Source organism: Carcharodon carcharias, chromosome 21 (assembly GCF_017639515.1).
Source record: "Carcharodon carcharias isolate sCarCar2 chromosome 21, sCarCar2.pri, whole genome shotgun sequence".
In the NCBI taxonomy this organism is placed as follows: Eukaryota; Metazoa; Chordata; class Chondrichthyes; order Lamniformes; family Lamnidae; genus Carcharodon; species Carcharodon carcharias.
In genome coordinates, this window is record NC_054487.1 from 6202627 (window position 1) to 6346805 (window position 144179).

Below are 144179 nucleotides of genomic sequence, written 5' to 3' on the forward strand. Positions count from 1 at the left end.
AGTTGTAGGATAAAGAGTTAACGGAATGGATATGTTAATCTATGGGCACATGTTGATATGGCACAGGCATCAGGCACCATGTGCTAGAGTAGGTACTGTAGGCTGCAGACAGGTAGCCCTGAAGGGAAGATGTGCCTTCCTTGTAACTAACTATATACCTGCTCTAAATAGTGTAAATAAACTACGTTTTAAGTTAATACACTGATATGTCTCCAACTCATCCTTGCTGGAATCCTAGCTGAGCACATTCAACAAGAAAAACAAAAACAGGCCCTCCAGCCTCACCCCTCACACATGTGGAAGAAGTCATACTGGGCTTGAAACACAGATGCTGTCAGCCCTCCTGAGCTTTTTCTAGCACTTAATATTTTTACATAAGAACATAAGAAATAGGAACAAGGGTAGACCATCCGGCCCCTCAAGACTGGTCCACCACACAGTAAGATCATGGCTGATCTTTCGATTTCCACATTCCCAACAACCTTTGATTCCCTTGCCTAACAAGAATCTATCTACCTCTGCCTTAAAAATATTCAATGACCCACCTCCAACACCTTCTGACCCACCTCCAACACCTTCTGAGGCAGAGAGTTCCAAAGTCACACAACCCTCTGAGAGAAAAAAATTCTCCTCATCTCTGTCCTAAAAGGGTGACCCCTAATTTTAAAACAGTGCCCCCTAGTTCTGGACTCACCCACAAGAGGAAACACCCTTTCCACGTCCACCTTGTCAATACCATTCAGGATCTTTCATACATCAGTCAAATCACCCCTCACTGTTCTAAACTCCAGTGGAAACAAGCCCAGTCTGTCCAACCTATCCTCATAAGACAACCCACTCATTCCAGGTGTCAATCTAGTAAACCTCCTCTGAACTGCCTCCAATGCATTCACATCCTTCCTTAAATAAGGAGACTAAAACTGCACACAGTATTCAAGGTGCAGTCTCACCAATGCCCTGTATAAGTGAAGTATAACATACTTACTTTTATGTTCAAACCCTCTCATATTAAAGGATAACATTCCATTAGCCTTCTTAATTACTGCAGACTAACTTTTTGTGACTCACTTACTAGAGCTCCTAGACCCCTCTGCACCTCAGAATTATGCAGCTGTTCTCCATTTAAGTAATGCTCTGTTTTTTTCGTTCTTCCTGCCAAAGTAAAGAACTTCACATTTTCCCCCATTAAACTCCATTTGCCAGGTCTTTGCCCACTCACTCAGCCTCTCTACATCCATCTGCAACCTTCTCACGTCCTCTTTACAACCTACTTGCCCACCTGTCTTTGCATCATCTGCTAATTTAGCTGCCGTGTCTTCACTTCCCTCATCTAAGTCATTGATGTAAACCGTAAACAGTTGAGGTCCCAGCACAGACCCTGTGGGACTCCACTCATCACATCCTGTCAATCAGAAAATGACCCATTTATGCCTACTCTCTGTATCCTGCCAGCCTCCTATCCAGGTGAATACATTACCCCAGACACCAGGCACTTTCACTATCCTTAATAATCTTTCATATGGCACCTTATCAAATGCCTTCTGGAAATCCAAGTACAGAATGTCTACAGGTTCCCCTTTATCCACTGGGCATGTTACTCCTGCAAAAAAAAACTCCAAAAAGTTGCTTAAACATTACCTCTTATGTATTTTTGTTTTATTTCAGAGTTGCATTCACAAGACTTTGCATTTATTTTACTAATCTCGCCGTGTCCTGCAGGTGGCGGTGCCGGTGGAGGGTAGCTGGATCTGCCTGCGACCTGCAGGTGGCGATCCGGTGGAGGGCGGGTAGTTTTGCCTGTGACCTGCAGGTGGCGGTGCCGGTGGAGGGCGGGTAGTTCTGCCTGTGTCCTGCAGGTGGCGGTGCCGGTGGAGGGCGGGTAGTTCTGCCTGTGACCTGAAGGTGGCGGTGCCGGTGGAGGGTGGGTAGTTCTGCCTGTGACCTGCAGGTGGCGGTGGCGGTGCCGGTGGAGGGCGGGTAGTTCTGCCTCTATCCTGCAGGTGGCGGTGCCGGTGGAGGGCAGGAAGTTCTGCCTATGACCTGCAGGAGGCGATGCCGGTGGAGGGCGGGAAGTTCTGCCTGTGACCTGCAGGTGGCGGTGCCGGTGGAGGGCGGGTAGTTCTGCCTCTATCCTGCAGGTGGCGGTGCCGGTGGAGGGCAGGAAGTTCTGCCTATGACCTGCAGGTGGCGATGCCGGTGGAGGGCGGGTAGTTCTGCCTGTGACCTGCAGGTGGCGGTGCCGGTGGAGGGCGGGTAGTTCTGCCTGTGACCTGCAGGTGGCGGTGCCGGTGGAGGGCGGGTAGTTCTGCCTCTCTCCTGCAGGTGGCGGTGCCGGTGGAGGGCGGGTAGTTCTGCCTCTCTCCTGCAGGTGGCGGTGCCGGTGGAGGGCGGTCTGGCGGTGGTGTTTCCTGTCCCAGTGGCAGTGGCCGCTGTGCGGGGCTCAGTCGCAGTTGGGTTTTATCGGCGGGAGTGAGAGGATTGGAGGAGGATCGGGGCTTCCTTCAGGGGCAGTGGATCGAGCAGAGAGCGGGTGAGTGATGGATGGTGCATCTCCCGGTCTCCCAGTGACAGGTCCGACCCCCCTTCACCTCAATCCCGCCCCCTCCCCATAGCTCACCTCCTGTCCCCTGTCCCTCACCTCATTGTCCCTCACCTCATTGTCCCTCACCTCCTGTCCCCGGCCCTCACCTCATTGTCCCTCACCTCCTGTCCCCGGCCCTCACCTCATTGTCCCTCACCTCATTGTCCCTCACCTCATTGTCCCTCACCTCATTGTCCCTCACCTCATTGTCCCTCACCTCCTGTCCCCTGTCCCTCACCTCATTGCCCCTCACCTCATTGCCCCTCACCTCATTGCCCCTCACCTCATTGCCCCTCACCTCATTGCCCCTCACCTCATTGCCCCTCACCTCATTGCCCCTCACTCCATTGCCCCTCACTCCATTGCCCCTCACCCCATTGCCCCTCACCCCATTGCCCCTCACCCCATTGCCCCTCACCCCATTGCCCCTCACCCCATTGCCCCTCACCCCATTGCCCCTCACCCCATTGCCCCTCACCCCATTGCCCCTCACCCCATTGCCCCTCACCCCATTGCCCCTCACCCCATTGTCCCTCACCCCATTGTCCCTCACCCCATTTACCCTCATTGTCCCTCACTCCATTTACCCTCATTGTCCCTCACTCCATTTACCCTCATTGTCCCTCACTCCATTTACCCTCATTGTCCCTCACTCCATTTACCCTCATTGTCCCTCACCTCATTGTCCCTCACTCCAGTTACCCTCATTGCCCCTCACTCCATTTACCCTCATTGCCCCTCACTCCATTTACCCTCATTGCCCCTCACTCCATTTACCCTCATTGCCCCTCACCTCATTGCCCCTCACCTCATTGCCCCTCACTCCATTTACACTCATTGCCCCTCACTCCATTTACCCTCATTGCCCCTCACTCCATTTACGCTCATTGCGCTTGGCCCACTCCCACTGTCCCCGTGCTGTGCCACTATCAATGTTACTAAGTCTGATTCCAACTTCTTTTCTTATTCTGAACCATATCCCTCGTTCCTGCCCTGATTTCATTCATGGTGTGATCCCTTCTCTTTATCCTGAACCTTGCCAAAACCTTGGCTCAATTCTTATCTGGGAAGATTTTCTATGAAATTAAAACGTGGGTATGTCTGTCTGCTAATTCGGGGCAAGGGGGGTGGGGAATTCTGCAGAAACAACAAACTCATTGTTCGGGCTGATGCTTTGGGATGAGTTGGTGACTTGGTTCCTTTTAAATTTTCCATTTTGTGTGCAATTTCTATATCCTTTAAATGCCTGTAGAAAAATTATTGTACAACTGCTTGTGTATCATGTACACTGCCTGCACACATTCCTGGCACCCTGACTTCAGATTATAGTGAATCGATTTCAGTTGTTGCCAAAATTATTTTATTCTGGGGTTTCTTTTACTTGACCATTTGCTCCCAGCCCTTGTGTCTGTCTTCCCTCAGCCATTTTATTGTAAGTTTGAACTCCCCCAATTAAATATTTCCCCAAGAAACAGATGTCTGCCTCTCTCAACTGTGCCTCTTTCCCCCGCTCACTTGTTCTGTGTTGCTCTCCACTTCTGCCTGTGATTTAGGTACTTTGTGTCGTGTCTATGCCTATAGCCCTGACACTTGGTTTCAGTTTCAGTCTGTATACATTTTGCTAGTTATCTCTCTGTCAGGTCATTAGCTCATCTGTTTCGCAATTCTTATCGATATACACATATGCTAGTTCTGTCCTGCCCTCAAATCCCTTTAAATTACTTTTATATTTGTTAGTCATGTGAATTTCAACATAATTATTGCACAAACTATAACATAAAAGAGTTAAGAAAACTTGGTTAACAGCAGGAGAGAGACATTTTATGAGCAGCAGCACAGAAATCATTTTTAATTCTTTCATGGGGCGTGGGCATCGAATTTTAATGCCCATCCCTAATTGCCCTTGAGAAGGTGGTGGTGAGCTGCAGCCTTGAGCTGCTGCAGTCACAGTGCTGTTAGGAACAGAGTTCACAGCCACAGTGAAAGAACAGTGATATAGTTCAAAGTCAGGATGGTAAGTGGCGTCAGGTGTTGGTGTTCCCATCTGTCTGCTGCCATCGTCCTTCTAGGTGGTTGTGAGTTTGGAAGGTGCTATCGAAGGAGCCTTGGTGATTTGCACATTTTAGTGGTATAATGAAACTGGAATATTTACTATAGATATGCATTGCATTCCTTGAAGGGCATTTTAATCTCTTCAATTTAACCAAATTTTAAACAGTACGAAGCAATTATTCCTTTTACATCATTTTATTATTGCACTTGTTTATTTTTGTAATTTGGAAACTTGGCCCTGCTGACTCTCTCCTCCTGCCTACTTTTCCCTGTCTCTGGCCTTGCTGCAGAGTTCTCCTGATGCCTTACCTTGCTCCAGTTGCCTACTTCACCGAGATAAAAGCAAAAAACTGCCGAAGCTGGAAATCAAAAACAGAAGCAGAAAGTGAGTTTCTCTCACTTCCTCCAAATAAAAGGTGTGGCTATGGTTACCCGCATGGTGCCCCAGCTATGCCTGTCTCTTTATGGGGTATGTGGAACATTCCTTGTTCCAGTCCTACTCCGGCCCCCTCCCCAACTCTTTCTCCGGTACATCGATGATTACTTCGGTGCTGCTTCATGCTCTTGTCTGGACGTGGAAAAATTTATTAACTTTGCTTCCAATCTCCACCCCTCCATCATTTTCACATGGTCCATCTCTGACACTTCCCTTCCCTTCCTTAACCCCCCTCAATCTCTGGTGATAGACTGTCCACCAATAACCATTACAAGCCTACCGACTCCCACAGCTACTTCGACTACACCTCCTCACACCCCACTTCCTGTAAGGACTCCATCCCATTCTCTCAGTTCCTTCGCCTCCGTCGCATCTGTTCCGATGATGCTACCTTCAAAAACAGTTCCTCTGACATGTCCTCCTCCTTCCTTAACCGAGGTTTTCCACCCACGGTGGTTGACAGGGCCCTCAACCGTGTCTGGCCCATCTCCCGCGCATCTGCCCTCACACCATCCCCTCCCTCCCAGAAACATGATTGGGTCCCCCTTGTCCTCACTTATCACCCCACCAGCCTCCGCATTCAAAGGATCATCCTCCGCCATTTCCGCCAACTCCAGCATGATGCCACCACCAAACACATCTTCCCTTCAGCCCCCAGCGGCATTCCTGGCGGGTAGGGATCGTTCCCTCCATGACACCCTGGTCCACTCCTCCATCACCCCCTACTCCTCAACCCTCTCCCATGGCACCTTCCCATGCAACCGCAGAAGGTGCAACACCTGCCCCTTTACTTCGTCTCTCCTCACCGTCCAAGGGCCCAAACACTCCTTTCAAGTGAAGCAGCATTTCACTTGCACTTCCCTCAATTTAGTCTACTGCATTCGTTGCTCCCAATGGGGTTTCCTCTACATTGGAGAGACCAAACACAGACTGGGTGACCACTTTGCGGAACACCTTTGGTCTGTCTGCAAGCATGATCCAGACCTCCCTGTCGCTTGCCATTTCAACACTCCACCCTGCTCTCATGCCCACATGTCCGTCCTTGGCCTGCTGCATTGTTCCAGTGAAGCTCAACGCAAACTGGAGGAACAGCACCTCATCTTCCGATTAGGCACTTTACAGCCTTCCGGACTGAATGTTGAGTTCAACAATTTTAGATCTTGAACTCTCTCCTCCATCCCCACCCCCTTTCCGATTTTCCCCCTCTTTGTTTTTTCCAATAATTTATATAGATTTTTCTTTTCCCACCTATTTCCATTATTTTTAAATGTATTTCCACCCATTGTTTATCTCTACCTTTTAGTATTCCCCCACCCCCACTAGAGCTATCTGTACCTTGTCTGTCCTGCCTTCTACTCTGAATTAACACATTCCTTTAGATAATATCACCACCTTCAACACCTCTTTGTCCTTTTGTCTGTGACAGCTTTTGATTATCTCCACCTACTACTGGCTGCTTGTCCCAACAACCCCCCCCCCCCCTTTAAACCAGGTTATATTTCACCCCTTTCCTGTTTCTACTTAGTTCTGTTGAAGGTCATGAGGACTCGAAACGTCATCTGTGCTCTTCTCCGCCGATGCTGTCAGACCTGCTGAGTTTTTCCAGGTATTTCTGTTTTTGCCTACTTCACCGACTGGCTTTGACCATTTGTCCTACCGTTGGAGCGCCTCATATTGAGTTCTGCCTGACTGCGCTTCCATCTCACGTTTTCTCACACAAGCCAACTGCCCTCTGTGTGAGGTAACTATCACAGCTCCTCTTGATTCCCACCCATTAACATTAACATGCAGCCTGTCCATTCCCTGATATCCCCCATAAAGCTGTTTGACACTGCACTGCCCAACGCTGACAGATACCAGGGATCAGTCCTCCTGTCACACTACCAGTCTCTTTAATGTTTGTTAGTAGCTTTTTGCTATAAAAAGTCACACCCTAAGCAGATTGACAGTAGAAAGCTGTGTCTCAGTCTTCTGTCCAGAGTTTTTCGAAGTGGCTGTCGAATTTATTAACCTGGTGTGGAAGAGGCTTTTTTTTTTTTTACCAGGAGCCAATCCTGAAAAACACATTCCGTTGTCTGGGAAGATCTCTCAAACATCTTTCCCATTTTGCCCATGGGCTCAGGGTATTAATAAATAAAGAACCATTCGATTCTTGGCCTCTGTTTCACTGTACAAGAAGATCATGACTAATTTACCCTGACTTCGCTTTTCCCACACTATCCCCATATCTCGTGATTCCCTTAGTATTGAAAAACTTATTGACTTCTGTCATGAATCTACTCATCAGTTGTTTTCCAAACAATGTTTTGAGTCCAGCACATTTTGTCTGCACATAACTGTTACATGTGTAAGTTAATACATCATCCTAGGCCTGATTGGTTAAAATCACAGCTGAAAAAGTAGCAAACATACAAATCACAGATGGAGAAGATAATCTGTGAATCTGGCAGCAAGGAAAGATTAAGCAGCAGCTAATTGAGTGATCATATCTTTCCTTTATTAAAATGCAGTTCTAAGTTGGGAGGTGTCATAAAGAAACCTACTAAATTCTTGTAAATATATTTTGTGAAGTTTTTGTTCACGACTGAAATTGATCAACACAAACATCTGTAAATGTAATTTGAGCACAACACTCAAAACCAGTTGTCAATAAAATATTTATCACTTAGCTACCTGTGCAGTGGTTATGAATCCCTTCAACGGCTTTTTTTGTAGAGTCCACTACTGTGAGATGGGCTTGAGGTTCAGTGTGAAGCACTTGGCTGGAATATTTGGATTGGACTTTGCCTGTGTTACAACAGTGCTTTGAATAAGAAGATATTCAAACCCTTCAGTTCTGCTGAAGGGTCATGAGGACTCGAAACGTCAACTCTTTTCTTCTCCGCCGATGCTGCCAGACCTGCTGAGTTTTTCCAGGTAATTCTGTTTTTGCTTTGAATAAGAATCCTTTCTGTGATGAGTACCATCAATTGCGAAGCTAATCATTGAGTGGGCCAGCACTTAATCCTTGGAAATAACCTTCCTGCACCCCTTTGAGGCAAATTGGTCAGTGAATTTATTTTGTTATGTTAACAGCATATATTATCCTGCATTTTTACTGCTGCAGCCTGGTTTAAGTTGAAGGAAGAATTATGTGAAATATACAGCACAGAAACAGGCTTTCCTTGTATTACAGCAGGGAGTAGACTTCAAATATACTTATTTATCTACAAAATGCTTTGGACCCCTTGTCAGTGTCAAATGCACCACATAACCGTAAGTCTTTCATTCAGCTCAGCTGGTCTATGCCGGAGTTTGTGCTTCACTAAGCCGACTCCCAGCCTTATCATCTAATTCTATCAACATAATCTCCTGTTACCTGAACTCTGAATTTGTAACCTCTTTATACTGTGAGGTTAATGTAAAATGGCACTGATGCACGACGCAAGTAATTTTTGAAAAGTAAGTTTACAGTGCCACGCCCTCTTCCATGACAAGTGCGCAGCTAGTCCCTTGATGTCAGAGAGCCCAAAGGAACTTCAAAAACATTCCTTTTAACCGTAGTAGCATCTGCTGCTGTATTACAAAATTTCCAGCATTTCTGGTTCTGCATCTCTAGAGGAGCCTGAAAATGGGATTATTTAGGAAACATGTTTTAATAAAGATGGATAATACTTGACACTCCTGGGTTAAACACATTCTTTTGGTGTTGCATTTTTAATTGCAGATGTTATATTGAGGGAAGAATCATGTCAAAAGGGGCAAAGCAGGAATGCTCAGAATATACATTCTTATCTAATACCAGAAGTAATCCACAATATTATTGCAAGAAAAGATAAATTGTTTCAAATGGGAACCAGATGTCCTCCAGCACTGATGACATTATTTGTTACAGCATGTAGAAAGATCGAAGAGTTGCAAATGTAATTTTAGCATTAACAGCTGCTTTTAAATCTCTTTTGCAGCTTCTGAATGACTTAGTGATTTGCAACTAATTAGTTGCTATTGAACTGTAGTCCTCATTATATAGGCAAATACAGCAATCAATTTATATACTCAAAGAAAATGTGAGCTGAAGTAGTTAAATTCTATTGTCATATTGTTATTTAAAAGGAATGTTAATCTTTTAATCCATAAAATGTTTTATTTTGATACTGACATACTTTCCAAAACGAATTGGGGTGGAGGAGGGGGGTATGGGTGCAGATGCTCCAACAGCTTCTGTGATGAGCAATTTTGTTCTTTTGGTTGGACCATATCGAGTACATCAGATCTCATTCTCCCCTCTTCCTCTATAGCAAATCCTTCAGCTGACTTTGGCTTACTCTTTGAGACTCTCCCTTCAAATCTCATCTCGCTTTCAAAACTTTCTCGAAACATCTCCCACTGAGCTCTTGGTTACCTCACCTGACCATCACGTAGAGACTCTATCTCCTTTAACAAGTACTTTAAACAATCTTGGGGCAATACAAGTGAATAGAGGTACTAAGCCACAGATGGGATGGTCTGGGATGTGACACTTGATTTTGTGACTACTGAGTTCAACCATCTGTGAGCCAAGTTGGCAATTGGAGCATCGTAATTGAGTTCTGTGCACTTAGGCTGGGTTTTTAAAGAAATCAGCCAGTATTTCTACTCCAGAGCAATATTATGAGCACTGCTGCAAATGTGTGTACATCAGCAAGGAATGTCTGGCTATGTTAGGGAGGGAACACACTGGTGGAAACTTAATGAATCACCCCAATAAAGAATGGTCATTCAGGTAGGCAGGCAACCCTTGTAACTAAGTAACGTAACAACTTCAAGAGCAGTGGAGAAAAGCTGGTAGGAAGTAAGTTTTATGTATGTAAATGCTTAGTTTTTAAAAGTTTATCACAAGTTCAAATATTGGCATCTTGATGTGATCACTTTATGTAGTCCTCATCTCTGGGGTGTTGACAGCAGCCACTGTGAAAGCTCCACTTATGGAGGAGTTCCAAGCCTGTCCATCGCTCCTAGTATATTAATTGTTAAAACTTAACATAGTGTGATATAAAAAGGGAGAGACTTGGAATAACATTTTAAAATGTGATTAACTTTTATTTGCTCTCTGAATGAAGATTTTCCAAGTGAGTTTCCTTCCTGCAGATTTCATATATGAACTTCACAGCAGTTATTTAACTCTGCACAAAACGTTGTGCAAGGTTTTTGTTTTAAAATCCTCTCAGTTTGGTCATGGGGGTGCAATATTTGAAAAAGCAGTTCTCTGGATATGGGTTTCACTGACAAGGCCAGAATTTATTGCCCACCCCTAAATGCCCTCGAGATGGTGGTACTGAGTCTCCATGAACCGCTGCAGTCCATATGGTGAAGTTTCACCCACAGTGCTGTTGGGGAGTGAGTTCCAGGATTTTGACCCATGAAGGAACAAAGATAAATGTCCAAGTAGGGTGATGTGTAACTTAGAGGGAAACTGGGAAATGATAGTGTTCCTTGCCGCCCTTGTCTTTCTAAATGGCTGAGTTTGCTGGTTTTTGTTGTTGTTGGAGAAACTTCGGCGAGTTGTTGCAGTGTATCGCATGGATTGTGTACATTGCAGCCACAGTGCTGGGTGAGTGGAGGAAATAGATGTTAGATGGTGGATGGGCTGTGTCATGAAGCTATTAATGTATATAATATTTTGGAAAATATTTTTCTTTTAAAATAGAAGTTTAGTCTGCAGGTGTGTCTTAATTGGATTAAAGCCAGCTAGCCTGGGTGATATGATGGGTACTATTTTGATATGTAAGGGAGATAGTGTGTTTTGCATTTTTTGAATAGAGCATTCAAGAAGTGGGCTGAAAACTGATGCCTTTCTAGCAGCTGCCAAACATGTTTATATTACTAATAAAATTAGTTCTATGAAAGGGGTTTCATTGTTAAAAGGTGAAGTTCAAAGAGGCTAGTGAGACAATGAGAATTTGAATTCAATCAGTGGTGGTAGGTATAACTTCAGTAGTTTTCGGGTGGGCAGGGCAGAGGCAATGTAAGATCAAAAGGCAGCTTGCAAGCCTCCATCTGGCTCCACAGTGAAAAGAACCTCATTCTGAATTCGTAAGATGAAAAAGCTTTGCCTGGACTTTGCGCCTTTAATTTCAATTTGAAGAACCTTTTACCAGGGTCATGATTGATTGTTAAGCACCCCTCCCTAAGACTAAAAGTGAAAATCAGTATTTGTTAACGATAATGGATGTGTCTACTAGGTTTCCTGAAGTGATACCTTTAAGAAATATTATAACTAAGAAGATTGTGGAGGAGTTAATTAAATTTTTCACAAGATATGATTTAACTAAGGAAATGCAATCAGGTCAGGGGTCAAATTTCATGTCACAGCTGTTTAAGAAGGAAATGAAAAGTTTGGGGATAAAACAGTGTAAGTCAACAGCCTATCATCCGGAGTCACAAGGAGCTTTGGAAAGATGGCATCAAACTTTGAAAACTATGATAAGAGCATACTGCCTTGGTTATGCACAGGATTGGGATACAGGAGTTTCATTTTTGTTATTTGCCCCTAGACTCGCTCCTAATGCATTGACTGGCTTTAACTCTTTTGAACTAATTTATGGTCATGAGGTAAGGAGACCACTGAAATTGATTCATGAGAAATTGGTGGGTCAAAATTCAGAAACTACTTTCTTGGATTATGTATCAAATTTCAGGGCAAGATTGAACAGAGCATGTAAATTGGCTAGGGACCATTTAAAGATATCACAGCAAGTGATAGTGAAGGCAGATAAGAAAGCTAAAATTCACAGTTTTGTTTCTGGAGAGAAAGTATTAGTTTTGTCACCATTATGGGGGATTCTTTAAGCGCAAGGTTTAGTGGGCCTTACAGGATTGAAAAGAAATTGAGTGAAGTAAATTATTTAATAAATACTCCAGATAGAAGAAAGAAGCAGAGGGTGTGTCATGTAAATATGCTTAAAACGTACTTTAACAGGGAAGAGGAACAGAAAGAGGTGCTAGTGATGGTGGATGATGAGAAAGAGGTAGAAGTGCAGGACTCTGAAATTAATTTTCCTCTAATCAAACTGGATAATGAGGGGGTGCTTGAAAATTTAAATGAAATATTGAGTTACCTTCCAAGCAAGTATCAAAGTGATTTGGAAAAGCTATTACAGTCACACAAACCTATTTGTGGAAATAAGTTGGGAAAGACACATTTAGCTTTATGATATATGAATAGAAATATCATCTTCAGTGAGGCAACAACTTTGTAGATTAAATCCAGCAAAGCTATAACAAGTACAAAAAGAGATTGATTTCATGCTTCAAAATTATATAATTGAGTCTAGTTACAGTAACTGGAGTTTGCCTATTGTACTGGTACCGAAACCAGATGGAACGCACAGACCATGTGTGGACTGTCAAAAGGTGAATGCAGTGACAAAAGCGGATTCATATCTCATACCACAGTTGGAGGATTGTATTGAGAAAGTGGGCCAATCGAAATTTATCACAAAGGTTGACTTGCTAAAAGGATATTGGCAGGTCCCGTTGTCGGAGAGAGCAAAAGAGATATCAGCTTCTCTAACGCCAGGTGGACTATATCAGTTTAAAGTCATGCCATTTGGTATGAAGAATGCACCTGCGACATTTCAAAGACTGACAAACAAAGCAATTGCAGGTCTAAGCAATTGTGCTGTTTATATCGATGATCTAATCGTTTTCAGTCAGACATGGGAGGAGCATTTACAGCATCTGGAAGAATTAATTACTCAACTGCAAGAAGCTAATTTGGGGATGAACTTGGCTAAAAGTTAATTTGCAAAAGCGCAAATTACATATCTAGGCCACACCATTGGACATGGTAAGGTGGCTCCAAGATGCGAAAGTCATGGATATCGTGGATCTCCCAGTGCCTACAACAAAACTAGAAGTTTTGAGATTTCTGGGTATGAGTGGGTTTGACCGGAAATTTATACTAAATTTTAGCCAAGTGGTTGCTCCGTTGACTGAACTATTAAAAAAGAATAAGAGGTTCAGTGGACACTGGAGTGTCAGAAATCATTCGTTAGTTTGAAAAGTGTATTAACTACGACACCAGTGTTGGCAGGACCCAATTATGTCAAGCAATTCAAGTTAGCCGTTGAAGCAAGCGATATAGGTATTGGAACTGTACTAATACAAGAGGATGACACTGGAATTGAAAAACCGGCAGGGTATTTTTCACAGAAACTGAATGTACTACAGAGAAGATATTCAACGATTGAAAAAGAGACTTTGAGTTTGGTGTTAGCATTTTGAAATTTATGTTGCAAAAATTCATCAAACAATTGTTTATACAGGCAGTTTTTGGATTTCAAGACAAAAGCACAAGGTTTTTCAGATGGAGTCCATTATTAGAACCATTTAATCTACATATTATACATATTGCTGGAAGAGAAAATCACATATGCATTATCATGAGTTTGAATCTTAAGGGAAATTGGGACATTTAAAAAAAAACCTGGCCACTGAATTGGAGTGATTTCTGTTGATACCAAGGACTTGTATATATTATGTTAATGTATGCATCTGGTAATGTAATAATGTAATAAGTATAGGAGATAGTGTGAGGTGGGTTATTAAAATAAAGCCGTCTTTAGAATTATGAGAGTGCATTTTCTGATAAGGAGGGGGATGTCACGAAGCTATTAATGTATATAATATTTTGGAAAATATTTTTCTTTTAAAATTGAGGTTTAGTCTGCGAGTGTGGCTTATTAGGATTAAAGCCAGCTAGCCTGATAAGTAAGGGAGATAGCTTGCATTTGCATATTTTGAATAGAGCATTCAAGAGGGGGAGTGAAAACTGATACCTTTCTAGCAGCTACCAAACAATATGTTTATATTACTAATAAAATTGGTACTATGAAAGGGGTTTCATTGTTAAAAGGTGAAGTTCAAGGAGGCTGGTGAGACAATCAGTGTGGTAGGTATAACTTCAGTAGTTTTCGGGTGTGCAGAGCAGAGGCAATGTGAGATCAAAAGGCAGCTGCAAGCATCCATCTGGCTTCACAGTGAAAAGAACCTCATTTTGAATTTGTATGGTGAAAATGCTTTGCCTGGCGTTTGGTTAAGTCTATGGGTTGCTGTTGCCTTAATGGAGATTAGTTTAAGAATTTGTTAAAAGTTACGATAGTTGTAATTTGTAGCCATGTGTATATAGTTTAACCTGTGTAAATTAATGAAATATTTCAATTAGTTTAATGTACAGCTTCGAGAACCTGTGGTCTGATTCCTGAATTTAGAGTTGCATCTCAACGTAGCACTTAATTATAGGTAATGACAGTTGTTTATAGTTTCCCTCTGGGAATTTTAAAGAACTCCACTTTACTAACTGCATCGGTCATAACAGGCTGTCCATCAAACAGATTGCTTTGCACTCGATGGTGTTGTGGTTCTTGTGTGTTATTGCAGCTTTGCTCATCCAGGGCAAGTGGAGAGTCTCCTGTCACACTCTCCTGGCTGTTGCCTTGTAGATTTGAGCAAGCTTTTGGAGGATGAACACGTAGACCATTCAAACCCTCGATGTCTGTTGATCAGTTAGATCATGGTTGATCTGTACCTACCTGTCTTTGTTCCTTAGCCCAAGTTAGGAAGTGAGCCACTACTGGGAAAGTTATCACGTGATATAAAGAGTATATAAGTATTACTTACAGTCCAGCATGAACTGTTCTATCTGCTTAACCAGAGAAATAATTGCATAGCAGCAGGAACACACATAGTACTAACTGAAGAAAGTGTCTGCCAGTCAGAGGTCTATCATTTAATACAATTTTCAACAGCTTACTATGATTAGGTAAAATCCAAGCCAGATATTGCTGCAGAAACAGATGCTGGATTTGAGAATTTTATGTTTACAAATGGCATTGGTGAACACCTGTAATTATTTTGTTAAAAACAAAAAAACTGCGGATGCTGTTGGTTGAAAGATAAATTGGCTGGAACTCAAGTTACTTGTTCTTTTTTAACCACCTTATCACCTTGCCTTGGCATCTTTTCAGGGTTTTCATCTGTATGCTCATCTGCACTCTTCCAAATTTTACCATTTATAATACACTTTTCATATTTGTCTTCCTGAAGTGTATCACTTCACACTGCTCTGCATTGAGCTTCATCTGCAGTGCCTTTGTCCATTTCCACATCCTGTCTTGTGATCCTGATGTCTCTTAACTATCCCCATCTTTACTTTAACACCTCAAAAGTTTTCAGCTGACCAGACAGAGTCAGCATGGATTTGCAAAGATTTGGTCATGGCTGACAAACCTGACTGAATTTTTTGAACAAGTGACTAGAGTAGTGAACAGGGGGGTGTAATGTTATGCATGATATTTATATGGACTTCCAGAAGTCATTTGATAAAGTTCTTCAAAAGAGACTGTTGGCTAAAGTTGAAGCTCATGGAATTGAAGGCAAATCATTGGCTGGTTAGGGAATTTGCTGGGTTGTATGAGACAGTGTCGGAATCATCAGGTACTGTAATAGACAGAATCATCAGATACTGTAATAGACAGAATGTGGTTAGTGGTGTCCTGCAAGGATATTGGGTCTCAACTATTCACACAATTTATTAATGACGGCTGGACTAGTTAAACTGCCAGGCTTCCAGTACCAGCCTACAGTGTTGTCCTGTCTTTAATGTTCAGCAATCACAGATACAGGGTTTCACTCCAAGACCAAACAGGCTACACAAGGGCCCGAAATTATGGACTCCCCCAAGACTCTATCTTAGCTCCAATTCTCTTCAACATCGATCTGAGTGACATGCCTCCCACCACCACCTCTAGGAAGTTTGCCTATGCAGATGACATGGCGCTTGCTACCCAGGCAACCAACCTTGAGGATTTCAACAGCATCTTGTCCCGGGACTTAGAAGTGATGGGGCAATATTTCAACTACTCTTATTTCCGTTCAAGCCCAACTAAAACCACAGTCACTGCTTTCCACCTCTGCAACTGACTGGCTAACAGCAAACTCCAGGTCTCATTTTGTGGCAAACCAGTCAAGAATGAATCATACCCTCAAGTACTTTGGAGTCACAGAAAAGTCCAAGACCATGGTAAACATTATCCAGAAACCAATACGCACCAGCTGGGGATCCATAGCACATACTTTGCATAACACTGGCCTTGTTCTTGTACATTCTTCAGTAGAATTTTGCTCCCTTGTGTGGGCAGAGAGCAGCCACACAAAACGCTTGGATACTATCCGCATTGATGTGGTGAGGACAATCAGTGGTACATTGAAAACAACGCCTGTACCATAGCTCTCCCTGTCCAATATCCCACCTCCTGACTTGTGCCAGAAAGAGCTGAAAGAGTTTGAATGCACTTAAGCCAGGCTAGAATCACCAATCCACAAAGACCTTTAGAACCCATCAAATATGTAACTCAAATCATGCACATCTTTCTGGACCTCTGAATGCTGTGAGCTATGCAGGTTTTGGCAAAAAGGACAAATGACAAAACCTCTGGGCTGTGAGCAGTATCACCAACAAAAATCTGGTGCATGATCAGACAGTCTCCAGGGTTCAGCCTCTCTCGAATAGTGGTCTGTACTCAACAGGATCCTCACTCTGCATACAAGGACATCGCACATCCTCCACAAATAAAAGTTCACTGACAACCAGCATGCAACTGTGGTCACCCAGATTAGACTGTTCACATTGTGAATGAATGTGGTCTTCCAAAATTTACCATAGGATTCAAGGCAATCCACCTAACAACACATAGTGCTGCGTCTCGCTGTCTAATTTGGTTTTAGACTTCTAAAGCTGCAGAGCTGTCTTACATGCGAAGAAGACAATGACTGATGAAATAAAGTCACATTGAGATTTGCTGATAATGCGGATTAGATGGCATTGTAAGTGATGTAGATGGATACATAAACCTACAATAGATTAAATGATTAGGCAAAACTGTGGAAAATTGATTTCAATGTAGTCAAATAGGCCATCCACTTTCAACCTAAAGAGGATGGATCACATTATTTTCTAAATGGTGAAAAGCTAGAAACCTTTGAATTCATAGTCGACCTACGGGTTCACATACATAGATCATCAAAATGTCAAGGACAGATACAGAAAATAAGCAAAATGGCTAATGGGATGCTGGCCATTATATCTAAAGGACTAGAATACAAGGGGGTAGAAGTCATGCATCAGCTATGCAAACCTCTGGTTAGGCCACACCTTGCCTACTGGGAGCGATTCTCAGCATCATACCTTGGGAAGGGTATTTGGCTTTAGAAGGAGTGCAGCATAGATTTGCCAGAATGATACCTGGGCTCCAAGGGTTAAAATACGAAGAGAGATAATACAAACTAAGGTTGTATTCCCTAAAATGTAGAAATTGAGGAACTTAATTAAATTGATTTGAGTTTAAGATATTAAGGGGAATGGAGGATAGATATATAAAACTGTTCCTGTTTGTTGTGGAGTCTAGGACTAGGAAGCCTAGTCTAAAAGTTATAGCCAGATCTTTCAGGAGTGAAATTGGAAAGCATTTCTTACCCAAAGGGTGGTACAATTTTAGAATTGTCTTCCACTAATAGCAGTTGAAGCTTAATCAAAGTTATTAATGAATATGGAGTAAAGGCAAGTATATGAAGTTAAGTCAGAGATCAACCATGATCTCATTGAACAGCAGAAGAGGCTCAAAGGGCTAAATGGCCCACTCCTATTGCTATGTTGCTTATCAAGGTCTACAACATTGCTTATTTTTGCATAATCTAAAAACTTTATAATGCTATGCCAGAGCCTAGGTTGTTTATAAAAATGAAGAGAAGAATGGATCCAAAATTGACTATGGAGGGATACTACTGCAAACTCCCTCCCAGCCTAAAAAAACATTCACCCACCATTACCTTTTGTTCCCTGTTACTGAACCAATTTTCATAAGCATGCTGCCACTTTTTCTTTAATTCCATGGGCTTCCATCTTTTTAACAGGCCTAAGGTATGGCATTTTGCTTTCCTGAAGTCGATAAATACAACATCTATTACAGTACCATAATCAACCCTCTGTGGCCTCGTCAAAGAATTTCAATCAAGTTAGTCAGACACAATATATCTTGAACAAACCCATGCTGTTTTTTCTTAATTAAACCATGCCTTTCCAAATTTTAACATCCCATCAGCAATGTCAGACTGATAGGCCTGTAGTTTACTGGTTTATTCCTCTTTTGAATAGTGGTATTACATTCCTGTGGCACTGCCCCTGTACTCATTGAGAATTGAAAGGTTGTGATCAATCCCTCTGTTGTTTCTATCAGCAGCTGAAGATGCCTTCCATTTAGGCCAGCTGACTGACCAACTTTCAGTAATGCTAATCTTTTTAGAAATCTTCTACCAAGTTTAGGTTCAGCAAACCATAAAATGTACCTAATAATGCAATATTACTGAGAAAGTCAAACATATACAAGATTATTCAGATTAAAAGAACATCGTCATACACAACATTTTGGGACATGGCAATGCTTTTCTGTAGAAGTTGACAGGTTACAGGCATTGTTAACAGCCAGTTTCTAAATCTCTTACTCCTTTGCATTTTGTGTTACTTTATCTGCATTCTGTAACCTTTTTGCACCAGCTCGTACCCATTCATTGAAGTTCCAGGCTGTCTGAACATCTATCATCCTGCTGTCAGACCTAGTTGGTGCTGGTGTTTGGTTCAGCAAATCATGGAATGTTCCTATTTTGGCTAAAGGACTGAGCAGCTAGCATCAAAGCATGACAAATTGTGAGAAAATTCAGCTTCAAACCACTGTCAGCAAAGTTCTACAGGCTTTTAGCCTAAGTGGTTTAATACTAAATTAATTCCTTAATCTCAATCACTTTACAAAAATTCCAAACTATTCTGCTCTACTTATTAACTTAGACTAGGGGTTCTCAAACCATGGGATGATCATCTGGAATCATGAGGACCAAGGACGCATTGGTGACTGTCGAGTAGAGACTCTGACAGAGCAGTCCTGGAATTGGTGCTGAGGCACCATTACATGCACATGCAGGACTCTCAGACCTCTTAGCTCTGAGGCCCCAATAAAATCTTCAGAATGGTTGAGGACAAACCCCTCCAACCCCCTTGCCAATTCAACAACTCTCTCCGCCCGTGCTGTCACTTTGAGGCTGTTACCCATTTTCAAGCTTAAAAATGGGGTCACAGTGGGGGATAAAGCACTGACTTAGACCCCTGATAATTGGGATCAGCAGCATTGCTTATCTCTGTATTTCAATATCTCACTTGTGGTTTGACTTTGAAAAGAATGTAAAACTTTCCAATTTGTACACGACGCTCAGGTAAAAGCAAAAAAACTGCAGATGCTGGAAATTCAAAACAAAAATAAAAATACCTGGAAAAACTCAGCAGGTCTGGCAGCATCTGCGGAGAGGAGCACGGTTAACGTTTAGAGTCTGTATGACTCTTCAACAGAACTGAGGAAAAATAGAAAAGAGGTGAAATATAAGCTGGTTTGTGGTTGGGGGGGAAGGGGTGTGGGGGGGGAGGGGAGCTGCGGTAGAGCTGGATAGAGGGCCAGTGATAGGTGGACGTAGCCAAAAGATGTCACAGACAAAAGGACAAAGAGGTGTTGAAGGTGGTGATATTATCTAAGGAATGTGCTAATTAAGGGTAGAAAGCAGGACAGGCAAGGTACAGATAGCCCTAGTGGGGGTGGGGTGGGGGGAAGGGATCGAAATAGGCTAAAAGGTAGAGATAAAACAATGGGTGGAAATGACTTGTATTCTACTGTTTGGCAATGTGGTTAAGATGTTAATTTTATTGATTGTTGCTTTGCATCGGTTAGACTCTTGAGTTTCTTTCATCATCATCCTCAGCTATTTCAACATAGTCGATAGGGAGCATATATGTTGCTGGTTTCAATGTGCAGTATTTTACATTTGCCTGGAACGAGGGGGGAGGAGGTTCGTGTGGATCATAAACAGCATAGACATGTTTTGTCAGGCATGCAGCCTAGATGTAAACTACTATTAAAAAGTGCAATAGAATTCAACTTTCCTTCATACAGCATGTTCTTCTGAGGGGCTTTAATACAATTTTAATACTTCTGAATTCATATTCGGTGTTAGGCATACAGTCCCAGGGGGTTGTCTGTAAATTGGTGCATTTGCATTCAATTTGATTCTAAGTTGAGACAATTTGCATGCACTACTTTCCCCTTTTCAGTTTTCAGTCACATGTTAGTCAGATGAGCTCCAGTATGTAATTTAGAGACCCTGTTGTGACTCAAGACTTTGGTTTATTATGTCTTTCACAACATCAGGGCATCCCAAAACACTTTAGAGCCAGTGAAGTACTTTTGAAATGTAATCACTGATGTAGGAAATGTGGCAGCTAATTTGTTTCCAACAAGGCTGCAGCAATCTGCTAATACTAATACTCAGGTCACTTGTTTAAATGATAGTTGAGGGGTAAATGTTGGGTTATGACACTGGGGAGAACTCCCCTGCTCTCCCTCAAATATTGTTATAGACATTTTGTCCACCTGAGAGGGCAGAATTGCAATCTCCCTCCATTATAGCAAACTGATGGCAGATATATAGACTGATTTTGTGGATTTGCAGTGTAGCTTATCCTGGGTAGATTGGGTCGATTATAGGTAAGATGATGTTAGATGTTGAAACATGGATTCCTCTGGAAGGATGAGGCAGATGGCCTTAATCAGTAACTTCAAGATTTTTTACTGATGATTACAATAACCAAAGGGTGAAAAGAGTGTTTGCTGGGAACTGCACTCTTGAATTTAAAAGTTCCTTAACTTTTCCTTGATAATGTACAGTGATGGGCCTTAACTGCAACTTCCAAAAACCCTTCACTGCAGTTATGGGCAGATCTGAGATCACAGTAACGAGAACTTGAATAGGTAACTGTCAAACTCATTACACTTAAGGGCCTTTCACCCACCCCACAATCTCTCACCCACTCCCAACAGTGACAAGCTTTTATAAACTCTAATTCTATATGTGAAAGGCCAACTACAAGCCATTCTGCCACCAGAAAGTAATTGGGAATACATAATAGTGCAGCATAAGCTGGTATTTCAGTAATGGAATGCTATTGCAAATATCTCAGACACTCCCTGCTAATAATTGTCATTGCTATAAACAGTCAGATCTGATCACATCACAGATCTGGTTTGGGCTTCTCCAATTAAAGCTAGACCTGTGGAAACTGATTTGTCCATTTTGGGGATGGGAATGACTGCATTTGACTAGTTATGTTCACAGGAAGAAAGCAATAAATAAAGGAAAGCAATGTACAAAGTTCATGGATATTGCTTTCATCTCTCTTCTTGTCCCCTTCAGCCCTCTCAAGATAAAGAATATGAGATTGCTAGATGACATTTGTAAACAACTTAAGTTTCACTTTTGAGATTTGTATGATCGCATCTCTTTATTTACTAAGATTTTTTTTGCAGAATTTTTATGGCACAGAAGGAGGCCATTTGGCCCATCATGTCTGCACTGGCTCTCCAAATGAGCATTATGATATAGGGCCATTGCCTTGCCTTTTCCCCATACCCCTGCACATCATTTCTATTCAAATAATCATCTAATGCCCACTTGAATGCCTCGATTGAACCTGCCTCCACCACACTTTCAGCCAGTGCGTTCCAGACCTGAAACTCTCGTTGTGTGAATACGTTTTTTTTCTTATGTCACATTTGCTTCTTTTGCAAATCACTTTAAACCTGTCCCCTCTCCTCCTTGATCCTTTTACGAGCAGGAACAGCTTCTCCTTATCTACTCTGGCCAGCCCCCTCATGATTTTGAACATCTCTATCAAATCTCCTTTTAGCCGCCTTCTCTCCAAGGAGAACAGTCCCAACCTTTCTAATCTATCTTCATAACTGAAGTTTCTCAACCCTGAAACCATTCTTGTCGACCTCTTCTGTACTCTCTCCAATGTGTTCACATCCTTCCTATAATGTGACGCCCAGAACTATACACAATACGTCGGCTGAGGTCTAACAAGTGTCTTCTATAAATTCAGCATAACCTCTTTGCTCTTGTACTCTATGCCCCTATTAGTAAAGCCCAGGAATATATGCTTTATTAACTGCTCTCTCTCCACCTGTCCTGTCACCTTCAATGATCTATGCGCATATACACCCAGATCTTCCTGCTTCTGCGCCTCCTTCAAAATTTCACCCCTTACTTTTTATTGTCTGTCCATGTTCTTCCTACCAAAATGCATCACCCACACTTCTCCACATTGAACTTCATCTGCCACCTACCTGCCCACTCCACCAACTTGTCTATGTCCTTTCGAAGTTCTACCCTGTCCTCACAGTTTACAGCATTCCCAAGCTTCGTATCATCCGCAATCTTTGAAATTGTTCCCTGCACACCAGATCTAGATCATTAATATATTATCAGGAAAAGCAAGGGTCCCAATACCAACCTCTGAGGAACTCCACTACAAACCTCCCTCTAGCCTAAAAAATATTCATTTGATCATTCCTCTTTGCTTCCTATTTTTCAGCCAATTTTGTACCCACTTTGCTACTTTTTTATTCCATGAGCAATAACTTTTCTCACAAGTCTTTTGTGTGGCACTGTATCAAATGCCTTTTGATAGTCCATGTACACTACAACAACAGCATTACCCTCATTTTCTTGTGGAATAAATAGATATGTCTTAATAACATAGTTTTAAAAAAGTCAGCATGACTCAGTTAATAGTACCCCTACTTCTGAGTCCATTGCAGGTTTTCAGCACACAGTCTCGGCTGACATTTCACAGCATTTTTGAGGGAATGCTTGTGTCATGGTCCAATATATTATGAACTTTCAGACAATACTTTATATTTTTAAAACTGAACTAAAGACATCAAAGAACGGCTGCCCGAGGATCTGCCTGACTTCTGATGTGTGTTGAAACCACTTCCCTGTCTAAAAGAAACAAAGGAACCTTCCAGATGAATGTTGTATCAGTGCCTTTCTTGAAATTAATTCAAAAGGGTAATTTCAAATTGAATGGGTCATTCAAACACACAGACACTGGCTGTCTCAAGCGCTCAAGGTGTCAACAACACAGGATGTGTAATCAACACACCACCTTGCTTTGGAAAAAGGACTTTGAACTTTTGCAAATAACATGATGAGAAACCATTTTGATGTCTATTTCAAAAGTTCAACAAGAAGCTGCTTGCAGACAGAATTTTACGGAAAGCTATTGAACCTGCTGTAAGTTATCCAAGCAGCCAGGGTGAAAAAAACAATACCTTGAAAATGGAGAAGGACTTTCTCCAATCTGTTCCAACTTCAAGATCACCTGAGAACCAACTTCCTGAAAATTCAGCTGCAAGAAGCCTTGCAGTTTATTGAGAATCCTCTGCTTTACAAGACCTTCACTTTAGCTAAAGCATCAGCTTCATCTAAGAAACTACAGGCTTACCACAACAAAGACTGAGATAATTATAAGTTGTTACTGTATTGCTTTACCTTCATCTGTATCTAAACTTTGTATGTGTGTGAGACGAGTGAGTGAGGTATTGCACATTAAACATCCGGGGTGTAAATTACCACCTTTTGTTTTAAAACTCTCAAAAAAAACGAGAAAACATAAACCCTTGCATACAAGTTTACTGATCATAGGCAATAAAAAGGAACACACACATTCTGTCCATGACAAAATTGGGGGTTGCAATCATGGATAAAACCTAGTGCGAATGAGCCAAATCTGACTTCTGGGGAATTGGAAGTCGAGGGGAAAGTAATATTGTCAAAATGTGAACCAGAAACACAAATGGGTTTTCAGTAAGCTTTGTGAACACTAACAATAGAAAGTAAGATGGCTGCTTTTGACTTAAAATCCTTTATTCAAGAGGAGGACATGGCCAAAATTAGCATCCCTAAATATAGAACAGCTAAAAGCCATAGATAAGCAGGTAAAACTTAATGTATGTAATAAAGTTCAGAAGCCCGAGGTACTAAAAATTCTGGCTGAGTATCTTGGCCTCACTCCAGATTCAGAACAGGTAGAAGATTTAGGACCTGAAACAGACCAGGTTAGCCTAGCCAAAATCTGCTGAGTGGAGCAGAGGCTAGAGTTAGAATTCCAGGAAAACAATAAAGAAAGGGAGGCCTAGGAGAAAAGGGAATTCCAAGAGAAGAGAGCGAGCATGCTTTCCAGCTAGAAAAGTTTGAGGGAGAGTTACAGGCACAGAAAGGTTGAGAACTGAGACAGATTATCCTTGACTTTACCTACTCGTAATTTAAATACCCTTAGCACAGAGACAAGCTTTGATTTCTTAAAGTATTCCCGATTTGTCCCTAAATTTGAAGACGAGGACGTTGAAATTTTCATCACAGCCTTTGAGAAAGTGGCAGCTCAATAACAATGACTAGAAGAGTTTTGGGCGCTCTTAATACATGGCCAGCTAGTAGGAAAGGCCCGTGAGGTTTATTCCATGCTGCCTGCTGAGAGCTCTGTCATTTAGGATCAGACAAAGTCTACTCTCGGTGCCTATGAACTTATACCAGAGGCTTACCACCAACAATTCCCCAGCCCATGGAAAAAGGCCCCACAGACTTTGCTGGAATTCACGAGAGTTAAGAAGTTAGTTTTTGACCTCACCTACAAAGATCTGAGAGAAATAGTTCTGCTAGAGAAGTTTAAAAACTTTCCAATGCAGCCTTAAAACACTCATTGTGGAGCACAGGATTTCCAGAGTCAGAGATGCAACAAAAAGAATGAGCTTTAAAAATAAATCAGCAAGACCATGCCCTGTTTGGTTCCAGTGTAGCAGGCCTGGACACTCAAATGAGAGCTGTTGGTTCACTAAAAAACAACAGGAAGATCTGCAGTCAGAAGTGACCATAGCCTTGAAAGTACCAAGCTCGGATTTGAATGAGAGGATGTCAATAAAATACTTACCTAGGCTTCTTGCTTGACCCCTTTTGTATCACAAGCTCCAAGAAAAGAAACAACTAGTTTCAAACACTGTTTGCAGCAAAGGCTGCTGAGCTGCTGCCTGAAAGCAGAGCAAACACCACAGTGCTAGTAAAAGGTCTTATTGGCTCACACTTAAAGGTCCCACTATAAAAATTTGCCTGCAGAGTAAGTGGGTCACTGGTGGAATGATGGTCAGGGTTGTGCGGGGTTTACCCATAGTGGGAGTGGACCTATTGTTGCAAAATAATTTGGGGTATGAGATACCCAGAGGGTCAAATACAGTCCACAGAGACTCGGGGAAACGAAAGGGAACCAGCAAAACTCTGTTCAGCTGAAGATAGCTGCAGAAGCCCCGAATATCCTACAGGGTTGATAGTTCCCATAAGGATTAGGGAAATTGAAGTAAAGGCAGGGGACTTTCCGGAGCGCAGCAGTTTTTAAAAAAAAAACAGGGTCATGTTGGAACCCATAAAAGTTAGAGACCACAGCCAGGCCAGTAGCATTTAAAGAGGCGAAGGTAAGGCCTGTAGAATTTAAAAAGAATGAAGGGCATGACCATCTCCCTGGCCTCCTGCAGTTGCCCACCATATCTGTGACTATTGTGGGGACCATTATGCACACCCCGGAGTCCTTATGCTTAGTTACATTACAAAACTGCAGCTGCTACTAGGCTCCTTGTTTATCCATGCTGTATACAGACATTTTTTGGTGCTTCGAAACATTTATTTTCCTTTAATAATTTTCCTATTCAGAAACTAAGTTTGCCTGCAATATTTCCTGTGGTTTCACAATCGTAGGTATAAGCATCATTGAATATAATATTGATTCATTCTTTGCTAGGCTTGTTTATAATCAGCTTAACCTGTTCTTATTCTTTAACTCATAAAAGGTTCTATTTAGCTAGACAACCATAGGAATATTTTAGACTCATGCAAAAATACAATGCATGAAGTCATCATTTAGCCCAACCCGCCTGTACCATCTCTTTGGTAGAGCTGTCCAGTTGGGCCTTCTCCACTACTTTTTCCACGTAGCCTTGTTCTTTTTTTCCCTTGAAGTATTTAGCTAATTCCCTTTTGAAATTTACTATTAATCTGCCCCTGGCAGCCTTCCTGGTAGTACATTGCAACTTGCAATATTGCACATATAAAAAGAATTCTTCTTATTGCTTTGGCTTCTCTTCTGCCACAGAAAACATTTCCTTTTTATTTAATCTGATCAAATTCACTCATGATTTTTAAACAGTTCTATTAAATCTCATCTTAAACTTCTCTGCTCAAAGGCGAATAGCTGGAGTGAGACGGAGACTGAGTAGCAGATTAGGTTCATGTGGGAATTTGATGCATGGTGGGGGGGGGAAGAGGTGTGGTATATATAGCAATTATTCTAAGTTATTTAAGAGAGTACTTAAATTAAGTTAACTAGATAACATAAGTAACAATGGGAGGGCAGGTTTATGTTGCAGCTGTGGATTGTGGAACTTCTGTACGCCAAGTCAATCCAGGACAAACATATTTGCAGAAAGTGTAGGCAGCTGGAGGAATTCCAGATCAGGATTATTGATCTGGAAGCTGAACTGCAGATACTGCACAACATATGGGAGGGGGAGAAATACCTGGACACTTTGTTCCAGAAGACGGTCATGCCTCTTAGAATAAGATCATCATCTGTTTTGGTCAGCAGCGAGGGACAGGAGGATATGACCGTGAATGAGGCAGGTAATGGGACCGAGCAGACAAGAGTGGAGGCATACCACCATCTCAGACTTTGCAATTGTCAAACAAGTACTCTCACCGGTGCAGATGAAAATGAGGTCTGCAAGGTGGATGAGCAGGCTGGCCATGGCGCCAGGGTACAGGAAGCCGCTCAAGCGGGTGGGGCTAACAGGAATGTAGTGATAGGGGACAGTATAGTGAGGGGGATTGACATCTCTGCAGCAAAGAGCAAGGGTCCAGAAGGCTGTGTTGTCTGTCTGGTGCCAGGATTCGGCATATATGTTCAGGGTTGGCGAGGAACTTGCAGTGGGAGGCGGTGATGGGATCCAGTTGTTGTGGTCCATGTAGGTACCAATGACATAAGCAGGGCAAAGAAAGTGGTTCTGTGTAGTCAACATGAGAAGCTAGGTACCAAATTAAGTAGCAGGATCTCAAGGGTAATAATCTCTGGATTATTACCTGAGCCATGTGCAAATTGGTATAGGGAAAATAAGATTAGAGAGGTGAATGCATGGCTCAAAGACTGGTGTAGGAGAAGTGATTCTGGCACATGAGACACTGGCACCAATACTGGGGAAAGTGGAGGCTCTACCATTGGGATGGTCTATACCTGAACCATGGTGGGACAAGTGTTCTTGAAAATTGAATAACTAGGGAAGTAAAGAGGCCTTTAAAGTAAGCGAGGGGGTGTGTTATCAAACTTGGGTAGATGTGGCAAATCAAGGGGTAGATTTAATGCTGGAGACCATAATAATAACATGGAAAATGAGAGTCATAAAATAGCAGGAAGGATCAGAGAGATAATGGTCAATACTAGATGTTACAAAGATAACAAAAAGACAAAACTAAAGGCTCTGTATCTGAATGTGTATCATTCATAACAAAGTAAATGAATTAATACTGTACATTGAAATAAATAAATATGATCCAATAGCCAGTACGGAGATGTGACTGCAGGGTGACAAAGATTTGACCCTGAATATTGAGGAGTATATGACATTCAAGAAGAATAAGAAGCTAGGTAAAGGGTAAAGGTGGAGGGGTAGTATTGTTGATAAAGCTTGGCATGCAAGCAATAGTTAGAGATGACCATGGTTCTGGAGATCAGGATACAGAATTGGTTTGGGTGGAGATGAGGAACACTAGAGGGAAACAAATCACTAGCGGGAGTGGTCTATAGGCCCCCTAACCCTAACCACAATTTAGGACAAAGTATACAAGAAGAAACATTGGGTGCTTGTGATAAAGGGACAGCAATAATCATGGGTGATTTTAACCTACATAAGTATTGGAAAAATTAACTTGGAAGTGGTAGCATGGATGAGGAGTTCCTGGAATGCTTTCGAGAGAGTTTCTTAGAGCAGCACATTCTGGAGCCAACCAGAGAGCAGATTATATTAGATTTGGTATCGTGTAATATGAAGGATTAATTAATGACCTCACAGTGAGGACACTGCTGGCAGCAACTCCACAATATGATTGAATTTTACATCCAGTTTGAAAGGGGGAAGAGTAGGTCTAAAACTAGTATTTTAAACCTAAATTAGGGCAACTATGTGGGCTAGCTGAAGTGAACTGAGCTATCAGGCTAGGAGATTGATCAATAGAGAAACAGTGGCACACGTTTAAGGGAATATTTCAGAATACTCAGAATAAGTATATTCTTACTGTAAAGAAAAATCCTAAAAGGAGGAACCACCATCCAGTAGTTAACTAAAGAAGTTAAGGCAAGCTGCAAACTTAAGGAAAAAGCATCCAACCATGCAAAGATGAGTTGCAGGTCAGATGATTGGTCAGAACATAAAGCAAGGTGGGCAATGACTGAAAGGTTAATCAGGAGCAAGAAACTCGAATATGAGGAAGCTAGCTCAAAATGTCGAAATGGATAGCAAGAGTTTCTACAGGTATTTAAAAAGGAAAAGAGTAAGTAAAATGCATGTTGGTCCTCTAGAAAGTGAAAATGGGAAGTTAATAGTAGATAGTAAGGAAATGGTAGATGAAATGAACAAATACTTTGCTTCTGTCTTCACTATAGGGGATACAAAAAGCTTTCCAGTAATAGCTGTAAATCAGGAGGAGGAAGGGAGAGCAGAACTTGGTGAAATTACAATCACGAGGAAAGCGATACTGAGCAAACTGATGGAGATGTGGGCTGACAATCTCTGAGTCCTGATGGACTTCATCCTACAGTCTTAAAAGAATTGGCTAATGAGGTAGTAGATGCATTGGTGTTAATTTTCCAAAATTCCCTTGATTCCGGAATGGCTCCATCAGACTGGAAAGTAGCGAATATAATCCCTCTGTTCAAGAAGGGAGGGAGGCAGAATACCAGAAAGTAGAGGCCAGTTAGCTTGACGTCTGTCGTGGGGAAGGTGTTAGAATCGATCATTATGGCTGGGCACTTAGAGAAACCCAAGGTAATCAGGAAGAGTCAGCATGGTTTTGTGAAAGGGCAATCATGTTTAACCAATTTATTGGAGTCCTTTGAAGAAGCAACATGCACAGTGGATAAAGGGGAGCCTGTAGACATTCTGTACTGGGATTTCTAGAAGGCATTTGACCAGGTGCCACATCAGAGGTTATTGCGGAAAATGAAAGCCCTTGGTATAGGAGGTAATCTGTTAACATGGATAGAGGATTGGCTGGCTGGCACAAAACAGTATGTATAAATGGGTCTTTTTCTGATTGGCAGAATGTGACGAGTGGAGTCCAGCAGGGATCTGTGTGGGGCCCCAACATTTTAAATTTATATCGATGATTTGGATGAGGAGAGTGAAGGCATGAGAGCTAAATTTGCAGATGACACAAAAATAGGTAGGAAAGTATGTTGTGACATGACGAATGTAGATAGGTTAAGGGAGTGGGCAAAAATATGGCATATGGAGTATAATGTGGGAAAATGAGAAGTTGTTCACTTTGAAAGGAGGAATACAAAAGCAGAGTATTGCTTAAACAGAGAACGGCTGCAGAATCCCAAGGTGCAGAGGTTATGTTCCAGTGCATGAATCACAAAAGGTTAGCATGCAGGTACAGCAAGTAATTAAGAAGGCTAATGGAATGCTATCCTTTATTATGAGAGGAATTTAACATAAAAGTAAGGATGTTATGCTTCAGTTGTACAGGGTGTTGGTGAGACCACATCTTGAATATTGTGTGCAGTTTTGGTCTCCTTGTTTAAGGAAGAATATAAATGCGTTGGAGGCAGTTCAGAGGAGATTTACTAGATTGATACCTGGAATGAACAGGTTTTTTTAAGGTGAAAGGTTAGTCAGACTGGCTTATTTCCACTGGAGTTTAGAAGAGTGAGGAGGGACTTAATTAAAGTACATAAGATCTTGAACATTATTGACAAGGAGGATGTTGAAAAGATGTTTCCTCTTGTGGGTGAGTCCAGAACTAGGGGTCTCTGTTTTAAAATTAGGGGTTGCCCTTTTAGGATAGAGATGAGGTGATTTTTTTATTGAGGATTGTGCGACTTTGGAATGCACTTTCTCAGAAGATGGTGGAGGCGGGATCATTGAATATCTTTAAGGTGGAAGTAAATAGATTCTTGTGAGACAAGAGAATCAAAGATCATTGGGAATAGATGGGAATGTGGAATTCAAAACACGAGATGATCAGCCATGATCTTATTGAGTGGTGGAGCAGGCTCGAGGGGCTTAATGGTCTACTTCTCCTATTTCGTCTGTTTGTATGTTTTCCCAGTCTCTCTACTGATAAATCTTATCCATTTTGCCTTGGCCATGTGTATGCATTAAAATTCTTGCCTGTATTTCTAAGTTATAGCAGTTCCATTTTTCCTCAATGCGTGTTAGATCAGCCTCAATGTATGTTAGCTGCAATGTTAATATCTAAAACTTATATGGAACATGGTTTGTTTTTGTCCAAAAGGACATATGTTGTCCCATAGATGAATAGGGACAAAGACCCAGTCCAGTTTTTTGGAGTCTATGTGCTCAGTTGATACTTGGTAGACCGTCTGTAGGCTAGAGGTGATATGATTTATAGGAGAAACTGCTCTCCACTCTTCACATCACTGTTGGTGAGAATCAAAGGAATCAGGAAAGTTTAACCACGTTGGGTGTATTGAAAAGAGCCATGCTGCTTGTGAATAGAACAAAGTGAATTTGCAATGTGGTTTTAACATAATGTCCATTCAACAATGTTGGTACTTCATCTGCATAGCAAAGATATGGAGGAATTATGTTACAGAGGGTTGATAACCATGGAAGAGCAGTAGGCAGCAATGTGTTTGACATTTAAAAACATAAATTGAAATATTCAGCAGGTCAGGCAGCATCTATGGAGAGAGGAACAGTGTTAACATTTCAGGTTTATAACCTTTCATTGACATGAAACGTAAACTCAGTTTCTCTCTCTTCACAGAATGCTGCTAGACCTGCTGAGTATTTCTAGCATTTTCTGTTTTTATTTCAGATTTCCAGTATTTTGCTTTTGTAAATGTGTCTATTAACATGCAAGGTTACATTCAGTTGAGTATCCATAAGCTTGCTTTGTGCTGGCAAGTCCAAATAGGAACGCTCTGAAGAAGAATCAAACAGGCTCGAAACGTTAACTCTTGTTTTTCCCACTCCATAGATGCTGCCAGACCTGCTGCGTTTTTCCAGCATTTTCTGTTTTTATTCCAAAGTAATTAAATTCTGTATACACATAATCCAAGCAAAAATTGATGGTAATCAGTTATGGGAGCTCTGATTTGTATTGTACCCCCGCCTAATCCCGGGTTGCTGAAGCTAATAGATGGCTGTTTTTGAGCATACACTTTTTTCAGCTTTTGCAGTTTCACATCAATCCTGATTGGCAACTCACTGTGTAAGATATGAGACTTAATGCATCATTTCATTCCTTCAAACTATGGAACTCCCCTCCCATTATAACTTTTTAAAACTACCCTTTTTATTGTCTAATCACTTTCTGTTTGACTTTTCTCAGCCTTGGTTAGGGCTTGTTTTTCAGGTTTTTTTCCCTTTTATTTAGATTTTTCAATTTTAATACACCTTGCACCACGGAATAGTAAACATCTGTAGATTCACAACAGTTCCATTGGAATCATATTTTAAGCCGTCAATATTCTGATTTATTTCTTATAAAGCAATTTGTATTATTGGAATCAACTTTGCGTTTTTTTTCCTTATAGGAAAAGCTGTTTGAACTGACAGATACATCATAAAATTAAAGTTGGAATTATGAGACTATCAGGTACGTTATAACCAAGGATCAGATATATTGAAAAACATTTACTTATTAGCATTGGCTTTGCATTGTGGCAATATTGCACAACAAGACAACTGTTTGGAATTAAATTTGGAATGCCATAGAACCACCCAGTCAGTACACAGATTTGTTTTAAGTTGGTTACCTGCAGTACATATGTTGTACAGATGATAGCTGTGGGAAATATTTAAAATGTCAACCTGGTTTGTGGGTGCACTTTAAGTGTGCGAAAGATGCATTATTAGCACAAAGAGGAGTTTTACACTGCCATTGTATTGCTTTTAGGGACACTTGCTGTCAAACGATTCCATAGTTGTAAGCGTATCCCAAACCCCAACACTGATCCTTCCCCTCAAATGCAATAAATAATCAAGGTAACACTTGGAAAATTTGAAAAATTGAATGAACTTATAGGTAGCTTCTCTGCACCCCGCCAAGCTGCTAAATGGTACCATTGTTGTTGGAAAGTTATTAAGATTCCTGAATGAATGACCGGCCTGTATGAAAATAAAATACATTCTACTATCCTGGCAACAACCCTCGGAAGAAGAGATGGGGTTCCTGTTGGCTGACTGCAGGCATCACCATAAGCATTTGATATCTTTGTACTTATTTTTTTGAAGAGAACAAATTGTTGTAAATTTGCACTCAAATTGAAAATGAGCCCAGTCAGCTTTTAGGGTACATATTATTGGTCTTATCCCACCCTAATGATCCAATTAAAATACTCGATTAATCCACTCAAGGGATATAGTTTTGGTAGACTAGAATAATATAAACTGTTTCAAAACTAGAATAAATACTTCTTGCTTTAACATATAGACTTTTTATAAGTGGAGAACAAGAAGTCCTCCCTTAAAGTCGTCCCAAACAACGTTGTTTTGCATTAATGTCACTGTCCAATCACAACCCTGTATTCGCATTGCATTGCTGCTGTTTCATGTTAACATTGTCATATGCCTGAACGTTCCTGCATAACTCCCATGTTAAGCCTGTGAGAGCTGGGTCTCAGGTAAGGTGGAGTATGCAGCCTTGGGAGGGAGTTGTGAGCCTCAAGATGTATTGTTTTGCATAACGTCATATTTTCCAGGAGCCAATTAATGACTTTAAGTGAGAACTTCCTGTACTACTTCATCTGTTTGAGTTAAGTTCAAAAAGTTGGTACCAAGTTGTATATGAAGGCTTATACAGCCTAGATGGAAATGGGCAGCAACTATTTGAGCATTAGAAAGAGATGAGATCAAAACCCAATGTATTGATAATCAAAGTGACAGTTCCGTTAAGTTTTGAACTGTTCACACTACTGCATTACCATATATGCATACGAATATTATGTGGAACTGTTATTAACTACCTTGAATGTAGAGAACATCCCTTCCTCATTTCAAATTCAGATGGACTTGACTTTTTGCAGTGATATTTCACTGTAGAAGGATTGGAACAAATGAATAGTTTACAAAGCCCAGCTAAGGATTTTACAATTTGAAATGCTCGAGTCACAAACAATTTGTGTATATATCTTGAAAAGGTGGATTTTTTAACTTTAATCAAAATCTATTTCAATCAGCATAGAAGTTAATGCTTAACAAATCAAGGTTAATCTCAAAATACTTCTATTGCAGTTCAGTTACTGTTACTCCTGGTGAAGGGGAAGTAATATTGAGAATGTTTTGATTTGTGATGTTACGCTCTTGATATGTGAAACTTCACTTAATCCCCTTTCTAAGATGAAGCTTTCTTTTCCTCTCATTTACTTCCTTTCAAAATGCCCAAAATATAAATATTTTGAAACGAAAATGCTGTAATCCATCGTAGGTTTGAAGGGGAAGAAAAATAATGGGCACCGATTTTAATTTAGATTATGTAAATGCAATCAAGTATCTTGAAAAAAATGCAGCTTTGTCGATTTAACAATACTGCAAAATGTATAAAAATTAAAAGATAGAGCTACAGATATTGAAAACTAAAACAAACAAAATCAGCGAAGTCCATTAATTGAAATGAGAAGATGTGCAGTGGTTTGGATATATAATCTGGCCAAAGTTAATGAGGTATTTAGAGTATTCTGTTTTCCCATGTTTGGTAAGTTACTGAATTCCAGTGGTATGAGTCACTGGCCTTCACTGAGTATGACATCAGAGATCCCCAGCAAAATTGAGCCAATGGAAATCCAGGGGGAAACTCTCCACTAGTTGGAATTGTACCGAGCACAAAGTACGGTGGAGACCAATCATCTCAACCCCCAGAACATTGCTGCAGGAATTCCTCAGGGGAGTGTCCTAGGCCCAACAATCTTCAGCTGCTTTTGATCTTCTTCATCAACGACCTTCCCTTCATCATAAGGTCAGAAGTGGAGATGTTTGCTTATGATTGCAAAGTATTCAGTTCCAGATGAGGAATTTTGTGTCTCAGAGGGTAGTTAGTCTTTGGACTTCTCTTCCACAGAGAGCACTGGAGACTGGGTCATTTAATATTTTCAAGGTTAGATTAGACAGATTCTTGATCTATAAGGGAGTCTAGGGTTATGGGGGTAGACAGGAAAGTAGAGATAAGGCCTCAATCAGATCAGCCATCTTATTGAATGGGGGAGCAGGTTCAATGAATGACCTACTCCTATTTCTAATGGTATCTTATTTGCAACTCCTCAGATACTGAAACAGTTCTTTCCCACTTACTGCAAGACCTGGACAACATTCAGACTTGGGCTGATAAGTCACAAGTAACATTTGTGCCACACAAATGTCAGGCAATGACCATCTCCTAACAAAAGGGAATCTAGCCATCTCCCCTTGACATTGACTCCCCCACCATCAACATCATGGGGTTACCATTGTCCAGAAACTTAACTGGGTTGGCCATATAAATACATGATTACAAGTGCAGGTCAGAGGTTGGGAATTCTGTGTCAAGTAACTCACCTCCTGACTCCCTAAAGCCTGTCCACTATCTACTGGACACAAGTCAGGAATGAAATGGAATACTCTCCACTTCCCTGGCTGAGTGCAGCTCCAACAACGTTGAAGCTTGACATCATTGAAGATAAACATTGGATTTGTATACCGTATACAAGATTGACTGCAGCAACTTGCCAAGCCTTCTTTGACCGCACCTTCCAAATCCATGACCTCAACCACCTAGAGCGACAAGAGTAGCAATACGTGGGCATTTGCAGGTAATGGTGTTCCCCTCCAAGACACACACCATCCTGACTTGGAACTGAATCACTATTCCTTCAGTGTTACTGAGCCAAAAGCCTGGAACTCCCTTCCTGACAGCATCGTGGGGGTACCTATATCATGTGGACTGCATTGGTTCAAGAAGGCAGCCCACCACCATCTTCTCCAAGGCAAATGGGGATGGGCAATAAATGCTGGTCTTGCCAGCAATATCACATCCCAGAAAAGCATAAAGAGAAAACTACCTCCAAGTTTTGACTCGTGATTTTGGTTGTGTTAATACATGTTTAGCTTTGGTGCGAAATGATTTCAAGCTTCTGTGGAAGGTCAAAACAAACAAAAACAAAGCCAAATGAGACACTGTCTTCCCAGGAGTCTTGTTCTGCTTTGCTCTTTCATGGGGCTACGGGCCCTGACAATATTCTGACAATAGTGCTGGAGATTTGTGCCTAAGAATTTGCTGCGCCCCTAGCCAAGCTGTTCCAATGCAGCTACAGCACTGGCAGCTACCAGGAAATGTGGGAAATTGCCCAGGTAAGTCCTGTACACATAAAGCAGGGCAAATCCAACCCAACCAAATACTGTCCCAGTGCAGTCCACATGATATAGGTACCCCCACGATGCTGTCAGGAAGGGAGTTCCAGGCTTTTGGCTCAGTAACACTGAAGGAATAGTGATTCAGTTCCAAGTCTACTCTCGATCATCAGTAAAGTAATGGAAGGCTATCAACAGTGCTATCGAGTGGCACTTGCTTAGCATTAACCTGCTCACTGATGTCCAGTTTGGGTGCTGCCAGGCCCTCTCAGCTCCTGACTTCATTACAGCCTTGGTTCAAACATGGACAAAAGGGCTGAGCTCCCGAAGTGAGGTGGAGTGACTGCCCTTGACATCAAGGCTGCATTTAACCGGGTTTTGCTTCAAGGAGCCCCAGCAAAACTGGAGTCAATGGGAATCGGGGAAAACTCTCCACTGGTTGGAGTCATACCTAGCACAAAGGAAGATGGTTTTGGTTGTCGGAGGTCAGGCATCTCAGCTGCAGGACGTCACTACAGGAGTTCCCCAGGGTAGTGTCCTTGGCTCAACCATCTTCAGCTGCTTCCAGAAAGAAATGATCTGTCTTCTATCATAAGGTCAGAAGTGGGGATGTTCGCTGATGATTGCACAATGTTCATCATTCATGACTCCTCAGATACTGAAGCAGCCCATGTCCAAATGCAGCAAGACCGGATGATATCCAGGCTTGGACTGACAAGTCGCAAGTAACATTCCCGCCACACAAGTGCCAGGCAATAACCATCTCTAACAAGAGAGAATCTAACCATCACCCCTTGACCTTTCAATGGCATTACCATCACTGAGCCCCCCCCACTATGAACTGGAGGTTACCATTGACGAGAAACTGAACTGGACTAGCCATATAACTACTGTGGGTAGAAGATCAGGGTCAGAGGCTAGGAATCTTGTGGTGAATAACTCACCTCCTGACTCCCCAAAGCCTGTCCAGCATCAACAAAGCACAAGGCACATGCCAGGAGTGTGATCGAATGGTCCCAACTTGCCTGGATGAGTGCAGCTCCCACAACACTCAAGAAGCTTGACACTGTCCAGGACAAAGCAGCCCCCTTGAGTGGCACCACATCCATAAGCATTCACTCCCTCCACCATCGACGCACAGTAACAGCAGTGTGTACATCCACAAGATGCAGTGCATGAATTCACCAAGGCTCCTTCGACAGCATCTTCCAAACCCGTGACCACTACCATCTAGAAGGACAAGGGCAGCAGATAGATGGGAACACCACCACCAGGACATTCCCCTTCAAGCCACTCACCATCCTGACTCGGAAATATATCGCTGTTCCTTTCACTGCCGCTGGGTCAAAACCTTGGAACTCCCTCCCTAACAGCACTGTGCGTGTACCTACACCACATGGATTGCAGTGGTCAAGAAGGCAGTTCACCACCATCTTCTCAAGGGGAACTCGGGATAAACAATAATGCTGGCCTAGCCAGTAAAGCCCACATCCCATGAATGAACAGAACAAAAGGATGTCTGCTTGGTCACTGACCCCAGTTCCTAATTGCAAGTAACCCATCACTGCAGCATCATAGGGAATGGCAGCATAGTGGTTATGTTAAAGAACTAGTAATCCAGACGTCTAGACAGATGTTCCAGAGACGCAAATTCAAATCCCAGTTAATTCAGCTAATTAAATAAATATGCAATAAAAAGCTTGTATCACTAGTGGTGACCACAAAACTACAGAATTGTTGTAAAGGCACACCTGTTTCACTCCTCCTTCCTTTGGGTGCATTCCCTACGAGGGTGTTGGCAGCCATGGACTTCCACTGGGTTGGTCTATGATTATGCTTGGCAGTGATTTGCTGTTGCCTTCTGCAGTATGGCTGACCAAGAAACACTCCCACTCTTACCACCTGCCTTAAGGCATACTGGAAGGATTTACAGGCTAATAATCGACCTATCTGGCCACATTATGAACAGACCTGTGGACATCAGGTCCTGAAGTAGGACTTGATCCTGGAACTCCTGGCCCAGAGGTAGGAACACTATCACTGTGCCACTACTTCACTATTGTCCTTTAAGGAAGGAATCTGCTGTCCTCACTGTGTCTGGTCTAGTTGTGACTCCACACCTACAGCAATGTGTCACTTAACTGCCCTCTGGAACGGCCTAGAAAGCCACTTAGTTGTGTCTGATTGCTCACAGATTTAGCGTGAGGAAGGCCACCCACCCCAAACATCCATTCCTAAGTCCCACAACCTCATTAGACAGGATTGCTTTAATCACTTTTAAAGTTCTCACCTTCACTGCTCCACACAACAAATTGCCTATTGCTCATTTGCATTTATGTCCCTCTGTCCTACTGTTACTAATTAACTACTATCGTCCAGGTTTATCTTCTTCATTCCCTTAACTATTTTGTGAAACTATAAGATCATTTCTTAAATGCCCTTTTACTAGGCTGATAAGATTTAAGTCTTTTCAGTATTTCATTATAGCTCTGACCTTTTAACACCGGGGATCATTCTTGTGATTCTTCTCTGCACTGTCTCCAGTACTCAAGCATCTGTCTTGAGACAAGAAACTGATACATTATTCAACTGATCAAAGCATAATAGTTTGATCATAACGCCTGTGAATTACATTCTATTGTTATGACTACATGTTACATAAAAATTACAACATGGAAATGGGACATTTGACACAACCAGCCTATGTTGTAGTTTACCCTTCACACAAGGGCATGCCTGCCTGTTCCAAAATCCCTTTATTTACCTTTCCTTTAACCACCTATCTAATCTGTTCTTGAAAGTTGACATGGTCTCTAATTACTCACTCTGATAGTGCTCAAAACCACCTGTATAAAAAGACAGATTTATCCTTCTCTCTGTCCTAAATGTCTTGCATTTCATCTGAAATTTGTGTCTCTTCAAAAACTTGAAATAGCCTAGCTACTCCATCCCATCTGTTCATGACTTTTTACAAGACTTTCTTTTGTGTTTGTTATTTCCTCATTCAAGGCAGCCTTCTCGTGAATCTTTGTTTTGTTGATTGCTGATACATCAGTGTCCAATAACAACTTTATGATGATTGTCAGAGCCTCACAAATTTCTTCTTTAGTGTATCTTGGTACTCAGAAATGGAATGAAGCATTTAAAAAATGATTGGGAAGCAGAGAAAAGTAGGACAAATAAAATGAGAGAAGAGGCTGAACATTGGACTCGTTTTTTGCAAAATGCAGACTAATAGTTACTCTCCTAACAGTATTTTTATTTTTTTACCAGGTACAGAAATAAGATTAAATGAGCTTAAAGAATGTGTAACTTATGGTGCTAGTCTACGTGTAGTATTGTTTTACTCGAATTTTAGGATTCCCACTTTATACCACAACAGCTTTGAGGAGATTACAGAGACAGAGAGGGGTGAGGCATGAAATCAAGGATCAATATTTTAAAGTCTCTCTCATCCTTCTTACTTTATACGTTGTAAACAACTGAGAATGTATTGTATTTAAACCCCTGCCTAAAAACACCGGGTGGACTTGCATCACACAGCAATTAAAGGCGGTGCCTCACCACCACCCTTGGGCAATTAGGGATGTGCAATAAATGCTAACCTTGCCAGTGATGTCCACGTTGGGTGAACCGGTTATAAAAAATTAGTTCCAGGTATCTTTGGAACCTGGTTAACATACATTGGTCCAGTTTGAAATTTGGGATTAGCTTCTGCCTGTCTTTAAACCACCTCAGAGAAGCAACATCTGTTAATTGAGAGATTTTTCCAAGCTTAGCATTTTAAGATAATATTGGCCCCGCTTTCCTAAAAGTTCTGCTTTCATAAGAATGGCTAGAAAGCAAGATTCTAGTAGTAGCAAAAAACTGCATTTAAATGTAAGGTTGAAAAATTGTTGTTTCATATTTTATCCTTTAATTTTCCAATGTTCTATGCAAAGCCTTCAGAATCCTAATCATATAGTATGTTCAACTCTTTGTGTTTGAATTTCAGGCCTGTTTTTCAGTGTAAAATAGTTCATTATTTTTGACAAATTAAACTAACAATAATGCAGTCTAAGATTTCTCATGATGTTCACAGGCAACAGTAATAAGAAGGTAAATATAAATTGGACATTTACTGTAGTAATTATTTTGGACAATGTTCCCAACTCTCTCAAAATTACGTATTCCTTCCCCACGGCGCTCCTTCCAGCAGATGGGAAATTCAGTGATTTAAACGAAGCAATACTGTCCCTTCCTCCCACATAATGTCCTGTGCAGGGGGCTGGACTGTTGGGAATAGGGGCAGTTTCAGGAATCTTTGGTTTCAGCATTCAGCACGAATGTTACTTGTTTCTTATCAGCCCAAGCCTGAATGTGGTCGAGCTCTCGCTGAGTGCAGACATGGATTGCTTCAGTACCTGAGGATTGCGAATGGCCCTGTGCAATCCTCAGCCCAACGCAAACTGGAGGAACAACACCTCACCTTCCGACTAGGGACTTTACAGCCTTCCGGACTGAATATTGAATTCAACAACTTTAGGTCGTGAGCTCCCTCCCCCATCCCCACCCCCTTTCTGTTTCCCCCTTCCTTTTTTTTTTCTCCAATAAATTATAAAGATTTTCCTTTTCCCACCTATTTCCATTATTTAAAAAAAAATTAAAAAAAAAACCCCACTAGAGCTATACCTTGAGTGCCCTACCATCCATTCTTAATTAGCACATTTGTTTAGATAATATCACCAACTTTAACTTTAACACCTATGTGTTCTATTGTACTATTGTCGTTGACATCTTTTGATGATCTGCTTCTATCACTGCTTGTTTGTCCCTACAACCACAACCCCCCCCACCCAACCTCTCTCTCTCTATCTCTCCGCCCCCCCCACACACACACCTTAAACCAGCTTATATTTCAACTCTTTCTTGGACTCGAACTCAAGTTCTGTCGAAGGGTCATGAGGACTCGAAACGTCAACTCTTTTCTTCTCTGCCGATGCTGCCAGACCTGCTGAGTTTTTCCAGGTAATTCTGTTTTTGCTTTGGATTTCCAGCATCCGCAGTTTTTTTGTTTTTATCTCAGCAAATATCCCCACTTCTGAATTTATGATGCAGGGAAGATCATTGAAGAAGTTGAGGATGATTGACCTTAGGACACTCCCCTGTGGTACTCCAGGGTAATGAAAGTGAAGGATGGCAGTCAATCTAACAACTCAGTAGCTATGGTTGGTTGTGTTGGGGCTCGGTGGATCTTCTCTGTTACGACCACCTCCCTTGCAGACACAGCCATTTGCTGGGTGCATTCCCTTTGTTGGCAGAGCATTGCAACCGCCTCTGGGTCAGGCTGGGGAGGTTGCTCATCGTTCCGGGGCGAGTGTTGTAACTCGCCTAGCTGGAGCCTTCATTGTTACCTCAGTCAAGGGAAATGAGCACTGCTGCACCTTCCCCTTCCCTGTATTCCTAATGTTTTTGTCAACCGGGGCGAACTGTACTCAGTGCATCGCCGCCAAGAGCCACAAGCCAGAGTCATGGCTTTCCTTCAATGTTGGTGACCCACTGTACCTGTCTTGAATCTCGGACCAAGGAATCTAACAGGCCTCACGACGTATAGGGTTATTACTTGCTTACAGGTACTACTTCTCATTAATCTGTCATCTTGGTTTAGTAGCAGTATTCCCACTCAAAGTCAGAAGGACATAGGTTTAAAAATTATTTCAGGACTTGAGCAAGTTACCTAGGCTGGCAGGTCAGTGAGAACCAAATAATTGGTGCATTATCAGAGGTGTTATTGTTTGGATGAAATATTAAACTAAAGAGTGCCTGGCTATTCAGGTAGTCATGGCACTATTTGACAAAGTTCTTCTGGAGATCTATTCAATGTTAATTGCTCAACAAACACTACCAATAGAAATTAACTGGTCATTTTGAACATGGTTTACAGGACCTTGATGTGTTTACCTACATAAGTGACCTAAAAGTTAATTGTTAATGGATCTTGTGGGGAGGGTGGGCGGAGTTGATGTGAGTAGCATAGGTTAAGTTTCTGCGTTTAGCTTGTTGCTCTGGTGAGTGATTCCAGGCTGACACACGATATGATGCTATGTCTCTCTTTTTGAGCAGATGACTAGGATGAGGGTTAGTTTGCAGACAAAAAATTATAAAGATTAAGCTATGGAAAATTTTAACTGCGTGAGTAAAAGGAAACAAAATTTAAAGGGTGATATTTGGAAACGAAATGCTTTTGGGGAATTATTTGGTATTGCAAATACATTTCTGAATATTAGAAGAATTAATTGAAATAAATTGAAGCAAAAACCAGAACATGCACAAACTAATATTTGCAAATGAGAAATAAAAGTTTGGAAATCAGTTATTTGAGAAATGTAATGTTCAGGGGTGTAAGCTTTAATTCAATTTGTTAAATGAATGACTGAGTTTGAGGTCTTGTGTGTAAGCCAAGTAGACACAAGCATCTGAGTATTTATTGATTATTTTGCATTAGTTTGAAGTAATGAATGTCGCTGAGGCACTGTATTGTTGGTTATTTTTATTTGATTGAACTTGAGTGTGGAGAGAGTGTTTAATTTTGAGGTATCTTTTCTGGGGATTTTCTCTGAACATTTGGTTTTGCTGCTGTTACCGAGCTTCAGGTGCTGAAGGGCAGCAGATTGGAGAATGTGCTTCTGGCATCTCCTTATTTTCTTTTGTTTGCAAAGTGTTTTAAGATGTGTCGTAATGGAGACAATGAGATTGCATTGTAACAAACTTCAATTTTAAGTAAAGGAGAGCATGTGACCAAGGAGCAGACTGAATGATACCAGAGCGGAAAAGCTTTAGTTGAAAGGAAAGTAAACAGGACAGCTCAACAGTGCTGACCGGCACATGTGGTTATTGAAATGGAGTATAGATGAAATGGCGGCAAGTCAGGAGCTTAGTAGGATTAGAAGAAGAATCTTATAATCGATGGGAAGTAAGTGAGTAGTAGAATAACAGATGGGAAGAGTAAGCATGCATTGTTGAAGTTATGTGATGCAGCAGTGGGTCGAGCTGGCAAAGCTGACAGGGCAAGTGGTAGTGCGATGCTGGGGAGTCATGCGTTGGGGGGGAGCAGGTAAAAATAGTTGTAATTCTGTAGTTCTTATGGAATGAGGTGCTGGACATTTCAACCTTTGGGCATTTTAAGTTTTACTGTACAGGTTGATTTTTTTTTTTTGTGTGACTTTCCTCTTTGAATTGATCTTAATACCAGGAATTTGGCTGCTGTTGAGTTGTTTGTCTTTAAGTAAGTTCATGTTTTTGCTATTTGATGTTTACTTCTATTTGCTAAATTCACAAAGTAAAATTTTCCCTTAAGCTAATAAAGCAGAGGGTGTTTACTTTGTTTAGAATAAATTTGCCTTTAATTGTGACTGGAATAGTGCATAATTTTTACGATATTGGCAGCCTCCTGTGGCCTACTGCTCTCAGTAAGTCAGAGGATACAATCCTTTAGAGGAACAGAGATCTTAGTATTACACTTTTAACAATGCTACTATATCTTTAATTGATTTAAGGTAATTAAGTTGCATTGCATTTTTGTTACATACTCTGGGATGTTTTTAAATCAGGTTTTCTTGTGGTTGTCATTATTCAGTAAAAATTGTTTAAAAATTTTTTATTATGCTATTTAATTTATATATAGTAGTCCAGACAGTTCAGGAATATTGTAGGCAGCACGTAAATTGGAATAGATATGTTTTGGTTTAGCTGTGGGGCTTCTGTAATTTGGAATTGGGAATCGTTCTGATACTCCTGCCAGTTAGGAACTTGGGATTTGTTTGTGTTGTGTGTTGATTGTGGCCCTTCAGGTATGGCAGTATTGGTGGTCCTGGTATCTGGGTACAGTTGACATGATTGAAAATAGTGTTGCAGTCAAATATTTCTTAAAAATCTGTTACTTAAAATGCCAAATTTCTGTGGTATCTAAACCCACAAGAGCAAAGCTGAGTTTAATGCCAATATAAGAGAATGAAATTGAATCTGAAAATTAGTTTGTTTTCAGTGGAGCTGAGAGGGATTTGTGTCCCATTGCACTCAATGTTCTGGTTGTCAGTGCTCCCTGAGCTCTGCACTTCATTTAATTCCAGCAGTCACTTCCTGTGCTTGTGAACAACGGTGCACGGGAGTTTCTTCTGGATCTGTCGCTATTATTTGTAGATTTCTGAGCGGGTGGCCTTAAGACGATTTCAACAGCATCTTAAACATGGCAAAATCACGAATGTATTCATAAAGATCATGTATGCCACTGCAGCATCATTGAAAATATTGAAAACTTTCTATTTTAATGAATTTGGTTGTATATTGCTTCAGGATTCTGAAACAGTCTCAAATTGATGTGCTTTTCTTTCTTTCCTCTTTCAGGTTCAGTAAAGTTTGCAGTGGCTGTTGTCGTGTTTTTGCTGGTGGGATATTTCACATTACAAATATTTGAAATCAAAATCGATGCAAATTTGGGATCAATACTTGGTAAGCATTTTAAAAGGCATGACTGGTGCCTTTAAATGTTAACGTTTGCAGTATAAAATGGGTGCAAAGTTTTGACATAGAAGATGAAAGAAGTAGTAAATCAGTTTCACTAATAAAGGTGTCACTTATGAGATGTAGTTACACATGTTGCCGAGCATTCATGGATGCAGACAGGTCAAGTGATTGCTGTGTTTTGTTTTCTTTTTAGCTAAATATTTAGGTAAGTTTTCCCCACATCCACATCTTTCCATCTGTGCACCCCCCTCCCCAACTTCCTTCCTTCCTCTTTCTATATTGTATTCTCAACTTTGAATGTGGCCTGGTACCCCCCTATAGGTTAATGGTTTAGTGAATTACTTGTGTCCAGTCCATTGCTGAATTCTATGTCAGCAATTGCTTCCAGTAACTAGGCAGAGACTCTACCCTCTGATACTTAATCATTTTTTTTTCTCTCCTCACCCCACCCCCTCAGCCTTGTTCTTTGTATTAGCTGATTGCCCAGAATGTGGTGATTAATAATTTGAATAGTTGGAAGTCCACAATTTAAACCAGGGACCCCAGGCATAACCTTGATGCTTGCGAGTAATGGTTGGCTGCACAAGCCATTTGTTGTTAATAGTTAATAAATGTGTACGGCTTTTAATTTGATGATCACCATCGGGAGAGGAAAAGGCTGAGTGAAATTTGAAGCCATTTATTGGGGGAGATGGTGATCTAGTGATAACGTCACTGGACTAGTAATACAGACTAATGCTGTGGGGAGATGGTTTTGAATCCCACCATGACAGCTGGTGGAATTTGTAGATTTCTGAGCGGATGGCCTCGAAGATTTCAACAGCATCTTAGGCATGGTAAAATCATGAATGTACTCATAAAGATCATATTTTCAATGATGCAACAATGGCACATATTGGTTTCAATAAATAAATCTGGAATATAAAGCTGGTCAGTAATGGCAACCATGAAACTACCATCAATTGTCGCAAAAATCCACCTGGTTCACTAATGTCCTTTAGGGAAGAAATGCTTACCTGATCTGCCCTAAATGTGATTCCAGGCCCACAGCAATGTGGTTGACTCTAGCACAATGACTTTGTATTTTTAAATATAACTAATGTTTAATATGAGATACAGGAGGTATATAGTCCTCCCCGGGGTGTAGTATTGAAGTGTATTGGACAGGAGGTTCCCAAATTCAGTTCGTAATCTCTGCTTTTAGCTAATCCCATCAGAAGGCATGCTTACCTGATCTGCCCTAAATGTGATTCCAGGCCCACAGCAATGTGGTTGACTCTTAATTGCCGTCTAAAATGGCCTAGCAAACCATTCTACAAGGACAGTTAGGCAGTTCGGGGCAGTTACAGAAGGGCAACAAAAGCTAGCCTTGCCAGTAACACCCACATCCCATGAAAGAATAAATAACTTAGTGAACTTTGCATGCAAACTCTGTTCTGCTGAATTAGCACAATGACTTTTTATTTTTGAATATAACTAATGTTTAATATAAGATACAGGAAGTATATAGTCCTCCCCAGGGTGTAGTATTGAAGTGTATTGGACAGGAGGTTCCCAAATTCAGTTCGTAATCTCTGCTTTTAGCTAATCCCATCAGTGGCACTGCTGATATCAATGTCCTCATACCAGGGACTCTGGTGGTGTTTGCTCAATTGTGTGAAAATGAAGCGAGAGCAAGTTCAGACTCTGCTTTGGCCACAGGTTAGGACCCTACATGAATAATTGTTACTAGAAGGCCATTGTGTTTCTCCATGGACCACAATCTAATCCCACTCTTGCTTACTCTTATACCTTTAATATTTCCCCTTTTTCAACCATATAATTCTTCCCTTAAAGAATTTATGCATTCAATTTCAATGATTTATGGTAGAGAATTTCACACTCTGTTCAGTTTAACTAGTGCCCTCCAGTATTGGCCAGAGTGGCCAATCTTCATGTGCTTTGGGCAGTGAATATTGATGGGCTGCTTGACGTTGATGTCACCAAAGTGAGGAGTTTAAGTAATTGTTATTCATAGAGGAAACGTACTGGAAGAATGAACGTGATTAAAAGCTGGAAAATCCCTGGGACCTGATGGTCTCTTGGAGTTTTAAAAGAGGTGCCTGCAGAGAGATGTTGGATGCAATGGTTTTGATCTTCTGAAATTTCCTAGTTTCTAGAACACCCCCCATGATTTGAAAGGTAGAAAATGTAGCCTGGCTGCTCAAGAAAGGAAGAAGAGAGAAAGCACAAAACTATAGACCAGGAAGCCTGACATCGGTAGTAAGGAAAATGCTACAATATGTTTTTAAGGATGTAATATCAGGGAAAATTGGGAAACCACTATGATTAGGCAGTGTAAAGGAGAGTGCATGTTCACAGATCCCTCAAGGCAGCAGGACAGATAGAGAAAAGGTAGTTGAGGTAGCATTCAGGATACATTTCTTTATTAGCTGTGGAAAAAATAAGAGCAAGTGAATTATGCCAAAGCGGTATAAAGCACTAGGTAGGCCATAGTTCAGGGATTGCAAACAGCTCTGGTGCATTACAGGAAGGATGTGATTATACTAGAGAGAGTATAGATGAGATTTATGGAAATATTGCCAGGACTGGAAAATTTTAACTGTGAAAATGTTGATAGACTTGGATTGTTTTCTTGGAACACGAGGCTGAGGGGCTATTTATTTAGATAGATAAAATTAAAGGTGGCCTGTGTTTAGTGGATTTGACGGACCTGTTTTTCTTGACAAAGGGATTGAAGTAATTGATGGAAGAATTAGAGGAGAGTTAAAGCGAATTGTTTCACCTAGAGGATGGTGGGATCTGGAGCTCAAGCCTGAAATGTTGGTAGAGACAGAAATCCACATTACATTTAAAAAAAAAACATGGATTTGCACTCGATATGTCATAACCTACAGGGCTATGGAATGAAAGCTGGAAAGTGGGATAGCATTTTTTTATATGATGGGCCAAATGGCTTGCACTTGGGGTTACAAAGCACAATTTTTAAATTGCAGCTTATATATAACTTAGAGGCGGAGGAAAATAGTGAGGAAGATAGTAATAGACTTTAACTTGAACCATGTGTGTTGTACATTTCAGCATATCTGAAGCTTTCCCTACTGTAAGGTCAAAATCCTGTTGTCATAATGTGAGAGAACTTCATGGCAAATTAATGGAAGCTTCAATAAGGATGCATTTAAAATGAATGGATTTAACATATTCTGCAAGCCTATATTTTAATTATATATGCCTATCAGTAAACAAATCATATAGCTAATAACTTGATGTTTTAATTTTGCAGCCAGATCACAAGCTGAAGTGGAAGCAAAGCGTAAGTTTTTTAAGAAAAATAATTCTAGGGTAGGGGACACATTAAAAACTTTTGGGTTGCAGCAGCAAATGGCTTATTTCATAATGAAAATATATATCTAACTAGGTTACTTTCCAGAGAAACATAATATAATGGTTGTAATGCTACACCTACCCTCAGATATATGCAAACCAGGAAAGCTCTTCCAGAGTGTCCTATACCAGTAATGCCTTGGTTAGATCCAACTTGCATGCACAAGTGAGGCATATTGAATGACATTGCACCAGCCACTTCAACTCCCAACAAGCTTACCTTCTCCCATAACATGCAGCCATGCATGCATTTGTAAATGTTTGTGCTGTCAGATGATATTCTAGGGTTCAGAGGGAACAGAATTAGTCATTGTGCACAGCTGGAGCATGCTGAACAGGAGGATTGAGCTATCAGTCACTTCATTATGCATCGTGCCATAATTTGATTTTGGGTATAGAGCATTTTGTCATCTGCTGACTCACATTACTTCATTTACAGGCTTTTACCTTGGTGGACCCAAGGGATTTCTGTACTGAGATTTTCACATGGCGTTTGCTTCTGCAACCTTTAAATATAAATGAATTCTCATATCCAGACAATGTGTAAAGCTACCTTTCTCTCCACAACATGTGCTCTACTCCTCAACCACCTCTAATACTCCGTCCCCTTCTTGGGGCACCTTTCTATGCAAGTGCAGGTGATGCAACAATTAACCTCATCTCTCCAATAATAAACTTGGTGGAATAAAAGGATATTATTGATAGGAGATGTAACGTTTAAAGCCTGTTGATACAATGGATAATTTACATTCAAAGGAAAAGCTAGGTATAAACAGAAAGGAGTTTGTGTGTGTAAGGCAGAGGCATTTAAGATCTAACCAACCTGTAAGCCTCCAACTGTGCCTGCAAAGGAACCAAATTGCAAGGAACTTTATTTTGCATTAATACGGTCAAATGTGTTTTGCTTAGTGTCTGTTTAAAGTCTATGGGTCCAAGATCCCAAACACTCCTTCCAGGCAAAGCAGCAATTTGCATGTATACAGTAGTCGCCACTCTCAATGTGGCCTTCTCTACACTGGTGAGATTAAATGCAGATTGGTGACCACTTTGTGGAGCTTCCTCATTCAGTCTGCAGTCATGACCCCAAACTACTGATGGTCTGCATTTTAATTCTCCACCTTGCTTTCACGCTGACATCTCTGTCTTCGGCCTACTGCAGTGTTGTAGTGAAGCTCATTGTGAGGAATAGCGCCTCATCTTTTGATTAGGTATCTTACAGCCTTCTGGACTCAAGATCAAGTTCCACAACTTCAGATCATAATCTGTGCCCCCATTTTGTTTCCTTTTCTTTGCACGTGTCAGTCTTAACCTTGCTTTGCTTTTGGACAGTAACTGTTCATTATTCTGCCATTCACACCTCTGTTCACATCTTTGGTCACTTTCTTGTCCCATTGCTACTCCCCTTAACTCTGTCCCACCAGCTCTTTTACTATTTAATGTTTCACATCTCCCGCTCTATCTCAGTCCTTCCCATTTGTTCTTTTTCCATTATCCCCAATTTGACCGACATAAAATCTATTGTGTTTCTAACATTTCCCGATTCTGATGAAGTGTCAGCGACCTGAAAAGTTAACCCCATTTCACTGCCTAAAGATGGCACAAGTCCTGTTGAGTACTTCCCGCACTTCCTGTTTTTCATTTCAGATTTCCAACATCTGCAGCATTTTGCTTTTGTAATGTGTAAAGCTAGTTTATGGCCCATTCTGATGGGCTGGTAAATGAGTTAAAAGGGTTACAGGGAAAAAGGAGAAAAAGCTGTATACTGTAATCCTCAATTGTGAATCAGTCATATTCATCAGTCACCAAGTCCTGTCAGATTTAGTTATAATCTCTATATCTGATTTGTATATATGGATGAGAAGTTTTTTTTGAAACTGTTCTTTAAAACCTTGCCTTAGCAACAAAACTGCTGAAGTACAAATGTAGTCTTGCAAAGCCTTGTCCTGAGAACCATTTTGCATTCAAAATGGCAAGTGGAGCAGCAAACGTTGTTGGACCCAAAATCTGTGTGGAAGATAAAATGTAAGTATTGATGTATTTTGGTTGTGTATTATGTTAAAGATGTGACCTGTATCTTGGAATTAGACATTATTTTGGAATTTAATATTTTGAGGCATTCTCTCATCCATTTTCATCCCTGTGATAGCAAAGGACTCCTCTCCCCTGGTACTAAGAGGCTTAAATTAAGAGGCCAAGTTGCATAATCTTGTATTCCTGTAAGTATAGAAGATTGAGGAGTGAACTGATAGAGGTGTTTAAAATATTAAAACAATTCAATGGGTAGATACAGAGAAACATTCCTCTTATGGGGAATCAAGAATGAAAGGTGTCATGAAGCGACATTAATGTCTATAATGTTATTGGAAATTATTTTTAAAATGGAGTTGTAGTGGGGTCTGTGTCTATGCGTTTGACTATGTGTGTCATAATTGAATTAAAGCCGCCTAGTTCCGGTACTTTGATTATAGTAGTTTGAGATGTTAATTAGATAAACCTAAGGAGGATAGAAGGTGAAGTGTAAATTTGCATTTGTTGAATAAGGCACTCGAGTGGGAGTAACATCTTGCACCTAGCTAGAAGACACCAAGCAATGTTTAGTTTTTCGGCTTACTAATAAAATTGGTGGAATAAAAGGATATTATTGATAGGAGATGTAATGTTAAAAGTCTGGTGATACAATGAATAATTTACATTCAAAGGAAAAGCTAGATATAAACAGAAAGGAGTTTGTGTGTGTAAGGCAGAGGCATTTAAGATCTAACCTAAGCCTCCAGCTGTGTCTGCAAAGGAATCATATTGCAAGGAACGTCATTTTGAATTTGTATGGTCAAATGTGTTTTGCCCTGTCTGTTTAAAGTCTATGGGTTACTGTTGCCATGCTGGAGATTTACCTGGGAGTGATTTAATTTGGGGATTTGTTTAAAAGTTATGATGGTGGTAATTTGTAGACATGTGTATGTGTTTGATCTGTTGTAAATTAATAAATGTTTAATTTAGTTTTATATAATAAAAACCCTTGAGGCTCTGTGGTCTTATTATTGAATTCAGAGCTGCATCTCAAACATACCATTTGAAAATATAGGTTGTGACAGTAGTTTCAAGTTTCCCTTTGGGATTTAAACAACTCAGCCTTTACCAACCACTGTGTCATAACAAAGGTCATAAAATTAGAACTAGGCCATTCCATTCAGGATTGAAATCAGGAAGCACTTTTTCACACAAAAGGGTGTAGAAAAGTGGAATTCTCTTCCCCCAAAGACTGTAAATGCTGGGACAGTTAGAGTTTTCAGGACTGAGATTGATAGATTTTTCTTATTTGCTAAGAGTCGCCAAGGGAAACGGAGCCAAGGTGGGTCAATAGAGTTGAAGTACAGGTCAACCATGGTCTAATTGAATGACAGAGGCTTGAGGGCTGAATGGGCTACTCCTTTTCTTATGTTCTCTGATGACTCGTTTCAAGTCTAAAGACAGACCTTGCATTTAAATAGCACCCCTTGTGTCTTTGAAATATCCCAGCACCTTTTCACAACCACTCATTTCCCTTTGATAAAGGGTAGTCACTGTAGCCAGTGACTTTAGGGCACAGAATGGTTCCACACCCAACAATGCAATAAATGACTAACTGATCAAATAATCAGTACTTTGATGCTTTTGATTAAGGAATGAATATTAGCCAGGACAGCAGGAGAACCTGCATGAAGTATATAGGATGAAATTTATCTGCAAATTATGGGTTGAAAACTATTTTCAGTTGCTGGTCATTGGGAATCTTGTAGTGGATTGAATTTGGACAGCTTTGAACTAACTCCTCTTAAGCACAAAGTCCTCAATACAAAATTAACTGGCAGTCATGTTCAGTAAGGCCACAAGGAATGTCGAAGTTGATAAAGGAACTATTAGTGTAGCGAAGGAGGCACTCTTTTGAATTTGGGGTCACATTATCTGTTGGGTTTGCGTAAATTTCCTTAGAATTTGTCCAGTGCAGCACCTGACTCAGAGTTCTGGACACAGCAAAAGTAAGAAATTGTTTGATCCATGGCACCAAGACTGGTCACCTCGGGGAGCAGAATGTCTCTTAACATCCCTTCCACACACACCCTCCTTTTACAGAATAGAGCAAGGGGAGGGACAGGGATATAATTGATTTGTTTTGACAGGGACAAAAATTACGTTTACAAGATAGATGAAAATGTTAGGTAAATACACAATTCAAGTCATTGAGGGATAAATCTCATCAATTAAATTTAAGCTATTATCTAAAGTAAAATTCAGCTTCTATTGTAATTTAAAAATGTATCTTTTTTAAGTAAATCCGGATTAAGTAGAATTAAAGTCGCTATCTTTTAAAACCAAAAGGATGCAATTCAAAACATAATGGCACCCCCTTGCTGCTCTGTTCTCCTTACTGACTAAGGTGCCTTGAGCATTGCTTTACCCCTTTTGCAGAATGACATTAGTACTGTGCATGCAACAGAAAACCTCTTGGTTCATGTGCACTTTCAGAACACCCCCATACACGTCCCCATACACCTCCCCATGGCGGCGCCGCCGCCCCCCCCCCCCCCCCCCCCCCCCCCCCCCCCACACACACACACCACCCCCCCCCCCCCCCCCCCCCCCCCCCCCCCCCCCCAAAAAAAATAGTAACCTCAGCTTGGGTTGAATCATTTATTTAAATTCTACCTGGACAAAACAGAGCATGATATCTGCAAGTATACCAGACCACCTATGAGCCTTTGTAACTGGAGCAAACAAGAAGAAAATAATGAACCTTGGTCTACCTTGACCTCTACCTCACGGAGGCTGAGCGTCAACTTACAGACGCTTCCTCCTACCTCTCCCTGGATCATGACCCCACCACTGAACATCAAGCCATTGTTTCCAGGACTGTCACTGACCTCATCTCCTCTGGAGATCTTCCTCCAACAGCTTCCAACCTGATAGTCGCCCAACCTCGGACAGCCCGCTTCTACCTCCTACCCAAAATGCACAAACAGAACTGTCCCGGCAGACCGATCGTGTCAGCCTGTTCCTGCCCCAAGGAACTCATTTCTCGTTATCTTGACTCCCTTCTCTCTCCCTTTGTCCAGTCCCTTCCCACCTACATCTGTGATTCCTCTGACACCTTACGTCACATCAACAATTTCCAGTTCCCTGGCCCCAACCGCTTCCTCTTCACCATGGACGTCCAATCCCTTTACACCTCCTTCCCCCACCAGGATGGTCTGAGGGCCCTTAGCTTCTTCCTCGAACAGAGGCCCGAACAATCCCCATCCCCCACTACTCTCTGTCTGGCTGAACTTGTTCTCACACTGAACAATTTCTCCTTCAACTCCTCTCACTTCCTCCAAATAAAAGATGTGGCTATGGGTACCCCAGCTATGCCTGTCTCTTTCTGGGATATGTGGAACATTCCTTGTTCCAGTCCTACTCCGGCCCCCTTCCACAACTCTTTCTCCGGTACATCGATGATTACTTCAGTGCTGCTTCATGCTCTCGTCTGGACCTGGAAAAATTTATTAATTTTGCTTCCAATCTCCATCCCTCCATCATTTTCACGTGGTCCATCTCTGACACTTCCCTTCCTTGACCCCTCTGTCTCAATTTCTGGTGATAGACTGTCCACCAATATCCATTACAAGCCTACCAACTCCCACAGCTACCTCGACTACAGCTCCTCACACCCCGCTTCCTGTAAGGACTCCATCCCATTCTCTCAGATCCTTCGCCTCCATCGCATCTGTTCCGATGATGCTACCTTCAAGAACAGTTCCTCTGACATGTCCTCCTTCCTTAACCGAGGTTTTCCACCCACGGTTGTTGACAGGGCCCTCAACCGTGTCTGGCCCATCTCCCGTGCATCCACACTCACGCCTTCTCCTCCCTCCCAGAAACGTGATACGGTCCCCCTTGTCCTCACTTATCACCCCACCAGCCTCCGCATTCCAAGGATCATCCTCCGCCATTTCCGCCAACTCCAGCATGATGCCACCACCAAACACATCTTCCCTTCACCCCCCCCTGTCGGCATTCCGTAGGGATTGTTCCCTCCGGGACACTCTGGTCCACTCCTCCATCACCCCCTACTCCTCAACCCCCTCCTATGGCACCACCCCATGCCCACGCACAAGATGTAACACCTGCCCCTTCACTTCCTCTCTCCTCACCATCCAAGGGCCCAAACACACCCTTCAAGTGAAGCAGCATTTCACTTGCATTTCCCCCAACTTAGTCTACTGTATTCATTGCTCCCAATGTGGTCTCCTCCACATTGGAGAGACCAAATGCAAACTGGGCGACCGCTTTGCAGAACACCTGCGGTCTGTCCGCAAGAATAACCCAAACCTCCCTGTCGCCTGCCATTTTAACACTCCACCCTGCTCTCTTGCCCACATGTCTGTGCTTGGCTTGCTGCATTGTTCCAGTGAAGCCCAACGCAAACTGGAGGAACAGCACCTCATCTTCCAACTAGGCACTTTACAGCCTTCTGGACTGAATATTGAATTCAACAACTTTAGGTCTTGAACTCCCTCCTCCATCCCCACCCCTTTTCTGTTTCTTCCCCCTTCCTTTTGTTTTTTCCAATAATTTATATAGATTTTTCTTTTCCCATCTATTTCCAATATTTTTAAATCTTTTATGCTCCCCCACCCCCACTAGAGCTGTACCTTGAGTGCCCTACCATCCATTCTTAATTAGCTCATTCGTTTAGATAATATCACCAACTTCAATACCTCTATGTTTTTTTGATCTTTTGTCTGTGACATCTTTTGATGATCTGCTCCTATCACTGCTTGCTTGTCCCTACAACCACACCACCCTCCTCCACTTCTCCCCCCCCGCCCCATAACACCTTAAACCAGCTTATATTTCACCCCCTCCTTGGATTCACCTAGTTCTGTTGAAGGACTCAAAACGTCAACTCTTTTCTTCTCTGCCGATGCTGCCAGACCTGCTGAGTTTTTCCAGGTAATTCTGTTTTTGTTTAAGAAGAAAATAAACCTTTACTGAAATCTGATTAAAAGTGTTCATTATGTTGCAGAATAATGAGTGGCGTTAAAAATAATGTTGGTCGGGGGATGAATATAGCTACAGTAGATGGTAAGTGTACTTATCCCGTTTGATCAGATTCCATCAAATTATTAAAATTACTTCATTCAGAAATATCCACTTTTTGTGTGCAAGATCCATGAGTTGGATCTCTGAATATTTAATCAGCCTTGCCTTTGTTCAAACCATCTATTAATTACTTTCTTCCTTTATTTGGCTGTTTTCTTTTTTCTTTCATTGTTACATTTTCAGGTATTTTCTCGTAACGAAATATCAGCTGTGATTTGTCATTGATAAATATCATTCACATGGCCATTTACAGATTATCAATCAGATTGAGAGCCTTTTTTTTAGCTGGAGATTGCATATTGACAAATAACATTTTCTTTCTCATTTTAAAGATTGAAAAAAATTTTAAAGTTTTGAACGAGGCTGATTTACTTAGTAACATGGCCATTGTTAATTTTGCAACCAAGTATTCTTTATGCATCATTGTACCTTATTTCTTAAACATTTCTGTGGGCCTTAACTCCCGACTAGTGTCAGAAAGGGCTGGCCCGCAGAAATTAGAAGAAGTAAATGCACAGTTACCTGGTCCTGAAAATTGCGTTGCCGCTCCTGTTAGCCGGAGCCGCTTGGAGCCTGCATCAGAAGAATCCCCCACAGGCCCCAGCAAAGTGTAGATCCAGCGCATTCAAGGAGGCCGCACCCCTTTTTTTACAACACTTGCTGCCATAAAGCAGGTAAGTTTAAAGGGCCAGAGAAATTGACAGGCTGAGGGGAAGCTAAGTGCCTAAGGCAAGTAGATAGGATTTGGGGGTTTGGGGTGTCCTGAGGTTGGGGTGGGGGGTGGAGTCTGGATTTTTACGATAGTTACCTAGAAATTAGAGGGGGTTTTAATTCTTCTAACTTTTTCTGGGTAATTATTGGTATAACCCTGGCAGAACCATCGAAGTTTGCGATTTAAATCGCATTATCAGATGGTTCCCAGCACAGCGCAATTGTCCAGAGGAAATTAGCACTTCTGGGCAATTGGCCTGCAAACCCTTGCCTGGGAACTTGCCACAGGAATCCTCCAGCACATCTTTGAGGTACCCCCCAAATTCAGTGCTGGAGAGCGCGCAAGTTAAGGGCCAATATTGCTTTAGTATATTTTGGTTCATTCCATTTGTGATTGTTTTCAGGTAAAGCTGGGAATGTATTGGACACAAAAGTTTTTGATCTTTGGAGTGGAGGTACGGTGTTTTTACGCTTTTGATTGTCTTTTTAGCTTTACTTATAAGCTTCAACTTTGAATATTCAAATGAAAAGGCCCCAGTGCACTTAAATTATTCAGTTTGAAAAAGCACCTAGAAGCTCTCATTTAAAAACTGTACATGCTGGCATTTTCCAAGATTTATTTTAAGAGCAAAATTTGTCATTTGCATACCATTCTATTTTAACAATAAGATGCATTCATATATCTCTTGAACAAAGTTGCATGTCCCAAGGTACTTTGCAGTGAAGAAATGGGCACAAAACATTAGTAGGATAAGAATTGGGGATGCGTAACCCATGGCATAAGCGAGTGGGCTATATACTTAATATATGGGATGTCGGATCGTCTCAATCAAGGGAGAGAAGTGCCAGGAGAGAATGCAGAATTGAGACAGTTGATGGACTTGCCACCAGCTGGGTGAATGAACAGAAGGCTAGGGTTAGAAGAATGGAGGATGATAGGTGGATCATGAGGCTGCCAGATTAGAGGCAGAGTGGGGCAAGTATGTGGAGGCAAAAATAAAAATTTTGTATTAAATGCATTGAGGGACAGAGAGGGCAGGGGAGGTTGATGAGTTCTGGGGTGAACGTAAATTTGTGGAGGTGGATGATGTGGTATGGGCGTTTTGAATGTGTTAGAATTCATTCCTATAGGATGTTGCTTAGGAGATCTCTGGGGAGATCAAGAGGCTAAAGTAGATCTTGGCATGTTTGAAGATTTCCACTGTGGCTACAAAAGCAGGTCAGAGGCTAGGAAGCCTGCGGCAAGTAACTCACCACCTGACTCCCCAAAGTCTGTCCACCATCCTTAAGGCACAAGTCAGGAATGTGATGTAATGCTTTCCACTTACCTGGATGAGTGCAGCTCCAACAACATTCAAGAAGCTTGACACCATTCAGGACAAAGCAACCCACTTGATTGGTGCCCCATCCACAAACATTCACTTCCTCTACCACTGACGCACAGCAGCAGTGTGTGTATCATCTGCAAGGAATTGCACTGCAGGAACTCACCAAGGCTCCTTAGACAGCACCTTACAAACCCATGACTGCTATCATCTAGAAGGACATAGGCAGCAGATACATGGGAGCACCGTCATGTGGAAGTTCCTCTACCAGCCACTCACCATCCTGACTTGGAAACACATCACCATTCCTTCACTGTCGCTGGGTCAAAATCTTGGAACTCCCTCCCTAACAGCACTGTGGGTGTACCTACATCACAGGGACTGCAGCGGTTCAAGAAGGCAGCTCACCACCACCTCAAGGACAATCAGGGATGGGCAGTAAATGCTGGCTAAATCAATGATACCCAGATCCCATCAATTGATAAATTTTAAAAATTGGATTTATCCTGTGCAAATGCTTGAGGAAGGGATGGAATCAAGTACTTGGGTTCAGCACTTTTGATGAAAGCTCAAAAGATGCATTTGATCTGGCCAATATTAAGTTGGTGAAAAGTCTGACTCTTCCCATAATTTAATATTAACCAGCAATAATGGTGGTTATGGAGTCAAAGATAGTGGCAGATAGGTAGAACTTGGTGTCATCAATATTAGTAAAATGCAACATGAAAACAAAGAATATGACCAGCCCAAGGATGGAATCAAAGTTCATTCCTGTAAGAGTGTGTAGGGATTGGGGGGAAAGCCATTGCAGGTGATGTGCTGGTTACATTGGGGCTGGTACAGAGCAAAGAGGGTGGATCACAACCAGAGGCAATAGAGGAAAATGAAATGGTCATTGTGTTAACATTACAGAAATACTGCCAGTAAGTGAAATAATGTTATTATCGCCATTGCAAAAAATGCCATCACTGAGTGTTCATTCAAACCAGACTGAAGATATGGAAGAGCTACGTATGGAACATGTTTGGACCCTGGAGCAGAAAAGAAAAAGATAAGGATGGGCTGATAGTTGGAAAGTGCTTTTTGAGCAATGGGCTCATGTTAATTTTAAGGAGGAAGAACGGTGTACAAAGGGAGCCATGCTCATAAAGATTGACTAAACTGGCACTTATTAAGGATTGAGCAGTTTCTGTAAAAACAGACTGCTAATTGTAGCACAGAAGTAGTTCTAATGTGACCAGTTCTTTTCCCTCTTTGTAAGTTTTTATACAAGGTGTTCAAATACAGCATTGCTTAAAAAACAAATTTGGCTTCAAAACACAGTCACACAGTATGTTTCACCACCCTGTTCTGTGATTCTAGTTTAATAATTTCCCCTTTATTAAGTTAACTGTACTAACCACCAATAGGTTCAGCTGCTAAACCTGTAATAAAATTATCTCGATTCTCTTTCATGTGAGTGTTGTATAAACTACCCTTTTTGGCCACATTATCGCGCTCTCTTCTTCCAACTTATCTGATATTTATGAGAAGCTATAGGAAGGAAGTGTAATCAGTATCAGTGACGCACTACTTTGCATATTACTTATTTAAGCTTATTTCTCTTTCAGTCCCTGTAATGTACAATTCAATACTTGAGTGATTTTATGGTAGCCAATTATAGTGAAAATCAATTGTAAATAAGGGGAAGAATTATATTGACTTTGTTTGCATTTATTACTTTAACCATATGATGAGCTTTAAATGCTATGCTCCAAATTAGTGAGAAATATTTGGTTCTGTATTTATAAATGTAGGTACAGTTATATATCGATCTTTGTCTTCCCCACAGATGTAAAACCTTTCATTGATTTCCTGAAGACCTTGCAGGATGGAACAGTAGTGTTCATGGCTACTTATGATGATAGTGCAACCAAGTTAGTAATTATCAGCTGCTTATGAATTAAGAAATGCTTTTGTGAATTTATTTGAATGTTTTCATTTAAAGTTACACTGATCTGAAAAAATATCTTGTCAAATCAACTGTTTTGCCAAACTACAGTTATCAGTTGGAAATATGTTGTTTGGAAAAATGATGGAAATGCAGTGTAAATACATGCGTATTTTATATAATGTATGTTTAAATTTTCTAAATGGCCTCTGATATGAGGTTTACAAACTCCAAAAGTCTGAAATGGCCTAAAAGAGGAGAGACTGCAACATGGTTTTCTCCTGGCAGCTAAATGATGGTCTAGGTGGGGGAAAATCTGGGTGCACACAATCGCACAACTATGACAAAGCCTTGCCTAATTTTTCCTCTATGCAGTTCACCCAGGCTTTTACTTTTAACCAAGTGTGAAAGGTATCACACCCACAGTATATCTTCAAGTAATATTCAAAACAAATTCTGGTTTACAATGCTGAATTTTTGAAATTAGTGTCGTCAAGTAGAAACTCATTATTGTGTGAGTGCACAAAACTTATTTTAAGTGTTCTCTTTTTTTATTAATCTGTTTTGACTTTGCAGGTTCTCCTTGTGCACTCCTTATAGAATTTTGTCTGCCTATGCATGTTTCTCTATACAAACTTATAATTTGTGTGGCAATTTGTGTTAAGTATCATGTGCACTTCTCCCCATGTTGGTGCTTTGCCTTGATACTGTCAGTAGTGTATGTTTTGCTCACCTGTGGCAGAGTAAACATTCTTGTAATTGCTGCCAGCCTACTATTAAACGAAGCATTGTGTGCTCAGTAGAGCTAAATTAATGCCAGCAAAAGCAGATTATTTTAGCTTTTCTTAAAATGCATTTTTTTTTTTGCTACAGACTTAATGACGAAGCACGAAAGCTTGTAACTGACTTGGGGAGTTCATCTTTCTCAAATCTTGGCTTCAGAGATAACTGGATTTTTGTTGGTGCAAAAGGCATTCAATCAAAGAGCCCTTTTGAACAGGTAAAACGAGTGGCTTAATGCTTTTCTAAATTAACTGGATGAAACTCTGCTGTTTCCCTTAACCTGTAGCTCTGGTTAGCTACAGAGTTTGCTGCAATGGCAGTTTCATAATGGCAATATTAAATCATCCTCCATTGTGCTGCTGAAAAGTAACTACATAGCTTGTATGATAGTTTTGGTTAGAATAGGGAAGAAAAATTTTGGTGGGAGTTTGGGAGGGGGGGAGAATGTTTTCTTCAATATTTACATCTGCATTTATTCCAGAGTTTCATGCAAGTTCCTTTAAGTGGATTCAAATTCATAAAATTCAATTAATAAACTGCACAAGAGCAAAACCCATTACACACCAATGTAAATTCAGCAGTATTTTGAAGTGGCTTTCCTGAAGTTCCCAGTGGGGTGAAAGGAAATCACTTTGAAGAGCAGGTTTAATGTTTGTGGTGTAAAAGATAAAGTGAATACTCTGAAAACCACAGACTTGCATCTCCCTCAGCTCAATAAAGGTTTCCAGCAAAGTAAGGATATTAGTGCATTATCTTGTATGTTAACTTTATTAATGATCTGAACATTTTTACATCACAGTGAAATTAGGTTATCAAAAAATTCCAGCGTAACATTGCCACACACCATATTTTTACCATGATTCGAAAAACCTAAAGTTAATATTTTGAGGTTAAGTAATTGTATCGGGAATAAACCTAGGATCACACATTGTTTTTCAGCTCAGCAGGCAAATGCTGTGCCTGGTATGGAACTGAGCTCCACAGCAACACAGGTTCCTTGAATTCAATCACTGACCGAGGGTCCATTAGCTGATGACTGCCAGAGCATTAATAGTAGCCCCATGATTCACCCCTCTACTTTTGAACTAGATGAAATATTGACGTGATTGTGTGTGTGCTTGGTTAAAGTCCAACATTCCCTACTTGCACACCTATGAGTATTGAGTAAGAGCAGTGTTAGGATCAGATTGCTGACTTCACTCACAATTTATTAACTGGTTATGTACTGTAGAGATTTACATGAAGAATAGCAACTCTGGTCAGTCATCAGAAGATCATGACCCTTCAACCTGTAACCCAACATGTATTACAGCCTTCAAAGTAGAAAAGAAGGAAAGAGTAATAATGTTTTCTAACTCCTCACTCCCTACCCAAATCCTTCCTCAATCCCATACCATCAGCTACTCTCTGAAGACCTAGGTTTGTGGTATTCTAGTTTTTTCCCCCAGGTTGAAGACAAGTTAGGATTCTGTGCCAGTGTGCTTGTTGGGATCTGCACACTCAGATTAAGTAGAGGGCTTTTCTGGTGCCTGTACATGTAGTGAAGAATTATAGTTTTGATGAATTTTTAAATTTGTTTTCTCTCCATTTAATTCCTTCCCTGAGAAATATGGGAAACTATGGTCTTAAAAGCTTTCCAATCGCACACGAGCAATAGTAGATTAAACACTTTATCCCTTATGATGTTGCTGACAGGCAGTGAAGACCAGCTGTAGGGTTAGAATGCATGAAAAAAATTGGACCAGAGATTCAATATTTTCATATTATTTATAGTGAAGTAGCAAAACAAGGCAAGTTAAGAAGCAGAGTTGTATGGAGCCAAGAGGTTCCATGCATTCCTGGTTGAGGAGATTCAAAACTGAGGTGCTATCAGAATTCCACTTGTGGAAATGTGTAATCACAGTATGACAAAGTTACATGGGCAGTTTATAGTATATATGAACATAGGTTTTTGTGCCAACTTTTCCTGTAATAAATTTTGAACAGTAAGTAATATTTTGCAGACAAACAATCATAATTTTTAACATTAGATTGGTTTACATTGTATGTGTTCTAATGTGAATCTCTTCTACTTGCAGCACATAAAGAATAATAAAAATACAAACAAATATGAAGGCTGGCCAGAGGTTTTAGAAATGGAAGGATGTATTCCTCAGAAAAAGGACTAAGAGTCATGCATTCCACAGCAAAAAAGTTATATTTTGAAGTTATCATTTTCTTTGTTTCATGATGTTGAATTCTCAAAGCCAGTTTTATTTTAAACTTATCGATTTGTTTGGCAGTTTAGCCTCCTGATCTGGAAATGGAAGCTAGACTATTTTTCTTAAAAGTGCTTGAAGGGTGCAGTTTTCAGTTCTAATAATACTTCTGCTTAGATTTTTTTTAAAAGAACCTGCTGAACCTTTTAGTGTCTGAATTTGGCGTCCATACCTGAACGAAGAAGTTAGTGTTCTTCCCTCTTCTTTAACAAATATTTTGTTAAACTGGATTTTCACATGACTGCTTGCAGTTTTAAGCTGGATTCACTCTGGCAGTCTGCTTCAGATAAATTGCAATGAATGGCAATAAAATTGGTTGGAAATTAAGCTGCCCACCATGTTTTCCTAGAGGCTGAATTTAAGTGATCCATTGTGTTGCAAATACACAGTATATCATGGCAAATGAAATATTATATTGCCCACATTTTTTTGTACTTGAAATTCTTCTTGGAAAGCTAGCATGTCAAAACTGAGGTCTGGAACACTAATCTGAAATGATTGTAATGAGCTGTTCAATCGAACTTGCAACTTACAATTGATGCTAATTGTCTTTAAATGATTCTCTAATCCTAATGATTACAAAAAAAATCAGTATTCTGTCCTTAAATATTGATTTTTATACCCCCCCCCCCCCCCCCGCTCTTTCTAATGTAATAAGTTGTGGTTATACTTTTCTGAACATGGATGAATTTATGCTGTGATACAATGAGTAGTAATGTTTGGATATATTTATTTATTGAGTTTTTTGTATGTTCTTACAACCTTGTAGGTATGGAGGTAGTAAAAAATAATGTTGGTTTAACGCTGATCTCAAAGGGAGCAACTTTGTGTTGCTTCTGTCATGCAGCACAGCTAATTTCATACCATCCCCTGTTAAGTAATTTTCGTACTGTGTTTTTCAAACTTTCCTATGTGGAGAATTCATATTTGACATTCCTGGAGAGTGCTGGTCTTAATTTCTGTAGGAGAGTGTTTCATTTAACCAAGGAGAAACAATTCTTTCAAGAGATGTATTTTTTTTAATTAGTATGCAGCAACTGAAATAATATTGATAAATTGTCAATAACAAAAACAGTGCAAAAATCTGATGACAGAAATCCAAGGGCCCAGACCCCCACTTACATCAGTGTGTTAATATAAATGGAAATATAATTGACACTACACTTCTTAACAATAATCCTTTGTGGAAGGACTTCCTTCAGAACCAAGTACTTTCTATTTTTTCCATTATGTGAGTAATTCTATAAGACCGTCTCTGTAATTTTTACAATTGGCTGTTGAGAGAATCCTGTGCAGACAAACCACTACAAAGGCCACTATGCATTTTTGTAATGATGTGGGCACTGCTGTTCATTGTCAAGTGTGATTGCTTTTCTGCCGGTATCTGTTTACTTGTAAAATGAATCATCAGCCCAGGGCACCACATGTTAGGTTCGTCACTTTGTCACATAATTGAGAGCACTCCACTGTTTAACTGTGAGTATTGATCACATGAGTAGAAACCATCTCTCAATGCAGAAGGCAAATGTAAATACAGGTAAAACAAAATAATCTTTTGTGGATTTTTTGGAGGGGGCATGGAATTTTCCAATCATTTTCTAAGTCTGACATTTTGTGCTTTTACGAATTGTAAAAGATTAGAAGAAATATTGTAATGAGTTTTAAAAACAGAACTCAAATGGAATTCAAAATAACATTGTAATATAGAGATAAATAAATAAAATTGAAATTTGTGTATTTTCTATAAGCTTTGAAATCTAAGCACAAATGGTTATGTAGATGTGCAGAGGTTTAAGACTTTGTTACTAAATATGCTGCCCCCATGGATAAGGCTTAGTGCTATGTCCCTTGTTTTTCTTTGTATATATCAATTATTTAAACTTGAATGTAGGGGCATAATTAAGTTTACAGATGACACAAAAATTGGTTGCATTATTGATAGTGAGGAAGAGTGATGTGTACAGCAGGAAGATATCAGTGTACTGCTGCACTGCGCAGGTTGTTTTTATTTGTTCATGGGATATGGACTTTTCTCGCTAGGCCAGCATTTATTGCCCATCCCTAATTGACCTTAAGCTGGTGGTGAGCTCCCTTGAACCGCTGCAGTCCATATGGTGTAGGTACACCCACAGTGGTGTTAAGGAGGGAGTTTCCAGGATTTTGACACAGCGACAATGAAGGAACAGCAATTTTTCTAAGTCAGGATGGTGAGTGGCTTGGAGAGGAACTTCCACGTGGTGGGGTTCCCATGTGTCTGCTGCCTTTGTCCTGCTAGATGATAGCAATCATGGGCTTGTAAGGTGTGTAAGGATCCTTGGTGAGTATCTGCAGTGCATCTTTTAGATGGTACACACTGCTGCCACTGTGCATCAGTGGTGGAGGGGCTGAATGTTTGTGGATGTGGTGCCAATCAAGTGGGCTGCTATGTCCTGGATGGAGTCAAGCTTCTTGAGTGTTGTTGGAGCTGCACTCATCCCAGCAAGTGGAAGGTATTCCATCACACTCAAGCGATGATCCATACCCAGTGTTGGCTGTGCCAATAAAGACTAAAGTGCCCAGCACAGCTGGCTCTCTTGAAAGCAGTTTCCAGTTGCACTTTGCAGCTTTTGTCTGCTAGGGTATTTGAAACATGCATTGTACACTTTGCAAATACATTTTAGCCCCCTGCATTTGCCCTTTTTTTTAAAGCATCACTTGCTTTGCTGCACCTATTTTTAAAGTAGCAAGTAACTACAGTTAACATTATGTGGCCTTTAGGAAGATTGGGAGGTTGGGACATAAGGAAATCCAATACTCTATGCTCAAAACAATATCCTTATTGCTATTTTTTAAAAATTGACTTTATGCTGAACTAAAAAATATGGCTGCTACAAGTCACATGATCACAGGGTTGGCCATTTGTCTGGGAGGTTCTTTTCTCAGCTTCTGGAATCTTGTACCTTGTTGTACAGACCCCTTGTAATTACAAAAGACCAAGAGACTTGCACATTAGAACTGCTAACAGACTCTTATCACACTTGAGACTGTCCAGGCCCATTTCAAAAGGGAACCAAAGGGATGTTATTTGTATCTGATAAATCCCCCTTTGCTAGCAGTGTCAGTGGGTCTGTCTAGACAATGGCTTCCCAACAACACCAGAGCCTCAATATGGATGATAACTCTGTCAAAAGCTAATGGCTGGGACATTCAGTCCTAAAAGCAAAAGCCAGTCCCAGACAATAAATAAACATCCCTTTTGACATTATTGTGGAGAAAAGGTCACATGACTTGAGTGACCATTTTGAAATTTCTATATTCCTTAAGAAACCCAAAGCTTGCTGTTTTAACACTAACTGGAAGGGTCTCCAGCAGTCCATCAGTCATAGATAGGGGGAGGTGATGGTGTAGAGGTATTGTCACTGGACTAGTAATCCAGAGACCCAGGGTAATGCTTTGGGGAGCCAGGTACGAATCCCACCATGGCAGATGGTGGTATTTGAATTCAATAAAAATCTGGAACTAAAAAGTCTAATGATGACCATGAAACCATTGTCAATTGTTGCAAAAACCCGTCTGGTTCATTAATATCCTTTAGGGAAGGAAATCTGCTGGTCTGGCCTACATGTGACTCCAGACCCACAGCAGTGTGGTTAACTCTTAAATGCCCCCTGAATTAGGGCAACTAGGGTTAGGGAATAAATGCTTGCCATGAACGAATTTTAAAAATTTCACTGATTTTCTAAGATTTCATTTTACTGCTCAGTGGTAAGATCTTTCTATCATGACTGATTTATTCAGTATCAAAATAACGATCAAAATATCGGAGGTATAATTTTCAAATCCAGCTCTGTCCCCTAAGATGAGATGTCACTTCGATTGGGCTCACCACCTTGTATGAGTGGACTATGCCATGCCAGTGGCCACCTTCATAGCTGTATGAACCTGAGTGTAAGTCTCCCATTGACTATAGGATGATGCGCCAATGAAGACACTTCTTAGCAAATCAACCTATAACACCAGACAATAAAAGTTCTGGTTCAGGCAAAGCAGAATTGGGCCAGGCAAAAAAAAAACTTAATTCCAAAAGACACACACACTCACATTTGTGATGTCAATGTATTGAAGCTCCCAGTTTAGTTCGTGCCAGCAGCTTAAAAAAAACTTGCATTTGTATAGCGCCTTTCACAAGCTCCGAATGTCTCAAAATGCTTTACAGCCAGTGAAGTGTTTCTGACGCATAGTCACTGTTGTAATGCAGCTGACCATGAAGAGGGAGAGCAGAAAATAGTAACAATTAAATTTGACAAAAATTAAAGGGATGCAACTGCTTAAAGGTAAGTGACTGCATTTGTCAGCAAATTCCTCTAACCTTCAACAAGATTGTAAATGGTTATGACGTACATTTCAGCCTGTTTGGGGAAAAGAAAGCAGCTGGCAAATAAATGTGGAGGCGCAAAATGGAATTTGTGGGTGCTAACTAATTATAAGACCCCCTGCCTGTCATCTGAGTAAGTGGATCCACTGGACTATTAGATGGGTGCGAGGAGGGTTACCCTGTTTGATACTCCAAGGTGTCCTTACTAGAAAACAGCAAAACACCTTACCTAGAGAAAGATGAGAGCCAGGCTAGATGCTGTGTACAGCATTTGAGAAGATTTGGGAGCAGATGGCATTTTTTTAAGGATTTTTTAAAATTGTCCATTTTTACGCCCTGAGTAGAAAGCCCAAGATTCCATGCTTTTAAACTCATACTTCCCAACACAACTGCTCTTGATACTGAGCCTGGACATCCTCCTTACAACTCTTTAATAGCATCTCGTGTGCTCATACTTCAACAGGGAATTTACAATTCAAGACATTTCACACTAGAGCTGCCAAGGGTTTTACAGATTAAATCATTAACAGAACTTAGTTGCATGATTTATGGTCACTTACTGGCCCTCAGGATAGGTTACAGGTTGGGCTCATGTATATCTGTGTAGATGCTCCTTCAACTTGCAGCACCTTAGTACTTGTATTCTGTGCCAACATGGTGCACAAGTTAAGGGGAAGAACTAAACCTAAACTGAAGCAACATTTAAAAATCCTGAGCTCTTGCCTCCCTTCATGCAGATTCTTGCATAAATGAGCAAGGAGGGATTGGGGAAGTTGAAGTCACAGGCTTACTCCAAATTAAGGGCTAGTGCCATAAACTCTCATGTCATTCTCCCCCACCTTTCTCCAGCCACTGATCACATGTTATTAGTTGCTCTGATGGACAGTATTTCTTGGAGTCAACATGATCATTTTCCTGGGAGAGCAACCTGTGACCCGTACCAGTGATCAGGACAAAATAAACCCCTTCATCAGCAACAACTTGTACTTACATGGAACCTTTAACATAGTAAAATGCCACAAAACACTTCATTATGAAACAAAATTTTACCGAGTCTCACAAAGAGATATTAAGGACGATGACCTAAAATCTGGTCAAAGACTGAAGGGTCAAGGGCTGAGGAAAGTTACCACTTAGGAAGATACAAGGCCAGCATGGAGGGATTGAAAGCAAGGATAAGAATTATTAAATTGCTACATTGTTTAACTGGGAACCAATGTAGTTAAGTGAGCACAGAGGTGATGGGTGAACTGGACTTGGTGCAAGTTAGGATATGGGCAGCAGATTTTTGGATGACAAGTTCATGGCAGGTGAAACATGAGAGTGTTGTAATAAAAAAAAGCTTAAATGAAGGTTTCAGCAGCAGGAGGCAAGGGTAGAGTCGGGCAATGTTAACGATGTGGAAATAGGTGGTCTTACTGAGATATCCTGAGGCCATAAAGTGTTCTAAAAAAGTTTGCTCGAAGTGAAACAGGTCAATGGATGACCCTTCATATTAAATGTCAGCTTGGCCCAATGGTAGCATTCCTGCTTTAGAACATAAATAGTAGATCTAAGCAATTCAATCCTGCTGCACCTTCCCACATTATCCCCTGTGCTGTGTCCCAGCTTCCACCAATCTGCTGCAAATAGACTCCCTCCAGGCAGCTGCACTGTTTTCCGATGCTCCCGTGAACCTGGAGGCTGACTTGAAAATGGCTACAACAGGCCATTAACTAGCTTGATTAGCTACTCACTGCTGCTGTCCTGCCCCATTCAGCCTCCAGGAAAATGGCCCCTGGGTGGGATGGAGCCAAGGAACTGGTGTGCTGGCTGGCAGTGCTAAAAATGCCACCTCCTGACCCACCCCATTGGGGTGTAAAATTTCTGCCCTTTGTAACATTGGAGCAGCTGTAGGCCATTCAGCTCCTCAAGCCTGCTCCACCATTTAACTAGATCATCATGGGTGATCATCTACCTCAGTGCTATTTTCCCACACTATCGTCATATCCCCTGATGTCATTGGTATCTAGAAATCTATTGACCTCTGCTTTGAACATACTCAATGAAGGAGTCTGCGGGTAGAGAATTCCAAAGATTCACCACCCCCGACTGAAGAAATTTCTCCTCATTTCATTCCTAAACAGCTTACCTCTTATTCTGAGACTGTCCCCTAGTTCAAGACTCCAAAACCAAGGAAAAAACCTTTCTTGCATCTATCTTGTCGAGCACCTCTCATTCTTCTAAACTCTAGAGAACACAAGCCCAGTCTCCTCAATCTTGCCTCATAGGAAAATCCCACCATCTCCAGTGTGGGAATGGATTTTTTTTATATTTTGGTGAATATCGTGTTACACTGTAAAGAAGGCTGTGTGTCTGTGTGTGTGTGTGACTTAATTAAGCTGGGCAGGAAATTGATAGGAGTCAGGTTGTCTGTGGGCTTGGAAACATGAAAAGGGTAGAGGTGTTAAGTTTAAGGTACAAGTAAATAGGTTAGATCTAACATTTGCATTTTTAGATGAGTTGAAAGGTGGTTTGAATATCAACAAGGAGTCAGAGGTAACAAGAAACATGTCTGCATCTTACACTTGTTCCATAGATAAACAGAAGTGAGTATAGTATATTGTATAAGCAAAGACAAGATGGAAACATAAAAGACCTTATATTTGAAAGGGTGTGACTTTCAAAGGGGTGTGAGAACAATGGAACAGAGATGAAAGGGAAAAAGGTATATTAGAGTTACTGTGAATAGCTGGATATAGCTGTTGAGATGGAGATAGCTGGAGCTGTTTGAGCTGTTGAGCTATAGCTGGAGCTCTGGACTGGAAGAGAATGCAGTTTGATTTACCTATCCAGCCAAGCCAGAAAAGTCTTGGGCTGCAGCTCGGGACTTTATTCTGATGTGGATTCAATCTCAGAGTGGAAGAGGGCAATGGTACAACTTTGGAGCTACAGCAGTTTGCCTTGTGTAATATTACTGCATTTCATAGGCACCTTGTGTAATATTACTGCATTTGATAGGCACCTTGTGTAATATTACTGCATTTCATAGGCACCTTGTGTAATATTACTGCATTTGATAGGCACCTTGTGTAATATTACTGCATTTGATAGGCACCTTGTGTAATATTACTGCATTTCATAGGCACCTTGTGTAATATTACTGCATTTGATAGGCACCTTGTGTAATATTACTGCATTTGATAGGCACCTTGTGTAATATTACTGCATTTCATAGGCACCTTGTGTAATATTACTGCATTTCATAGGCACCTTGTGTAATATTACTGCATTTGATAGGCACCTTGTGTAATATTACTGCATTTGATAGGCACCTTGTGTAATATTACTGCATTTGATGTGCACCTGTAGGGGAGAGTTGCCTGGAAGATGTCTGTTTGTGGGTATGACCAGGTAACGGGTTTTTAGAGGAATGTTTTGTGAGACCAACTTCAATTGTGTAACTGTAATCCTGTGTGCTTAAGCTTCTTTTTATTTTTGCCAGTAAAACTTTTACTTTAATTTTTAAAATCCCAGATGTGTTACTGGACCTCTTACTACTGAGATCGGTACAACTTCTCGGTTTCAGAATACAAAATAAAGTTTCTGGCCCGTAAGCCAAGTTTCCCTCTTGGATTTGGTTTGCGCAGCAATTTACACCGGCTCTGCTCATAACACTGGGATTAGCCTGGTGAGCCAGTGTATCCTTCCTTAGGTAAGGAGACCAAAACTACACATACGCCAGGTGTGGTCTCACCAAGGCTCTATACAACTGTAATAAGACTTCCTTATTCATGTACACAAATCCCATTGCAATGAAGGCTAACATACCATTTGTCTTCCTAATTGCTTGTTACACCTGTATATTCGCTTCCAGTGACTCATGAACAAGAACACCAAGGTTTCTTTGGACATCAACATTTCACAATCTCTCCCCATTTACGAAATACTCTGCATTTCTGTTTCTCCTACCAAAGTGAATAACTTCACTTTTTCCACATTATATTCCATCTGCCATGTTCTTGCCCACTTTATCTGTCTAAATTTCCTTAAAGTCTCTTTGCATCTTCTCCACATCTCACACTCGCATCAAGTTTTATGTCATTAGCAAACTTGGAAATACCACATTTAGTCCCCACATCCAAATCATTGATATAGATTGTGAATAGCTGGGGCCCAAGCACTGACCCTTGCAGTACCCCACTAATCACAGCCTTCCATTCTGAGTGACCCATTTATCCCTACTCTCTTTTCTCTCTGTAAACCAATCCTCACTCCATGTCAGTATATTTCCCCCAATCCCATGAGCTCTATTTTTACTTACGAATCTCCTGTGTGGGACCTTACCAAAAAACTTCTGAAAATCCACTAATTCTCCCTTATCTACTAGTAACATCCTCAAAAACTCCAAGAGGTTTGTCAAACATGATTTCCCTTTCATAAATCCATGTTGACTCTGGCCAATCTCACCATTATTTTCTAAATGCCCAGTTATCACATCCTTTAGAATAGATTCTAGCATTTTCCTTACTACAGATGTCAGGCTAACAGGTATGTATTTCTCTGTTTTCTCATTCCCTCCTTTCTTAAATAGTGAGGTCACATTTGCTACCTTCTAATCTGTAGGCGCCATTCCAGAACCTGTGGAATTTTGAAAGATGATCACCAATGCATCTACTGTCTCAACACCCTGGGATGTAGATCAGCAGGCCCAGGGAATTCATCAGCTTTCAGCCCCATTAATTTCTCCAGTACTACTTTTTTACTAATACTAATTTCTTTCAGATCTTCAATCTCACTAATCCCTTGGCTCCCCAATGTTTAGGAGGTGTTTCTTATATCTTATATCCTCTGTGAAGACATACACAAGGTGTTTGTTTCTCTGCCATTTCCTTATTATTCTCTATTATCTATATTGGGCCCACATTTGTCCTTGCTAATCTTTTCCTTTTTACATACCTATAGAAACTTGTACAGACTTTTTATAGAAGCTTTTACAAAGGGGAAAGGGGGAGAATGAAGTGGCTGTGGTAATTATGGTTTTATTTAGCGTGTAATATACTTATAAGAAGAATGCTTGTTAAGAAAGATCACATGATCTTTAGTACCCAATAGAAGAGTAGCGCAGGCTACCTCTGTAGTTACTAGTGTAGAGATAGGGTTTGAAGTGAAAGTACACATGTAGTTGCTGCTGAGTACCTTTGTAAATAAACACAAAGTTTCCACCCAAGAAGTGTCTACTGATCAACTCTATCAATAGTGCTAACATGGCCACCAATTATAACAAACTGGCGATGAGGATTCATGGGATCCAACAGTGGCAAAGGCAGCTGATGGGATATTGTCAACCTTAGTGAGCAGATCGCACTGGCTGTTGAAGGTGAGGGTGCAAGACTCAAGGAAATGGGGTTTAACAGGACTGCAGTGGAGAAAAGAATCCAGTGGTTATTTTTGCATTCCAGGATGATTCAGGAATTGAGGGTGGTTTTAACAGTTGGAATGTTAAAGGAATGTTACAGCCCCTCTAGCGCAATTATGACCTGCCTTAGGTAAGGGTAAGAAGACCAAAACTGCACACAGTAATCCAAGTGTGGCCTCATCAATGCCCTGCATAATTGTTGTAAGACTTCTTAACTCTTGTACTCTAATCCCTTTATAACAAACAAAAACAAAGATAGCTGGAAAAACGCAGCAGGTCTGACAGTATCTGTGGAGAGGAACACAGTTAACATTTCGAGTCCTATGACGCTTCATCAGAACTAAAGAAAAATAGAAATGAGGTGAAATATAAGCTGTTTGAGTTGGGTGGGAGAGGTAGAAATGGATAGAGGGCCAGTGATAGGTGGAGGCAAAGAAGAGATTGCCAAAGATGTCATAGACAAAAGGACAAAGGGGTGTTGACGGTGGTGATATTAGCTAAGGAATGTGCTAATGGAGACATTAAGGGTAGAAAGCAGGACCAGCAAGGTACAGATAGCCCTAGTGGGGATGGGATGGGGGGAAGGGATTGAAATAGGCTAAAAGGTGGAGATAAAACAATGGATGGGAATAAATTGAAAAATAATAATAGAAATAAGTAGGAAGAGAAAGATATAGAAAACATGTATATATAAATTATTAGAAAAAAGGGGTATCGGAAAGTGGGTGGGGATGGAGGAGAGAGTTCATGATCTGAAGTTGTTGAACTCAATATTCAGTCCGGAAGGCTGTAAAGTGCCTAGTCGGAAGATGAGGTGCTGTTCCTCCAGTTTGCGTTGAGCTTCACTGAAACATTGCAGCAGGCCAAGGACGGACATGTGGGCAAGAGAGCAGGGTGGAGTGTTGAAATGGCAAGCGACAGGGAGGTCTGGGTAATGCTTGTGGACAGACCAAAGGTGTTCCGCAAACTGGTTGCCTAGTCTGCGTTTGGTCTCTCCAATGTAGAGGAAACCGCATTGGGAGCAGCGAATGCAGTAGACTAACTTGAGGGAAGTGCAAGTGAAATGCTGCTTCACTTGAAAGGAGTGTTTGGGCCCTTGGACAGTGAGGAGGGGGGAAGTAAAGGGGCAGGTGTTGCACCTTCTGTGGTTGCATGGAAAGGTGCCATGGGAGGGGGTTGAGGTGTAGGGAGTGATGGAGGAGTGGACCACAGTGTCCCGGAGGGAACAATCCCTATGGAATGCCGATAGGGGGTGTGAAGGGAAGATGTGTTTGGTAATGGCATCATGCTGGAGTTGGCGGAAATGGCGGAGGATGATCCTTTGAATGCGGAGGCTGGTGGGGTGATAAGTGAGGACAAGGGGGACCCTATCATGTTTCTGGGAGGGAGGAGAAGGCATGAGGATGGATGCGCGGGAGATGGGCCGGACACGGTTGTGGGCCCTGTCAACGACCGTGGGTGGAAAACCTCGGTTAAGGAAGAAGAAAGACATGTCGGAGGAACTGTTTTTGAAAGTGGCATCATCAGAACAGATGCGACGGAGGCGAAGGAACTGAGAGAATGGGATGGAGTCCTTACAGGAAGTGGGTGTGAGGAGCTGTAGTCGAGGTAGCTGTGGGAGTCGGTAGGCTTGTAATGGATATTGGTGGACAGTTTATCACCAGAGATTGAGACAGAGAGGTCAAAGAAGGGAAGGGAAGTGTCAGAGATGGACTATGTGAAAATGATGGAAGGGTGGAAATTGGAAGCAAAATTAATAAATTTTTCCAGATCCAGACGAGAGCATGAAGTGGCACTGAAGTAATCATCGATGTACCAGAGAAAGAGTTGTGGAAGGGGGCCGGAGTAGGACTGGAACAAGGAATGTTCCACGTACCCCATAAAGAGACAGGCATAGCTGGGGCCCATGCGGGTACCCATAGCCACACCTTTTATTTGGAGGAAGTGAGAGGAGTTGAAGGAGAAATTGTTCAGTGTGAGAACAAGTTCAGCCAGCTGGAGGAGAGTAGTGGTGGATGTGGATTGTTCGGGCCTCTGTTCGAGGAAAAAGCTAAGGGCCCTCAGACCATCCTGGTGGGGGAAGGAGGTGTAAAGGGATTGGACGTCCATGGTGAAGAGGAAGCGGTTGGGGCCAGGGAACTGGAAATTGTTGATATGATGTAGGGTGTCAGAGGAATCGTGGATGTAGGTGGGAAGAGACTGGACAAGGGGAGAGAGAAGGGAGTCAAGATAACGAGAAATGAGTTCTGTGGGGCAGGAGCAAGCTGACACGATCGGTCTACCGGGGCAGTTCTGTTTGTGGATTTTGGGTAGTAGGTAGAAGCGGGCCGTCCGAGGTTGGGCAACTATCAGGTTGGAAGCTGTGGGAGGAAGATCTCCAGAGGAGATGAGGTCAGTGACAGTCCTGGAAACAATAGCTTGATGTTCAGTGGTGGGGTCATGGTCCAGGGAGAGGTAGGAGGAAGTGTCTGTGAGTTGACGCTCAGCCTCCACGAGGTAGAGGTCAGTGCGCCAGACAACAACAGCACCACCCTTGTCAGCGGGTTTGATGACGATATCAGGGTTGGACATGAGAGAATGGAGTGCAGTAAGTTCAGCGAGAGAGAGATTTGAATGGGTGAGAGGAGCAGAGAAATTGAGACGACTAATGTCACGCCGACAGTTCTCAATGAAATGGTCAAAAGAAGGTAAGAATCCAGAGGGAGGGGTCCAGGTGGAGGGAGAATATTGGAGGCAGGTAAAAGGATCCATTGAACAGGGAGAGGACTCCTGCCCAAAGAAGTGAGCATGGAGCTGAAAGCGGTGGAAGAAGAGTTCAGCATCGTGCCGAGCCCTAAATTCACTGAGATGAGGGCGTAAGGGTATGAAACTGAATCCTTTGCTGAGCACTGAACATTGAGCATTGGAGAGGGGAAGGTCAGGGGATATGGTGAATACATGGCCTTGGGCTGGGTTTGGAAGACGGAATGGGGACAGAGGGACAGACAGGGGTGGAGGGTCCTAGATGGGTGTTGGTGTCGATGAGTTGTTGGAGCTTGCGATCCTTTGCACCGAAAGAAAGAGACAAAGTTTCTTGTTAAGGCGTCGGAAGAGACGAAGAATAAAATGAAACTGGGGGCACGCGCAGCTTTGAAAAAGGCTGCGGCGGTGCTGTTGGAGGGAGAGGTCGAGTGTGTTCATATGGCGGCGCATGGCACTGAGTGTGGATCTCAGAATGCGATGGGAACAGCAGTCCGAGGAGCCTTGTATGTCCTGGAGATACCTGTAATCCTGGGTGGGTTCGAAACATGAGGGATGGAACTTCATTTGGAATCCACGTGGGGTAAGTCAGAGGCAGAGACAGGAAATATGGCTGTGAAAGTAAGTTTTAGTAAACACCTTGTCAAACAGCAGGAGAGAAATGGAAAGCAATGAAGATGAACAGGGCAAGAGACAAGCGGAAATCCTGTTGGAGAGAAGAGCAGTACTTCTTCAAGGTAGGCATTCCTTGAAGAGAAGTGGCAGTCAATTAAACACTAAGATAAAAGCAAAAAACTGCGGATGCTGGAAATCTGAAACAAAAACAAAAATAGCTGGAAAAACGCAGCAGGTCTGGCAGCATTTGTGGAGAGGAAGACAGTCAATATTTCGACTCTTCATCAGAACTAAAGAAAAATAGAAATGAGGTGAAATATAAGTTGTTTGAGGAAGGTGGGACAGGTAGAGCTGGATAGAGGGCCAGTGATAGGTGGAGGCACAGAAAAGATTGCCAAAGATGTCATAGACAAAAGGACAAAGGACCATTTGCCTTCCTAATTGCTCAGTGTACCTGCATGTTAACTTTCTGTGATTCAGGTATGACCCAGGTCTGTCTGAATGCAAACGTTCCTCACTCACTCACCATTCAAAAAATAACTTTTTCCATCAAAGTGGATAACTTTACATTATGCCACATTGTATTCCATCTGCCATGTTCTTGCCCAATCTGTTTAAATCCCTCTGCAGCCCCTTTGTGTCCTTCTCACTGTTTATTCCCACATATCATTGTATCATCAGCAAACCTGGGTCCAGACCTTCATCTAAATTATTAATATAGTTTGTAAGTCGCTGAGGCCCAAGTATTGACCTTGCAGTACTCTGCGATCTTCCTAATAATGAAGTGCCCTATAACTACACCGTTTGATTCTGCTCCTGCCTCTCCTTAGACTGCCTCCTGCTCTAGTGTTGTGGTTAGCATTCTCAGTGTCCACCATGCAGCCTGTATCCTTATCCCCGCAGGCAGCAAGTACATTGTAACTGTTGGACATGACCAGTGTCAGTGAGAGCTCCTTCTCTACCTCCATTTCATTCCCTTTACCCTGCTTGCTAACAAACACACCCTCCCCACCCTCCACCAACATCACCTCCCCCCCCACCCCCACCACTGCCCCCTTCATCCTGCCTCCATGCCTTCCTCTGAAGAGTAAGTGCACTCTGGACAAATCTATCCAAAAAGTCTTCCCCGTCTCTTGCATGTCAGAGAGTTTTGAACTCTGAGCCAGATTGTCTCAATCTGGAGATGATTATTGGAGATGTGGCAATTGGGACACAATTACAGTCCTACATATTACAGTTTGAACAAAAGCCTGCACTGCTATTACATTTTTCAATTTTATTAATGTAGTTCTAGATATAATACAATTATTTAAGATCTAAATTATATTTCGATATTGGGACTTAACTTGATTTCAGATTAACTTGTGGCTAATTAGCCTTGCTTTCTGTTATAAAACCAAGTGGCAGAAAAATGATAATTTTCATGGGAACAGAATATAACGTTCAAGTGGATGCAACTTCCAAGTATCTCTGTGATTTCCGGCAACAACAACTTGCATTTATATAGCACCTTTAGCATAAGTGCTTTGTGGATGGGTAATCAAATACAATGTGACAGCAAGACAATGATAACTAGGTCAAAGTGGTAAGGATGTAAGGAGTGTCTTACAGGATGCGAGATTACAGGAGGAATTTGGGACGAAAGAGCTGATAAAACTGAAAGCAGGTTAGCTGGAGTGAGGAAATTCAGTAATGCATAAAAGACCAGAATTAAAGAATTCGGAGCTTTCAGAAAGCTGTAGCGCTGGAGATTATGGAGATGGGAAGGAGTGAGGCCACAGAGGTATTGAAACACAAAGTTGAGAAGTTTTAATTCAAACCATTGGTGAACCGGGAGCCAATATAGGTCAGTGAGCGCAGGAGTGATGGCTGAGCAGAACTTGGCCCATCCAAGTTAGGGTACAGCAAAGTTGTGGAAGATGTTGTTAAGTATGACAGAGTCTGGAGGTAACAAAAACATGGATGACGGTTTGAACAGCAGTCACACAGCTGTTGTCCGTGCTCCTTCAACACTTTGACTCTTATGCAATCTGCACTCCATTTGCACCACCATCGACAGCCCTGTTTTCAGCTGTTTCTGCCTAATTTTTGGAATTCTCTCCTCTTTTAAGACGCTGCTCAAAACTATCTCTTCAGTCACCTGACCTAAAAATCTCCTAAACAAAAACAGAATTACCTGGAAAAACTCAGCAGGTCTGGTCAGCATCGGCGGAGGAGAAAAGAGTCGACGTTTCGAGTCCTCACGACCCTTCCGCAGAACTCTGAAGAAGAGTCATGAGGACTCGAAACGTCGACTCTTTTCTCCTCCACCGATGCTGACCAGACCTGCTGAGTTTTTCCAGGTAATTCAGTTTTTGTTTTGGATTTCCAGCATCCGCAGTTCTAAAAAAAAAATCTCCTCCTTCGACTTGGCGTCAGCTTTTGCCTGATCATATTTCTGTGAAGCATTTTGGGACCTTTGCCTGGGTTAAGGGCGCTATATAAATGCAAGTGGCTGTGGTTTATGTACCCTGCACCAAGACGGCAACAGAAGCACCTGCCCAGGTTATGGGTGCGATGACAGGTTTACTCTTCTTAAATTGGGAAAGGAGGCTCCGGGAAGGTGCTGCTTGGTGCCGGCTGGTGAAAGTTCGCAGTTGGGTTTCAGGAGGAGGGGGGGGAACTTTCCCTTTAAGATCTGCGCTCCAGGTTCTCGCACATTGCGGACCAAAGAGGAGCTGGAGCGGCTCTCAGCTTGAGCTGGCCGCTTTGCATTGAGCCGGCCAGTAACGTAAGCGCAAAGGGTCCCTTCGGAAGACACCAGGGTTAAGTTCAGACAGTGCCCAGAGCCTGAAAACAAGCTGCTGGTTGCGTTCTTTATTTGCATCGCTTGGGTAGGAGACAGACGTGTTTGGATTTGCAGCTCCTTTCACTGCAGCCAGTGCCCGCAGGCTTTGCAACGGAACTGCAAAATTCTGGCTCTGCATCTTGCTTAACTGCGGCTCTTCATGTCAAACTTTCGGCTGCAGCGACCCTCTTTAGGCCCTCGGATTAGCTCAGCCTCTGCCAATGAGGAAGAACCTCAGAAGGAAGCGGAACAGCAAAATTGCCTCCATTTAAAGGGGCACTGCTCTCATTTTTTTTCCCCAAGAAAAAGGTGTTTGCCGAATTATATTTGGAAAAGTAAGGGCATTGCTGCACTTGGTCATTTTCCATCAGAGTGGATGGAGTCTCACCATATTCATGCAATCCTGTATTTCACCTTGGAGGTGTTTTTAAACCACTGAATATATTTTCATGAAGGAAGTGATTTTGACTTTAATCATATAATATAAAAGCAAAATACTGGGAATCAGAAACAAAAACAGAAAATGCTGGAAAAAGCTCTGAAGAAGAGTCATACACACTCGAAATGTTAACTCTGTCTTTCTCTCCACAGATGCTGTCAGACCTGCTGAGTTTTTCCAGCATTTTCTGTGTCTGACTTTAATCATGTTTTGGATTTATCGTCTCTAAAATTCACTTTCAAAATCCCCCTTCCGAATCCATCGAAAGAAGTGGTCAAAGGCCGTGTGGGGTTCTTCAACATCAAATTGACAGGAGCCGTGAATAAATTGAATATATACATCATGGGTGGTTTTGAGTATATGTTTTAAACCTCCAGGGTAGAGATTCCTTCTGACTCAGAGGGAAACATGCTACCAAGACTAACTCTTGTCGTGGCTTTGAGGACTTTTTAAGTAAAAGTGTCCCCAATTGCACCAGAGATTGTAAAAATCCATCTTTCAACTAATTTTAATTGTCTTTGCTGCAGGCAGTATTGTATTGTTACTGAATATTGGCAGATTTTCCTTACCTTTGCTTATTGTGAGTCAGAGGATATGCTGATATCTGAAATGTCATTGTCATTACAGCACAAAAGGTGGCCGTTGGGCCTGTCAAGTCCATTCTAGCTCTCTAAAGAACAAGTGACAATCAATATTATAACACGAGCATATAAAAGTGACAGACAGGAGAAGACCAGCTGGCCCACTGAGCCTGCCCACACTTATGTTGGCTGGAGTATCATGACCATTTTATAATGCTTACAGGAACTGAGTTTGATGCGCAAAACTTTGGGGAACAAGAGTATAATACATTCAGAGTATTTTGTGTACCTTTTATCTCTTGTGCTTTCAACCATTCTTGCATCATTTTTGGCTATCTTCCTCTTGATGATATTTCACTGTACAAACCTGTGATTGATTTTGTTTGACTTTACAGTTATCAGCAAATCCTTGACATGAAGGAAATCACGGATAGCAGTATGGATGGTTTACCCTTGTACTGGGCCAGTGATCACACCGGCTTCTGTGGCACAATTAAGAATTCTGCCAGTGACTTTGTGGTCACTGAGATCAATATGCACGGACAGCTAGTCAGTGATGTTGGAGCTGATTGCAACCAGGATCCTTGGAACATTGAATGCGAGCAAGAAAAGTCCCATCCATCACGCAACAAGAGACTGAAGAAACAAGAGAAAACACTGGGAAATGTTTCTGAATGGCCAAACTCTGACAAATCGGAGGATGCCAAAGTTGAGCACAGCAAAATTAACCAGACTGCTGGTAGCAATTTGTCAGAATCTGCAGCTAACTCTCCTTCAATGCAAGCATCAGAAACACAGGGAGGTACCTTGGATTTGCTTTTGGGTAGCTCTGTAACAGAAATGCTGGAAAAATTTGCGTTTTCAGCTAAAGAACGGAAGCCTGCAGAAGCAGAGGGGACGGAAGGAGAGACCACACTTTTACTTGGAACTTTTCAAGAGAAAAGCCAACGAGCTGCCATTCACTTGGCTGTCCGTCAGAAATTTCCCTTCCTGAAGACAGTTACCAGCAGTGCTGAAATTCGGGTCAGACTTGACCCTCAGTATTCGGAGCTCTGCCAGTTAGTGTCTGAAGAAGAAGCTGATGGTTTTTTCTGTTTCTTGGATTCAAAAGATAGAAGCTCTAAGTTCATATTTCAGCCTGATGGAAGTAAGGAACACCGGAAGGCCGTCCACCATTTTATCAGCAAATACTTTGGGAAACTGGTGGAAACGAAAAGTTTTTTGGAGCAAGATGGCAGCAGTCACCGAGGTGCAGAGATTACCGTGAGGTTTAGAGACAAGGTTCCACCTGGCAGGAAACGACATGCCAATGATTGCCAGGCAATGCCAGCAACTTATACAGGTATTGAAGTTATTTTGTGCTTTTGAAGAATGTATAAGATTTATCTTTATTTTTGTGTGATATTTAATAAGTTTGTAAGAATTATTGGAAATAATTTATGAAATCTTCGAGAGAAAGGGGAGGGGAAAAAAAGGAAGATTTATTTTCTTAAGTGTATAGGAACGTCAGATATCTAGTGTATGAGTTGAAATTGAATTGAGATTGAAGGGGTGCATGTCAGAAGAAGTGCTATAAGGGCCCCAAATGAAACAATTGTAGAGATGTAAACGGAAGCGCTATAGATATTTGGAAGGAAATAACGGAGGGGCTGTATTCACTTAAATAGCAACTCACCAGGTGCTGTGTTAGACAGCCCCCTCTATAAGACAGTTAAAGAAAGAGGAAAGGAATGATATGTCGATGGGGTCAGATGAAGAAGGGTGGCAGAAAGCTTGCCTGGAGTACAAATGGCGACATGGACCTGTTAGGCCAAATGGCCCCTGTCTGTGCTGTAAATACAATGTAATGAAAGAAAGCCTTGCATTAATACAGTGTATTGGACAACTGCAGTATGTCCCAAGGCTCTTTACAGTCATGAAGAAGTATATTTGCAGTATTGTCACTGTTGTAATATGGATAAAATTTGTGGGTAACTAACTGAGATGGAGGCTATTTGATCAAAGGCATTGACAGCAGAAGCTGTGCATGTTTGTCACAAACTGTAGGGTTCTGGCATCTCCCAAGCCTAGCTCACAGCCTGGTTGGAATGATGAAAGTATTAATTCATCTGAATTATTATTTTCTAGATAAATAGTTATCCAAGAGAAAATAGTGGGATGGTTAAATAGAATTTATAGTTATACCTGATGTGATTGGGCTTTAACAAAAATGAAAAAGAAGATTTAAATATCTTGTACATCCTTGAAGCATTTACCCTGTGTAAAGTGAACATCGAAACCCTAGAGGCAGTCGCTTGCTTGGCCAAAGAACTTGGTGTGGTGCCATCGGATTTCAGCTACGCAGGCATCAAAGACAAGAAGGCCGTTACTGCCCAGACTATGGTAGTGAAGAATGTGACAATCGACAGGTAAGTTCAGAATCATATTGTTTTCTTAATTCATTTTCAGAATGTCAGTGTCAACGGCAAAGTTGGCATTTACTGTCCATTCCTAATTGTATGGGAAAGTGATAATACAAATAACTGGCCCACTGCAGAGGACAGTTGAGAATCACCAATGCTGATATGGAACTGGAGTCATACATTGGCCAGACCAGGTAAAGATAATACGTGTCCTGGTCAGTGTGCCATCTTGCACCCCTCATAAGCTCATCCAACACTCTGCTGCCTGTGTCCTAACTTGGACCAAACCCCGTTCACCCATTACCCCTGTGCTCAATGCCCTGCACAAGCTCCTGGCCCACTAATGCCTTCATTTTGAAATTCTCATCCTTGTGGTTAAACCTCTCCATTCCTTCACTCTGTATCTCTGTATCCCTCCTACAACCTTCTGAGAAATCTGCATTCCGCCAACTCTGGCCTCTTGTACATCCCCCACTTCCTTTGCCTCACCAATGACAGCCGTACATTTAGTGACTAGGCCCTAAGCTCTGAAATTCCCATCACAAAGCTACTTGCCTCTCTGCCCCTCCAACTCTCTCTCTCTCTCCCCTCTTCCTTTAAGGGCTGTTTAGAATCTACATCTTCAACCAAACATTTGGTCAGCGGTCTTAACTGATTGGCTCAGAATCAGTTTTTATCTGGTTCCCCTCCTATAAAGGCCCCATTGGGTTTTTATGACAAGGTCACATTTATCGTCCTTTTTTTTGGCCTTGAAAACCTTTAAATTGGATTAAAGACTTGTGATAAAATCATGGCACAGTACGTAGCTGTTTTCTCACTAGCAGTTCTGGTCTGGAAGTGCAGCTGGCACCATTTTACATGTGCTTCTTTCTGCTGGTTTGAAACAGAGCTATTTTAATCCTTTTTTCTTGGCTAGCCTGCTGCAACTGTCCTCCTCACCTGCAGTTAAGCTGTGCTGAAAATCATCACAATATCTTCCTTATCCCTATCATCCCGAGGAGCAGATTCCCAGGAAATATGGTAAAGATCAGTACTATCAACAATAACTGTACATGTTGAACTGTATCTGCAGTTACTTGCTTTATGCTTCAGGGATTAGACTTTGCATTTAGATCTAAATAAAGATGAAGTCTACAGGGACTGAGTTTACCTTATTGTGTCTTGGGAGTTTGTGGCCAAGGTGTGGTGCATGTTGTCCTTATTCAGTAGCTGTTCAGTAGCTCATGACCGAGGTGTGGTGCGTGTTGACCTTGTTCAGTAGCTGTTCAGTAGCTCATGACCGAGGTGTGGTGCATGTTGTCCTTATTCAGTAGCTGTTCAGTAGCTCATGACCGAGGTGTGGTGCTTGTTGCCCTTGTTCAGTAGCTGTTTGAATATAGTTTCCACTATCACAGAAATTTCTAAAATTTCTGTATTTGTGTTTCAAAGGCATTGGTATCTATTAGTTGTCCAGGCTTGGTTTGATTTGATGGGGCTATGTCAGTGGACATGCCAGTATGGTAGGGTTAATGTGAGGGGTATGGGGCAGCATTCAAGCAGCAGAAGAAAGTTTACAGAGGAGTGGGGAGAGAGCTCATTTTGTCAAACATCACACATGCCATCCTTGGGGTGAATTTTGTCAGGGTAGCGGGGACCCCGACGGCGGGCTGGATAACAGGGGATAGCCCCACCTCTGCCATTTTGGGGACCCCCAACTGGCTTCTGTGGCAGTCAGGCAGCTGCTGAACTGCAAAAGAGTCCACATGAAGAGGCATCATACAGACTCGAAACATTAACTCTGTTTCTCTCTCCACAGATGTTGCCAGAGCTGCTGAGTTTTCCCAGAATTACCTGGAAAAACTCAGCAGGTCTGGCAGCATCGGCGGAGAAGAAAAGAGTTGACGTTTCGAGTCCTCATGACCCTTCGACAGAACTAGGAACAGAACTTCTCCAAGGCAATGCCTACCCTCCCTGTCCTTCAAACAGGCATTGAGTGCCTTTGAGGAAGGGACCAGCCCCACACCACCTGGGAACCCAGAAGCAAACATGCCAGAGTTAGTTTTGTTTTGTTCCCTGCATGGTAAGCACCCTGTCCCCACTGCTGACCTCCCTCATTCCCCCCCCACCAACCCTGCCATCACTCACCTGTGCCTGGGTTCCTCCTCAGTTCAAGGCCTTATGTGGGTATCGTATCGGCAACAGATATGCCTCCCCGATGACCACTGCTGAGTACAGAAGAGCAGCCAGCCTCTCATTGGCCAGCAGTTCTGCCCCTGGAACCCGGGGAAGGCCGGCTGCTGGCTTGTCAAGTGTCTAAATGGCACAATTTGGCAGGCCCTCCCTGAACGAGGTGCCGCGGGGTTCCCACACCTGCTATCTAGCCAGCAGGGGAGACTGCTGCCTCCATTAAAACCCACCATGTCACATACCATGGTTTGGTGAGTCAAGAACCGGATGAACTTAAAACCCATTACTATCTCATGGACTAATATCAAAGTTGCATAAAAAGATCCATTTTCTGTCTATAATGCATCATTGACCCTTAAGGCAAGTCTTAAAATTAAATTGATTCAACCTCTCCTTAATTACAGGCTGCAGTAATTTCCTGCCAACAGACGTTAGGCTAAATGGTCTATAACTTCCTAAGTTCTCTCTTTCATCTTTTTGAATAGTAGAATATGCAATTTTCTAATCTAAAGGAATGATGTTTGAATCACTAGAATGCCAGGAAGATTACAAGGTAGCTGCTGTGCTCTCACCCTCTTTCCTTAAACCCCTGGGATGGAAGCCATCTGGTCCTGGTAACCTGGTTCTCGTGAGGCTATTAGCAAACACAGTTGTTAAAGGCATCCAGTCTCTGTTTCCATGCTGTCATCTCCCCATGGTATTAAGAGCCTTACACTGTTTTTGATTGTTGACAGCTTCAATCAAAGAATGAGGATGACCATACCAAAAGTCACTGATCTAACTTGTGATACTTAAAACATTTTAGTTTAGATCAGTAGCTTGTGCTAAGAATAAAATGAAATGTTTGTACACTACCTGATCAGCTGTTGTCACACATAACTATTTGTTTCCCCTCAAGGTTAAAAGCAAAGCAACTGTCAATCCAGAGCAAAGGTTTGAAAGTCTATAATCTGTGCCCTACAACTCAGCACTTGCGAGTTGGCCAGCTGAAAGGAAACCATTTCAGTATCATGATAAGAAACATCAGCAAGCACCAGGAAGATGATCCTGATACGAGTCTTACAGATAGAGTGTTTGAAGCAATTGAGAAAGTCAAGGTAAAGTCCCATTAAAAGCACCGAGTTTTAAACAATATGGTTGCATCATGGAGTCTGACCAAGTGATTGCTTTCAGAGGAGGAGATAAAGAGACATCACAATGATCCTGCTGCACACGTCCCAACATTTGGCAGCAAATTAACATTCACCTATTGACATTATTGTTATTTTGCTTTTACTTCTACAAGCCTCTCCCCATTACGAGTGATGCCACCGAGCTCTACCCTCATCTTGAGTCAGCTTGTGTTACAGGAATAACAATGAGCCTGTCATACCTATCGATGTGTTGTGCAATGCCTCTAAGAATGAACTGGTCTATAGATGGGCTGAAAAATCCTCCAACTATAAGATGATAAAGCAGCAGAGTTACTGTAATTCCTGTTCTAACAATAATATCTATCTTTATGAATCTGTGGTTTCTTGTGACTGTCACATTATAAACCAGCAGTGATTATGCTGCAGTTTCTAACCCTCTTGAGTTAAGTTCTTATGTGAGACACTCAACAATATCTTTATTTTTTATTTTACAGCAAGTTATTACTGGTAGAATTTTTGTGATTTTTCTCCTGATATTGTCACATTAGTGTTGACAGCTCGGTTTTTAAAGACTGCAGTGCCTTCCTGCTCAAATAACTAATGTGATTCTTTCAACTACAGGAGAAAGGATTTGTGAACTACTACGGACCTCAGCGATTTGGCCTAGGACAGAATGTTCAGGCAGATCAAATTGGTTTAGCTCTCCTCAAGGAAACGTTGGTAAGTCTCCTTTGCACATTAAGCATTTCGTGACCTTCACACATATTCAGGTCGGGAGCTAACAATGCTGTGTGCATTTATTGGGACTTGGTTCCTGCTTATATTACCAGCTACATACTGAAGTGTTTCTGATAACAGATGAGATTTTTAATGCTTTATCATGGGCAACATAAATGTGTAGCTAGCCTGGAGTTAATGTTGAATCTCTCTGAATGTTTCCGGGTGGTGAATGGTGCCATGATTCTGTATCTTATCAGACTGTGCAGAATTGCATGTGGAACATCACAACATAGTTGTTCTATTGCCAAAACTTTATCAGGTAAGATGTAATTGAAATGATGCATTTAAAAATAACTAGATAATCACATGCAAGAGAAAGGATTTGACAGAGGGTGGGAAGAGGTCCTGTGTACTGTAAACATCAGTATGAACCAGATGGATTGAAGGGTCTGTTTCTGTGCTGTAAATACTGTTTTTTAAAAAATCAATACATTATTTGCTTGGGTAGTGTCCACCGCTAACACATTTTTAATCTTGTGATTTATAAAGAAGTAGCTTTGGCAAGGATAGCAAACCAGAATTCAAATCTGGACTTTGTTTTGCTGAGATTAAACCATTTCTAAGAAATCCTTTCATGTTAAATGTTTGTTCTATCACTAAAAATCATTGTGTGTGTTGTTTTTAAAACACTCTACTTTCATCAGGCAGTAGAATAAGTAGCAGAAATAAAAACAGAAAATGCTGGATATACTGAGCAGGTCAGGCAGCATCTGTAGAGTAACAGGGTTCACATTTCATCAGAACAGAGGAAAGTTAGATATATGGTAGGTTTCTAACTTTCCTCAGTTCTGATAACAGGTCACATTAACCCTTTCTCTCCACAGATGTTGCCTAACCTGCTGAGTATATCCAGCTTTTTCTGTTTTTGCTTCAGACTTTCAGCATCTGCGTTATTGTGCTTTAGGGTAGGAGAATAAATACCAGTGTCACTTCAGTGGAGGCAATGTTTGGTTAATGCTGTCAACTTCCTGTATCAGTGAAAAATGGTGATATTTCCTTGTAACACACTGACTGGTGGATTAAGAAGTTGTTGGTTGGCATGGATCTGAAGGAAAGAAAGAACTTGGATTTATACTTGACCTTTTGTGAGCCAAAGACACCCCACAGAGCTTCACAAACAATGAGTTTCTTTAGTTACTGTGCTAACGTAGGCAAATGCAGCAGTCAGTTTATACAGAAAGTTCCACAAACAGGAATGAGATAGGTAAGGAACATTTTATTCTTGCGTTGTTGGTTGAGATATACATTTTCAGCCAGAGCCCTGGGGAAACTCCCTTGCTCCTCTTCAAGTAGAGTTGTGGGACCTTTAATATCTACTCGAGAGGGTGGATGTGGCCTCAGTTTAAAATTTACAATGTAGACAGTTCAATCTTACTGTAAAATTTGTTTCTTTTTTGATTTTTTTTTCCAAAGAAGCAACACTCCTTGTTTTTCCTGATAAGCTTCCTGTCTTCTCTGTATCAACTTACTGCACAGGGTTTCGATTCAGATTTCTATTCTCTGCTGGTGACCTCTTGTGGTTCAGTAAGGAACGATGGGTGGGGAGGTGGAAATAACAAGTCAGTTGCAGAATTACCAGGAGCTTTCATAAATATCAAGTTGCTGTCTACATATTGCTATTTAAATAGGAGAAGGTTGCTGGTAATTGGTTCACTCACATTAATGGTGGCTGCTGAGCATTATCTGGTGACCACAACAAGGCATAGATTAAGGGCTAAGTGTGCCTTTTGAGGCAGTTTGTCCATGCTACTCACCACCCTTTTTGAAACTTAAACACCAGAAAAATCAAATGATTATTTGCCTAAACTCTGCTGCTCATATTAAAACTTGTAATGAGTTCTCTTCACTCCTGTGGTCATGGAGCTACACTGGTGCCTGACCCAACAACATCTCCAATTTTAAATTTCTCATCCTTGTTTTCAATTCCCTCCATGACTTCTGCAACTGTTTGGAGCCCTAAAACTCTTTGAGATCTCTGCACCCCTTCAAGTTGCCTCTTGCACATCTTCGATTTTTCATTGTTCCACTGTGGGTAGCTGTGCCTTCAGCTGCCCAGGTGCTAAGCTCTGAAATTCTATCGCTAAACGTCTTCGCCTCTCCCTCTCTCTCCTCCTTTAAATACTCCTTTAAGCCCACCTCTTTTTTTCCAAGTGTTTGGCTATTCACCTTAATATCTCTCTTTCTTTAGCTTATGTCATCTTAACTCCTGTGGGTCACTTTGGATTTCTTTACAATGTTAATGATGCAGTATAAATGCTAGTATTATTGCTAACAAAAAGAGACATTTTGTCTCTCAACTGGTGCATTCTCCTTGGCAATGCCTCTACCAATCAGAGCCAATTGCCAACCAATCAGCAATCTCCTCTCATACAGTGTACATATACTGTTTCCCGGACATTGGTATTTTCTTGCGAATTGTCCTGATGAGTGCATGACGAAAAGCTTCGACAAAAAAAGTCTCCATTTTTTCAGCAATACTCAATTCCTGTACTGCCAAATGACTATTTGCTAGTGTTATTACTGTGAAAGTGGTGGATTATGGAATTCCTGTCAGCTCTTTTATATATGTATTTAGGTCTTATATATGTATTTTATATAGGTGAAGGCCGTGCATTTATTCTTTACACCAGAAGAAGGAAATGACCCTGTTAATAAGGCCAAGAGACATTATATTCAGACTGGTAAGTGTCAGCAGCCATGATCAGGAATATTTTTTTAAAATGTTATATGTAACCTGTTCTTATTAAACAACCAACTTGATGTTAAACATATTCTGTACAGAATCTTACAGCCTGGAAGAGGACCATTTGCTCCATCGTGCCTGTGCCAGCTCTTTGAAAGAACTATTCATTTAGACCCACTCCCTGCTCTTTCCCCATAGCCCTGCAAATATCTCCTTCTCAAATATGTATTTACCCAATTCACTTCTTTAAAGTTCGTAATGAATCTGCTTCCACCATCATTTTAAGCTGTGAAGTCCAGATCATTACCTTACTCTATTTAAAATAAAAACTTCCAACTCTTTGATTCTTTTCTCCGTTACTTTAAACCTGTGTCCCCTGGTTATCAATCCAAATATAACGGATAGTTATTGGTAAGAAAGAACCTAACACTGAAACAGTATCAGGTCTGCATGATGTCCCAAAGCACTCAACAACCATTGGATTACTTTCCATTGTTGACATTTTTCTTGACTGCCCATTAGCTTATTCTAGACAAAATGCACAACAAAGGCTCGCGATCTTCTTTAATTCACAAAGTCTCTCCGCTTCCTTGCTGGGTCTCTGTTAAGGCAATGGAGGAGAAAAAATTGTTCTGCATCTTTCCAAAATATGTTGTTTCCTCCCATTTGTCAGATGTCCGTGTACGAGTGCTGTCTCTCTGATTTCCGGAAATTAACTCTTTAAATGGAGAAGGCAGTCCATATTTTGGACTCGTATTATTTTAATTCATTCATAGGATGTGAGTGTTGCTGGCAAGGCTGGTATTTATCGACCATCCTTATCTGCTTTTGTGTAGGCGGTGGTGAGTTGCAGTTAAGAGTTAACTATATTGGTGTGTGTTACGTATTTGATGTTTTGTTTAGCTTGCTGTACTTTGCAAACCAGTGCATTATGGGGATCGCAGAATCCATGTTGTTTCGTTGTTTATTCTACTGCAGTAACAGAACTGAGAGCTGCAACGTTCAATCGCCTCTATGCCTCTGAGAGTATTGATAACCTTTTAAAGGCTAATCGGCTGTACCAATATTAAAACATAAATTGGCGATGAGGATGACGTATCTTTGTGGTAAGGTCACTCAAAGTGAGACAGCTAGTAAAAGGAAATAACTAGCTTTAAAAAAAAAGCACGCAGACTCTCTCGGAGCACTCCTGAAATTCAGACAAAAGTGATCTGCAAAGTGAAGATAAAACGACAGAAAAGGGAAGAAGTCACTGCTGTGCTTTTCTGAACAGGAAAGAAGTTTAAAAAAATAAAGCTTACAGAAAAAAAAGTGAAGCAGCCACATTTGCAGATAAAAGAGACCCACAATCGTGGGGATCCCGAAAAAGCACTGGGAAAATTCAGCAACAGGGCCACTGGCTACAGACAGCCTCCCAAGTTCTAAATATACATGTCATGCAAAGTTCAAAAAGAAGACACAGAAAGAGGAATGTGCTGCAGTTTTAAAAAGTTTAAAAACTTACAGAAAGGGAAGGTCCACAATCGCTGCAGAGCCAAAAACCTGAAAAGCACTGGGAAAAACCACAGAGACATAACCGTCAGCTGCTGATAGGCTGAGTTAAAAAAACAGTCACTGTCTTAAAGCGGAAACAGCATTTAAAATGGTAACTGAAAAAAAAGAAAATGACAATAAACTAAAAATAACTGCCGAAGAAGAGAAAGTAAAAAGGTGGAAAATGCTTACTAAACCTGGGAACATTTCAGAAGACTGTGGAACAATGGAGCTTCTAAACTAGATGCTTTGAGTTTTTTGTCCTTGCAAATGGAATTGAAAATGATATAAAGGCAGCAACTTTCTTAAGTGTGAAGAGAGCTAAAACCTTTGGCTTATTAAGAAGCTTGGTGCAGCCTGACAAACCTGGCGCAAAATCGTATGAGACACTGTAAAAGTCCTGGAGATGCATTTTTCCCCGAGGCCACTTGTTATGGCAGAAGGATTTAGGCTTCACAAATGAAACCAAGAGGGGGAATCAATTGTGCAGTGTGTTGCAGTAAAAAGCTTACTGAACATGGTGAAGTACTGAACCATACCCTCTGTGACAAGTTGGTCTGTGTCCTTCTCTGAAGCAATCCAGAAATGCCTCCTGACAGAGGCTAACCTCACTTTGCAGAAAGCCACAGAAATTGCAGTCTCCATGGAGCTGGCTGTAAAAGAAACACAGCAGCCGAGTGCATCAGCTCAAGCGCGTAACGTGACAGCTGAGTGTGCACGCAAGAGAGCAAGCAGCCGAGAGTGTTACCAGTGTGCAAAGCCTGGTCACCATCCATCTGAATGTTGGTGCAGAGACCTTGAGACCAGCTGTCAGTGGGTAAGAAGAGGCACATTGAGCATGCCTGTAAAAACAAAAAAGTAGCAGTGAATCAGAAAGGCAAACTAGAGAAAAAGGAATCTGCTGTCAGGCCTAACAAGAAGAAAAATCTGTAAGTCATACAGCAGGAATGGGTGGTCCAGTCCGCAGAAGAAGGGCCTTGTCAGTGACAGGTGGTTCACAGGGTTACTGGGTAACACTGTGCTGGAGGGCCAGCCAATAGCTATGGAACTGGACACTGGGGCAGGAGTTTCCCTGGTCCCAGATGCTGTGTATAAGAAGAAGCTTAAACATCTTCCCCTGATGTCTACAAAGAAAGTCATTCTGCAAACATATACAGGGGAATCTGTACCTTTTGATGGGCAGCACAGAAGTTAAAGTGGAACTAAATGGACAGACTGCCAAGCTACCACTGCTTGTGGTGCAAGACAACAACCGAGCTTTAGTTGGACGGCCATGGCTTGAGAAGATCCGGTTAAACTGGGCAGAGGTACACAGCATTGCAAAAGAAGACACTGGTCTGACAGCTGTTATAAAAAAAACACGTGCTGTTGTTTTCAAAGGAGATTTGGGAATCATGAAGGAAATCACCATAAATTTGAATATTAAAGCTGATTCTCCACCAAAATTTCTGAAGGCCAGAACCGGGCCTTATGCCATATACCAAAAATTGAAGCTGACCTGGTGGTCTGGTCAAGATAGGAGTTTTGGTGCCTGTCTCCTACAGTGAATGGGCAACACCCATTGTTCCAGTGCTTAAGAAAGACAGCTCCATATGCATCTGTGGAGATTTCAAGGTTACTGTAGCCCTGTGTTCTGTGCTGAAAAATATCCACTCCCCATATTGGGGACCTTGCTGGCTTGGCTGGTGGACAGAAATTCAGCAAAATAGATCTATCCCTGGCCTACTTACAAATGCACATTGATGAGAAGTCAGGAGAATATCTGACCATCACAACACACAAGGGACTGCACTGATATTGCTGTTTGCCATTTGGAATAACATCAGCTCCAGCCTTGTTTCAGAGGGCCGTGGACTGAATCCTGAGTGACTTGCCTGAGAGTTAGTAACGGGCAGGACTGATGAGGATCATCTCAAGAACTCGGATGCTACCCGACAAAGGCTAGAGGAGTTTGGCCTACGGGTTCGCAAAGACAAATGCGAGGTTTTTTCAGCCCTCTGTGGAATACCTGGGGCACGTCATTGATGCTGGTGGGCTTCACAAAACACCCTCCAAGGTCAAGACTGTTGCGGATGCTCCAGCTCCTCAGAATATCAGCCAGCTGTGCTTGTTCCGAGGGCTGCTGAATTATTATGGGAGATTTATTCCTCAGCTCGCAACTCTGCTGAAACCCCTGCTTCCGTGTCATAACACAGCCTGGCAATGGACATTAGCCTGCGGTCCTGCACTCAAGAAGGCTAAAGCAGCGCTGACACACTCCCGGGTACCGATGCACTTTGACCCCTTCTTCCCTCTGTAACTTGCATGTGATGCATTGCCTGATGGAGTTGGGGCTGTTGGGTGTGGAGAAGCCCGTAGCATTTGCTTCGTGGACTTAAAGCAAAGCAGAGAGCCAATATGCTCAACTCGAACACTGAGCACTGGGCATCATTCTCGAAATCTGGAAATTCCACCAGTACCTGATTGGATGGAAATTCACACTGCTGACTGATCACCGACCACTCACCTCAATATTCGGTCCACACACAGGCAGCCCTTCCTTAGCTACAAGCAGGATGCAGCATTGGGCATTGATGTTGGGTGCTCACATATATGACATCAAATATCGAAAATCTACCTTGCATGGCAATGCGGATGGTCTTTCAAGGCTGCTGCTACCAGTTAACCATGTGGACACTGCTCAGAAAAACATCTTCTACTTTGCACATGTGGAGAATAAACCCATCACTTCAGTCCAAATCAAGAAGGCCACTCAAGTGGACCCAACATTGTCCAAAGTCATAGACCTTGTGATCCATGGCAACTCTTCCCCAAACTTGGAGACTCGCCTGACCTTCATCCTTCTGTTTCCAGGAGGATGGAGTTATCAATCACTTCAGGATGTTTGCTTTGGGGCATGTGAGTTATTATTCCACTAACATTAAGGAAACAAGCGTTGGACCAATTGGACATTGTAGAATAGTTCACATGAAAGAGATTGCAAGAAGCTACTCCTGGTGGCCTGGCCTAGACCAAGACATTGAAGCCAAGGCAAGATCCTGTCCTTCATGTCAGAGTGCGAGAAACATACCTGAATTGGCACCGCTCCATCCATGGGATTGGCCAGGAAACCTGTGGTAATGCATCCACGTCGATTCCTTCAAATGTCCCTGGTGGATGTGCATGCTCATTCCAAACGGCCTGAAGTTTCTGTGATGTCCTCAACTACGGCTGAGAGTGCAATTCAGAGGCTAAGATAAATGTTCTGTCGTTACGGGTATCCCAACAACTTGTGACTGACAATGGACCTCAGTTGATCTCGCAGGAGTTTGAGAATTCTTTGAGAAGTATCAGAATTTATCACATCACCTCATCACCATACCACCCATCCACCAGTGGATTAGCTGAGAGATTTATTCAAGCCATGAAACATACTTTAAATTTGGCATGAGGACATTCCTCCACTCAAAAGCGCCTGGACACATTTCTGCTGATGTATTGAAGCAACGCCAAAAATGTTACGACTAAAGCATCCCCAGCATTCCTGCTAATGGAATCCTAGTGCACACTTGCCTTGATCTGCTGGAGACCAACAAAAACACAAGTTGTGCAGGACTAACAGCACAACCAAGTGGAGAGAAGAGCATAAGGATAAAAGCCAAGAATGTTCTGTTCTGGACAAGAAGTCTGAGCTTGTGATTATACTACTGTATCTAAATGGGTTCCTGCTACGGTGATTGCTCAGACAGGACTTGTTTTGTTTGCAGTCCAAATTGCGAATGATCTCACCTGGCAGAGATATGTTGACCAACTGTTGCCAAGTCAAACACCATCAAAGGATGCACCTCTGATGGAAGAACCATCTTCAAGTCAAGGAATACTGACTCCAGCCTCACCTCCTCAGACTAGCTCGACTGAAGTTGGAGTCGAATCACCTTCACCTGCATTAGACACAGCTTCAGATTCAGCTGCAAGTCCTAAATTGCCATCGGTCTCTGATGAACATTACCCTGTAAAAGCAGCAGAAGTCTGCTGTAACCCACACTGGGAGAGAAGACCTCCTGAGCATCTGAATTTATAAGTCAGAGACTTGTGATGGATTCAGCAGAAATAGAGGCAGTCTACCTTCTTTCCCTAGTTCAGAAAAAGTTTTATTAAACTGACATCTCCAATAAGAGGGGCAGAATATGTTATGTATTGAGTGTCATGTTTAGTTTGCTGTACTTTGCAAGCTAGTGTGTTATGGGATTGCAGAATCCATGTTGTTTTGTTAGTTCTGTTACTGCAGTAGAATAAACGAGAGCTGCAGTGTTCAATCACCTCCAGGCCTCTGCAAGTATTGATTAGTCTTTAAAAAACTATCAACTGTATCGTGTGGGTCTGGAGTTATGTGTAGGCCAGACCAGGTTAAGGATGGAAGATTTCTTGCCTGCAAGGGATTGGGTTTTTACGACAATACAGTAGTTTCATGATCATTATTAATGAAAATAGCATTTATTCCAGATTTATTAATTCTTTGCCTTGGTGGGATTTGAATTATCTCTGAAGCATTAGTCCAGGCCTCTAGGTCTAGTAACATTACCACTATGCTACCGTCCCCTGGGTTAAAGCCTGAGATATTAATTGCAGGTGTTCTGAACAAACATTGACTGACATGCTCTGTGTTTCCAGATTTTATTTTCTATTTTTGTGCCAGATTTCTGGAATGAATTTTATTTTGCTGTCCTTTTTTAATGATTGGTCAATTCATTCCAAGGAGCATTATCCCTGGAGAAGAGGTTTCTCACCCTTTGGAAATGCAGTGAAGTAAATTGCTTCTGAAAATGTCATCTTGTTTCTTGTAGATGATACATTGTCCCTGAAGTGCTGCTCACAAAATAAAATTTGCCAAGTTTCTTCCAGTCCTCCCACCCCCTCCACAACACCAAATCATGAAACAGTGCCCCTTTAAATATGTGGGGAACTTATTGTGTGCACAAGAGCCCTGTACACATCAGAGTTATTATGTTGGGCAAAAATTTGTATTATCCCCACGCCAGAAAACAGTAAAATGTTGGCTCACAGTGTGGCGTTATCCCCATTGTGAAGAAATGCAAATGAGGGTATGTTTTTCTACACAATAAGAGACTCAATCATGCCCACGCAAAAGCTGTAACACCTGCCCCTTCACTTCCTCTCTCCTCACCGTCCAAGGGCCCAAACACTCCTTTCAAGTGAAGCAGCATTTCACTTGCATTTCCCCCAACTTAGTCTACTGCATTCGTTGTTCCCAATGCGGTCTCCTCTACATTGGAGAGACCAAACGTAAACTGGGCGACCGCTTTGCAGAACACCTGCGGTCTGTCCGCAAGAATGACCCAAACCTCCCTGTCGCTTGCCATCCACCCTGCTCTCTTGCCCACATGTCTGTCCTTGGCTTGCTGCATTGTTCCAGTGAAGCCCAACGCAAACTGGAGGAACAGCACTTCATCTTCCGACTAGGCACTTTACAGCCTTCCGGACTGAATATTGAGTTCAACAACTTTAGGTCTTGAGCTCCCTCCTCCATCCCCACCCCCTTTCTGTTTCTTCCTCCTTCCTTTTGTTTTTTTTCCAATACATTATATAGATTTTTCTTTTCCCACCTATTTCCATTATTTTTAAATCTTTTATGCCCCCCCACCCCCACTAGAGCTGTACCTTGAGTGCCCTACCATCCATTCTTAATTAGCACATTCGTTTAGATAATATCACCAACTTCAACACCTCTGTGTTCTTTTGTTCCTTTGTCTGTGACATCTTTTGATGATGTGCTCCTATCACTGCTTGTTTGTCCCTACAACCACACCACCCCCCCCCTCCACTTCTCTCCCCCCACCCAACTCCCCCACCTTAAACCAGCTTATATTTCACCCCTCTCATTGTAAAGAAAAATCAATTCTGTGGAAGGGTCATGAGGACTCGAAATGTCAACTCTTTTCTTCTCCGCCGATGCTGCCAGACCTGCTGAGTTTTTCCAGGTAATTCTGTTTTTGTTTTGGATTTCCAGCATCCGCAGTTTTTTGTTTTTATATTTTTATAAGAGACTCAATCAGCTGCTTATTCAATCAATCAGTCAGCCCTGGCTGCTGCCCTTGCCTGGTGGTTGACGATAAAGTGAAATTTCTCTAAGGCTAGGAAGCAAGTTCTCTTTCTATTCATTCTAAGAATCTGAAAGCATTGGAGAGATTGCAGAGAAGATTCACGAGATTGGTTCCAGAGATGAGGAACTTCAGTTATGAACTTAGATTAGAGAAGTTGGGACTCCTTTCCTTAGAGAAAAGAAGGTTGAGAAGAGATTTGACAGAGGTATCCAAAATCATGAGGGGCCTAGACAGAGCTGCGGAAAATGTTCCCACTAGTGAAAGGATGGAGAACGAGAGGGAACAGGTTTAAACTAATTAGTAAAAGAAGCAAAAATGATAAGAGGAGAAACTTTTTTATGTTTAGGGTGCCTGAGTGTGTGGTGGAGGCAGGTTCAATGGAGTCATTCAAAAGAGAATTAGACTGTTATCTGAAAAGGAAGAAGGTGGGGAATTGTACTCGGTGAGTTGCTCATTTGGAGAGCTGGTGCAGGCATGATGCTCTAATTGGCCTCCTTCTGCATTGTAACAAATCTGTGATTCTGTAAAGATGGGAAGTGACACAGGGAGAGCAAACACAGGGGGAGCAAGCAAAATGCATGTTTTTCTTTTAGTATGTTACTTTTGTTGCTATGTAGTAATTAAAATAAAAATGTATTTTCTATGATGATGGAATTGTTTACCTCAGTCAGCTGATACTTGGAAGTTAGCGCAGGGTTACCCCAGGGATGTGCCAATATTTGTAGCTGTTTCTCACCCAAAGGTTCAAACTGGACTGCGCTCTGTCACTTACTGTGCCACTTTAAGGTCTTTGACATCATATCAATACTGTTTTCTCTTCTTCAGAGGATGCCAAGGAGACACTTGCCTTGATGCCAGAGTACAAAGTAAGAGAGCGACTGGTGCTGTGTGCATTAAATCGGTATGGCAGCAATCAGGAGGGTTGTGTCCGGGCTTGGCTTAGTTTGCCACACTCCATGCGTGCTCTTTACATACACTCATATTGCAGTAAGGTGTGGAATAAAGCTGTATCTTTTCGCCTGAAGACTTACGGTTTGAAGGTTGTAGAGGGAGACTTGGTTGCTTGTGATAATCTCGAGTGGGATCTGTCATATCAAAACAACATGGTAAGTTGTAAAATTGATTTTATTTTAAAATTAGTATGGTGCTTTCACTTCAACAATTTCCTAATGTTTGTTGTGGTGCACTGGCTACACTGCAGGAGATATCACAGGAACACCCAACGCTTTATGAAACAACAAACATCTAATCTTTCTCTTTTGCACTATCTCTTAAAAACATTATTCTCAATGAATAACACTGCTGACCATTCTCCGTTGCCATCAGTGCATTTATTCCCAACACATGTTTTCCACCACATGCTAGTTCAGAGAACACGCTAATCTTTATAATAGAAGGCAGGTCCTCTCCCTAACAGCAAAACCAAACATGTTGCAGAAACAATTATTTTGCCCTTTTGATATTTCTTTGGCATTTTAGACAAACTAGACCATAAATCTGACCTCTCCTACTCTATGCTAGTGTACTGAGCGGGATTTAAAATAGTGATCTGAAATAAATGTGATGTGATCAGCTTGCTTCATATTGCAACAGTTGGATCATTTGAATATCAATGTCTAGCTAGGTGTAAAAAGGCTAGAACAGGCTGAACAGTTGGTCGCTGATGTAATGATTTCGTATCTATATTCACCTGCAGTGTCTCTCATAAGAACAGCAAAGCTCAGCCAACTTAGTGGATTCCAGTGGCCCCTGAGGAGATGAGTTTTGACATTGTCATGTTACATTAAACCCTCATGGTCAAATCATTTCACCTTTTAGCTTTTAACCATACTTGATCAAAGCCAACACATCCAGATCAAAATGATCACGGCCCCTTCAATACAAACACAAGGAAACTGCACACTGGTTCAGAAACGTAGTTGGAAAGCATCATCACTGATATTTCCTGAGAGGTTGTGGAAGGTGGACAATCTCAATTACTTCTGATGCAAGTCAAATTTCTTTTTGACAGGTTAGATGTGGAAGTGAAGTTCCCCCTCTGATTGCTAGATATCCTTCCTCCTATGATTTAGGTTTTCCATTTTGCCTGTGTCCCAGGATAAGTATTACTGGAGTTAGTTACCCATATCTTCCTCATTACGAAGACCGCCTGTCTCTGCCGCTTGCCTCAGCTTATCAGCAGTAGAAAGCCCTCATCCATGTCTTTACTACCTCCTGACCATTCTAATGTCCACCTTCATAAACTTCAGCTCATCCAAAACATTTGCTGCTCATATTCTAATCCACATCACGTCTCGCTCATTGATGAGATCTCTGCTCGCTGCACCACTTATCTTCCAGTTCACCAATATCTGTTTTACAATTCTTATCCTCATGTTCAATCCTCTCGCAAGCCTTCCCCACTGCCCCCCACCACCTCCCACTCACTCAATCCCCCCCATCTCTCTACCTGTCACCTCGCTTCAGCCCCACAGCCAACTAGGGTCTCTATGTCCCTTGAATTCTGACTTGTTTCATATATCCGGATTTCCATTGATTTCCATTGACAGCCATAACTTCAGCCATCCACGTGTTAAACTCTGAATTCCCTCCCTAAATCTCTCCACCTCCACCTCCTTTGCCTCCTTTAACACCCTCCTTGAACCTTAAGCCAAGCTTTTAGTCACCTATCCTAATATCTCTTTTGGCTCAGTGCCAATTTTCATCTTGACACTAAACCAAAGAAGCACCTTAGGACATTTTACTGTGTTCATGGTGCTATGTAAATGCAAATTGTTGTTGAACCAGCCATGGATTAAATAATTTGACCAGTTCAAATGGTTCTGTTGGAAATCTCTTTAAAAATCTCTAATGCAGTTTCAGGCACAAGCCTACAGTAACCTATTGCCCTGCATGAGAGAATTTCTGTTTGGGTGCTGCCAGTACACAGAGGCAATGCATATTGGGGGAAATCATTCATATCTGACCTGTAATTTAATAGGATCTGTAGAAATGTACCCACAATGTCTGCTGCTATGCCCAAACAGAAAGTCTGCCCTCGTGTACCTCTGCTCTGGAGCAGTAAGGTGAGATTGGTGTAAGCTTGTATTAATAATGGATACACTGAGAGCCCTATGCATATTTTTGATTAGCAGTTCCAGCTTGTGAAGTACATACTGCAAGTGGCAAATGTTGGCTGGGACTAGACCACAATTAGAGAACTCAAAACTCATCAGTTTGCAATTGTGAATCAAGTGTTGCCAGGCAATGATTTAATTCTAGTAAGCGGCAGTAATGACTGTTGCATTTCTGTGTGAATTTGATGGGCAGGTGATATGCAGCTCAGTTAAATTGTTCATAAGTTATTTGAGGCCCCCTCTGCTTTATCAGATGAATTTAAAAGATTTAAAATGAATTTAAAATGGCAGTATTCAATGAAGAGCAGAAGATTTCTCCCATGTCCTGGCCAATATTAATCCCTCAGCCAACTAAACATTCAGATTATTAATCTTAATACATTGCTATTTGAGGAACCTTTGACACTAAAGGAATCGAGGATGGGGATAGGTCAGGATCGTAGAGTTGTGGTAGAAGGTTAGCCATGACCTTATTGAATGGCAGAGCAGGCTCGAGAGACTGTAATGTCTACTCTTGCTTCTATTTTATATATTCTTGCTGTCCACCAGTTAGCTGCCATGCTTCCTACATTACAACAGTGACTACAACTTCAAAAGTACTTAATTGATTGTAAAGGGCTTTAGGACATCCTGAGACCATGAAAAGCACTTTATAAATGCAAGTCTGTACTCTTCTTAAATTAATCCTTGTGTCATGGCTTGATGGTTTTATCCGGTACACTTGTTCTGATGGATTTAAATTGTTCTTGAACCTGCTTATAGTGATCCTTGCATATTTTTAGAGTTTGATTTATAGTGAAAAATTACTGTGGCACTAATAACTGAAGCTGATCCTGTTATTCTAAAATTATAAGCGACACATCAGAGCAGCAGATAGTGGTGTAGTGATAATATTACTGGACCAGTAATCCAGAGGCCCTCATGCTCTGGGGATATAGGTTCAAATCCCATCACGGCAGCTGGTGGAATTTAAATTCAATTAATTAATCTGGACTTGAAAGCTAGTCTCGGTAATGGTGACAATTAAACTATCATTGATTGTTGTAAAAACCCATCTGGTTTGCTTATACCCTTTCGGGAGGGAAACCTGCCAACCTTACCTGGTCTGGCGTATATGTGACTCCAGACCCGCAGTAATGCAGTTGACTCTTAGCTGCCCTCTGAAATGGACTAGTAAGCCATGCTGTTCAAGGGCAATTAGGGATGGGCAACAAATATTGGCCTTGCCAGCGACACCCCAATCCCATGAAGAATTAAAAAGAAGATTTTCACTGTACAATGCAGGAAATAAACCTCAGGATCCCCTAAGTGCCATTCAAGCTGCAAGGTGAATTTGTACTTTGTAAAACATTTGTTCCAATTTAGCTGCGGGAAGAACGATCAATCTCAGGATCAGAAATCCTTTTGGTGGAATGCACCACTTGGGTCCAGGCCCACAAGCTGCAGAATCATTGAAAGCAAGTTACATAAATCGCTGTGAATTAAGTTGAAGAATGCAACAGTTTACAATGGAATTGACTTTAGTTAATTATAACTCAATTTAATTTTGTATTTTTCCCCTAAACTATTCCCAAGTAATTTTTAATCAATCGGCAGTAAGGAATGATAAAAGAGACTTCACATCGTTGAACTGTGTTTAGAAAAAAATGGCCGTTTTTACTGATGAATTTTCCCTGAGATTTACCTATTAAATTGAGCTGCCTTTTAATTATTTCCACCCAGCAGGTCCATGTTGTGACGACTGAAGATCTGGAGTCAAACGTTTATTCCATTAGCCAAGTAAGGCTTCTTCCTTACTCCTCATCCCTTGATCATCCTGTCGGTACATTAGGCACAAGTGTACTTGCAGATGTTCATTTTCTGGTTTGCGTAGAATAAGACTGATGTTCAACTTTACTCTCTATTGGAGTAGAAGTTGGTGTGTTATTAATAACTGGAAACTAAAAAATATATGAAGTACATTATTTAGGATTTTTATAAATATAGCACTTGTAGTCAAGGCCACCTTTTTTGCTATCGTTCTTCCTGGATGCCAGAAACGTTTTTGGTATAAACCTTTATCCAGTGATGGCACACCCACTCGCTCGCTCTCTTGCTCTCACTCTCCTCTTCAGTCAGAAGTTGTGAGTTTAAGCCACATTTCAGGATTTGAACACATTAATCTACGCTGACCCTTCAGTTCAATTCTGAGATTCAAACCGGGTGAGCCTCCTCAGGTGATTGTATAAGATCCTGTCATTATTCAAAGAAGAGCGGGGGAGTTCTCCAGTTGTCCTGGTCAACAGTTACCCCTCAACCAATACCAGTAAAACTGATTAACTGCTCATTAATCTCCGTGCTTATTGCTCTCCAATTGGCTGCTGAATTTGCCTGTGAAATAGTAATTAGACTTCAAAATTAATGAATTGTGAAGCACTTTGGGTCTTCAGAACTAATGTAGAAATACTCTTACAAGTAAACACAAGGAATACAACAGCACTCTCTTTGTTGGATTATAAATTCTAATACTGCTTTTTAATGTTTTCTCTTCATTCTTTTCAATGATAATTAATCTGGTTCCTGTTTCTGCTAATTTTAGTAAGTATTCATCCTTTAATGCCGCTTGGTTAAGTTGTACTGTAATCATTGCTCTTTTTTTAATTAAAGGTTGTTCTTCCGATGCCTGGTAATAACATCCAGTATCCATGCAACAAGCTAAAATTATGGTATCAGGAAGCTTTGGCTAAGGATGGACTGAAGGCGTGCAAGTTTAGAATCCCTGCATTACAACTGAACATTCCTGGATGCTACCGGAGGATCCTAGCACAACCTCAGCAACTTGTGTTTCACTGGTTAGAAAGCAAGGAAATGCCTTTTACAAAGGAAGATGCTGGCCTTGTTACTGATGAACCCAGGAAGCCTCAGGAAATTAGAGACTCTCTTTCTGTGTCCTTTAGCCTGAAATCATCATGCTATGCAACAGTGTGTCTTAGAGAAATAATGAAATGCAATGTCTAATTCTTCTCACTTTATTGTTTTATTAACTGTCAGCTTTAGCCTCAGTCTGTCACCATTCAATATTATCACAGAGGAACGGAAGATGAGGGAATGCTTTTGGGATCTTGATGCTCACTTTTAGGAACAAGGCCCATGTATTTATTGATGAAGGCCGTTCTGTAAAAAAGGAATGTGTCCTGCTCTTTACAGAGTTGAAGCTATTGCAGATTGATTTGGTTCAACAACGTGGAGAGTTGCAATACTCAGTGAAATTGGGGTTAAAGACACCCCCAGATGTTAAGGAGTCATGAGGTGAAAGTTAGAAACTTTCTTCCAGAAAAACAGGAAAAATCAAGAGAGCAATACCTATTCTGTCTCTCATGGCATTTACACAGAGCCTGAAGCAGATCCAGCCTCTCACCTAGAAATGGTCCATCCTGAGGGAAACCGGAGAGTAAGAAAAGGCAGAAACTAACAGAAAAAAACCTAAGCAATGACTAAAGTTACAGAGGATGAAAGTCAAATTGAGAGATGCAATTAAATATATTTTTAGGCATGGAGTGTTTGTCCTTTAATTGTCCAGTGACCACTTGGACCTGAGTTTATTTCAGGTTTTATGCCAATGTTGGTGATGGGCCTTGGCCAATCCAGCAGGTAGTTCAGATGAAACAAAATTACCCTGAACCTTGACAGATTTTTGAATAATAAACTGGGAATGACCAATGCTGCCTACTTCCTGAAATTTAAGGCTAATTTTGTATTAGGGATGTGCACGGCTTAGAAACAGGATTTGAAGTTCAGGATCCATTGCACAACTGACTATTATATAAAAAAAAGCTACTATTACAAAAATATGCTTTATATCAAATAATGGTTTTTAATGCACCAGCTAGAAACCCAAATTGAACATTTTACAACAGACTAAAGGTGACTTGAGCTTGCAGACAAAGATGGCTACCCAACTTGCATCACTGTACCTTCCACATTCCAATCCACTGAGATGGAGACACCATGTCCACAAAGGCTCCATTAATAAGGCATCAAGGTAATTACTTGAGATATTCAACTGGCAGGGATGAACCGTTAACCCTGATCGCTTGGGTAATGGGACCTCAGGCTGAAAGGGGGTTCCCAGACATAACTCATCAAGCTACAATAGGAGTACGCTTTAAACCCAATTGATTGAACAGTAGGATCCTGGTTGAGGGCAGGGGGGAGCGGGGGTGGGTGGGTGGGGGGGATTCCTGACGAGAACTGATTAAGTTACAAGGAGGAATACACTAATAATGACCATGTTGGAATCACTGGGTGATGGTCATGTGTCAGGCCTTTGTATGTTTAAGCTTCTGCTTTCTCTGCAGTAAGAGGATAAGCAGCTCAGACACTGATGAGAGAAGACCTGAGTGGAGTCCCTCCTTCCTCCCTCTCTAACCCAGCCTATAAGCTTTCCAACCCTGTTTGCTTACCGTGACCACCCAGAGATACCCTGCTGCAGAGGTTTTGTGAAGGAGATCAACTTAACACTACTGTCTTCAAACCAGCCATCTACTTCCTTAAGTGGCATTGAGGAGGGAAACAGCTGTGGAATTCATCCTGAAGCCAGCCAAGTCACCAACCTCCACAGACTGTACACCCCTTTTAGTTTTATGAACTTGAACTTCCTCAACCTGTTCTCCCAACTCTGAAATTTATTTATGTGTGTCTGAGAGAGAGAATTCTGAATGTGTGGGTGTGCGCAAATGTAAGGGCATACTTTATTTTACTTTGATCTGTTTAAGTATAACGCTAACCTCTTTCTTTCTTAAACTCAATATAACCTGTCTGATTGGTTCTTTTATGATTACAGCACATAAACAGTTCAACTTTCACTGATTTGCCAACTATATCCTTTATGCAAACAATCCCTGTTAGGGCCAAACTAGGAGTGGGGAAAGAGGGAAGTCATTCAAACCCACCGCACCTGGTCGTAACACTACCCTTCTACCTGATATATGTATTTAGTGTTTCTTTCATCATAAATTTCTGTTTAGTCAAACAAATTTTCAATGGCTTGAGTTTAGAAGATTAAGGGCATTTAAGAGCCAACCACATTGCTATGGGCCTGGATTAAAGGCTGATCAATTGAGGTGTTTCAGATAATTAAGCATTTGACAGGGTAGATTGAGAGAAAATATTTCCTTCAATGGGGGAGTCCAGAACAAGGAGGTAAAACTTTATAATTAGTGCTATCCCATTCAGAGGTGAAGTCAGACAAAAGATAGTGCAAATTTGGAAATGCCTCACACAAAACTTGAGGCTCGGAGTTCACTGAGAATTTTGATTCTGAGATGATTTTGTAAATTAAGAGTTATGGAACCAAGGCAGCTAAATGGAGTTAAGATCCAGATCATCCATGGTCTAATTGATTGGTGAATTGGTACAGGTGGTTCTGTAGTGATAATTTCACTGGACCAGCAACCCAGAGGGGTCATGGGTTCAAATCCCACCATGGCAGCTGGTGGAATTTAAATTCAATTGATTAAATAAAAATCTGGAATTAAAAGCTAGTCTTGGTTAAAATGACCATGGAACCATTGTTGATTATCATAAAAACCCATCTGGTTCATAAAAACCCATCTGGTTCACTAATACCCTTTAGGGAAGGAAATCTGCCTTCCTTACCTGGTCTGGCCTGTATGTGACTCCAAACCCACAGCAATGTGGGTGACTTTTCAATGGCCAAGCAGGCCATTCAGTTGTATCAAACTGCTATGAAATCTAAAGGGAATGAAACTGGATGGACCACCCAGCATTGACCAAGACACCAGAAGTGATAATGGCCCACCAGCCCTGTTGACCCTGCAAGGTGTCTGGGGGCTTGTGCTGAAATTGGGAGAGCCGTGCCACACACTGGTCAAGCAATAGCTTGTCAAATTCATACTTACAGAAACATACCTTACAAACAATGTCCAAGACACTACCATCATCATTCCTGGGTATGTCCTGTCCAACTGACAGGCCAGACCCAGCGGAGGAGGCAGCACAGTGGTGTACACTTGGGAAGGAGTAGCCCTGTGAATCCTCCACATTGACTCCGGACCCCATGAAGTCTCATGGCATCAGGTCAAACATGGACAAGGAAAGCTCCTGCTGATTACCACGTACCGCCCTCCCTCAGCTGATGAATCAGTGCTCTTCCATTTTGAACACCATTTGGAGGAAGCACTGAGGATGGTAAGGGCACAGAATGTACTCTGGGTGGGGGACTTCAATGTCCATCACCAAGACCGACGTGGTAACATCGCTACTGACCGAGCTGGCCGAGTCCTAAAGGACATGGCTGCTAGACTGGGTATGTGGCAGGTGGTGAGGGAACCAACAAGAGGGAAAAACCTACTTGACCTAATCCTCACCAATCTATCTGTCACAGATGCATCTATCCACTGTACAGTCCTTGGGGAGACAAAGTGCCATCTTCACATTGAGGATACCCTCCATTATGTTGTGTTGCACTGTCACCGTGCTAAATGGGCCAGATTTCAAACAGCTTTAGCAGCTCAAAACTGGGCATCCATGAGGTGCTGGGGGCCATCAGCAGCAGCAGAATTGTATACAATCACATGTATGTAACCTAATGGCCCAGCATATCCCCCACTCTACCAATACCACCAAGCTGGGGGATCAACCCTGGTTCAGTGAAGAGGGCATGTCAGGAGCAGCAGCAGATCTACCTAAACAAGAGGTACAACACAGGACTACTTGTGTGCCAAACAGAGGAAGCAGCATGCATTAGACAGAGCTCAGCAATCAGTAAAGTGATGGAAGGGATCATTAACAGTTCTATCAAGAGGCACTTGCTTAGCAATAAACTGCTCACTGATACTCAGTTTTGGTTCCACCAGGGTCACTCAGCTTCTGACCTTAGTTCAAACATGGACAAAAGAGCTGAACTCCTGAGGTGAGGTGAGAGTGACTGCCCTTGACATCAAGGCAGCATTTGACCAAGTGTGGCATCAAGGAGCCCTAGCAAAACTGGAGTCAATGGGAATCAGTAGGAAAACTCTCCGCTAGTTTGAGCCATACCTAGCACAAAGGAAGATGGTTGTGGTTGTTGGAGGTCAGTCATCTCAGTTCCAAAATATCACTGCAGGAGTTCCTCAGGGTAGTGTCCTCAGCCCAACCATCAATGACCTTCCTTCCATCATAAGGTCAGAAGTGGGGATGTTCGCTGATAATCGCACAATGTTCAGCACCATTCGCGACTCCTCAGATACTGAAGCAGTCCATGTCCAAATGCAGCAAGACCTGGACAATATCCAGGTTGGGCTGACAAGTGGCGAGTAATATTCACGACACACAAGTGTCAGGCAATGACCATCTCCAACAAGAGAGAATCTAACCATCACCCCTTGACATTCAATGGCAATACCATCGCTGAAACCCCAACTATCAACATCCTGGGGGTTACCATTGACCAGAAACTGAACTGGACTAGCCATATAAATACTGTGGCTACAAGAGCAGGTCAGAGGTTAGGAATCCTGTGACGAGTAATTCACCTCCTGACTCCCCAAAGCCTGTCCACCATCTACAAGGCACAAGTCAGTAGTGTGATGGAATACTGTCCACTTGCCTGGATGAGTGCAGCTCCCACAACACTCAAGAAGCTGGACACCATCCAGGACAAAGGTGCCCACTGAATTGGCACCCCATCCACAAACATTCCCTCCCTCCACCACTGACGCACAGTAGCAGCAGTGTGTACCATGTACGAGATGCACCACAGCAACTCACCAAGGCTCCATCGAAAGCACCTTTCAAACCCATTTAGAAGGACAGGCGCACAGATAGATGGGAACACCACTACCTGCAGGTTCCCCTCCAAGCCACTCACCATCCTGACTTGGAAATATATTGCCATTCCTTCACTGTCACTGGGTCAAAATCCTGGAACTCCCTCCCTAACAGCACTGTGGGTGTACATACATCATGTAGACTGAAGCAGTTCAAGAAGGCAACTCACCACCACCTTCTCAAGGACAATTAAAGATGGGCAGTAAATGCTGGCCCAGCCAGTGATGCCACATCCCATGAAAGAATAAAACAAGGGTCGAGGGGTTGAATGGCCTTCTCCTGTTTATATATTCCTAAAAAAAAAACAAAAAAACTGCGGATGCTGGAAATCCAAAACAAAAACAGAATTACCTGGAAAAACTCAGCAGGTCTGGCAGCATCGGCGGAGAAGAAAAGAGTTGACGTTTCGAGTCCTCACGTCAACTATATATTCCTAATGTTTGTTTTGAACGGATACAAAAGTTGGACATAGTTTTTTTTTAAAAGAAGAATTTATTTTTCAGTGAAAGGTTTCAAAGATAATGGCTGCCAACACAGCAAACATTTTATTCTAAATTAGGGCGGGGAAGACTGACAATTAAAAAACAAATAAATTAATGCATGCCAAATTACTTCCCTTAGATTGTCGAGAGGGTGGTGCGAGAAGCTTGTGCATGGATGCTCCAACTATCCCATTAATGCAATGTGGTTTGTTTACACCAGTGCAGTAGTAATGGTGCACATACAGCCCGAGCCCAGAGTCTAAACCTAGATTGAGACTCTGCTGCACTTAGAAACATTGAATGGTTATTGCATAGAATGTGGCCCTTTGGCCCATTGTGTCCATGCTAGCTCTCTCTAACAACAACTTAGCCATTCCCTCACCCTTTCTTCATAGCCCTGCAAATCTTTTCTCATTGGGTGTTTCCCAAATTTCCTTTTGAAAACTTGGATTGTATCTACCTTTGTCACACTCTCAGGTAGTGTATTCCATATCTTAACCACTCGCTGTGTACTCCAGAGTCAATTCAAGTCTTCCCATCTACAAGTTTAGTGTCACTTTGCCCAATCTTAAACTTGTGGTGCGAACACAACCCTAATTGCCTACTGTCAGTTTACTGGCGAGTCCCTAAAACCAGAAGGTGCTTGGAGGAGGAGACGCTGTCTTTTTAAATTACAGCAGTCTAAGTTCTTTTTGAAGTTGAAACGTGTTGTGTAACTGATATTTTTCAAAGAAACTTCATTTTGGAAGCACAGAATTGTTTCCAGAGTTCACATAAGTAGTTTGTGAGCCTGCCTCAGTGAGTCAAATTACTTTTCTTCCTTTGAATTATTAAAGTGTTTAGTCCACATAAGTCTATAAACCAAACTGCAAAGTTGCATCTAGGAATTGACTGGATAAGAGTTTAAAAAGGGGGATAATGGATAGAAATTGCAATGGCTTGTTTTTATTGATACACTTGTCTGAGATTTAGCAAAGATGAACCCATGTGTCCTTATTCTAGAATAAGTATTAAATACTTATTTAATAAGTGTTAGTACAGCAGGGTCACCCAGTCTTAAACAAGAGACAGGTTAAAATGTGCAATTATTTATCAAATATTGACTTTTAAATGAAATCCATTTTATCCATGTAAAATTATAGACAGTTCATTATAGGTTATGCTTAGGTGAAGCTCTATAAACACTTTAAAAATGAAATTAACATAGAATATATGATGTGATAGAATATTACAGTAAAATAACTTTTATATTTTAACACTGCAGTCAATGTGAAACATGAAGTTCTCTCACTGTTGGTAGCAGTTAGAAACACAGGGTTGCCTGAGTTTCTTGCATTGTACATTTTAAGTCACCTTAAAATGAGACTTCAATATAATTAAGAGAGAGCAATGCCTTTAAAACCACATTCCTGGATTCAGCCCCCTGAATAATCCATCATGTATAATGTCACTTTTTGGAGAGGGGTTGGGAAAGCAGAGAGAAATGGGAAGAAGAGGTAAAGATTTTAGGAAACTAATTTTCCATTTTAAAATGTATTGGAATACAAGAAGAAATGGCAGTTTCAAAATTGTGGATAAGTTCCAAAAAATATTTTAAAGCACTTTTTAATTGGTATCCCAAGGGCTAGCCACCTATCAGTACCTGTCCCATAATCACATTGAAGCAACTTCAGTTCTGCCTAAATCATGTGTTACGGACAGGAGGGGTTTAATTTAAAACGGCCCTGATTTCTCCTCTCACCACTGTCATGAAAAAATAAAATGTTCTTAATATTATTGTGATTTATTGGAAAGGTAGGTTACTAGTGGGGTTTGCATTAGTTTCTCTGTGTGGATGTGTGTGTGGGGGGATTTAATTGAATTGGAGACAGCTGGTCTGGAGCTTTTGAGTTATCAAAAGGGAAGCTAAGTTTGAAATGCTAAATACGTAAACATGACTGAAGTTTTAGAGTGAGGTGTGAGGAACATTTAAGTTTTTAGATAAATTAGGTTAGCTTAAATTTCAAAGAGATGGGAAGCTGTTACCTCTAGCCCTAAGAAGCTAAGCCAAACAGTGTTTTTATTTTTCCCATAGGTTACTGATAATATGAGTACTATGAAAGGTTTATTTTATGAGAAGAGTAAAGTTGCAAAGACATATTGGAACAATAGAATTTACATTAAAAAGGGAGAAACATGAATAAAGGAGAGACATGAATAAAGGAGAGGAGGTTATGTGTAAGGAGAAGGCATTCTAAGATCTAACAAGCATGAAAATCCTCCAGCCTCAATGCATCAAGCTGCTCTATAGGAACCGAAGCTAAGAAAACCCACTGTGAATATCACTGTCCAGGATCTTGTGCGCTTTGCCTGGGTTGAAATTTATTTGTTTTTACTGTTGCCTTAATGGAGGTATAACTGGGACTCAGGTTAATTAGGGGATTTAAGCATTATTACAGTAGTAATTTGTAGATTTATGTATGTGCTTAAAATCTTTTCTTCTATTAATAAATGTTTAATTTAGTTTTGTGAAAAAAAACTGTCTAAGACTCGGTGGACTTATTACTACTGAATTCAGGGCACACATCTCAAAATAAAATACAAATTGCAAACCAGTTGTGACAGCTGTTACAAGTTTCTCTCTGAGATTTGAGCAGACTGGCATTTACCATCTGCTGTGCCATAACCCCACCCATCTGTAAACAGCAAGGTGTTTTTTTATATTTGTGATGGCATGCTTTCCCTAATCCCTCAGTTTGAGAGTGATCCAACCCTCAATTAATAACCCACAGCAAACTCGAAATAGGGTAAAATCGGAAGGTTAGTTTATTTTACATATTCTCAAAACACGGGGAGCAGGGTGTCACTATGTAACCCTGGTACATTCACACAATAAAAGATGGTAAAGGAAAGAAAGAGGTTTAGGGCAAAGACTACATAAAAAAAGCATTATTGTTTCACATGAGTCCACAGTCCAGTAAGTCACTGTCCAAGGAATGTTCTCTCAGTTGGCTTTGTCTGGCAGAGGTCCTGGTCTTTTTCCTAGGAGCTCGGATGAAGGCTGAGACAGATGAAGATTCTGGGAATTAGTTCACTATGCAGGCGATATGTAGGATTCTTTCTGGAGACTAGGCTTTGGGGGAGACAAATGTCAGAGGCAGGCAGCTACAGCCTGGAGTCCTGTTATCTCTTCTGAAGTTAGATAGTAACTGAAGAAAAAACCCAAAAGCTGTTTAATTAAAACATTTCAAAGAGCTCAAGTCTCGGCCATGTGACAGGGTGGTTTCAGGTCGAACTATTCAGCTGAAACCTATTGTGTTTTGAGCAGGTAACTGTAGAACCATTAGCCCAATGTCACAGATAGCTGTGCCTTTGTCCATAGCTGGTTGGTGCAGATGTCGCAGCTACTATCCTTTATGTTGGCTTTGCTGGAATGTTTATACACTGCAAGGAGTGTTACATTCCAGGGGGTTGAAGTGTTAGCCTTTGTCCATTTTTAAACTGCCCATAAACTTCCAGAACTACCATCGTGTGGTCAGCAGTGGCCATTTTATCTGTCCAGCCATTTGTCCATTTAAAAAAAGAATTTAAACAAGAGAATATGAAAGAAACAAATTTATTTTAAAGCTTTTTTACTTCATGCCTTCTTGGTGTAACGCATGTCTAAAACCACATTAATAGTGAAGATGTGTCATATTCTTCTCTATGTCAGGCATACACCACATGATGTTGAAGAGACCTGGCATTGTTGCTATTCACAGATGAGCAGGCAATTTTTCAAGATAACCTAATGTTATTGCACTGGGAAACATTCCGATAGGGCAGAATTTTCTCTTTGGCATGAGGAGGTGGGCCCCACACGTCGATGTGTAAAATGATGCCCGGTGACATCGGGCATGTGCCCCAACATCACCGACCGTCATTCCGATCTTTCGTTCGGTGGGCACGCACCAGAGTCGGCTGCACACTCGCTGAACTGTCAAAGGCTATTGAGGCCATTAATGAACCAATTCAGGCAATTGACGGGGGCTACCTGTCCAACCTTAAGATTGGCGGCAGACTAAGAGCCCAAGTGACCTTCATGTTTTGCATGAAACCCCATCCATGGACGAGTTTTCATGAAGGTTTTATTAAATGAATGAAAACTTTTGACAATTGATGAACATGTGACACTGTCACACGAGGGGACATGTCTGAATAATTTTATTCTTTCTCTTTTTCAAACTTTCGTTTTGAACTTTATCTCCCTGAGGCAGCTCCACGCATGCGTGAAAGAGCGCAGGCCCCAACTCTACCCCCTCCCCCCGCTCTCACAGGAAACGCTGAGTGCCTTAATTGGCCCGCCAATGTAAAATGTGACACTGTCACACGAGGGGACATGTCTGAATAATTTTATTCTTTCTCTTTTTCAAACTTTCAGCCCATCGTGGGCGGTGATCGGCTCTGCGCCTGCTCCTGACTGGCCCCCCCGACAGGGAGAAAATTTTCCCTGTAAGATTCTCCCACTCTTGCCCTGTATACAGCATCCCTAGAAGTGCGTGCTCATATGGTCCCAAGTTTTCGTATGCAGTTTTTTGCTCAGTCAATTCTCATTGGGTGGAATTTTATGCTGACAGGGTTTTACAGTCCTGCCAAGGTCAATGGACCTTTTAACATCTCACCGCATTTTAGGGACCCACCCCCACTGAGATGGGGCCATAAAATTCCACCCGTTCACTTTGATGGGTGACACCATATTTGTCTTCGAATCCTTATCGATCACCACACCATCATCTTCATCATATTTTTATGGTAAGCATCAGTTCTTCTGCCATAGCCAGTGGTTTTCTTGCTGACTGCATTAGAAGGATGTGAATGTGTTCTGAGGCAGCTGGCTGGTTTTGATTTGTGGGAGGGAGAAGTCCTTAAATCTTAATTACTTGTCCTCAAATTCATAGGTCAGATTCTTCTCAGAAGTTGGCATCAAGCTAAAGGCCCAAAGCTGCCAAACTGCATATAGGATGCAATCTCCTTCTGCTATTGAGTATCACTTTGAACACATCTCACCATAGCCGCTGGTTGTAGTGGATGCTTTAGTTGTGGAAATAGGGCCAAGTTTCCCATGTATTTGATTCTGCTATTTGCCTTGTTGGTGTCTCTTGAGCTATGACTACATCATAGTGTAAGATTCAGACCCAAAATACAGACTGGATAAAGATCAGCAACCATGTTAGTCTTAGACTGAGGTGTTTGAGCTGTGCATTGCAGAACCTGTGCAATGCGTACAGCCTGTGATCAGGAATAATATTGTCATTAAGCCCTTTTTGGTCTCTTGATTCATGCTTTCTTCCCAATGTGACTTCAGTTTACCCAAGTTCAGCCTGAAGATAAGTGCTAGTCTTCATCATCCAGCTGATCTTTGAAGCATCAGCATTTGCATATTTTCAAAATTTAGGCAACTGGCACAAGAGACGTTTCCTGGCAAGAGATTACTTGGATAGCTGTCCACAATTATGTAGGAAATGTCCCAGCATTTACCTTTTAGTATGTCTAGAGTTTACAAAGTATTTACAACATAAAACAGACCTTTCAGCCAAACAAGTCCATACTTCATACTAGCCTCATCCCACCCGCCTTCATCTGTTCCCATCAACATATCTTTTTATTCCTTTCTCCCTCATGCACTTGTCTAGATTACCCTTGGAATATATCTATGCGAATTTGCCTCAATCAATCCTTGCAGTATTAAGTTGCACATCCTAACCACTCTCTAGATTAAGAAGTTCCCCATTAGAGACAACCTCACATTATGATGCTGAATTCTGCTCTCCCCACAAGTGGAAACATCTACATCTACCCTATCAAGACCTTTCAAAAGTCTTTCCATTCCCTCAATGTACACTTAGTTTGTGACCACTGTAAGGATTTCCTTCAATTCTGTGCAACATTCCCTGGTAGCTACCATGACTCTTTCATACTGAGCAATTCCTTAAGGGCTTGGCTAATGCCCCCACCTTTTGGAGCCTGCAAACAGAGCCCAAGCACAGATACAACAGCAAGGAGTACGTACGAGCAGGCCATTGACTTCAGGTGCCTTGAGCACTCAGATGAAGGTCTGCAGTATGCTCCAGCGGGGTATCCAGCACTGTAGTGTTGTGTTTCATGCTGTACAACATTACACAGCGGAGTGACCTACAGCTCAAAGATGATGATGCCGTGGCAAGAACTCAAACCTCTGAGGAGGAGGAGGATGATGAGGAAGATGATGAGGAGGAGGAAGAGGAAACCCCTTTGCAATCTCAGGAATCTGACATGGAGGAGAATGAGGAGTGCGGCAATGGCAGAGCAGCTGGGCCGCATGATACATGTGTGGCCATGGGTGGATCTGTATGGGGCGTCTGGTGCATCCTTCACGTAGAATCCTCAGACCAGTCCCTGGTGAGCAAATTCCATCTTCAGAACGTTTAACATGGAAGCCTACTTACTCATGGGAATGACCATCCCTGACAAGAGAGAAAAGCTACATCAAAGAGTTTGACTCAGTCACGTAAATATAGCTGCTACCATCATAACCATTGGCATCAATATATTGTAACCACACAGTATGAGAAGTGCTTCACAACCTGGCCTCCTCATATAACCGCCAGTGGCTGTCAATGGGGTGCCAAAGCTGCCACTTTGTGCCTATTCAAAGCATGCCCACAATGCTGAGAGTGCCAATAGGAATTATGACTTCTCACACACTCTGTGCTGAAATTCCAACACATATACAGAAAAGGCAGATTGCACAGGCTGAGTCCATAAATGTGCAACAACAGCTCCTTGAATCATCTTGCACAGCATCTATTCACTCGCATGGTCCAGTTTTAGGAGTAGATGGCATTCACAATGTGTATTGCTCCCATAAACCTCGGCTCCATCACAAAAGTCAGCCTCTGGCATATGGAATGCAAAGGCATCCAATGTAATGGAGACAGCACATGAGCAATATTCCTGGAGTATAGGCGATATCTTGAACTGTGTTGCCTACACCTAGGTCAATGTCTAACACCCACGTGTAGAAGACTGCTTGGCACCTGGAAAAAATTGCCATTGATCAATCTTTTAAATTATTAATTTCTTATTAAGGACTATTGAAGGTGAGACCCCCTTATCATCAAACCTGTAAAATTATTGTTTAGAAATATTGAAGAAAGTTATAAGTGAGATATTCTTATTTTCCTCAATTACTACTTCAACCAGATTATCTTCAGTGACCAAGCCTCTGTGTGAAGGCCTCAGCAGTAGCTGATGAACATTGTATGGAAGAAGTGTTACAATTTTTTCCTGTGGATTAGTATGAGTTTTTCAGCAATTGTTGATATGTGGAAGGTAAAAGGAAGAGAATTACTATATCTGCACTAACCATGTGGTTATAAATTTATATGATTATTCACTTTCTTGTGCTCAGGCTACACTGTTTAAAAAGTTATTTTTAATTTTACTAATTCTTTGCTGAAGCAAGCCAAAATTGGTAGAAATTGTGGGAATTTCAGGAAAAATCCAAAACCGTGGTTAAACCTATGCTTCAGCTGAGCCAGTCTTGTAAAAAGGTATTTCTACTTTTTTGGTTTTGTCATTGATTTGATGAATTTATTGAAGAGTAATACTTTTATTTATATCATGACTTATAACATCAAAAGGGAGATGCTCTGCACAATTAATTACTTTGAAATTCAGAAAATATTAAGTAAATAAATAAGGCAGCCATACCCTACACCACTGATGGCAACAATCAGCAGTGAGATGAATGGTTTCTTTTGGTTATTGGCTGAAGAAGGCATGACTTCAACATCCACGGGAGCAGGTAGGTGGCACCTCACTTTAACAGCTCATGTGACTAATGGCATCGCAATAATGTGGCCATCAGCACAGCCGTGGGTGGTCAGTCTGAATTTAAGCTTTGATATGGGATTTGAAACTGGGACTTTCTCAAACAGATCCAGGCGACTATCAAATGAGTTGAGCTGTTGGCATTTTTCTAATGCGTTGCTTCCCACTTTCAAAAGTAACTAAAAATTAAGCACACAATACTGTGACCTTAGCAAAGAGTTCTAATAAAGGGTTACATTTGAAATATTAATTTGACTTATTCTCTTTTATAGATGTTCAGCTGAGTATTTCTATCATTTTATTTCTGATATCCAGCCTTTTGAGTTTTTTTTGTTAAGGTGAACATTCAGACTCAGCATTTCTGTGGAAAGCATTGGATCAAACCCCACCCTCACCTCTAGATCCTCTGTTTAGCAGAGGGGCAAATACTGAGAAGGTTTGGTTCACTGCTGAATGATGATGTGCAGCTTCTATGTTATTCAATGTTGTGATATTGCGAAAATTTATTGCAGAAATTTCTGCTTTGCAAGTAGTTTTGTTTTGCATTTATACAAAACCGGTGAGCAAATTATTTTTAAGATTATTTTTAAAAAAGAGCTTTGTCTTCAACTGAAATCCACCAAGGCGTTTTGAACACTTTTTTTTTAGCTGTACATCTGGAATGTGAACAGTAGATGGCAGCACCACCTAGTGCTGTGGAAATGATAGAACTTCAAAAAGGGACAGTCCTGTGGTGAATTCTATTGGCAGAATTTAGCCGTCGGTGAGCAGGGGGCGGGGCCTGCTCGCCGACACGCGGTGATGTCGGGCAGAACCCCCAATGTCATCCTGCCTCATTTAAATCTTCAGGAAGGTGGGGGCACAGCAAAATCAGCTGTGGGCCCGCCGACCTGTCAATGGCCGATTAAGGCTATTGACAGGATCATTAAACCAATTAAAGGACCTGCCCGTCCAACCTTAAGGTTATCGGGTCGGCCAGGAACCCCGGCGGCAAATAGAGAAAACATGAAACCTCATCCAGCGGCGGGACGAGGATTCATATAGGGTTTTAAACAGTTTAATAAAGTTATTATGTAATTTATGAACATGTCCCATCTCGTGTGACATTGTCACATGAGGGGGACATGTTAAGGTTTTTTTTTTCTATTTTTAATCTTTTTCAAAGTGTCAGCGATCTCCCTAAGGCTGCACTTAGCTGCAGGGAGATGTGCTCTCTGTCATGTGCATGCGTGAAAGAGCGCACTCTCGATTTTAGGGAATCCACCCCCCCCCCACCCGCACAGGGAACGCTTAGCGCTTCCCACTGGACACCACGCTGGGAGGGCCTTAATTGTCCCGCCCACGTAAAATGGCGGTGGGGCCTGCTTCTCCAGCGGGGATCAGCTCCCCACCCGCTGGAAATTGGGTCGGGCCCACCAACCCGAGAGGCAGGAAATTCTGCCTTTAATCTTTCAGCCCTGCTGGTCACATCCAGGTGGGTGTCTCTGCGTAGTTTACTACTTGTCTAGTTTAAACTTGAATCAAACTATTCATTAAAAAGCTAAAGTGATTGCAACAGAATCTTGCAACATCATTGTACAAATTTCTACACTGCAAACATCTGTGAAAACTTTCTTAGTTAGAGGTGTCTGAATTGGGCTAAGGTGAAAGATGGGGTTGTTTTTAATAATTTTGAAGTGCCATTACAAACTGAAGAGTGAATTAGGAGCTAATCGAGCGGGGAAACAATTTCCTGCCTGTCGGGTGGGTGGGCCTGACCCAATCTCCAGCGGGTGGGGAGCTGATCCCTGCCGGAGAAGCAGGCCCCACCACCATTTTATGTGGGTGGGACAATTAAGGCCCTCCCAGGATGGTGTCCAGCGGGAAGCGCTATGCGTTTCCTGTGCAGGTGAGGGGGGGGGGGTGGGGGGGGGGGGTGGATTCCCCAAAATCGAGAGTTCGCTCTTTCCCGCATGCACACGACAGAGAGCACATCTCCCTGCGGCTAAGTGCAGCCTCAGGGAGATCTCTGACACTTTGAAAAAGATTTTTTTAAAAATTCCTTAACATGTCCCCGTCACACGAGATGTGACATGTTCATAGGTTACGGTAAACCTTTATTAAACTGTTTAAAACCCTACATGAATCCTCATCCCGCCGCTGGATGAGGTTTCATGTTTTCTCTATTTGCCGCCAGGGTTCCTGGCCGACCCGATAACCTTAAGGTTGGACGGGCAAGTCCTTTAGTTGTTTAATTGTTCCTGTCAATAGCCTCAATTGGCCATTGACAGGTCGGCGGGCCCACAGCTGATTTTGCTGCGCCCCCACCTTCCTGAAGATTTAAATGGGGCCGGATGACATCAGGGGTTCCGCCTGACATCACCGCGTGTCAGCGAGCAGGCCCCGCCCCCTGCTTACCGACGGCTAAATCCTGCCCTGGGAATGGAGTTGGATGAAGACACAAACCACAAGGGTCTCTCAAGGTCAGCTTGTAAACCCCATCCAAACCTGCAGGTGGGACCGCTGGCCAGGATTTTATGGGACCGCTGGCCAGGATTTTATGGGACCACTGGCCAGGATTTTATGGGACCGCTGGCCAGGATTTTATGGGACCACTGGCCAGGATTTTATGGGCCCTCCTGCCCAGCGGGGTATTATGGTCCCGCTGAACTGAATGGAGATTTAAATGGCTTGCTGCATCTGCTGGGCGGAGACACACTGCAGCAGCCCCATAAAACCCTGGCCACTGTTTTTTAAGTGGAAGGTAATTGTCAGGTTAAGCAATACCACTTACAAAGGTTTAGCCTCAGAGATGTACTGGTGCTTAGCTTTTTGTAGCTATTTATTCGTTAGTATATTTGCATTTACTGGGCTGTGATAGAGCCCCAAACATTCTCCACTTAGCATAAGGCTTTTTGGAATGGAAAGTTGTCATTAAACCCAACAAGCCTATCCTTTTCTGTTGTTGTAGAACGTGTCTACAACCCACTTTTGTTGCACATACCCCGACTTTCTTTAGAAATGTCCACCCATTGGCTGTTCAATCAACTTCTCCTCTCAGGTTTATTCCTTATGTTCCTGATTGAATGCAGCATAGAGCATTTTGAAGGGGCCTGAAGAGCTACACTAGCCTTTCAATTAATAAGGTCGCCCTCACTGGGAGTGTCAATGGGTAGGACCTAACCATGTCAGGCATGCTTCAGAGTGGACTGGTTTTGTCCAAATCTGACCAACCCAGACAGATAACTCTAATATAGAAATGCAAACATAATGATGTAACTGACCTCGGTTCCAGCTCGAGAGGGTGAAAAGCCTACCAGCTATCTTGCCTCGTTTGCTGTTGGAGCAGTGGGAGAGTGGTGGGAAATGGTTTGGTACAAACCAGTTTTATCCAGATTGTCCTGTGCAGGTTTTTAGCTGGTGGGAGGAAGAGGAACAATGAAGTAAGAGGTGTAGTTGGGAGCCATATTTGTGGATCAGTTTGTGGGCTTAACCACATTGTCGCAAATTTGAGGCGACAGTATTGGTTCAGAAGCATCCTGGATGGGTAGCAAACCATATTTAAGGCTTGAACTGAATTTGGATTGTGGCTTAGTAACAATTCATTTAACATTTCTAGCCTGCCAGTTGACTGCACCTACTAGAAAGGTCTGTAGTTATGAAGTCGGTAGCTTCATGCCAATACAGGTATATTTTAAAAAGTGAACCCAAAAGCTGTTAAGATGGATGCAGCATACCATGTGACTTTTGGCATTTGAACTGTATACAGCAGAGTCTGCAGCCAATACCTGATTAAAAATGGTCATGAATGAAGGAGCCTCATAGCCAGTTGTGGAATTCACACATCTCATTGTTTAAGGATGGGCCAAATCCTACAGACAGTGGTGTTTGCAGACAACTCTTTTCACCAGGAAAAAAAGAAACATTGAAACTCGGCGTGAGATGAATGTGAAATGGATCCCATTGGTCTTTCACTGTATTTTGATCGTCCCTCAACCAAAGGCAAAGACCTTGGCTGTCTCAAGCTCTCAAAGTGTGAAAAGCTACAACACAGGATGTTTATCAGCCCTAACGCACCACCTTATCTGGAAAAGGACTTTGGACTTGTAACAGACACGAGAGCAAGACAGCCATGTTTGTTGCCAGCTTTTAGAATAGCAACAGAAGCTGGTCTGAGGAGGGAGACCAACAGAAAGCTTTTGAACTAGCTGCAGTAATTTAAGCAACTGAGATAATAAACAGTCACACCTTGAAAGTGGGAAAAGGACTCTCTCCAACCTGTTGCGACTTCAAATTCACCTGAGAATCAACCTCCTGATAACTCAACTATAAGAGGCCTCGCAGCTTACTGAGAATCATCTGCTTTTAAGACCTTTACTTCAACTAAAAGCATCAACTCATTTAAGAAACTACAGGCCTGCTATGAAAGAAAGACTGAGACAATTAAACATTGTAATCATATTGTTTTATTTCTTCATCTGTATCTAGTCTTTGTGTGAATGATAGTGTGGGTGAGCTCAGGTAGTGAGAATGTTGTGTTTCTAAATCTCTGAGGCAATTGTGCGAGAATAAATAATTTTCTTTATTTTAAAACACACAGAACGTCTTGCAGCTGGGAATATTTAAATTGGGACATTCACCCTGAGGGTAAAAATACACACACTCCAAATACAAAACAATTTATTCATGGAATGTGGGCATCACTGGCTGGGCCAGCATTTATTGCCCATCCCTAATTACTCTTGAGAAGCTGGTGGTGAGCTGCCTTCTTGAACCGCTGCAGTCCATGTGGTGTAGGTACACCCACGGTGCTGTAAGGGAGGGAGTTCCAGGACTTTGACCCAGTGACAATGAAGGAACGGCGATATATTTCCAAGTCAGGATGGTGAGTGACTTGGAGGGGAACTTCCAGGTAGTGGTGTTCCCATCTATCTGCTGTCCTTGTCCTTCTAGTTGGTAGTGGTCATGGGTTTGGAAGGTGCTGCCTAAGGAGCTTTGGTGACTTTCTGTACTGCATCTTGTAGATAGTACACACTGCTGCTACTGTGCATTGGTGATGGAGGGAGTGAATGTTTGTGGATGGAGTGCCAATCAAGCGGCTGCTTTGTCCTGGATGATGTCGAGCTTCTTGAGTGTTGTTGGAGCTGCACTCATTCAGGCAAGTGGGGAGTATTCCATCACACTCCTGACTTGTACCTTGTAGACGGTGGACAGGCTTTGGGGAGTCAGGAGGTGAGTTATTCACTGCAGATTTCCTAGCCTCTTATAGCCACAGTATTTATATGACTAGTCCACTTCAGGTTCTGGTCAACGGTAAACCCAGGATGTTGATAAAGGAGTTTCAGCAATGGTAATGCCATTGAATATCAAGGGGCGATGGTTAGATTCTCTCTTGTTGAAGATGGTCACTGCCTGGCATTTGTGTGGTGTGAATGCTGCTTGTCACTTGTCAGCACAAGCCTGGATATCACTCCAACCAGCGGAGAGTTTCCCCCATGATTCTCATCGACTCCAGATTTGCTAAGGATCCTTGATGCCACACTTGGCCAAATGCTGATTTGATGTCAAGGGCAGTCACTCTCACCTCACCTCGGGAGTTCAGTTATCTTGCCCATATTTGAAGCAATGCTGTAATGAGGTCAGGAGCTGAGTGACCCTGGCGGAATCAAAGCTGAGCATGTTATTGCTAAGCAAGTGCCACTGTTGATGACTCCTTCCATCACTTTACTGATGACCGAGAATAGACTGATGGGCGGTAATTGGCCGAGTTGGATTTGTCCTGCTTTTTGTGTACAGGACATACCTGGGCAATTGTGTAAAATTCCGGGTAGATGCCAGTGTTGTAGCTGAAGTGGAACAGCTTGGCTAGGGGCGCGGCAAGTTCTGGAGCACAAGTCTTTAATACTATTGCTGGAATATTGTCAGGGCCCATAGCCTTTAGCCCAGTGCCTTCAGCCATTTCTTGATATCGAGTGCAGTGAATTGAACTGGCTGAAGACTGGCGTCTGTGATGCTGGGGACCTCGGGAGGAAGCTGAGATCGATCATCCATTCAGCACTTCTAGCTGAAGAATTTTGCAAATACATGAGCCTTATCTTTTGCACTGATGTGCTGGGCTCTCCCATTGAGGATAGGGATATTTGTGGGGCCTTCTCCTCCTCCAGTGAGTTGTTTAATTGTCCACCACCAGGACTGCAGAGCTTAGATCTGGTCCTTAGTTTGACCTCAGCCACTCAGGCTGTTGTGAGCGCTGCTAGTTATTGAAAGCTGTGTTTCCAGGGGATATGTTTTGCTGCTTTGAAGCATCATTGATCCTTCAGAAAGGTGCATCTAGACTCTCAACTGCAACTCGGCCTGTTTGGTAGTAAAAATATGGTGATAGTGGTCTCCGTGAGAGACAGAGCGTCTAGTGAGGAGGCGAGGAGGAAGAGGTTGAGAGGGAGAGGAAGAAGGGCAGATGGTGAGGTTCAGGATTGTGCTTGAGGGTGGCAGAACTGCATCGGTGTCAGTAGCTAATGCAGGCAAAATGCTGCAGCAACAAAGGTACGGAAGGATTTTTGCTGCCAGCATATTAGCAGAGAACGAGCTACCTCCAAATGTCAGAGACACAGTGCTGGAGGAGACTCAGCTTCTCCGGAACCACAGTGACCTCTCTCTGTGAAATACTGACAGGGGAAATAACTTCCAACTGTGTAGATGGTCACCCAACACTAGTGCTGTAAAGGTGACTGTAGCGCTGAATTTACTTGCGGCTGGACCCTTTTAGGATGCCTTTGGAAACTTCAGTGGCATTGTACAGCCTGCTGCACACCTCTGCAATAAGGTCTTTACAGGGTTATGACGCGGTAAATGTTGTGTGCCAACCGGACCAAATCCACAAGGGAAACTTGGTCACACTTTCACAGGGGTTTTGCAATTCGTATTTATTACAAGATGTGTGCACTGAACTCAGAGGTCATAAGTCCACCAAGACCTTTAGAAATGTTAAAAAATTAAATTGAAAATATTTATTAACAAAAAAAATGTCAAGCACATATATTAGACTACAATTACTGACTACGATAATAAGTCCTAAAATTCCCAATTAACCTGACCCCCAGTTGCATCCCCTTTTAAGGCAACAGTCCAAATAGATTTTACATTTAAAACAAACTCAGCAAATTAATAAAATACCCTGGACAGTGGGATTCCAAATGGCTTTTCCCCAACTTCAGTTTCGTTAGACAGCAGACTTATGCACAAATGCTGGAGGCTTCATTAAGGCTATTTCACACACTCCTGTTAGATCTTACCCAGCCTTCTAACAAGGTCTTTATATGGGGAGAGTTTTCTCCCTGTCGGGAGGGCCTATCAGGAATGGGCACGGGCGGAGCTGATTGGTGCCCGTGATCGGCTGCACGCTGCCACTTTCCGTGGGCAGGCTCAGCATTACCTGTGCAGGCAGTGGGGGGGTAGGAGGGAGAGTTGGGGCCTGAGCTCTTCTGCACATGTGCTCGGAAGAGCGCAGAAATCCCCCTGAGACAAGGAGCTGTCTCAGGGAGATTAAGTTCACTTATAAAGATGGAAAAAATAAAATTATTCAGACATGTCCCCTCATGTGTCACATGAGCTGCAACATGTTTATGAATTTTCATTAAAAATTTTATTTAATTAATAAACCCTTCATGAAACCTCATCCCGCCTGTGGATGAGTTTCCTGAAAAATGTGAAGGCCGCCTGGGGTCTTTGTCTGTCTCCCGTCCGCCCCCCACCAACCTTAAGGCTCAACGGGCAGCCCTGACAATTACTTTAATTAGTTTATTAATGGCCTTAACAGGTCTTTGACAGTTTGGTGGGTGCGCAGGCGACTCTGGTGTGTGCCTGCCGAAAGGAAGATCAGGCTGACGTGCAGTGACATAGGGACCCACACCCAACATCGCCACGCATCATTTTACATGTCAGAAGAGAAGATTCTGCCCAATACGTTTCTCTCTTTTTAATACGTAAATCTAATTTTCCTTATGTCTTTGAAACTTTATCTTCCTCATAATATAAAAACTTCCATGTTGCCAATCTATCATCAGTAACCTTTGGGAAAAATAAACACACTCCCTAGCTTTGCTTATCTGTTTAGCTGTAAACAGACTAAGATCCCTTTGAAATCCAAATATCCCTTCATTTATCTAAAGTTGTATATTCCCTTCACATTTTCAGCATCCATGTTTACTCATCAGCATCTCAAGCACCTAGCTTCTTTTGATGATTTCAAACTTGCCGTCTACTTGACTCCAAATATAATTCAATTCCACACCGGCCCAACTAAATCTACTGTACAATAAGCCACAATAATATAATATAAAAATGTTAGCTTCATAATAACAGATGCAATGCTCCAAAGGGCAGATCAGTATGTTGTATTTTTAATGGCCTGTCACAGCCTGAAAGATCCAGAGGCTTTGCAATGATTGCAGCTTTCCCCAAGGTTCAGGGAGCATGAGACTACACTCATATCACCATAAAGGTTCCAGCAGGCTAGCCCTCTACATGCATTAACAGGAACAGCTTTCACTCCTTTTATGTCCAGCTGTTCTGTGACCACAATTGGAGAATTATGCAGGTCTGTGCGAGGTATCCAGGCAGCAGCCATGACTCATACATCGTCTGGAACTCCTAGCTGCCAGGCATGTTCAATGGACTTGAAGCCCTGGATGGTTGATTTCTGGGTGACAGGGGTAGCCTTTGCAGAGATGGCTCATGATGCTTGTGAGAGTCCATTGAACAGACATGAGGAAAGCTATAATGACAGCCACAGAACCACCAGGCCCATACTCCAGCAGACAATTGGGCTGTTAAAGATGAGGTTCCAATGTCTGGATAGATCAGGAAAGCATTGCAGTATGCGCCATGTAGAATTCCACTGATGGTCATTGTGTGCTGCACTCTCACCATGCAGAGAGGGATTACCCTGGAGGAAGAGGAGACGCAAGATAGCAGGCATTCCTCTGAAGTTGGGGGTGAAGAGGAGGTGGGGAACCCCGTGATAGAGAGGTGCAAAGCCCCACACAGGAGCACATGAATGGCCACGGCACAAGGGAGGCCTTGAAAACACAGAGGTTCCAATAGGTGAGGAATTCTTGGCCTCAGAGGTGTGTGTACTACCTGGGTCCCAATGTCATTCCATCTAGACTGTGAGCTCACTGAGAAAGTTCTGACAGCACATTCACTGTCTCAATCCCTTAGGCATTGCTGCATCTTGACCAACATTCACTGCTGACAATTCAGGAATCTTTTCCCAATAAAATTCCTAGAGCGCTTACAAATAGACTGAGCCTCTGCCTGAGGGACAGTAAATTGAAGATTTATTAGCATCTAGTGTGGAGTTTTCTTAATTCTTTTCTGTGTGTTTGGGTGCAGTGTTGCTGCCTCGCTTGCTGCTGAGCTAGAGAGAGGCGGCTGGTCTGCTTGTCCCATTGCCCTGGGTGACTTTAGCGGGCAACCTCTGTGTGGCAGAAACCTTGAGGACTCCATTAGAAGACTTCTGTTGAGTTGTAGGAGTAGCTTTGGTCGCTGCAGTGATCGAGGACTGTGCCAACGATGGAGGGGTGGAGGAAAGGATGCCCCCATCAGAAGTGCCCTGAGAGGTGCTCCCAAACGGTGGCAGCTGCTGCTCATCCTCAGCCACGAGGACTGATTGGTTCTCCCTGTCCTCCCATGAGGTCCCGGGGCTGGTTCAGTGTCCAGGCTCCCAGTCTCCCTATCACCCTGGCTCTGGGGCCCTGAGAGCAGAACCACGATAATGGTGTGCAGGTCAGAGCGTTTGCCCACAATTATGTCAGCAATGCAGTGGGTTTGCCCCTCCAGGACAGTCACCAGTCTGTCCATGGATGAAGCTTGGTGAAGAGTGGGTGATCTCAGTGCAAGTGGTCTGGTTGGACGCCTCCACTATATGGGCTAGAGCACACGACCCCTCTGGTATATCTGACAAATTTCCATGCACTTTGCACTGAACATCCAGCATCTGCCACCTCACGGGTGACTCCAGCGGCTCATCTTCCAATTTAGGCTCAGTCTTTGGATCACCCCAGACACTCCTCTGACTGCCTAAGGCCTACTCCACCCCACACACCCCGGCAGCTACACGTGTGAATGTGAAGGGCCCTCAGCTGATTGTGCTTGACCTTGTCCCACCGCACTGATTCCTGCCGGGGTACCAGAGTCTGCGCTGGTGCTTGGTGCAGGGAGAGGGTGTGATGCTGCTCTCTCTAGGGCTTCCCCTTCCTTCTCAGAGGCTAGTGTCGGTTCATCAGGGACAGCAGGGTGAGCAGCCGAAGGTTCACCTGTGCAGGACACACAGGAGAAAGGGTGCTAACTGGCCTTGCACAGTCTTCACTGGGTCTGCAAGCTCACAATGTTCACCATTAGCAACCTATGGATTATGAGATATGAGACCTAGCAACCCATTAAAAACCACACTTGTAGCAAACTTACAATGTTTCTACCAGGTAGCTTTCTGGTCTTTGCGTAAACCACACATGCACTATTTATGTAAGTATGCCAGCTCTCAGTCACCCTCCCCCTAGCTCTCTCCCCCTCTGTGTCCCACATCTGGTTAAAGCCCCCTTGCAATCTCACCAGCTGCAGGCCTCCTGCAGTCTCACCTCTGCCAATGGAGCGGCTCCATTCCAGCAGCAGAAGCTCCTCCTCCAGCAGTGTGAGGATTGCCAGATCAGTGACACCATCTCCAGTCCTGTTTCTCTCCTGAGCATTGTGGGCCGCTTCTCCTGAAATGTAGGTATCACATTGGAATGAGGATTATTCTCAGGTAACTTAATTTCAGCACACACCCAAGGTCAGAGCGGAATGCATAATCTGCACAATGGTTGGCAGCCAGTACAGAGGTATTGGGGCCACAGCCGGTGACATTGGTGCACAATGCTGCCTTGGATCTCAAAGGCACTCACAAGGCTCAAACATTTTCCTGCCTTGACCTTGCTTGCGCACTAATACACATAGTGAGGACTGACTCAACCTTGCCGAAGAGGTCATTCAGCCTCCTCCTGCATTGCCTCCAGTTTTGAGACACAACCCTCCATGCTGCTGACCTTCACGGTCACCTCTGTCCAGGCTGGTCGGGTTATTGAGGGAGGTCTCCTCTTCCTGTCAGCTGGCATTAGGGACCTCACACCTGGTAGACACAGCCTCGGGGAGGGTGCGGAGGGAGTCATCAGTAAAACGTGGGGTGGTTCTGGTCCTCCTTCCCTGCCGCTCCCCTCGCAACCTTGGGCAGGATTCTTTGCTTGGCCTGCGGGTATGTGCCAGACCCGCTTGAACGGTGAAGTAGCACATGATAACATCAGGCGAGGGTGATCACGGGGCTCGATCGCCGGTGGCAGACCATTGCACAGCTACTCCCAGGCGGAGAAATTCCTCCTCTCTGTGAATCATGGGTTCCCATAGGAATCAACATTAAACCTGGAGTTAGGTTCCATTGGACATTTCTCACCTGAGAAAAAAACAATGTACAAGCTGAAATTCTGTGCCATACATGTGCTCATTCCTAACTGAAATAACTTGCAAAATAAAATAAATCACTAAATATAAAAGAAATCCTGTAAAAATTCAAGATAACCCTCACCAGTCTCTCTCTTCTTCAGCAATCCCTCAGGTTCAAGGTTGACATTGCTTCCCCTCTAGCTTGATGGGTTGGGAAGATGCTTTGTGGACGTCTCTGAAGTGTTTCAGTGGAGGTGGCTTTGAGTAGTTTAGAGCCTCAATGCTGGGCGTGTTGTCTTGGGGAAGACCCGCCTTTCTTACCACTGGGTTTGGAAGATCTTTTGAAGACACTGCTGGTGGTGCTTGAAGTGCCTGTATGGTACCACAACCTCAGGCTTTGAGATCCTGATCTTCTGAGAAGCTCAATGACTGAAGTTGGAGTGATTTGGTTTTGAATTGAAGGCGGCGTGCAACAGCTGAAATCTCACCTGAGAGCGTGATGGTGTCAGGACACTCGCCCAATGTTGTTGTGCTATTTCACACTCGTGTGTGTCGGGTGTGCACCCACACGCTGAGGTGAAAACTCAGCTCACAAAGTTGATTCACTTAAAGTCTCAATTTTCAGGAATGCAACCAGCACTTATAGTGAGGACTTACTGTACTTATAACTAACCTCTTTGAACTCATTTTTTGTGGCTTTACTTGGTGACACAATGGGCTACAAATGGATAACAAGGTTCAAAGCAGAAAAGAAAATACAGTAGGGGTTAAAGGTATCTGCTTGTGGTGTTCCACAGTGATTGGTGATAGGACCACTGCTGTTTATCAATTACATAAATGACTTGGGAATTAAAAATGCAAATTCCAAATTGCAGGTTATAGTTAACAATGAGTAAAACAAAAACTGGCTGTGTGAAAGCCATGTTCCCTCTCCATTGCGGGTAAGAACCTAGTCATCAGGTGTGCAGCTGTACACAGCTCAGGAATGGCCCATTCCTGCACGGTGACTATCACCCCAGCCACCTTCTGCTTCACCTGGGGCCAGAAATGGACCATGTTTGCAGGGACACAATGTACAAACATCCAGATAATGAGGAAAAGAAATGTACCCAACATTGCCCTCATCCTGATGGCCACCTTTGTGTGCAGCTGCAGGAAGCTGTGTGTGGACCCTCAGTACATAAATGCCAAGTGTCACTATGTGCTGAGGTTCTACCTGTCCCTGGTGCTGCAAAGGATGGGCCTGGCCATGTTCCTATGGAATGCTCCATACATTCCTGTCCCTCCTGGCAAAGTTAATGCAGGAAAACACCTTTGACCACAAGTCCATTAGGCAGTAGTCTGCATGTAACGCCCTCAAGGCTTTGTGGGGAAAGGAGATGGTAAATCCAGTAGGATAGTTCCCTGAGCAGACTGACAAAGTCATCTGGCAGAATGCCTCATTGCCAGAGCTTTCCAACAAGACACAGCTTGGCTGGAGGTGAGAAAGTCCCTCTCCTACTTCCCTGGAGACTCACCCCCTCTGCACATTGCCCTCGAGGTGGCTGTGATGGAGGAGATTTGTCCATTGCCTTCTGAAATGTGCCTTTGCAAAGAAGGTCTGGAGATTTTTATCGAGATTCACTTATTTGAGTAGAACTGTAGAAAGGTTACAGTACAGAAAGAGTCCATTCAGCCCATTATGTCTGCGCTGGCTGAACATTTGGCATATTGGAGAGTTTGTAATGAATTTCATTTTTTAAACAAAATCACCATGGAAAATGCTAGAAAAGTGATTATGCCATCAGGTAGCATAATCAGGTGCTGATAGTCCAGCACCTCATGCAGAAAACTGAAGAAATGTTTCCAGAATATATGTAGAATGCAGCTCACAGCAAAGCTCAAAGAGCTCAGGGCTGTGGTCATATACACATAGACATGAGTTCCAGAATCAGCAACCCTACAGGTACTACATCCAATAGCAAAGGCCCAACAAGTGGTAACACAAAATTACCAACTGCAATAGTTTCGGGTGTGCTAAGCCCAATGCCATTCAGCTTATAATCGCACAGCTGTGCTGGAGAGGGTGTATCATCTGTACATCAGACTCCAGAACACCAGGAATCCTGTACTACAAGCATCGAAAAAGAACAGAGTGAGCACCAAGATGCACACAATGGTCACGGAAAATTCAGGTTACAGAGACATGGCAAAGACTGGGATAGATAGGTCCTGATTATAAACTAAAAATAGGGAGGATCAAGAACAGTCAGAAGTTAAATCAGAGGTCTCATACAGAGATAAAGTTGGCTTGTAGATAGAGGTGAGACAACATGGAGCACTGATTCATGTTCAGAGACTGTATGGAGGCCAAGTGATTCCAGGAACTGAGGTTCAGCAAACAGCAGTGAAATTACCTACTTCACTTGTTAGTTGAGACATAGAAGTTGGTGTCAACACTGGGGAGACTCTTCTGCTCTTCATGGAATAGCACTGGGGGCTCTTTTACTTCCCTTTTCCTTTTATTTGTTATAACCACCTGCATTTTCCAGTTATGATGACAGCAAAACTGTCAGCTTAGCCTTCAATACAACTGTGAAGCTGGGAGCAACTTCTTTGGAGTCTGCACATGGATAGTGAAACGTGGAAATCGAGGACCAGAATCTTTGGGTCAGCGTATGGGGTGAGACCTGCTCGCCGATGGGTAAAATGACACGCGGTGAAGTCGGGCGTGCGTCTTGACATCATCGCGCGTCATTCAGATCCTCAGTTCGTCGAGCGCACACCAGAGTCAGCTGGGCGCCTGCCGAACTGTCAAAGGCCTATTAAGGCCATTTAAAAACTAATTAAAATAATTACCTGAGCTGCCTATCCGAACTTAAGTTGGCAGGGGGCAGGCAAAGGGCCCAGGCAGCTTTCGCATTTATCATGGAACCTCAACCATGAACAGGATGAGGTTTCATGAAGAATTTATAATTCAAATAATTTTTTAAATTAAAGTTCATTGACATGTCCCAGCTCATGTGATTCTCCTCTAGAAGTTGCTGTTTGTGATCCTATTGGGTGTAATATTGAAGCCACCCTAGATAGCAATCAAGTGGAAATCACTGAACTGGCAAGAATTTGCCCTTTAAACAAGGATTCTTGTAAAAAAACCTTTGAAAAAGTTGCACTTGTTGAATGAGGTGTTAAAAGAGTTTTTAAAAGGTGTTCTAAATTCATAATTAATGCTGAAAAACCTCTCTGGCCCAGAAAACTAATTTTATATTGGCAGAATATCAAATTTCTCCATGTGATAAATTTCACATTTTTAAAAATACATTTATAAAAGTTTGTGATATTTCATTAACCTTAATCTTATGGCCGGAATTTTCCACTTGTTCTGTGGGTGTGCACCCAACCCGAACGAGCGTAAAATGACACGTGATGACGTTGGGCAAGCGTCCTGACCTATTTCGGCCAGCAGGAGTCAGCAGCGTGCCCGCCAACAATTAAAAGACCTATTAAGGCCATTAAAGTAATAATTAAGTTCAATTTTTCACTGCCCACCCAACCTTACAGTTGGCGGGCAGTCAAAAAGGCCAAGTGGCCTTTGGATTTTTAAAGAAACCACGGGCAGGATAAGTTTTTCAACAGCAAATAAAAATAAAATAAAAAAGTTTAAATTTCATTCATGACATTTCGCTGCTCATGAGGGGACTTTTTTTTATCATTTAAAAATATTTTATTTTTTATTTTTTAAATCTTCAGCTCCCTGAGGCACCTCTGTGCCCTCGCACTCCTGCCCCAACCCCTCCCCAGCCCCCCATACCCACAAGCAGCGCTGAGCATCCTTAATTGGCCCACCAGCGTGAAATCGCATTTGTGACCCGATCACGGGTGGCAGTCATCTTCCCGAATATTCCTCCTCACCCCTGCCGAGCCTGCCTGACGAAGGTAAAATCCTGGTCCGTGTATTCTCCCCCACCATTCATCTCACTCACTGTAAAATTTAATCAAAAATGAAGGATAATCGGTGCATTTTATTTTCTGGTTCGCCTTGCGTGAGAATACTCCAGTTTACCCAGCTTGCTGATATCTTTGTCGTGGGAAGCCTAAAGATCCCTGTGATTTGTCACCAGGCGTCGGGAAAAAAGAAACCCATACCACAGAGATTGTCCAATCTTTGTGTGCAGCGTTCTTTGAGATTAGCTGTGAGCACCATTCCATCCCTACTGACTGCAAAATCCAGGCCATTATCTCTCATCTCCCTTCTAATCAACTCCTTACTAACATCGTTCTCTTTTGTGAAGTGAAGTCCTTCTTAAATGTCCCCATCAGTGTCTGCTTATTCTTTACTAACTCATTATACTCACCTCTTGCAGGTCCAATCTCTTTTTATCAATCTATTTGTAGAATACTTCATTCTTTAATATTTTGTGAGAGTGTTTCCTCTGACTTCCCACTTGCATTTCTTATCCCTCTTCTACCTTGTTTTCTCATTCTCTCTTATTTTTCTCTCACTTTTATGTTCTCTGCAATTTTATTTCTAACCTTTTTATTTATCCATGAAATTCATGAAACTTGAAGTAGTCTTTTTTATAATGGTGTGTGTATAAAATACAGGACATCCTTTACATTAGCATTTGAAGTTAAATGATTGTTCCTGCCTTGGATCACCCTTCAGCTCATTAATCATGCATCTGCCATAAACTCAATGAACTGGACATGTGAACTTTGCAAACATACGTTGAGTAGAACCATCACAAAATTGCAGATTAAATGCATTTGGCAAATAGAGTTTGAAGTCCAAAGTGAAATTAATTTTGAGGGGTTGTGGTTTGATGCCACACCTCATCCCTCAAAGAATAAGCTCAATGGCTCTGACCTCAAAAAGCAATCATTGCGTCTAACCCCTGCGATGTGTTGGCTTTTCTCAACAGCCCTAGGATGGAAGGAGTTGGGTCTGATCAATGACTTTACATCAGATCTCTGGTGATCCCTTGCTCTGCTACTCCTGGCTTCTTTCATAGAAAGATCCCTTGAGCTTTCACAGGAATGTTCTTCATCTTGATTGCAAGGAGTTCCAATTGGTTTACATTCCCATTACCTACTGCGATTGTTACACCATAAAATGAAATCCTTATGCAACATTATCATGCTGTCTTCTTCTGTTACTGGTGAAACGAGTTTATTATAAACTTATGAAATGCCCAGATGCTAAGTGGCTAAAGTTAAGTATTAAATCGTCAAAAGCTTGATTAAACACTCCTACAGAATCATGGTCAGTTATATTTATGCTATTGGAGGGAGGGAGCAGGAGGTAGTAAAGTGTTGGGGTTTGAAAATGGTATGCACTTCTGAAAGAATTCAGACTTTTGACATCATCTTTCTCGATATGGTATCATAAGTATTTCTGATTGATTGCTGGAAAATGAATCGGCCTAAATTTTCTGTGTAACCAGCAGTTACACAGTTTCCTTTTGCTCGTGAGGCATGATCTGCCAGACTCTCCATTTCACCAGCTCTTTAATAGGTGGGTGGACCTAATGGCCTACAATGTGCCTGCCCATATGTAGGTGGGCACATGCAAATTAAATTAAAAAGAGATTAAGTTCTGATTTCAATACTTAGTGTAGTTTCCTGTTCAGTGTTGGAGGTCAAGCTAATATGAAATTGTGGCAATATTTGCAGAAAATTGTTAGGTTATCATGTGACGTTTTGACAGTGAGAGTTTGACAGTGAGAGTTTGACAGTGAGAGTTTGCAAACTACATCTGGATATTTGCAAGGCATCCAAGAGTCTCCAATGTTTGCCGCTCTTTCAGTGAGTCTGGTAGTGCTGTAAAATGTTGCAACTAGTTAAAATGCCTTTACTTAGCCACTTAATTCATTTAGCCCATCTCATTTATTCGAGCTGTGCTCAGTACCCATTAAGGCCGTCTGTTGTCACTCTCTTGCATTGATTTCATGTTCACATTATTCTCGTCCTTTGAAGTATTGAAACCAAAGGCTTCATTAACAAATAGGCCCTGAAATAATGCTGCAGGCAGCTAACAGATACATAGTTATCGGGATCACTTAAATTCCCCCCTCCACTGTTATCAGTGAATATTAAAAGTCTATTCACACTTGTACAAATGTGGCAGAATTTCAGATAAACATTTGCAAGATTAGAGTACTCCATGAAGTAATATCAAGTTCAATGTGAGTATTTTTGCTTACTGCCAGTTCTAAAGGAGATTAATGTATTTAGGCCATCATTTATTCATTCACTGGGCTTTGATATGTTTTCCTTTGAATTATGTAGAACGTACAGCACAGAAGCCGGCTGTTCAGCTTCACAGGCCTATCCAATGTTTACACTCCACGGGAGCCTCCTTCCTCCTCTTTGCACCAGCCCCTGGTTCCCTCGACTCCCTCCTCCCTTGGGTATGCATCAAATGCAATGTTACCTGCTTCAGTTGCACTGTGGGGGCAATTTCCACAGCTCGACCACTCTGGAAAGGATGTGTGCACGTTGTACTATAACTTTCAAAAAGATATTTCCTTGAGGTTATAATGAATAGAGCCTTCTTTAGGCCCTTGAATATTGTAAATCTGGCCTGGAACAGCTCCAAATGCTTCTTTTAGCTTTAATACACTTATCCCAGCATTAATAAATTGTCAGTTAATAAAACTTGCACGATTTCGCCTTGTAAACTTTCTTTTAAAATAAGGAAGATTTGAATTTATCAAGTACCTTTCACAACCTCTGGACATCATAAAGTACTTTAAAGCCAGCAAAATGCTTTTACAGTGTAATTACCGTTCTAATCAGGGAATCGCCACAGCTAATTTTCACACAGCAAATTCCCACAAGCAGCAATCTGATATTGGTTGAGGGATAAATATTGGTCAGGTAATCCCAGAGACCTCCTGTTCCAGCTTCTGTTAGAAGCTGTCCTCAAGGAAAATCATGATATCATCGCAGAAAATATCTCTCGTTAGATTACACAAATAATACGTTGAAAAAGGAAATTACAGAGACTTTGTGATCTGTGGGTCCTCGGGTTTCCCTTGCATATTCCCCTGTGGTCTGGTTGAGTGCTGGTTGTAGGTTTGTGTTTTTCATATGTTGTTTCACTGTAAGTTTATCCTCACTTTTCTGACAGTCCCCATTTTCCATGCTGCAAATGAGCTAAATACTCCAATTCCCATCCAGCTTTTACATGAAGTTGCTTCTCTGGGTGTTGAAAAATCAGACTGGGCATCTCTCACGCACTTATATGCTCACTTCATGACATCGGATGCAAGGTCCAAGCAGGGGATCTTTGTGACTCAAATTCAAGGTGATTCCAGAAGGAAAGAGATGCCATCTAAAGGAAACTTGTTACAGATGTTTCAAGCATTCATTTAACATCTTATAAATGAACTTGGGCCAGGATTTTATGGCCCCAATGCTGCCTGATTCCCTCTGGCGGATGTGGTGAGCCATTTAAATCTCCATTCAGTTCGGTGGGACCGTAATACTCCACTGAACAGGAAGGGGCCGTTAAATCCTGGCCTTGGTATTTTTACTTTAGAATTGTGGGGGGTTTTTATGCATGTTACCAAATAAGTGCTATTTCCGTTTTATACTCTCATCTGTGCAGAGGCAAAAACGCTGTGTTTCAGCAATTGAGTTTGTTTTGTAATAGTTTGTTTGGTAGCTTTAAAAAAAGATTCATTTCTTTTTAAATTGTTACTTTTGTTCATCCATTAATTCTCAATGATAATTAGCAATTAATGAAAGTATTCCTGAGCTGTTCATTTGCACTCAAGTGGATACTGGGCGATTTACAGATGCACTGCTAGAACTCACCAAGGCCCCTTAAACAGCACCTTCCAGACCCACAAATGCTACCATCTAGAAGGACAAGGGCAGGAGATACATGGGAACATCACCAACTGGAAGTTACCCTCTGAGCCACTCACCATCCTGACCTGGAAATATATCATCATTCCTTCACTGTCGCTGAGTCAAAATCCTGGAACTCCCTTCCCAACAGCACTGTGGGTGTACCTACACCACATGGACTGCAACGGTTCAAGAAGGCAGCTCACCACCACCTTCTCAAGGACAGTTAGGGTTGGGCAATAAATGCTGGCCCAGCCAGTGATGCCTACATCCCATGAGTGAATAAAACTAAAAATGAGTTTTTCTCATTCTGGCCAATCATTGATTTGCCCTTAGATGTTACACCCCAAAGTTGACACTTGCATGCATGCACTGAATGCAGAACTTTGAATTATATGGACAGGTAATTTTTCTTCTGCAGGTGATAATTGTCAGTTCGCCTCTTTCACCGTGCAACAAATTTTTCAGCCCTGTGATGTGTCAGTAGACTTAGCCTTTTCTTTAATGGGGTCGATCATGCACTAGTTTCAGTAAACCATTATTTAAGCTGTTGTGAATGTTTCTACAGAGCTCTGTAAACATTGCTAGATTTACCCTAGGGTTTATTACACATCAAAACTGATTTGCTCTGCAACATTTAACATTATTGATTTAACTCTTTTAATGCACACAGGAAACGTAGGGTTTTTCTTATATGTCTAACAAAAACTGTGGGTGGTCCAACAGCTCAAGTGCATTCCTAAGTAGGCAGACTTGACTTTTGAATTCTCACCTTGACTGACCACTTGAACTTGACTGTTCCCCTTGAGTGACCTTCACTAGTTTTCAAGCTGGGACTGCTGGAGCAAAGGAAGAACTATCAAACCTGCCTTACTTGGCTGCACATGGAACAGCAACACTGATCATAGCTGCAGAAAATCATGTTTTCCAGTCAGCTCCACTCTCCTAGGTGAAGGATGGAATATACGGATAATAGATCGGGAGAGACCTGCCTGACATTCCTTTTGATTTTTATTTTAGCAAATGCATTAACTTGTCAAAATAAACAGCAGAGGAATGAATTTCAGACAGAGACACGTATACTCATTAACCCACAGACTAACTTCAAGGCCATGGAGGCCATGTCATTTTATGAGAGACCCAAATCGTTCAGATTATGCAGTCTGCTTTATTCAACAAGTTAGATAGCTTGTTGAACTGATGTTGTTCATTAATTATTTCCAAAATTGCAGTTGGGCAAATTGAGGCATGTTAAATCATCCAGCAAGAAGCGCTTGATTTCATGGCCCACAATGAAAGCAAGAAAAACAGTCATTCTCTGCACTTCCGGTAAATGTAGAGATGTCGAAATATGCAATAAAACTGTCCCTCAGATCCTCCATAAAGAACCTTGTTAATCACAGTGTGATTAATACTTCAGAGTGACAATAAATGCCAATTAAAAGTCAATGTAATGTTTACCTCCCAGACGGCACAGTGTGTACCCCTCATATCGTGCAACACCGAGCTGCCACAGTCAGCTGTTCCCATCAGGATGTGGGGCACAAGCCCTTCAGGGTCATCTGTTCTGCAGGTGTTTAATGATACGTCCATATTTAACCTTGAGCAGTTATAGTAATCTGATATGTAATATACCTTTAAGACAAGTATTGTAATGTAATGTCACATGATCTTAATATTCAATAGCAGAGTCACGCAGGCTACCTCTGTGTGAGAGAGTTAGTCACTCATGAGTAAAGACAGAGTTATGTTGTGAGCACACACGTGTAGCTGCAGAGTTGAGTTTGTAAATAGACAGCATGTGTTTATTCTAACAGCTATCTCCTGATGTTCTCTGTCTCTGTACCAACTCGATCTCCCTGAAACAAGTGAGCAACCTGGATCCTTTAGCCCCAACAAACCAATTGCACTGGATCCAACAGCGGTGTTTGTTATTAAGATTTTTCCTTCATCTGCAAAGTGGCATGTCAGTGTTAACAAAATGAATATGTTCAACTGAGGCAAAACGTCTCAGGTAGCAATATATTCTTTTTGAATGCATTTACAGTACCACTGCACATAATGACATAATAATTCTCCCTCTGGGATGTATTGTAGAAGTACAATCACCTGCTGAAAGGCCATTGTACACATGTGAAGTTTGAGATGGCAGTGGGTATTAAAGACGCCAGGTGGTTTAATTCAAACACTGATCCTTAGCTTTTCCACTGCCTTCTGATGAGATCTGGGGCCTAGATTTTCTTCTCCATCAGGTCTGCTGGGTGGAAGTGACGCTGTCTCCTGCTGATTTAATGGGTTCTGTGCCGAACCTGGTGAATTTTACAAGTTCAAAGCTCACATTTTAAATATTTTTTGTCAGTGATATTGCTGCCTACGTCTGGGAGCTTGCCATTGAGTAAAGGCCATGGGAATTGGTAGCTTTAAGAGCCAGGCAGCATTCCAAGCTGCCAAGTAAATTGCCTCCAAAATTCCTGCATCGACAGTATAAAAATCTTGCAGGCCCTTCTATTGAAAGCACTCACTGTGTCACTTCAGATTTACTTAAAGGCTTCAACACATGACACTGGTTGTACATGTACCAGTGTTACTGAGTGGCAATTGTCATGTTATTATAATGATATAAGTCCTTGAGCTTATTTGCTGTATATGACATTGTCATTCCCAGCCAATAGACTGCCTCGCTTGTAAGTCTTCTTGCATTATTTAGGCCCATGTGTCAGTGATAAAGAGATTGAAGAATATCAGGTCATCAGGTATGATGACCTTCCTGCTTTTAAAAATGATTCCCTGACAGATGCCTAGCTCATCTTGATAAAGCCAAAATAGTCTCATGTGCTCGTGGACTTGCTGAATTGAATCCCTCGATGATGGTTTTCCACAGTTTCTGTAATGTAACATCTTTCACCATTTCTTCTTGTAGTTTCTGGCATTTATGTTGTGCAAAATATACCAGATCGATTTGGAGAACATCTTCAAGTTCAATGTCAATGAAGGCAATTTGTAGATCAAAAGATATATCTTCTGTTGTCACTGGGTTAGGCAAGAGTATCCGATGTGACCATCTAGTTACCTGGTTGGTACCTAATCTCACAGTCATAACCTTGAATCTTTATCAAGAAATATTGCAATCTTAGCGATGCACTGGTCAACGGTTCTTACCAAATCATCTCCAGTGGCTTGTGGTCAGTCTCTATCATGAATCTTTTGCCAAATACATAGGTATTTAAATGCATGATTCCAAACACTAAAGCTAATGTTTCCCACTCGATGTTGGAGTAGTTGGATTACACTACAGACAGAGGTTTTGAAGCAAATGCAATCAGTTTGCCTTTCTGTAGTATGCATGCTCCCAGACCTTTCAGTGAGGCATCTATCTCCAGAGTAGTTGGCTCCCAAGGATTGTAAAATTGCAATGTTGATGCTTCTGATAATGACTGTTTCAGTTCTTCAAAGAGGTATTGGTGGTCTTTGTGCCATAGGAAAAGCACATCCTTTCTCAACAATTCCCAAAGCTGTTCACTTTGGCAGGAAAAACAAAAAGGCAGAAATGGAGAATGACTGCATAATTCTGAGTTTCAGAGGGATCTGGGTGTTCTAGTACATGAGTCACAATAAGTTAGTATGCAGGTACAGCAAGTAATTAAGAAGGCTAATGGAATGCTATCTTTTATTATGAGAGGAATTTAACATAAAAGTAAGGATGTTGTACTTCAGTTACACTGGTCATTGGTGAGACCGCACCTTGAACACTATGTGCAGTTTTGGTCCCCTTATTTAAGGAAAGATGTGAATGCATTGGAGACGGTTCAGAGGAGGTTTACTAGATTGATACCTGGAATGAGCGGGTTGTCTTATGAGGTTAGGTTGGACAGACTGGGCTTGTTTCCACTGGAGTTTAGAAGAGTGAGGGGTGATTTGATTGAAGTATTTAAGATCCTAAATAACCTCGTCAAGGTGGATGTGGAAAGGATGTTTCCTCTTGTGGGTGAGTCCAGAACTAGGGGGCACTGTTTTAAAATTAAGTGTTACTCTTTTAGGACAGAGATGAGATGAGGAGAATTTTTTTCTCTTAAAGGGTTGTGAGACTTTGAAATTCTCTGCCTCAGAAGGTGGTGGAGGTGGGGTCATTGAATATATTTAAGGCAGACGTAGATAGATTCTTGTCAGGCAAGGGAATCAAAGGTTATCGGGGTCAGATGGGAATGTGGAAATCGAAACACAAGAAAATCAGCCATGATCTTATTGGATGGTGGAGCAGGCTCGAGGGGTCGAATGGTCTACTCCTGTTCCTATTTCTTATGTTCTTATGTTCAATTAAGATGTTTAAGCAAAATTGGGCATGTGTGGAGACAAGAAATTAAAGGGGCCTAGATATCTTCGAAGATTGTCTTTATCTTGAGGAGTTGGCATGGCCTTAATATTCTCTATTTTACTTGGATCAGGACATACACCAGCACTGAAATAAATAGAACTGAAGAAATTGATCTGATGCACATTAATGTTGCATTTCAGACTATTGAACACCAATCCTTCATTATATGCTACTTGCATCAATAAATGCAGGTTATGGTCATGTTCTTGCTTCGTTCTTCCCACAACAGCTATGTCATCAGCGATACAGAGGCATCCTGATACAATGCATGTAATGCAGTCTACGTTAGCTTGAAAGAATACCTGGATAACAGATAGCCCAAAAGGAAGCTAATGAAAACAGTATTGTCTGAACAGGCCATGAAATGTAGTAAGCTCTGTAAGATGTACTGACCAGTAATCATGCTTAGCATCAAGCCTAGAGAAGAATTTTGCACGTACAAATCTTAGATTTTACTCTTCTAATGTGAGCATTTTGTAAGGACAATGTTTCAAAGCGGCATTTAAATGTGGTGATCAAGGCAAACTCTCAATGATCCATCCTGCTTTTTGACACGTGATTGAGTTCACAGATCTCTGTGCTCTTGTACTCTTCTAATGATTCCATCGTTCTCCATTTCATACAGCTCAAACTTCAGTTTGTTTTGTATGTGGAAGCTGCACTTACTTCCATCAATTGATGGAATTACATTCTCCTGAGAGTGTAATGTTGCAACTCCTTTGAAACTGCCAATTTTGTTGAAACATTCTGGATATTTCAATGTTAGGTTCTAATGTCTGACTGGTTCCATGGACTGTGCCTAGTGTGAGGTGATGACATGCTGGTAGAGCTGCAAATGCTGGACCTTTAGTTTCCATGATGTAGAACATTTGTGACACCCAGGAGGGTTGATTGTACTTGTATTCCAGGACTATGGATCCTGCACATGGAATTTATGAACTGTTGTATGCTGGACTGGGAGTGGTGAGAGGTGTGTGCGCTGCTGCACTCTAAATATGGTGCCTGGTGTGAGGAAGCAGTGAGCTGATGACGAGGCCAGCGAATTAGAGGCTGCCTGCCAATGAAATGGTATGTTTCCCGGGAATTTTCATTGTGGGTGTCGCTGGCTGGGCCAGTGTTTATTGCCCGTCCCTAATTGTCCTTGAGAAGGTGGTGGTGAGCTGCCTTCTTGAACCGCTGCAGTCCATGTGGTGTAGGTACATCCACAGTGCTGTCAGGGAGGGAGTTCCAGGATTTTGACCCAGCAACAGTGAAGGAACGGTGATATATTTCCAAGTCAGGATAGTGAGTGACATGGAGGGGAACTTCCAGGTGGTGATGTTCCCATCTGTCTGCTGCCCTTGTTCTTCTAGCTGGTAGTAATCATGGGTTTGGAAGGTGCTATCCAAGGAGCCTTGGTGAATTCCTGCAGTGCATCTTGCAGATGGTACACACTGCTGCTACTGTGTGGAGGGAGTGAATGATTTTTGTGGATGGTGTACCAATCAAGTGGGCTGCTTTGTCCTGGATGGTGTCGAGCTTCTTGAGTGTTGTGGGAGCTGCACTCATCCAGGCAAGTGGACAGTATTCCATCACACTCCTGACTTGTGCCTTGTAGATGGTGGACAGACTTTGGGGAATCTGGAAGTGATTTACTCATCACAGAATCCCTAACCTCTGACCTGCTCTTGTAACCACAGTATTTATATGGCTGGTCCAATTCAGTTTCTATCGAGGTAACCTCCAAGATGTTGATAGTGGGGGATACAGTGATGGTAATGCCATTGAATGTCAAGGGGTGAAGGTTAGATTCTCTCTTGTTGGAGATGATCCTTGCCTTGCACTTGTGTGTCATGAATTATACTTGCCACATGTCAGCCCAAGCCTGGATATTGTCCAGGTCTTGCTGCATTTGGACATGGACTGCCTCAGTATCTGAGGAGTTGCGAATGGTGATGAACATTATGCAATCATCAGCGAACATCCCCACTTCTGACCTTATGATGAAAGGAAGGTCATTGATGAAACAGCTGAAGATGGTTGGGCCAAGGACACTACCCTGAGGAACTCCTGCAGTGATGTCCTGGAGCTGAGATGACAGACCTCCAACAACCACAACCGCCTTCCTTTGTGCTAGGTATGAGTCACTCTTGGTGATGGACATTGAAGTCCCCCATCCAGAGAACATTCTCCAAGGCCACTGGAGAATTCAGGCTATGTGGACAATACCAGGTATCATCAGACAGCCTTTCTGTTACCCTGGTAATAGGGATTGTGGTCTCCACTGGAGGCACCTCCTCTGAGGAGGAAGAGAGGGGCAGAAGGGAGAGGAGGCCACATGTCCCAGTGCAGCTTCCAGGGGAGGGGCCTGTGGGAGGAGAGGCGCAGGCACAAGGGGCGCAGGGCCAGCAGGTAGTCCAAGGTGGAAGGGGCTGCAGAAGATGCCACTATCCTGCTGCCAGGGTTTACAGGCGGTGATGCAGCTACCTCAATATGACTGAGGTGCAGTGCTGAAGGAGGCTCCACCTCTCAAGGGAGACAGTGACCTACATTTGTCAGGTGATTGGCCCTGAGATCAGTCCCAACCATGTGGGTGGACACCCCATGCCAGTGTCTCTGAAGGTCACAGCTGCCCTCAACTTCTATGCCTCCGGCTCTTTCCAGGGCTCAGTGGGGGATCTGTGTGGAGCCTCCCAATCGCTGTCCACAGTTGAGTCAAGCTGGTGACAGAAGCTCTGTTCAGGCAGGTACTGAACTTTATTCCTTACCTTATGGATGAGGCCAGCCAGACAGAGTGAGCCAGAGGCTTCGCGGCTATTGCTGGCTTCCCCCGTGTCCAGGGTGCTATAGACTGTACACATGTGGCCATCAAGGCGCCAGCAGGTGAGCCCGGTGCCTTCATCAACAGGAAGGGCTTCCACTCCATAAACGTGCAGATAGTGTGTGATCACAGGATGCTGATTCTACAAGTCTGTGTAAGGTACCCAGGCAGGTCCCACGACACCTACATCCTCAGACACTCCCAGGTGCCGGGGGTCTTCAGTGCTCCAGCCCGGCTGGATGGATGGCTGCTGGGTGACAAGGGCTATCCCCTCAGAAGGTGGCTCATGACACCTCTCCCCCATCCAAGAACAGAGGCAGAGAAGTGTTACAATCAGAGTCATGCCTCCTCAAGGGTGGTGGTGGAGAGGACCATAGGTCTTCTCAAGATACGCTTCCAGTACCTGGATCGTTCAGGGGGTGCACTACAATACCCCCCCAGAGTGGGTGTCATTGGTAGTGGCTGCAAGCTGTGCTCTCCACAATCTGGCTGGCAAGGCAGGACCCACTGGAGGAAATGGATCTTGATGCAGCTGCACTGTGGTGCCCTAGACAATATAGGGAACCCACTTAGTACTAAAAAGGTTAATGGGGAAATTGAATTAAATGCCTAGCCCTAAGAGAAAAATACTGCAACCTTGAAGAACAATACCATCTAGTCTGACCACTGTTGTAGGAGGAGACCTGAGACATTCCATATTGTTCTTTCTCAGGCCGAATGTAACTAAAGTTGTGATAAGCATTTGCGTAACCACAATGTCTGTTGTATTGGGAATGGAAATTTACTGGAACATGGATTGGTCAGTAAACTTATGCAAATTGAGTTGTGCAAACTTTACTGATTGGCCTTAAAATGCTTTTGAGCAAGTGTTTGAGTATTCTGCTTTGAGACGGTACACTACCTTTCGTTGTATTGTTCTCCCTTGTGCACAAGAAATAAATGGGATTTCTATGCATTAATAATGCCTCAGCGTGATTAATCTCCAACAGTTTCTTGGAGGTACCACCGAGATGACTAACCGCTGGGGTTGAGTCACAGAGCGCCAGCATTAGCACCTCGCGGTTCAAGGACTCCACAGTCCACAGCAGTGATCTGCCTTCGCCTGCCTGTGGCTGACTCTTAGGGTAAGTCATCTATTTAGGTATTTAGGAGATTAATCTGGCCAGTAATTTAGTGTACTTAGGGTTCGAGTCCCCTAGAGTTGAAAAGTAGTAGCAGTATATCCAGGGGTTCGAGTCCCCTGGAGTTGAAAAGTAATAGTAGTATACCCAGGGGTTCGAGTTCCCTGGAGTTGAAAAGTAGTGGTAGTATACCCAAGGGTTCGAGTCCCCTGGAGTTGAAAAGAAGGGTAGTATACCCAGAGGTTCGAGTCCCCTGGAGTTGAAGAGTAGTGGTAGTATACCTAGGGGTTCGAGTCCCCTGGAGTTGAAAAGTAGTGGTAGTATACCCAGGGGTTCGAGTACCCTGGAGTTGAAAAGTAGTGGAAGTATACCCAGAGGTTCGAGTCCGCTGGAGTTTAAAAGTGGTAGCAGTATACCCAGGGGTTCGAGTCCCCTGGAGGTGAAAAGTAGTAGTAGTATACCCAGGGGTTCGAGTCCCCTGGAGTTGAAAAGTAGTAGTCGTATACCCAGGGGTTCGAGTCCCCTGGAGGTGAAAAGTAGTAGTAGTATACCCAGGGGTTCGAGTCCCCTGGAGGTGAAAAGTAGTAGTAGTATACCCAGGGGTTCGAGTCCCCTGAAAAGTGGTGGTAGTATACCCAGGGGTTCGAGTCCCCTGGAGTTGAAAAGTAGTAGTAGTATACCCAGGGGTTCGAGTCCCCTGGAGTTGAAAAGTAGTAGTAGTATACCCAGGGGTTCGAGTCCCCTGGTGTTGAAAAGTAGTAGTAGTATACCCAGGGGTTCGAGTCCCCTGGACTTGAAAAGTAATAGTAGTATACCCAGGGGTTTGAGTCCCCTGGAGTTGAAAAGTAGTGGTAGTATACCCAGGGGTTCGAGTCCCCTGGAGTTGAATAGTAATAGTAGTATACCCAGGGGTTCGAGTCCCCTGGAGTTGAAAAGTAATAGTAGTATACCCAGGGGTTCGAGTCCCCTGGTGTTGAAAAGTAGTAGTAGTATACCCAGGGGTTCGAGTCCCCTGGAGTTGAAAAGTAATAGTAGTATACCCAGGGGTTCGAGTCCCCTGGAGTCGAAAAGTAATAGTAGTATACCCAGGGGTTCGAGTCCCCTGGAGTTGAAAAGTAATAGTAGTATACCCAGGGGTTTGAGTCCCCTGGAGTTGAAAAGTAGTGGTAGTATACCCAGGGGTTCGAGTCCCCTGGAGTTGAAAAGTAGTGGTAGTATACCCAGGGGTTCGAGTCCCCTGGAGTTGAAAAGTAATAGTAGTATACCCAGGGGTTCGAGTCCCCTGGAGTTGAAAAGTAATAGTAGTATACCCAGGGGTTCGAGTCCCCTGGAGTTGAAAAGTAATAGTAGTATACCCAGGGGTTCGAGTCCCCTGGTGTTGAAAAGTAGTAGTAGTATACCCAGGGGTTCGAGTCCCCTGGAGTTGAAAAGTAATAGTAGTATATCCAGGGGTTCGAGTCCCCTGGAGTTGAAAAGTAATAGTAGTATACCCAGGGGTTCGAGTCCCCTGGAGTTGAAAAGTAATAGTAGTATACCCAGGGGTTCGAGTCCCCTGGAGTTGAAAAGTAATAGTAGTATACCCAGGGGTTTGAGTCCCCTGGAGTTGAAAAGTAGTGGTAGTATACCCAGGGGTTCGAGTCCCCTGGAGTTGAAAAGTAGTGGTGGTATACCCAGGGGTTCATGTCCCCTGGTGTTGAAAAGTAGTAGTAGTATACCCAGGGGTTTGAGTCCCCTGGAGTTGAAAAGTAGTAGTAGTATACCCAAGGGTTCGAGTTCCCTGGAGTTGAAAAGTAGTAGTAGTATACCCAGGGGTTCGAGTCCCCTGGTGTTGAAAAGTAGTGGTGGTATACCCAGGGGTTCATCTCCACTGGTGTTGAAAAGTAGTAGTAGTATACCCAGGGGTTTGAGTCCCCTGGAGTTGAAAAGTAGTAGTAGTATACCCAGGGGTTCGAGTCCCCTGGAGTTGAAAA

At 42.3% G+C, this 144179-nt stretch overlaps 2 protein-coding genes across 13 annotated transcripts; both read left to right on the forward strand.

Moving 5' to 3' along the window:
• The first annotated feature begins 2382 nt into the window (after positions 1 to 2382).
• fam3c (FAM3 metabolism regulating signaling molecule C) lies at positions 2383 to 63374 on the forward strand. Of its 5 annotated transcripts, XM_041215879.1 has the most exons (12): positions 2384 to 2530; positions 7785 to 7985; positions 31843 to 31904; positions 44012 to 44116; positions 44325 to 44336; positions 47415 to 47444; positions 49414 to 49537; positions 54558 to 54616; positions 55750 to 55800; positions 58502 to 58586; positions 59474 to 59600; positions 61462 to 63374. In XM_041215879.1, exons 3-12 carry the CDS (start codon positions 31892 to 31894, stop codon positions 61549 to 61551), a joined length of 696 nt encoding a protein of 231 aa, XP_041071813.1. In that variant the 5' UTR covers positions 2384 to 2530; positions 7785 to 7985; positions 31843 to 31891; the 3' UTR covers positions 61552 to 63374. The 5 variants fall into 5 exon arrangements, with proteins under 5 accessions (XP_041071812.1, XP_041071813.1, XP_041071815.1 ...); XM_041215878.1 differs by lacking the exon at positions 7785 to 7985 and having other exon boundaries at positions 2383 to 2530; XM_041215882.1 differs by lacking the exon at positions 44325 to 44336 and having other exon boundaries at positions 2386 to 2530.
• Positions 63375 to 77250: 13876 nt separating this feature from the next.
• pus7l (pseudouridine synthase 7 like) lies at positions 77251 to 102216 on the forward strand. 8 transcript variants are annotated; one of them, XM_041215414.1, is made up of 9 exons: positions 77251 to 77298; positions 78990 to 79936; positions 80843 to 81002; positions 84061 to 84259; positions 84917 to 85015; positions 87675 to 87756; positions 96218 to 96498; positions 100231 to 100287; positions 101155 to 102216. In XM_041215414.1, exons 2-9 carry the CDS (start codon positions 79009 to 79011, stop codon positions 101503 to 101505), a joined length of 2157 nt encoding a protein of 718 aa, XP_041071348.1. In that variant the 5' UTR covers positions 77251 to 77298; positions 78990 to 79008; the 3' UTR covers positions 101506 to 102216. The 8 variants fall into 8 exon arrangements, with proteins under 8 accessions (XP_041071348.1, XP_041071341.1, XP_041071340.1 ...); XM_041215407.1 differs by lacking the exon at positions 77251 to 77298 and adding an exon at positions 77428 to 77883 and having other exon boundaries at positions 100234 to 100287; XM_041215406.1 differs by lacking the exon at positions 77251 to 77298 and adding an exon at positions 77431 to 77883.
• Positions 102217 to 144179: the final 41963 nt, after the last annotated feature.

Excerpts from the sequence above, each read along its gene's own strand:
- fam3c (XM_041215878.1), top strand. Across the intron at positions 54,617-55,749 it reads GAATATAGCTACAGTAGATG|GTAAAGCTGGGAATGTATTG; the intron begins GTAAGTGTACTT and ends GATTGTTTTCAG. Across the intron at positions 59,601-61,461 it reads CAAAGAGCCCTTTTGAACAG|CACATAAAGAATAATAAAAA; the intron begins GTAAAACGAGTG and ends TTCTACTTGCAG.
- pus7l (XM_041215406.1), top strand. The coding sequence starts at position 77,735 with ATGTCAAACTTTCGGCTGCAGCGACCCTCTTTAGGCCCTCGGATTAGC. Across the intron at positions 79,937-80,842 it reads AATGCCAGCAACTTATACAG|CATTTACCCTGTGTAAAGTG; the intron begins GTATTGAAGTTA and ends ACATCCTTGAAG. Across the intron at positions 87,757-96,217 it reads GAGACATTATATTCAGACTG|AGGATGCCAAGGAGACACTT; the intron begins GTAAGTGTCAGC and ends TCTCTTCTTCAG.